General features: G+C 45.0%; 1 protein-coding gene across 1 annotated transcript; it reads right to left on the bottom strand.

The window, feature by feature from the left end:
• Positions 1-2,088: 2,088 nt before the first annotated feature.
• PPEF2 (protein phosphatase with EF-hand domain 2) lies at positions 2,089-106,884 on the bottom strand. Its single transcript, XM_073655213.1, has 17 exons — positions 106,821-106,884; positions 101,775-101,798; positions 101,349-101,476; positions 98,411-98,468; positions 89,857-90,032; positions 89,099-89,213; positions 82,172-82,218; positions 75,925-76,091; positions 75,808-75,844; positions 59,017-59,166; positions 21,792-22,190; positions 17,852-18,037; positions 14,243-14,385; positions 14,051-14,157; positions 13,744-13,907; positions 9,982-10,069; positions 2,089-2,625 (listed from the first exon to the last, which is right to left on the bottom strand). Exons 1-17 carry the CDS (start codon positions 106,882-106,884, stop codon positions 2,426-2,428), a joined length of 2,253 nt encoding a protein of 750 aa, XP_073511314.1. The 3' UTR covers positions 2,089-2,425.
• Between the last annotated feature and the right edge of the window lie 29,023 nt (positions 106,885-135,907).

Genomic DNA, 135,907 nt, shown 5'->3' on the forward strand with positions numbered 1-135,907 from the left:
TCGACCAGCAAACACTGGAGCGATCTAGCATGTCGCCACTAGCAGGAGACGACCAGAGCGATGTTAAAAACAGCAGGAGACAGCGGTTGGTAAGTATGCTACGATGGGCAGGGAGCATGCATCATTGATACCACTCCATCGGTGAAATAAAAACGTCGGAGTCATGTTTTAATTGAGGAAGTTGAGCAGTGTTCCTGTGATAATGAGAAATCTTTTGACAATGATTATTGGATTCATATTTGACTAATGCTGTTTTTGTGTAGACTGGTGTTTCCAGCATTGGATATGTAGATTTAACCTTATTAAAAACTTGAGTTAATTTTAATGCATAAAATGCTATACTGGTTTACAACTATTTATGTACTTTCCGCACTTATATAGCGCCATTAATTCCACAGCGACTTACATCTATTGGGGCTCACAATCTAAATTCCCTATCAGTATGTCTTTGGAGTGTGGGAGGAAACCGAAGAACCAGCAGCGCCGTCTTTTATTACGCTGATCTATTGTATAATGCATTGCAATGCATTATACTGTACCTGTCAGTGCTGCACTGATGACCATGCTCCTGGCATGGTCTAAACAGGCTACTATAGCTGGCAGACCCTGAGGTAGTCTTGACTACCTCAGGTTGCCATAGCAACAATCAGGCCCTAGTTCGCAGCATTTAGGGGGTTAAATGGCCTGGGACGGTGCCTGCACCGCTCCTGGCCATGACGGCCAGAGCTCGGCGATCGTGCATGCACAGCTGTTGTGCCTGCATGATCGCCATGATGTAAACTTGCATCAAAGGTCATGAAGGGTTTAAGCAGCATGTACTTTTCCAATTTTATGCTCACTGGCGGACACAGACAGAAGACGGCCCCTGTCCATGAACAGTATATGGGCCTTTTGCAGTCCAATAGTTCATCATATTGCACAATTCCACCTGCTTTGGAGGTGGATATGGGCCTCCTACCTTTTGGGCCCCTTTTCAACCGCACAGGTTGCAGCAATGATAACGCCGCCCCAGTTTATGACCCTTTCTCCGAGCTTAATTTAAAACCAGCATTGATAATGTGTGCTACTACTCTGCAATTTAAGAGTACTGTAATCAACGTGGACTATAAAGGTATATTAACAAGTTTGCTGTGATTCCATGGTAGTTGAGGCTGCTATTTGACTGCATTGTCTGAATATACCCTTAAAAAGTTGTCCACCTTTAGGGACAATTTTTTTGTTTATTTAAATACATGTATTTAATGCTTACATTTTTTTGCAAGCACAGAGAAAACCCAGTTAGAATTTGGGGTTAGAGTGCTTTCACATTGCATTTTAGCACCGGTTCTGTGACCCTGTCGGGGCTTAAGTCTGAACCGCCCAGCAAAATGGGACTCGGATGTATTCGCCGACAGGGCCATAGACTATGTTCTATGAAGTGCATCATTTTTGGGGGTATACGTCTACTGGAGGCGGACGCCCAGATACAGTCTACTACATCTGAGTGTCCATCTCCAGTAGGCGTACACGCCCGAAAATGATGCGCGTCAGAGCACATGTTCGCTCTGCTGGCACTAATATAACAAAAGACTGACTGTCACTTCCAAACAGAAAACTGGTGTGTACAGGTGTATACCAAGAATAGCCATCTCTATATATAACTAACAAAGTGGCACTCTATTATATGCTATCCCGTTTTGCCGGGGGTTCGGATGTACCGTAAGCCCTGCCGGGGCCACTGAATGGGTGCCAAAACGCAATGTGAAAGCGCACTTAGACTAGTGCATCGGCTGCCCCCAGTGCACTTCTAGGCTCACTTTCTCTTCACTTACATGAATGCATGGCTTTGTATTTCTATGACATATTTGGCCATGCATTCTATTTAGTTACACTAAACGTTGAATCAGATTCCCTTTAATTCAAATGGCCGTAGACGTTTTCTGATGAATAATCACTTGTTTCATTTTGATCATAGCATTAGAAACTTCTATGACCAACATGCAAAAATGAATCAAACAATGCTGGTGCAAATAGTCTGTTTATAACAAAAGCGCAAGTTTATTATCAACTGCTGTCCAAAAAACAACATACTCATTTCATTCTAGGGGTAATAAGTGTCTGGCAATAATGGGCATAATCAAAATAGTGCTTTTTGAATAACAATTCTGTCTATAGACAGCATTAGTCAGGCTATTATTCACATGGTTCTGCACATTTTGTATAAGAAGCTTTCTTTTCTTTTATACAGTATTATACAATTATAAGATCTATATATAGATACAAACAAGTAGAAATACACGTATTTACATATTTCTGAAATCGGATGATATTGTGGGCAGCTATTCTGAAAATCATAGTTTGGTACCTAACGCATTTCTTCACGGACTTGTCTGTGTACTTGTCACAGACCCTTGGGTATGTATCTCATCAGAATGTCTGGTTTCCATCAAAAATCCTCTCTGTCTTCAATGTTCGGTCTGTCGGCCAGTCGGAAAGCTTCCAGGAATTCATTGATGTCTATATTACCATCGTTATTGAAGTCCATGCTCTTAGCCATGTTACAGATGGCTTCATCACTGACATCTATTTTTAAGTGTGAGCTCAGCAGTTTCCATGTGTGTTTGAATTCCACAAATGAAATGAGTCCTGAAACAAAAATCCAATTAAACTTGAAATGTAAATTTACAAAATAGTAAAAACAAGAAATAAAATGAAAGGAATTTGAGAATCAGCAGTATATGTAATCTTATCTGCGTTTTAGCAAGGCCACAGTCCTGGCAATGATCATTAAATGCTCTCCCTAGGACAACCACTTGTCACATGTCCAACTAGGTCATATGGATTAGAGGCGGTAACCCCTTCTGTCAGTCAGAAAGTAAAATGGCTTAGTAAGAGTAGCTCTTTTTCTAGCAAACTCATGCAATTCATAACACACTCACCTCAATGGTCCCGTGCCATATAATGCTACATAAAGCAATGACTCCTGCTCGGGGAGACACAGTCGTACATTACATGTTGCAATACGGTAGTAATGCCGCCAGAGGTGGCAATAACACATGCACAAGAATCACTAATACCTTTGCAGGATAATTTTTTCGCTTTTAGGGTTCGTTCTCATCTGCATATAAAATCGACAAGTGCAATGTGAAAAAAAAACACCAAGGTTACTTACCGGTAGCCGGTTTTTCCTGAACCCATGACAGCACACCTTTTAGAGAGGGATCCGCCCCACCAAGGACAGGAAACCGTCTGAAATAAAAGGGCGGTACCTCTCCCTCACTTCAGTTGATTACAGAGCATTGAGAGGACCTCCAGAAAAGGTTAGACACATAGCCAACACCTACAATATATATATACACCCAAAACATAAAGTGCTCACCAGGGTGTGAGAAAGAGACGGGGGGAAAACTACGGGTGCTGTCATGGGTTCAAGAAAAAATGCTTACCTGTAAGTAACCTTGGTGTTTTCCCTTCACCCATGACAGCACAGCTTGAGAGAATTTTGGAGAATATGAGCAACCTAGGGAAGGATCACCGCCTGAAGTACCCTTCTCCCAAAAGTGAGGTCAGAGGAGGATAGATCCAACCTATAGTGCTTATAGAAGGTGGATGGTGCAGACCAAGTAGCAGCTTTACATATCTGGTCAATTGAGACGTCTGCTCTCTCTGCCCAGGAGGTCGCTACAGCTCTGATGGAATGCGCTTTAATACCGTCCGGTGCCGGAACACCTGTAAATATGTAAGCTAGACAAATGGCCTCCCTAAGCCACCTAGAAATAGTTCCCTTTGACACCCCGTGACCTTTCCTACTCCCCTGAAAGGCCAGAAACAAGGAGTGGTCCTTGCCTCACTAGTCATGTCTATGTACTATAGTAAAGCCCTTCTAACATCTAGATTGTGGAATCTAACCTCCCCAGGTTTTTTTTGTTACTGCAGAATGAGGGAAGCACAATCTCTTGATTACAGTGGAATCTGGAAGCTACTTTTGGAAGGTATGCTGGATCTGTATGTAGGACAACCCGGTCATCATGAATTTGGGTGTATGGGGGATTGACAGAAAGGGCCTGCAGGTCACTCACCCTACGGGCCGATGTTAGGGCCGCTAGGAGAATGGTTTTGAGGGTGAGGAACTTTGGAGAGATAACCTGCAGGGGTTCAAATGGGTCGCCAGAGAGTGCGTTTAAATCCAAATTCAGGTCCCACGGAGGAACTCTGAGAGCCCGAACTGGCTTAGCTCTGGAACAGGATTTAATGAATCTAGAGATCCACCCGTTCCCTGCCTGGTTACAATTATAGAGCGCCCCTAGGGCGGACACCTGAACTTTAAGTGTTCCCGTAGCTAACCCCAGGTCACGTCCCTTCTGTAAAAACTCTAGGACCTCTTTAATTGGAGGTTTATCCGACAACGGGGAGTCTATAAAATCCTGGAATTTTCCCCAGATTCTGCTATAAATCTTAGTTGTTATGGGCTTCCTACTACCCAATAAGGTGGAAACTAGGCCTGGTGAAAACCCCCTATTCCTCAGTAACATCCTCTCAAATTCCAAGCCGCCAGATGGAAACCTTTGGCTTGTGCATTGAACATCGGCCCCTGGATGAGAATGTCCGGCCTGTCCGGCAGAACCCTGGGATCCGAGACCGACATTAGACGAAGTAGGGAGAACCAGGGTCTTTTTGGCCAAAAGGGGGCTACCAGAATTATCCTTGCCCCCTCCTCCCGAATTTTCCTCACAACTGACGGAATCATTACTATCGGTGGAAAAGCATAGGCCCTCCTGAACTTCCAGGGTATCTGGAGAGCGTCTACAGCATAGGGATTTTCTGTCGGATCTAGTGAACAGAATCTCTCCACCTTCCTGTTCGCCCTGGTGGCGAACAAATCTATGTCCGGTGACCCCCAGAATTGGATAATCTGCTGGAAGACTATCAGGTTTAGAGCCCACTCTCCCTGTCTTAGAGTGTGGCGACTGAGAAAATCTGTCCTTGAATTTTCCACCCCCCGGATGTAAAGAACACTGAGGGATGGGAGATGCTGTTCTGCTAGTTGCAGGATTCTGTTTGCCACTGCCATCAGGGAGCGTGATCTTGTTCCACCCTGGTGATTTATATAAGCCACTGTCGTCCGATTGTCGGACCTGATCTGGACATGGCGACCCTGTATATGGGGAAGGAAGCCTATTAGGGATTTCTCCACTGCCAAAAGCTCTTTTAGGTTCAATGATGTCCCTATTTCGTGACGTAGCCAGAGCCCCTGAATCGAGAGATCTGCTAGATGACCCCCCCAGCCGAAGCCACTTGCATCTGTTGCAATTATATGGTCGACTGGTCTGGACCACTGCAAGCCTGAGGTCAGATTCTCCCTGTTTGTCCACCATGAGAGGGAGTCTACCGTCTCTAGGGAAAGAGATAGTCCTCTTTCTAAATGTCCGTTGAAGGATTTTTGTGCTGACAGGACCTCCCACTGAAGAAGCCTCATATGACCTTGGGCCCATTTGACTGCTGGGAGACAGGATGTCATGGAGCCCAGTAGGGACATTGCTCCTCTGAGGGACATCACTGGAGACTCTATGGCCCTTGAGACCAAGCTGATTATTTTGCAAACCTTTTCCTCCGGGAGGAAGCAGGCTTGGAGTTGGGAATTTAGGGTCAAGCCCAGAAAGATCTGAGTCTTTGAGGGGGATAGTTTTGATTTTTGAATATTTATCAACCATTCTAGCTGATGTAAGGCTGTCCTGACCTCTAAAAGTTGAGAGGAACAGTGGTCTTCTGATTTCCCTATTACCAGAAAGTCGTCTAAGTAGGGAACAATCACCACATTTTTGATTCAGAGAAAAGCTGTCACCTCCGCTATAACCTTTATAAACACTCTCAGTGCTATCGAGAGTCCAAAGGGAAGGGCAGTAAATTGGAAATGCCTCAATTCCCCTTGAATAGGGCTACCCTTAGGTACTTCTGGTAGTCTGGATGGATTGGGACATGATAATAGGCATCTTTTAGGTCGATAACTGCCATGAAACAATTGTGGTGTAGGAGTTTTACTGCACAGTTCACTGATTCCATCTTGAAAGTCAGGTTCTCTATCAGCTGATTTAGACTTTTGAGGTTGATAATGGTCCTTAAGGACCCATTTGTTTTTTTTATCACAAATAGGGGGAATAAAATCCCCTTCCCCTTTGTGAATCCGGAACTTCGTGAAGGACCTGCTTGTTGACTAAATCTAGCACTTCCGACTCTAGGGCTATCTGCTCCTCCCTGGACTTCCTCCTGGGGGTGATCATGATGGTTCGGTGAGGGATTTGACTGAAGCGTATCTTTAGGCCATTCTTTATGATACTCAACACCCAGGGATTTGAAGTAATGGCTTCCCAAGCTGGGATAAAATGGGAAAGCCTTCCCCCGACCTCTAGCCTTGCATCATTGGGAAGACTTTTTGGTACTGGAGAATGGCCCCCCATACATGTAACCAGAGTCTTTTTTAGATCTGGGCTCCCATCTTTTCCTTTCTCCCGGAGGGTGACCCGGTTAAATCTTTTCCTCCGAAGGTAGGACCTTTTTGTGTCCCCCGTGAACCCTGGGAAACCTCTCATCCTGTCGCCAGCCTTCTCCAAAAGCTCATCCAATTTTTGGCCAAACAAGAGTTTACCATCATAAAGAAGGGAACATAGTTTATGTTTAGACTGCAGGTCTCCTGGGCAACCCTTGAGCCACAGGGCTCGTCTGGCAGCGTTAGATAAGTTTGCAGACCTGGCAGCGAGTTTAACCGAATCCGCTGAGGAGTCGGCAAGGAAAGCGGACGCTTCCTGTAGTAAAAGTAGATTGGAGAGGATTTTATCTCTGGATATCTTTTTATCCTTGAGCTGGTCTTCTAATTGTTGAAGCCACACCATGAGTGACCTAGCGACACAAGTGCCTGCTACCGCTGGTTTCAGGCCCCCTGCCGCCGCTTCCCAGGTGTGACGCAGGAAGGAGTCTGCCTTCTCTTCTAGAGCATCCTTTAGACTGCCTGAATCTTCCAGGGGTAGGGACAATTTTTTGGATGATCGGGCGACAGACCCGTCAACTTTAGGAATTTTATCCCAGGACCCAGAGACACTATCCTCGAAGGGGTACCTTCTTTTAGAGGATGATGGAAACACTCCCGATTTCTCAGGCTTCGTCCATTCCCGGTCTATAAGGGTCTGAATTTTAGGATTCACTGGAAAGGAGCAACTCTTTTTTTTCCTCCAGGCCTGCGAACATAATGTCTTCCAGGGACCTGGCTGCCTCCTCCTCCCTCAACCCGATGGTTGATCTGACAGCTCTGACCAACTTGTCCGTACCCTCAATAGGGAAACAGGGCCTACCACTGTCTGATGAAGAGGAGGATGATGAATCACTGAGGAAGGATCCTCCGACTGGGATCTTTTTTTCCCCTTAAGTAAGCCTTTTAGGGAATCTTGAACCTCTGTGCGGATTACGGATCTTAAATTAGAAGCAAAATCCGGGGTGCTCCCCGCTATGGTTTGGTTAATACAGCTAGCACAAAGCTGTTTCTGCCAATCTATGGAAAGGGGGACTTGGCATAAGGCGCAAACCCTGTGCTTCTGTTTGGCGCTACTCTTCGTAGGTTCCTAAGGAATGAGGCACATAATAACTTTCCATTATTATTAAGTGACATTCATGAAGATCACTCATCCCTGAAGTCACAAAAGGGTACCGGATTTGGAGGCTGTGGCAGGACATAAGATGAATCACTTCTGGATGGCTCTGAAGCGTCCGACACCTTACTTCTCCTGCTGCCGCTACGGTTACTGGAGCGGCTGTCCGTGTGAGAGGCGTCCGACTGCTTCCGCTGGCGTTGCTGAGGTGGAGGGGTCAGCTGGTGCTGCTCCTGGCTGTCCTGGTCTGCCATAGCTGCTATACCACAAGCACGAATATAGGCATCGTTTTACCAGTACAACCCCCCCACCTAAAAAAGAGCATATCCGGAACCTCCTCCGGTTCAGGTGTCCTCCCCCCTCCTGATGCCCGCTGGCCACGGTTTCAGAAGCCGGCCGGCAAGCGCTTACAGGGCGCCGCCATGATGGATCCGTGTGCCGCCCACCCCGACTTCATCGGGCACGCCTCTCCTAGCATGCACCGCGTCGTGACGTCAGGCGCGTAACACCCGGAAGTCGCCGCTCCCAACATGCGGCCAGCCAGGAGCCTGCGGCAGGGAGAGGACAGTGCAGCGGTCTGCGGGGAGCTGGAGCCCTCCTCACCGCCTGCGCACGCTCGGACACGGCTCCAGGGAACCACGGATAGCGCTTCTGGAACCTGGAACACGTTGCACAGGCTGGCGCCCGCTCTTCCACACCGGAACAGGCCCAAGAAAGTATGAACATCTTCTTTCCGACAGGTTCCCATCAAGGACAGGAAACCAACTGAAGCGAGGGAGAGGTACCGCCCTTTTATTTCAGAGGGTTGTCCTGTTCTTGCTGGGCTGGATCCCTTTCTCAAGGTGTGCTGTCATGGGTGAGGGGGAAAATCGCATTGCACTCGCAACAATGTTATTCAACTAGGCAGTGTTCATCTGTGAGTTTTTCCTCACCTGAAATTGGGGTGAGGGAAAAAATAGCAGCATGCTGTGTATGGCCGCATAAAATGGCACCAATGCAAAAAAAAAAAATCTCACGGCACACGGATCATGCGTGTGCGTCCGATTTTTATGCACCCATTTCATAGGAAACCCAACATTTCATCAGCAGAGTACAGTAGATTCCCAGAATAAATATATAGATAGAAAGATGTCAATGAGATATATAATTAGTGCAGTACGTGTGTAGTTTACTGTACATGTATTGTACTGTACATGTAGCAAATATAACATTAAATGAAAAAAATGGCGTGGGGCCCCCCTTATTTTTATTAACCAGCAGAGGGAAAGCAGACAGCTGGGGGCTGGTGTTATTATTCTGGGAAGGGGCCAATATCCATAAAGGTTCCCAGCCTATTAATATCAGCTCAGATGTCTGCGTAGACTTTACTGGTTATTACAATTTTTTAATAACCAGCAAAGGCTAAGCAGACAGTTGCGGACTGATATTAATAGGCTGGGAAGGGACCAGGGATATTGGCCCCCTCCCAGACAAATATCAACAGCCCTCAGCCACTTCAGAAATGGCGAATTAGATGCACCAATTCTGGCACTTAGCCCAGCTCTTCCCGCTTGCCCTGGTGCGTTGGCAAGTGGGGTAATGGTTTGGGGGTTGATGTCAGCTTTGCAATGTCAGCTGATATCAAGCCCATGGGTTAGTAAGGAGAGGTGTCTATAAGACACCCCCATTACTAATCCCATAGTCAAAAGTAATAAACACAAACACACACACAGAGAAAAGACGTTTCATTGTAAAAGCACTCCTCAACCCTCCTTTACCCATTTATTACCTTTAAAAAATAAAAAAATCCAAAGGGGTCCGTCTTAAATCCATCCCACAACAACCCCCGACTCTGCTACATCCAGATGCAGTGCTGAGCGGTGACATCAGTAATGTGATCGCCGGAACACAATGACAGTAACATGTGAATCTGGCTGCTGCCAAGAGCGCTGACATCACTAAGGTTATCGCAGTTCATAGCCGATGAACTGCGGTAACTTCACTGACGTCACCACTTGCAGGGTGAGTTATTTCTCACACTGTGAGCGCTGACGTCAGTAAGCATATCGCAGGTCATAGCCAATGAACCTGTTTTTTCAGGGCTTCAGACAAAAGTTCAAAAGGAGCCACTGACATGTGGCTAAAACGTGATGTGAACCTAGACTATTACAAAACCATCCTATAGCAATGAGTACCCTGAGAGCCACAGAAAGTTTATCTTCCAATATGAAGCATGAATACTCTAGTACTACTTTTTATCAATATCACATCCAGGTTTCTTCTGATTTTTTTTCAGTAGAGCTGTTGGTACAGCAGAGGTCTATCAGCACCACTACAAATAAAAATATCAGAACAATGCATTGATAGATGCAACTCTCGTACTCACCTGAGCTGTCACTATCAATAATCCGAAATATTGTTTCCAAGTCTGATCTGTTTCTATAGAGAGCCTCCAGCAAACTGGAATGTAAGTTCTGCCAATGATAAAGATGATATGCCAAATAGTGGGTGAGAATATGCATATAATATGATTAACAAAACTTATAGAAAAAGAAAAAAGAGGGTTCATTGCAACAGACATACAGTGGGTATGGAAAGTATTCAGACCCCTTTAAATTTTTCACTCTTTGTTTCATTGCAGCCATTTGTTAAATTCTAAAAAGTTCATTTTTTTTCTCATTAAAGTACACTCTGCATTCCATCTTGGCTGAAAAAAACAGTAATGTAGAAATTTTTGCAAATGTATTAAAAAAGAAAAACTGAAATATCACATGGCCATAAGTATTCAGACCCTTTGCTCAGTATTCAGTAGACGCACCCTTTTGAGCTAGTACAGCCATGAGTCTTCTTTGGAAAGATGCAACAAGTTTTCACACCTGGATTTGGGGATCCTCTGCCATTCTTCCTTGCAGATCCTCTCCAGTTCCGTCAGGTTGTATGGTGAACATTGGTGGACAGCCATTTTCAGGTCTCTCCAGAGATGCTCAATTGGGTTTAGGTCAGGGCTCTGGCTGGGCCAGTCAAGAATGGTCCCAGAGTTGTTCTGAAGCCACTCCTTTGTTATTTTAGCTTTGTGCTTAGGGTCATTGTCTTGTTGGAATGTGAATCTTCAGCCAAGTCTGAGGTCCAGAGCACTCTTGAAAAGGTTTTCATCCAGGATATCTCTGTACTTGGCCGCATTCATGTTTCCTTCAATTGCAATCAGTCGTCCTCTGCCTGCATCTGATAAACACCCCCATAGCATGATGCTGCCACAACCATGTTTCACTGTTGGGATTGTATTGGGCAGATGATGAGCAGTGCCTGGTTTTCTCCACACATACCGCTTAGAATTATCACCAAAAAGTTCTATCTTCGTCTCACCAGACCAGAGAATCTTATTTCTCATATTCTCGGAGTCCTTCGTGTGTTTTTGAGCAAACTCTATGCAGGCTTTCATATGTCTTGCACTGAGGAGAGGCTTCCGTTGGGCCATTCTGCCATAAAGGCCCGACTGGTGGAGGGCTGCAGTGATAGTTGACTTTGTGGAACTTTCTCCCATCTCCTTACTGCATCTCTGGAGCTCAGCCACAGTGATCTTGGGGTTCTTCTTTACCTCTCTCACCAAGGCTCTTCTCCCACGATTGCTCAGTTTGGCTGGAAGGCCAGGTCTAGGAAGACTTCTGGTAGCCCCAAACTTCTTCCATTTAAGGATTATGGAGGCCACTGTGCTCTTAGGAACCTTGAGTAATGCAGAAATTCTTTTGTAACCTTGGTCAGATCTGTGCCTTGTCACAATTCTGTCTCTGAGCTCCTTGGGCAGTTCCTTTGAGCACATGATTCTCATTTGTTCTGACATGCACTGCGAGGTCTTAAATAGACAGGTGTGTGCCTTTCCAAATCAAGTCCTATCAGCTTAATTAAACACAGCTGGACTCCAATGAAGAAGTAGGAGGAGGATCACAAGGAAATGGATAGCATGTGACTTAAATATGAGTGTCTGAGCAAAGGGTCTGAATACTTATGACCATGGGATATTTAAGTTTTTCTTTTTTAATAAATTTGCAAAAATTTCTACATTTCTGTTTTTTTTTTCAGTCAAGATGGGGTGCAGAGTGTACTTTAATGATAAATTAAAAATGAACTTTTTAGAATTTATCAAATGGCTGCAATGAAACAAAGAGTGAAAAATTTAAAGGGTCTGAATACTTTCCGTACCCAGTGTACATACAGCATGTAACCGCAGCCAATGATTTATGGCTAACAAAAAGAATTAATGAGTAATTATATGTATAGAAATTATATAGAATTATAATCATATAGAATGAATATTTTTTTCTGGTCATTTCAATTCTGGTAAGTGTGATCTTTTCATTCCATCGGACTCTAGACAAACTAGACTGTCCTGCACAATACCAGTAGCATAGCTAAGGTGTTGTGGGTGTCTTACATAATGATTACCAGTGGAATGAATGCTGCTTGCTCTCTGAAATGCCTAAACACCTCCATCTGGAATACTATGGAGAAGTTCTGAGGCAGGACTCTGGGACTTTTATGGGTCCCTCCATTACCCCATCCTACCGCTCTTAGATGTGTGAATAAATTCCATCCTCTACTACTTGTGTGCCGGAGTTACCCATGCACTTTATTATCTCACCTACTTATACCTTTGATTTTCTCATTTTTCAGATTTGTACTTGTCATACAAATATGTTTGTTTTCATATTTTAATTTAAATGGAAAAAGTTGTCATGTTAGCCCTAGAACTATATATCAAGTCTCAAATAGTGTTCATAAGTGAAGAGTCACTTTAATGCAAGAGAGCAGTGACAGAGAAGGGACAGCTATGAACGAGTTTTTAATATATCATGTGCCATTTTAGAAGTTCTCTCCTTTAACAGTTGGCATTCATGGCCATCAGTGTTGAGAGATGTTACACCATATAAAAGGTATACTACATAGCACAAAATCTCTTCCTTAGAAGTGAAATATAACTTGCTATAATTTAAAAAAAAAAAAAAAGCTTTACTTTGAAAAAAGAAAAAAAGTTCAGTAATAAACATCATAACAGTACCAAAACGGTAAGTTTTGTCCATATTCACATATATCAAAAGGGAATCTGTCACCAGGTTTTTGCCACCTAATCTGAGAGCAGCATAATGTAGCGATAGATATCCTGATTCCAGCAATGTGTCATTTACTGAGCTGCTTGCCATAGTTTTGATAAAATCAGTGTGTTAACAGCAGGAGATTATCATTAGAGGACTAGTAAACCTGCTATCATGTAGTTCTCCATATGCATGAGCTCTGTATGACCCCTCTCCCACCACTCATTGGCAGCTTTCTGTCTATTCACAGTGTACACAGAAAGCTGCCAATCAGTGATGTGGGCGGGGTTATACAGGGCTCAGCATTCAGAGCACAGCTAGATCTGCTGCAGAGACAGTGATTTTATCAAAACTGCAGCAACCAGTACGTGATACATTGCTGGAATCAGGAACTCTGTGCCTACATCATGCTACTCCCACATGAGGCAGCAAAAAATTGGTGACAACTTCTCTTTAACATACTGAATTCCACATAGACCAGGGCAGAGTTGCCAACATGACTTTTAATTTTTTTCTGGACAGCTTATCAAAAAAACACGAAGAGATAATATTTTTATGGACACATTGGAAAACCACAATAAATCATTATGATTAGAAGTGATCCATGTCTATCGCCAATAATTCAGATATGTAGACATTAACTGCATTCATTGTAAACTATAATATGATAATTACACACAAAATAATCTGTATAAGTTCTCAGCTTCAATAAAATCATAGACACTTTACATTTTTCTACGGAGAGGGTAAAAAACTGCCCTATTTTTACAGACTGTCCTGGAATTTCTGTACGGTTGGCAACCTTTGGACCAGGGTGATAACAAGGAAGAGTCCGAAGTACAATCACACTGAACAGGAGACATCTTCTTCTTTTACGTATTTCATCAAAGTCAGAATATAATGCCATTACAGTTTGGCTTCAAACACAAGCATACACCCATTCACATTCACAGACAGTGTCACATCAACCAGCCTCAATTCAAGCAATGTAGTCATCTAACAAGCACCTTGTATTGAAAGAATTCAACTAAACCCCAAAAAGAAGTGACAATTAGTTTTACCTCTCTTACTGGTTGGCATACAGCAAGTTCATCAAACCACTCTTTGTATCTCAACAGTCCATCCGTTGAATTTCGGACAAGCTGTGGCCTAAGCATTCTCCAAGGCAGGCCTAGATTAAGGACGGACTCTAGTGCAGTTGCCCAGTCGTTTAGTGTAATATATCCTGTATAGGTAAACCAAATGTTTTATGATTTAAGATGCTGACCACAAAACAGACTCTGACATGCAAACCTCAAGACTTTACTATGAACTTCTATATATCAAATAAAGATTTCTACTGTAATGGTCAAGTAATATTTGATTTACCAGACTTATTCTTGTCATATCTGTTGAATTCCTGGATGAGATCTGATTTATGAGCAAATAGCTTCTCCCTTAAAGCCCTGAGTGCAGATGCTTCTACTGTACTTATTCTGGAACACAAAATACGTACAAAGACTAAGAAACCTGGACCCCAAACTGGCAAAGATTAACCACTAAGTGTGCACAGAACAGTACCTTTGCCTTAAGGTAAGAGTGTTTGTAGATTTGTTTGCTTGGTACTGCACAAAATGAGGGACCAGATCAGGACCCAGCTTTACATATGCTCCTTTATTACTGCCAATTTCATAGTAATTTGAAGCTGAAAATATTGTCAGGACCTATAAAAAGCAAATGCAAAAGAAAGAAGGTGAAGTGTATTTCATAATTATAGCATTTTTCTCTCTACAGTACATTTACATGACTTTATGTTCTTTTCTTCTGTGTTGTTTTAAATTATAGCCACCCACAAGCTTTAAAACGGTTATCCCAAGGCATTGGAATTCTACAGAACCCCCTACTATGAAGGAATGGTTTTCCAAAGTGGCCTACATCCAATGCAGGGAGCTATCGATTTCCAAAGGAATCAAACTGATACAATATGTAACATACCTGGCGGCGTCTTTGCATAGTGGTCCAACTTCCACTGTGCAAGAGCGCGCACTTGATCTCCAATCCAGAATGTCTCTCTGGCTTCCCTCCATGCTGTCTGTTTGCTTCTGTGTGCTGCTGCTTAAGGGCGGCGCCCGATCACTTCCTGCTTCTTGTACCTGCTGTGGGCACACCCCTTGTGCGTCCTCAGCCTATTGCTGTCTGTCACCTGGTATTTAAACCAGCTGCTCCAATTAACCCATGCCTGAGCATTGTGTTTCATTCAGTGTGTGCTTTCACTCTGAAGGTGCCAGGTCCCGTTCTGTGTTCTCTTGTCTGCCTATCCTGGAGGCTGTATTTCCAGGCCTGTCTGAACACGCTCCTAGCCTGTTCCTCCCGCCTTCTAGGGGCCGATTACCTAGACCCGCTCCTGTATCTTGTTTGTCCTGTCTGAACACGCTCCTTGCCTGTTCGTCCCGCCTCTCTGGGGGCCGTATTCCCAGACCCGCTCCTGTATTCTGCTGCAGTGTCGGTCTCCTCCGTACACTCAGTTCCAGTCTGAACTCTCTCCTATCTTTTACCTGTTTTTTCTCTATGTCCGTTATTTTCCTTTTTCTGCAGAGTCTGAACTCGTACCTAACTCCTGCTTGTTGTCTCTGTACTCCCGTTTGTGAGTTTGTGGTCCACTCGCTACTTCACTGCAAGTACCCTGTGGGTATCTGGCTCTGCCTTTCCCTTCCTGTCTGTTCCGTGTGAACAGATTCCTGTCCCCCCTGCTCTGCCTTGCTCACCGCTCCAGCGGTTCTAGCCTGCTCTGCCTTGCTCACTGCTCCGGCAGCCTTGCTCCGCTCTGACCCTTTTGCTCGCTGCTCCGGCAGCCTTGCTCCGCTCTGACCCTTTTGCTCGCTGCTCCGGCAGCCTCGCTCCGCTCTGACCCTTTTGCTCACTGCTCCGTCAGCCTCGCTCCGCTCTGACCCTTTTGCTCACTGCTCCGGCAGTCTCGCTCCGCTCTTATCCTTTTGCTCACTGCTCCGGCAGTCCTGCTCTACTCTTGCTCACCGCTCCAGGCGGCCTCGTCCTGCTCTACTCTTGCTCAACTCTCCAGGCGGTCTCGTCCTGCTCTGCTCTTGCTCACCGCTCCGGGCGGTCTCGTCCTGCTCTGCTCTTGCTCACCGCTCCGGGCGGTCTCGTCCTGCTCTGCTCTTGCTCACCGCTCCGGGCGGTCTCGTCCTGCTCTGCTCTTGCTCACCGCTCCGGGCGGTCTCGTCCTGCTCTGCTCTTGCTCACCGCTCCGGGCGGTCTTGTCCTGCTCTGCTCTTGCTCACCGCTCCGGGCGGTCTCGTCCTGCTCTGCTCTTGCTCACCACTCCGGGCGGTCTCGTCCTGCTCTGCTCTTGCTCACCGCTCCAGGCGGTCTCGTCCTGCTCTGCTCTTGCTCACCGCTCCGGGCGGTCTCGTCCTGCCCTGCTCTTGCTCACCGCTCCGGGCGGTCTCGTCCTGCCCTGCTCTTGCTCACCGCTCCGGGCGGTCTCGTCCTGCCCTGCTCTCGCTCACCTCTCTGGGCGGCCTCACTCTGCTGTGTTTGTCCGCCACATCTGTGGTTCTGTTCCAGAGTCCCAGTGTGTACTGGGTCCTATCCCGCCTGTATTCCTACCTGCTAGTGCCTTCCTGTCTGCACTCTAGCCGTGCTTGCCTGTACCCCCCTGCCTGCATACCCGCCTGCCTGCATACCAGTCGTGCCTGCCTATTCCCACCAGTCTGTGTGCCAGCCTAACCAGTCTGTTCCTGTATTCCCCTGTGTGGGTCAACAGCCGTGTCCGGGGTCTGTCCTGGAGTAGCACCTGGTCCCTCTGCTCGGTTCCTCCTTGGTGCACTGGCGTCGTATGCCGTCGTGCGACCCTGGTCGGATCGGGTGAATACCTAGTTACGCCCCTCCAGGCATTCACTCTCCGGCACGGTCCAGTGGAATCACACGCACACGCCGCTCAGCCCGGGCGTGTGCATTACACAATAATACCTGGTTCCATTGGTCCAACCTTCAATCTACCCTCACCTATCACACTACAGCTAATTTATTACATCCCTTTCCTGGGCTCCCTTTTCTAACTTCTGCAGTCTCCATCCTCGGTACTGTTGCCCCCCCCCACACTCTCCTCCATGAATTCGGCTTTAGTGAGGGTCTCAGGTTGTGCCCAGTTCCCTTCTTACTGGCCCACTTTACTGTCATAACCCTTATGGACAATACCTAACAGCACCCCTCATATAGCTACAAGTAAACCCATGTATTGCTTGGCATCTATTCTTTATTATTGTGTTGTGCCGTCTTGCGTGGTATTGTCTTCAGCTAGAACTGTGCACCTTTGTGTTAAATACATCTGAGCTTTTATCAGTGGGGCTGATTATATCTTTTGATAATATTCTATAAAACAATACAAACACTTTTCATTGGAAAAAATGTGTAGACTTCACAATACTTTACTGCAAATTATTTTACATTTTAATCTATTACTTGTGCAGCTGGAGCTTCTATAGGACATGTTCTTAGCATACCATGTTTGCTAGCATTGTTGTTAGGTAAAGCTAAGGTCAAACTCAAGCCCTCCACAGAGCACTAGGTCGGGGTTTATGTTAGAATCCCTGAAAAACAGGACCCCAATAGTGCTCAGTGGAGACAGTATGAGTGAGAACTTAGCCTAATATGCTTTCTTCCATTGTAACAGTCAATAAAGCTCCAGTCATATTAAATCTCCAATGGCATGCTAATACAGCTCTTAGCCAGACCTAGCTGAGATTGGTAAATGACAAGAGTATTTATCATTTCATGTCTTCTGGCACTAAAATTATTAGTAACAGAAATGGGCAGATCGATTCGCGAGACTGTGATCCATCGGCTAGGTTAGTAGCCTCTGGCTGCTGGATGAGAGGCCTGTGAATCTCTTACTTTCCAGGATCGCCGGTGCGGCTTTTGATTTGATGGTGCGATGTCAACATAGCTGCATGATGCAAGCCCTGGCTATTCAGTTAGAGAATCGCATGCCTCCAGTTCAGGGGCCAGAGACTACTAACTTGGTTGATTGACTGGCATCCTGTGAATGGATCCACACATCTCTAATTAGTAATGATTTACATGCGTTATGTTAATTAAATTAAATGTCAATATTTAACATTTGATTGTTTTTACAGATTTACTTTAAAAAGCAACAGCAGTTCTGTATACCTTTCTATTATGGCAAAACTCATATCCTTCTTGCTTACACTCATGAGATCTGATTAACATTTGTAGCCCATGATTTCGAAGGATTTTTTCTGTGACATCTGGACCAAAGTAACACCCACCACCGCGAACATTGTTCGATTTACACCCTTCTTGAGGCATGGGATCGCTCCAAAGAATGTCGACAATCTGTGGAAAATAGAGATTGTAAAAACTAGTTACGTACTTTGTATTGCGCTAAGAAATGATTTACACAGAGGCACATTGCAAAAATATCAAGTGCAGAAATAAATAATAAAATAACAGCGGTATGACTGTGGTCTGGACAACCCCCTGTAACAGCAGTCTGGCTGTGTAGTATGAATGTCCCCCAATAATAGAACGCCCCCCAATAACAGCAATCCAGCTATTTAATCTGGACCTTCATCTATAACAGCAGTCTGTGTAGTCTGCTCTGCACCTCTTCCTACAACATCAATATGGTTCGGTAGTTTGGGCCTTTTCCTATAAAAGCAGTCAGGTTGAATCTCTATGACATCAATCTATCTGTGTGGTATCGGTATCGGTAACTTTTTTTTTAGTAATGGCTTATGATTCCCTTATAACATACATTTATGATAGAATTTTGATGTTTTTTCTTATGATACAGATTGTTATATTTTATGCACCCCCTGGTGTGTTCCTTTCATTTGGTGTCATTATTGTGCATATATATATATATATATATATACAGTACAGACCAAAAGTTTGGACACACCAGTGGACCAGTGGAAATCTGTGCTTTGGTCTGAGGAGTCCAAATTTGAGATCTTTGGTTCCAATCACCGTGTCTTTGTGCGATGCAGAAAAGGAGAACGGATGGACTCTACATGCCTGGTTCCCACCGTGAAGCATGGAGGAGTAGGTGTGATGGTGTGGGGTTGCTTTTCTGGTGACACTGTTAGGGATTTATTCAAAATTGAAGGCATACTGAACCAGCATGGCTACCACAGCATCTTGCAGCGGCATGCTATTCCATCCGGTTTGCGTTTAGTTGGACCATAATTTATTTTTCAACAGGACAATGACCCCAAACACACCTCCAGGCTGTGTAAGGGCTATTTGACCAAGAAGGAAAGTGATGGGGTGCTACGCCAGATGACCTGGCCTCCACAGTCACCAGACCTGAACCCAATCGAGATAGTTTGGGGTGAGCTGGACCGCAGAGTGAAGGCAAAAGGGCCAACAAGTGCTAAGCATCTTTGGGAACTCCTTCAAGATTGTTGGAAGACCATTTCCGGTGACTACCTCTTGAAGCTCATCAAGAGAATGCCAAGAGTGTGCAAAGCAGTCATCAAAGCAAAAGGTGGCTACTTTGAAGAACCTAGAATATAAGACATATTTTCAGTTGTTTCACACTTTTTTGTTAAGTATATAATTCCACATGTGTTAATTCATAGTTTTGATGCCTTCAGTGTGAATGTACAATTTTCATAGTCATGAAAATACAGAAAAATCTTTAAATGAGAAGGTGTGTTCAAACTTTTGGTCTGTACTGTATATATATACTTAAAGGCTTAGTCTGCTTTGCATTCTGTCCCTGTATACTTGATAAAGGGGCCTCTGAGCATCGAAACGCATTGTGCTGTTGAAATTATTATATTTTAAATACTGGATCACTATTCTTCACTACCTAAAGAGTGGATCATATTATGTCATGGTTCTCTGCTTGTCCCACTGCCCGGGTTAGAAATTATATCCTGATCTGGGTCTATTTCTTTTTATCTGCGCTGTCTGTTATCTGTGTCATGACAAACTAACATTAAAAGGGCTACTTTTCTCTTTTCTTTGGTCATTTCTACTGGCTTAGTATTATCTATCAACTTTATGACTGCTGTCCGACTGAGCATTCTGGAACACCCCTATAACAGCAGTCTGGCTGTGTAGACTGGACTTTGCCTTCCTTATAATAGTAGTTTGGTTATGTAGTCTGGACCTCCCCCTATAACAGCAGTCCAGCTGTATAGTCTGGACCCCCCTCTGTAACAGACGTCTGTCTGTGTAGTCTGGACCACCCTCTGTAACAGTAGTCCAGCTGTATAGTCTGGACCACCCTCTGTAACAGACGTCTGTCTGTGTAGTCTGGACCACCCACTGTAACAGCAGTCCGCTGTATAGTCTGGACCACCCTCCGTAACAGACGTCTGTCTGTGTAGTCTGGACCACCCTCTGTAACAGCAGTCCAGTTGTATAGTCTGGACCACCCTCTGTAACAGACGTCTGTCTGTGTAGTCTGGACCACCCTCTGTAACAGCAGTCGAGCTGTATAGTCTGGACCACCCTCTGTAACAGACGTCTGTCTGTGTAGTCTGGACCACCCTCTGTAACAGCAGTCCAGTTGTATAGTCTGGACCACCCTCTGTAACAGACGTCTGTCTGTGTAGTCTGGACCACCCTCTGTAACAGCAGTCCAGTTGTATAGTCTGGACCACCCTCTGTAACAGACGTCTGTCTGTGTAGTCTGGACCACCCTCTGTAACAGCAGTCGAGCTGTATAGTCTGGACCACCCTCTATAACAGACGTCTGTCTGTGTAGTCTGGACCACCCTCTGTAACAGCAGTCCAGTTGTATAGTCTGGACCACCCTCTGTAACAGACGTCTGTCTGTGTAGTCTGGACCACCCTCTGTAACAGCAGTCCAGTTGTATAGTCTGGACCATCCTCAGTAACAGACGTCTGTCTGTGTAGTCTGGTTCTTCCCTTAGAACACCTACAACAACAGTCTGGCTGTATAGTCAGGACCTCACTCTTTGTTAGCAGTCTGACTGTGTAATCTGGTCCACCCCTATAACAACCATCCGACCTTGTAGTCTGGACTTTGGCCCATAACAGCAGTCTGGTTGTGTAGTCTGGGCCTCCCCAATAACAGCAGTCTTGTAGTGTAGTCTGGACCACCTGTATAACAGCAGTCTGGGTATGTCATCTGAACTTTGCCCTGTAGCAGAAGTCTGGACCTCCCCCATAAAAGCAGTCTAGTCAAGTGGTCTGTACCATCCCCTTTAATTGCAGTTTAGCTCTGTAGTTTGGATCTTCCTCTGTAACAGCAGTGAGACTGTGGTCTGACTACCTCCTTTAATAGCTGCCTCGCTGTATAGTGTAGATAACTCCCAATAACACTTGTGCAATCTCAACCTCTGTTGGTAACAGCAGTCTGATTTTGTAGTCTGGTCCTTCTCCTATGAAACCACCCCCTACAACAGCGGTCTGGCTATGTAGTCTTGACCTCCCCCTACAACAGTGGTCTAGCTATGTAGTCTGGACTTTGCCCTATAACAGTCAGTCTGTAAAGACTGGATCTTCCCCTATAATACCTACAATAGCAGCCCGGCTGTGTAGTCTGGCCCATAACAGTAGTCTGGTTGTGTAGTCTGGTCCTTCTCCAAAGAAACCACCCCCTACAACAGCGGTCTGGCTATGTAGTCTGGACTTTGCCCTATAACAGTCAGTCTGTAAAGACTGGATCTTCCCCTATAATACCTACAATAGCAGCCCAGCTGTGTAGTCTGGCCCATAACAGTAGTCTGGTTGTGTAGTCTAGACCTCCTCCTATAACAAGAGTCTGTCAGTGTGGTTCATACCTCACTCTATAACAGCAGTGGTATTATAGCAGTGAACAACACATCATCCCTACAGCCACATTGGCTGCAGCTGTCACCTTTCTGTATGCAGCAAAAGTTCAGAGACCGACTGGGACTCGAGAGAAGTTGGAACAGGAGTGATGGAAAACAATAAGGTAATTATTTTTCACTATTCTGAGCAGTTTCTAAAAATATGTAAAGTTGCCAGACTACTTTTTTAAAGTCGTTGGTCCACCATAAAAACCTATCCTGTGGATAAGTGATAAGTTTCTGGTTGTCCAACTGATGGGACCCCTTTCCAGAATGTAGTGTCTTTCTTTGAATACCTGTTTCCTTTCTTCATCTTCCATGTCATAGTCCTGTGTTCCTCCAGAATCAGATTCAGACGCAGTCACAGACAATGGACTATTAGGCTCTATGTAGGTATCTGTGAAACCCACTTTTCTGCGACATTTTACAAGCTCTTTATCCACAGCTTCCCGAACTCGTTTCGAAATCTCCCTTCTATCAATTGACATGGTAGTTGGGCTGCTTGCAGATCTTTTGCCCTTATAGGCAGGTAAGAGACTGGGAGTGGCACTGTATGAGAATGAACCAAATCTTGGTTGTGGGGGACAATTTGATAAGGTGTTGTCTTCATTTGTTTCCTGACAAGGCAGGTCCTCTACCTCCTCTGTCTTGTTAGCTTTTTCCTTTTTTTTTCGAGGACGTAAGGTAGATGTAAACTAAAGACACAAAATATATATGTTATAGCATTACATCAGATAGAAAACATAACTTTTATTCAGTCTAATCTTAAAGGGAATCAGTCACCGGGTTTTTGCTACCTCACCTGAGAGCAAAAAAAGAGACCCTAATTCCAACTACGTATCACTTAGTTTACTGGATGCAGCAGTTGTGACACAATCAGAGCTTTTAGATGCAGCAGAGCTCAGAAAGCTAACCCTGCCCACACCACAGCTTTCTGTGTACATTATCTATTCACAGTAAGCCTCTAATCAGAGTTGGGGGCAGAGTTGGACCAGAGCTCGTGTGCACTGTGATCCAATTAGTGATAATCTCCTGGTGATAAAACCTTCATTGTATTTAAACAACAGCACACATCCTTGAATTCTGTGTCTCAGCTGCTACATCATGCTGTCATCAGATTACATAGCAAAAATCTGCTAACACATTCCCTTTAAGTGTTCTTTGGGAAAAAAAAATATGTATAAAAAAAGAAAGTGTTTTGAGTTAAGATACAGGGTCTGTAGCATACTAATAATAGAAGAAGATCTATGTTTCTTACTTGTTGAGGGGTAGGGTCCTTGCATGAGGTGGAGCAACAACGCTTGCAAATCAAAGAATATATCTGATGCATGGGGAAATCCAAAACATGATATCACATAGAAAGGTTTCACTTTGTGAAATGTAGGGAAAATGGAATTAGACTTAATGATAATTCCTCTTCTAGGAACCCTCCAAGACAGCACAGCAGGAGGTTGCCTCCCCACCATAATAGGGAAAGGAAACACAAAGAGGTTAAATAGCCCCTCCCCACTTCCTATCCTCAGTGTTCTAAATATTTATTTAACACCAAGGAATGAAGGACGGCCGGGAATTACCAGTGTTGTCTTGGAGGGTTCCTAGAAAAAGAATTACTGGTAAGTCTAATTCCATTTTCTCGCATACAAAATAATATTATCAGGGCGGACAATTGCGTGGAGGACTTTCTCCCCAAAGTCTAAATTCTTATTAGACGTTAAATCTAATCTATAATGCTTAGAGAAGGTATGGACCGAGGACCAGGTGGCGGATCTGCTCGATGGAACATGTCTCTTGTGGAATGAGCACTCAAATTCTCCGGAGGCAATAGACTTCTATATGCTTCATAAATTGCTTTCTTAATCCAGTTGGTTATGGTACTCCTTGAAGTCTTTTTTCCTTTGTTTTGTACAAAGAGATTATGGTCCTTCTTCCAGGACTCTGTCTGTTGAAGATAGTGAAGAATGGTTCTCAATATGTCTAACAAATAAAATTCCTTTTTTCTGTTGTTTTGGGATCCTGGCAAAAATACAGGAGGATTATCTCCTGAGACATGAGGAATTCTGATGTCACCTTTGACAAAAAAAATGGTTCTAGACGGAACATAATTCTATGTTGTAGGATTTTTAGATATGGTTCTCTAATCAATAGAGCCTGCAGTTCACTAACTTTCCTCACCGTTGTTATGGCTACTAGGAAAGCTGTCTTCCAGGATAGTTTATTTAAAATTACTGAGGCTATTGGCTTAAAAGAAGGCAGCGTTAGACCCTTGAGGACAATATTTAGGTGCCAAGGTGGGATTATGTTGGCTCTTCTTGGGTGTACCCAGGAATCTGCGGTCATGAATCTTATCCACTGATGACTTGCCAACTGTTGGTCGAAACAGGAACTTAAGGCTGACACCTGGGCTTTAAGAGTACTAGGTTTTAAGCCTCTTTCCAGACCATCCTGTAGGAAATCTAAGATTCTGGGTATATCTGGATGAAACAGATCCGGAGAAACCGCTCCGTACCATGAAATAAAGGTCTTCCATATTTTTCCATAGATGGTATTAGTTATCTGTTTTTTGCTCTTCTGAAGGGTGCCTATGACCCTGTCTGACACACCTTTTTCCTTTAAGATATCGGCTTCAGAAGCCAAGCAGCCAGACACAGATTCTGCAGGGCTGGATGGCAAATTGAACTTAGAAGCGTAGAAGCTCGTGGCGTAGAAGGTCATGGAACAGATGGAGGATAAGTGGGTCCTCCGAATTCAGGCTGTTTAATGCCCCAAACCAGCTCCTTTTTGGCCAGAAGGGTGCTATAAAAATTATATTGTCATGGGTGTGTCAGATGTAGCAGACAGTCATTCTGCAACTGGTTGCAGAAGGTCACTTCGTTTGGCATTACAGACTTTTTTTTTAAATATGTCTTACTTTAGGACCCAGCGGCTACCTCCCTCCTGCTCTGATTGACACCCTGGTTTGGGTGTTTAAACATTTTCAGTTTGCTACAGGGAAGCGCCAGTGATATTCACATGTTCCCTTGTGAAGGCTTGGAGCTATTGCAGTCGGCTTACTTCCTCTCTGGTGTTCTGGAGGATGTTTGGTGTAATCTCTCTGAAGTCTGCTTAAGCAAAGTTTCTCCCCCCTGTGTTTGTCTCCCTTGTTGTTTTTAGTTTATAGTGGGGACTGACCAGTGCTCATCCCCCCTTCCCTATCCAGGGCCTAGATCTAGGGATATACAGGGCTTAGGTGTCCTGTTCGGCGATTTGTGGGGAACCAATATAGGGACAGTAGGGGAGACAGGGTGATATTAGATCAGCCTAGGAGGTCTCCACTCCCCTTATCCCTAGTGTCTGGGCTCACTTCCTCTCATCCCTTCGTGTTGCACTTTGTCTTTCCTACACTGTGCGTGTCATATATTGACTCCGTCCGTCCTGATTTTCTGCACTGTACTTGGTAAAATGGGAATTGGGAAAAGCATAGGCCAATTTGTATTTCCAGAGATGGTAATAGACGTCTTGCAAATCGACAGTTGCCATAACAAAGTTTTTGTCTATCAGAGGGAAGGTGGATCTTATGGATTCCATCTTGAATCTTCTGTGAGCGATATATTAGTTTAGGGATTTTAGATTTATAATTATCCTGTAGGCTTCACTTGGTTTCTGTATTAAAAATAGGCAAAAATAATGACCTCTGCAGTGCTCTATTTCTGGAATCGGTGAGATAACCCCTGACGTCTTCAGATTTTGGAGCCTGGACATCAGAACCTCCTGTAGCTTTTGAGTTGCAAGGGAGGTTATTGTTAGGCGTTGTGGCGGGTAGGAGGAGAACTCAATCTTTACTCCCCCCCCCCTCCTCCTTATTGATTCTAGAATCCTTTGGTTTGAGGAAATTGTCTGCCACTGGGAAAAAAAACTCTGAGATTCTGCCCCCTACATGCCTGGTGTTATTGTCTATCCTTGCGGTGGTTTTGAAAAAATGTTCCTACCTCTTCCCCCATTGGGGTAACTCCAGTGTCCATTCTTCCCCTTCCCTCTGTACTGTGGAGGTTGGGTCTGTGATAGACAAAAGGATATTTACCTGATGTCTTTTCTAATAGCTCGCCTTGAAAGGGAATGGGGCAAAATTTGACTTTGGATACGATATCTCCGTTCCACATCTTCAGCCAAAGCGCTCGTCTTGTGTTTGATAACACAGAGGACCTAGCAGCTACTCTGACTGACTCTGCTGAGGCACCTGTTAGAAATCTCGTAGCCTTCTGAAGGAGAGGTAAGGAAGCTAGCAAATCTTCTCTGGGAGTGCCCATGCTCAGGTGAGTCTCAAGTTGATTCAACCATTGTAACATGGAACTTGCCACACAGGTGGACAATACATTTGTTAATGCTGACGCTTCCCATTGTTATGCACACGCCCGGACTGACTGGCGTGTGCGTGTTTAGTGATCCCACTGGACCATGAACCGGAGAGTGCCAGGAGGGGCGTAACTAAGTATCTACCCGATCCGACCAAGGTCGCACGACGGTAAACGACGCCTGTGCACCAGGGAGGAACCGAGCAGAGGGACCAGGTGCGACTCCAGGTCAGACGCCGGACACGGCTGTTGACCCACACCGGGGAATACAGGAACAGGCAGGTTAGAGCACAGGCTGGGTAGGGTCCAGTACAGACTAGGAGACGGGTTCAGAGCCGCAGATGCGGTAATCAAGCAGATTAAAGCGAAACCGCAGATGCGGTGGACAGGGCTGAGCAGAGCGAAACCGCAAGTGCAGTGGACAGGGCTGAGCAGAGCGAAACCGCAAGTGCGGTGGACAGGGCTGAGCAGAGCGAAACCGCAAGTGCGGTGGACAAGGCTGAGCAGAGCGGGCAGAAACCGCAAGAGCGGTAAGTAAGGCAGAACAGAGATAAGCCGCCAAAGCGGTGAGCAAAGACAGAGCAGAGGGGACAGGGCTCTGTTCACACGGAACAGACTGGAAGGGAAAAGCAGAACCAGATACACACCAGGTACTTGCAAAGAAGAAGCGATTGGACTCCAAACTCACAAACAGAAGTGCAGCGACAACGAGTAGGAGTTAGGTGCAGGTTCAGACTCTGCAGAAAAAGAGAGGAAACTGACACAGAGACAAAACAGATAAGAGGCCAGGAGACAGTTCAGACAAGAACTGTACTGCAACGAAATACAGGAACGAGCCTAGGTAAAGCCAAGTGCTGGTTCAGACACTGCAGCAAAAGGGAAGAAACGGACATAAAGACAAAACAAGTAACAGGTTAGGAGACAGTTCAAACAGGAACTGTTACTGCAACAGAATACAGGAACGAGCCTAGGTATAGCCAAGCACTGGTTCAGACACTGCAGAAAAAGGGAGGAAACGGACATAGAGACAAAACACGTAACAGGTTAGGAGACAGTTCAGACAGGAACTGTTACTGCAGCGAAATACAGGAACGAGCCTGGGTATACGGCCCCCAGAGGCAGCAACGAACAGGCTAGGCGCGTGTTCAGACAGGCCTGGAAATACAGCCTCCAGGAAGGCAGACAAGCAGGGAAAAACAGAACGAGACCTGGCACATTCAGAGTCTAGAAGCACACTGAATGTTAAAGTTGCTCAGGCATCAGCTTCCAAGTGAAGCTGGTTTAAATATCCAGTGACTGACAGCAATAGGCTGAGGACGCATTAAGGGTGTGCCCAAGCAGCTACAAGAATCAGGAAGTGACCGGGCCGCCGCCCTAAGCAGTCAGAACAGAGAAACAGACAGCATGGAAAGAAGCCAGGCTAGCAGACTGGACCAATGATCTAGTTTGCGATCTTGCATAGTGAGAGATGGTGCACTATGCAAGCCCGCCACCAGGTAAGTTACAGTACCCCCCCCCTTACGCCCCCTCTTTTTCAAGCCTGCAAGAGTGTTCCGCAGAGAATTGGGAGGCCAGTTCTTCTCTTCAAGAGGATTGCCTCTTCTGTACACTAGAGGAAACGAAACTGGTCTCATCATATTGGTAACTAGGATGCTTCCTCCCATCAAGCCATCCTCAGCAACGGATGAAGTGGGTGAAGTACCAAGTACAGGGTGTAAGAAAGTCTCTGTCCATTTGTTATCAGGTAGCACCCTGGAGGGTTCAGGAGACAACTGGAGGTCCTCCGCCTGGTTGGAGGGGTGCAGAGACTCGGGGGTATCCACTTCTTCGGGGTACACTTGGTCAAGCTCACTGGACGAAGTGAGCGAGGTATCAGGTACAGGGTGTAGGAAAGTCTCTCTCGATTTGTTATCAGGTAGCACCCCGGAGGATTCAGGAGGCAACTGGAGGTCCTCCGCCTGGTTGGAGGGGTGCAGAGACTTGGGGGTATCCACCGCCTCGATGGACGCAAGGCCAGATTTATTAAAGATGGAGGGTCCATGCTTTGGGACCATCCTCAAACTGGTTTCAGAGATGACATGTCTGTGAGGCGGGACGGTACCTGAAACCAGATCATTGGTACAATCGTCGAGACTGTGTGAGGACATTGCCTCCGCTTCTCTTCCTTCGGAGACTTCAGCACACAGCGAGTCAGCGACTAGCAGATCTGGTGAAGAAGAAGAAAACGTTGCTGACTGTCCTGAAGATATGGGGACTGAACACCCCTTGTACCTTAACAGTCCCCCACGATACACCATGCAAGGTCTCCAGACCTGAGCGGGCACTAGATCTCTCGGCTCTGGACGACTTGTGAGTAAACCAGTCAGCACCTGAAAGGAAAGCTTCTTCAAGTTTAATGCTCCAATCTGGAGCTTAATTTGTACAGACATCTTTTGACTGTTTCTGAGTAGGGCTCGTCCTTCTGCAGACAATGCCCAAACCGGATTCTGGAGTTTTCGGACAGGAATCAGACGCTGACTCTTCAAGGCTTTAAGCCCGAAACTTCCGGTTAATCCGAGGCTTTCACTTGCCACGGAGACAGTCATGGTCATCTGTGGAGAGGAAACACCAATGCCCAGGGCAGCCTCTCCTACAGGCCTAATGTCTTGGGATTCTCCAACCTTCACTGGACAAAGACCGTCAGGGGGACCCAAACAACCGCAGCGGGACTGCAATCCAATTTCGCGACCGAGTTCCGGCCTCTGCTTTGCCTGCCGAACATGGTCAACCTTCATGGATTCAGTGCGGGTAGCTGCCTCTGCAGACTGGGGAACAAGAGGTCTTTGGGAGGACAGAACCTGGCGTGATGGTTTGCCTCTACGCCTTGCACGTCTGGACTGCCTCTTGAGGTTGGGAAGAGAAATATTCTGCGGAGCGTAGTCATCCTGTGTGGATTCTGGGTGGGGAACAGTCTATTCGGGCTGGAGAACTGGTGAGCTACCCACACACATTACCCATCGAGGCTGCTCCGGGACACTGGGAAGGACAGCTTCAGCAGAGTCCCCAAGATTAGGGTCGTCGAAGACCATTAGAAAGGCCACCAGGAAGGCCTGCAGGTCAAGGACGATAGGATCCCATGCTTCCCATAGGGGGGTGACCCATTTCAAGGCATCACCCTCTAGGTAGGATAACATAAATGCCACTTTAGACCAATCGGTAGGAAAATAGAGAGGGTAGAACTTGAAATGCAGCATGCATTGCTCCACAAACGCACGGCTTTGTTTTGGATCCCCATAGTACCGTAGCGGATCCGCAGGATAGAGTGCCGATAGCTCCATTTGGACAGGTGCATAATTCGCCTGGGCCATAGCTAGAGAAAAATTTTTTTTTAAATTTATTTATTTTTTAATGCACATATTCACTGGACACTGATTCAAAATGTCTCTGAGAGCGAAGAGCCGTGGGGCTCAACGGGAACCATGGCCTGAGCAAACTGTTATGCACACGCCCGGACTGACTGGCGTGTGCGTGTTTAGTGATCCCACTGGACCATGAACCGGAGAGTGCCTGGAGGGGCGTAACTAAGTATCTACCCGATTCGACAAAGGTCGCACGACGGCATACGACGCCTGTGCACCAGGGAGGAACCGAGCAGAGGGACCAGGTGCGACTCCAGGTCAGACCCCGGACACGGCTGTTGACCCACACCGGGGAATACAGGAACAGGCAGGTTAGAGCACAGGCTGGGTAGGGTCCAGTACAGACTAGGAGACAGGTTCAGAGCCGCAGATGCGGTAATCAAGCAGAGTAAAGCAAAACCGCAGATGCGGTGAACAGGGCTGAGCAGAGCGAAACCGCAGATGCGGTGGACAAGGCAGAGCAGAGTGAAACCGCAAGTGCGGTGGACAGGGCTGAGCAGAGCGAAATCGCAGATGCGGTGGACAGGGCTGATCAGAGCGAAACCGCAAGTGCGGTGGACAGGGCTGAGCAGTGCGAAACCGCAAGTGCGGTGGACAGGGCTGAGCAGAGCGAAACCGCAAGTGCGGTGGACAGGGATGAGCAGAGCGGGCAGAAACCGCAAGAGCGGTAAGTAAGGCAGAACAGAGCTAAACCGCCAAAGCGGTGAGCAAAGACAGAGCAGAGGGGACAGGGCTCTGTTCACACGGAACAGACTGGAAGGGAAAAAGCAGAACCAGATACACACCAGGTACTTGCAAAGAAGTAGCGAGTGGACTCCAAACTCACAAACAGAAGTACAGCGACAACGAGTAGGAGTTAGGTGCAGGTTCAGACTCTGCAGAAAAAGAGAGGAAATGGACAGAGAGACAAAACAGGTAAGAGGCCAGGAGACAGTTCAGACAAGAACTGTACTGCAACGAAATACAGGAACGAGCCTAGGTAAAGCCAAGTACAGGTTCACACACTGCAGCAAAAAGGAGGAAACGGACATAGAGACAAAACAAGTAACAGGTTAGGAGACAGTTCAGACAGGAACTGTTACTGCAACGAAATACAGGAACGAGCCTAGGTAAAGCCAAGTGGTGGTTCAGACACTGCAGCAAAAGGGAAGAAACGGACATAAAGACAAAACAAGTAACAGGTTAGGAGACAGTTCAGACAGGAACTGTTACTGCAGCGAAATACAAGAACGAGCCTGGGTATGCGGCCCCCAGAGGCAGCAACGAACAGGCTAGGAGCGTGTTCAGACAGGCCTGGAAATACAGCCTCCAGGAAGGCAGACAAGCAGGGAAAAACAGAACGAGACCTGGCACATTCAGAGTCTAGAAGCACACTGAATGTTAAAGTTGCTCAGGCATCAGTTTCCAAGTGAAGCTGGTTTAAATATCCAGTGACTGACAGCAATAGGCTGAGGACGCATTAGGGGTGTGCCCAAGCAGCTACAAGAATCAGGAAGTGACCGGGCCGCCGCCCTAAGCAGTCAGAACAGAGAAACAGACAGCATGGAAAGAAGCCAGGCTAGCAGACTGGACCAATGATCAAGTTTGCGATCTTGCATAGTGAGAGATGGTGCACTATGCAAGCCCGCCACCAGGTATGTTACACCCATGCTGTCCTCTAAAGGCTATCCATCTTCCGATTGGGTTTTTCATTTGTGAAGAATCCTCAAATGACAAAGTTGTTTTCCTAGCCACCTTAGCAACCTGGATGTCATTATTGGGAATTTCAGACCAAGTCTTAGCTATCTCTTTTTATAATGGAAATCTACCTTTTAGTTTGCCCTGAATAATCAAACCTTCTCTGGGAACTCCAATTCATCCAGAATCAAACTCTGAATATTGTCATGAACCAAGAACACCATCGTCTTTTTTCATTTCAATCTCCAAAACATTTAATCTTGGACTGTTCGGCTTTTTTTTCTTCCTCAACGTCCTTTGTATTTCTTACTGCTGTGAGGAATTCTTCCATGTCCTCAGAAGAAAAATAATATTTTTTGGCCTTTTGCTCAAAACTCAAAGTTGGGATTAATTTTTCTTCCTTCAGCCAATCTTCAGGGATGGATGCATGGGCTTCTTCTTACTTTGAACTCTCCTCTAAACTGATCTTCCTCTTTTTGGTGACAGGGGGTGTCAGAGAAACCGAATGAGAGAAAGAGGCAAGGGAAATCTGAATTTTCATCCCCCTTAGCGCATCCATTAGGGACGGCTTTTCATCCCTCACAATTTTTTCTGTGCACTACTGACATAATTGTTTTTTTATGGGAGGATGGAAGCTGCTTATTACAAATGGCACATCTATGGCCCGTAGATTTAGCTCTATCTTTTGCTGTAGGATCCGTGTCCTCTTAAAAGAAAGGAAAGAAGGCGGTAATAACCATATCCTACTCCCAAAAGTGGGGTCTACCCACCCCAAGATTACTTACTGGGCCTGAGTTCACACTGGGCTCAGCAGATGTGGAGCGAAGAGAAAGCGCACCCTCCATGGATATAAAGGATCGGTCCTAACTTAGGATGTGTTCTGTCAGGGTCACTTATAGCGAAGTGACCGTGACCCAGGGCGACTCCTCCCTTTCTGTAGGATCCCCACAATGAGGAATCCCTGCAGATCATTGGCATTATTTTCCCGCCAATTCACTGTTTTTCAGCCCGGAAGGCACGGTGGAACGCAACCTGAAGTTATGTCAGCAGAAGGGGACCGGCATCCCCTGTCTCTTCCAGCGCACACTGCCTGCACGCCAGCATGGAAAGGAAGGAGGCGAGACACTGGGGAGTTACGGGAGGACCCTAGCCTACCTCCATGTAGCATTGCCTGGAAGCGCAGGGGATGGAGAGGTCCCAATCGTTGGGGATATGGGAGCAGTTGGTAGAGAACGAATGCAGTGCAAATGACCTCACTGCCCGGTGAATCCTGGTATTTTCCCCCCAGTGTCTGCTGCCCGCCGCAGAGCATCATGATGACCTCCTGATGCCATGAGTGACAGGAAAAAATACTGAGGATAGAAGGTGGGGAATGGCTATTTAATATCTTTGTGATTCCTTAGAGAGAGGAGGCAACCTCCTGTTGTGCTGTCCTGGAGGGTGATGGGGGAAAACAAGAATGATTTGGAAATCTCTTATAGCCATATTTAAATCGCAAGAGAACATAGAACACAAATCAGAAGGTGAAAGTTAGACATTCTGCGATTTTATTTGAAAAATGAACGCATGTGACGCAAAATGATGGCAGCAACACTTCTCCAAAAAGTTGGGACGGGTCTATGTCTACCATTGTGTAGCATCCCTTCTTTTTCCTACAATGGTCTGTAAATGTCTGGGAAGTGAGAAGAACAATTGCTGGAGTTTTGGGAGAGAAATATTGTCCTCAGTCTTCTTTGCCATATTTTTTTGTTTCATAATGCACCAAATGTTTTCAAATTGTGAAAGCTCCGAACTGCAGGCAGCAAGTTCATCACCTGAAATCTTCTTCTGCAAAGCCATGCTGTAGCGATGGATGCAGTATGGGGTTTAGCATTGTCTTGCAGAAATATGCAAGGCTTTATCTGAGTTAGACATTGTCTGTATGGGAGCATATGTTGTTCTGAAACCTCTTTATAATTCTCAGCATTAATAGTGCCTTTAAAGAGGTGTAAGCTGCTCATGTCATAACCACTAATGCAACCTCATGCCATCATAGATGCAGGCTTTAGAACTGTGCATTGATAACAAGCTGGATAGTCTTGCTTCTCTTGGTTCCGCAGGACATATCATATGTGGTTTATATAAAGAAGTTCACATTTTGATTCATCTAACCACATAACAGTTTCCCATTTCGCCTCAATCCATTTTAAATGATCTTTGGCCCAGAGAAGATGGCAGAGAAAAAGGTAGTGTTTCTGGAGTCTGTTGATATATGTCTTCTTCTTTGCATGATAGAGCTTTAACTTGCATTTGTGGATTGCACTGTGAACTGTGTTAACAGACAATGTTTTATGGAAGTATTCCTGAGCCAATGTAGTGATTTGCTTGACTGAATAATACCTGTTGTAACACAGTGCTGCAAGTGGGTCCGTAGATCACGAGCATCCAATATCCGTTGGTCTTGTGCACATAGATTTCTCCATAATGATGATATTATGTACTGTATACGGTTGGATGTTCAAAATCTTTACAATTTTACATTGATGAACATTTTTCTAAAATTGCTAAATGCAGTTGCTCACAGATTGGTAAACCTCTGACTATCTTTGCTTTTGAGAGACTTTGCCTCTCTAAATGTCCTTTTAATACACAGTCAGGTGAAAATCGACCCTCCAGCAGTTTCACTATTACCACTTACTTTGCCAGCCTTTTGTTAACCTGTTCAAACTTTTTTGAGATGTGTTGCTGTCAGTTATTTCTAAATTATTATTATTTTTTTTTCAAATGAAATGGAGAAATGTCTAATTTTCACTTTCTGATATCTGTTTTATGTTCTGTTGTGAATTAATTTTTTTTTTCAGTGTGTCAGCAAAGTTTTTGACACTGGTTTGCTGTTCAAAACAGTTACCTACAGGCCAGGTATTTAAAACTGTGTTTTCTCAGTCACACGGATTACATATACGTTTTCAGAAAATACTGCCATTTCTGGCCTCCATTAAAAAAAAATTTCAGTGTGTCAGTGAAGCAATTGACACCAGATTGCTGTTCAAAATAGTTACCTACAGGCCAGGTATTCAAAACTGTGTTTTCTCCGTCACACGGCTCACATATAAGTTGTCAGAAAATACTGCCATTTCTGGCCTCCATTAAAAATTTCTTTCAGTGTGTCAGTGAAGCAATTCACAGCATTTTGCTGGTCAAACTACTTACCTACAGGCCAGGTATTTAAAACTCTGTTTTCTCCGTCACACGGATCACATATGTAGTGAGCGTGGAAGATACTGTCCTCCATTTAAAATGGGCAAGGCACGTGGCAAGGGACGGGGAACTGATGGTAATGGTGCATACAGAGGCCGAGGACAAGGCCGTGGGCAAGCCGAAATTGTGCCACAACAAACACCCACATCTTCTCGCCTGACCTTCCTGTCCCAATTTCTAGGGAGCCGCAGCACACCACTATTGAACCCAGAGCAGTGTCAAAAGGTTGTTGGTTGGATAGCGGATAATGCTTCCAGTCACTTAGCCACCACCACCATCACCCTGTCTTCCACTCGGTCAAGTCTCAGTAGCCGTGAGTCTGGACCGCATATTCCTCACCCTGATCCTCCTTCCTCCCACCATGCCGAGTACCTAGAGACAACTGATCCCACACTTGGACACTCTGAAGAGCTGTTCACTTTTACATTTATAGATTCGGGCCTCTCACCCGGTCTACTTGAAGCGGGGCAAGAGGAGATCGCGTGTAGCGATGCCCAAATGTTTGAGCAGCCACGGTCACACGAAGGCGACGGTGAGAAAGTGTCACAAGAGGTGGACGATGATGAGACACAATTGCCAGAAAGTCAGGAGGAGGACCAGGGTGCGGAAGTGGAAGACGAGGTGGTGGATGATATAGTAACTGACCCAACCTGGCAGGAGGACATGCAGAGCGAGGACAGCAGCACACAGGGGGAGGGAGGCAAAGCACCCCAACAGTCAGGAAGAAGCAGTGTGGTGGCCGCAGACAGAAGGCAGGCAGCCGTCCCCGTAACACCAACATGAAGGAAGTTGCCAGTACAACTGTTAGGTCTTCCAGAGTCTGGTTGTTTTTTAAAGACTCTGCCAATAACCCCAAAAAGGCCATTTGCACCACCTGCCAGGCCAGCATCAGCAGGGGTGGCAAAACGACCAGCCTGACCACCACCAGCATGATCAGGCACATGGCAGCAAAGCACCCGACTTTGTGGGCCGAACACCAGGGTCCAGGAATAGTGTCTGTGGGTGGCACCATTGCTTCTTCCGCTGTTGTGCATGCAAGCCAATCCCCTGTCCATGGTGCATGTGAGGACGCCTCCTGCCCTGCACCTGTCGTTGCACACTCTCAAGTAGCAGCATCAGGAAGCACGTCCATGTCCTTGTCCCAGTTGTCCATACCCCAGTCCTTGGAACACAAGCGCAAATATGCAGCCAACACCCCACAGGCCACACTACTAAATTCTCATATTTCACAACTGCTTGCGCTCAAAATGTTGCCGTTTAGGCTCGTGGAGACGGAAGCATTCCGCAACCTGATAGCGGCGGCCGTCCCTTGGTACTCGGTCCCCAGCCACCACTATTTCTCCCGGTGTGCCGTCCCCGCATTACACAAGCACGTGTCCCAAAACATTAGCCGTGCTCTCAACAACGCAGTTACCGGTAAAGTTCACCTAACCATGGACACGTGGACAGTGCTTGTGGGCAGGGACGGTACATCTCGCTGACGGCACACTGGGTTAACATAGTGGAAGCCGGGACCCAGTCGGACCTTGGGACGGAACACATCCTCCCGACGCCATGGATTGCGGGCCCTAGGTCAATTAGGGTTGCCCCCACGGTCTACAGCTCCTGCACCTCATCCTCCTCAGCCTCCTCCTCCTCTTCAGCCTCCATCTCCGAAATGACCACATCAGTCACAAGCTGGAAGCACAGCAGCACTGCCTCGGCCAAGCGCCAACAGGCTGTGCTGAAGCTAATATGCTTAGGTGAAAAACCACACAATGCTGAAGAGTTGTGGACAGCTCTGAAAGAGCAGGCAGATCTGTGGCTCACACCGCTGAACCTACAGCCAGGCATGGTCGTGTGTGACAATGGCCGGAACCTGGTGGCGGCTCTGAGGCGAGGCGAGCTCACACACGTACCATGCCTGGCCCATGTGCTTAACCCTAGAACGCATGACCATAAAAATCTACACTTTCACATACCTGGGGCCTTTTAGGCCCGTGTGCAAATAACATGGAATAACACAAACAAAAATGACAAACAACTATATACCCAAGGAATACCTAGAGTTTCAAAATCTTGAAGAAAATAGAAAACAATTAACAAGGTGGGCCTGCGAGGCCCCAGGTATGCGTTCTAGGGTTAACCTCGTGGTTCAGCGGTTTCTCAAATCCTGGCCGGAGCTGCCGGATCTGCTTGTTAAAGTACGCCGCCTGTGTGCCCATTTTAGAAAGTCATCTACAGCTTCCGCCACCCTTGCAGTGTTTCAGCAGCGTTTGCAGCTTCCGGCTCACAGACTGGTGTGTGATGTCCCCACACGCTGGAACTCTACACTGCAGATGTTGGGAAGGATTTGTGAGCAGAAGAGGGCAGTTGTTGAGTACCAGCATCAAAAAGGCCGTCGGTATTCAGTTCAGACTCCACACATAAGACCTCAGGAGTGGACATGGATGTCAGACATATGTACCACCCTCCAAAACTTTGAGGACTCCACCAAGAGGGTGAGCGGCGATGACGCCATAATTAGCGTCACCATCCCGCTTCTCTGTCTTCTGAAACGCTCTCTGCTCACAATCAAAGAGGATGCATTGCAGGCGGAGCACGATGAGATGGAGCAAGGAACCATACAAGATGATTACACACAGCCAAGCCTCATCTAATCCCAACGTGGATTGGGTGACAATGAGGAAGAGGAGGAGGAAGGACAGGAGCTAGTTTCATGCACTATAGACGGTATTACCTGCACAGCTGTCATACCGTCTGTTCAGCGTGGATGGCCAGAGGACAGAGAGGAGGAGGAGAGCATGGTCAGTCATCCTCTTGGTGAGGACACGGAAGTCTTGCCTGTTAGTAGTCTGGCACGCATGGCTGAGTTTGTTACGCTGCCTTTCCAATGACCCTCGCATTCTCAAAATTTTGGGTAACAGTCATTACTGGTTGGTGACACTTATAGACCCACGCTACAAGGAGAACTTTATATCTCTTATTCCTGAGGCAGACAGGTCTACAAAAATGGGGCTGTACCAGAAGGTCCTTGTTGCGGAACTATTAAAAAAATTCCCATCTGAAAACGCTGGCGGCAGAGTGCACACTTCGTTGGACAACCAAGGAGTACAGGCGAGAGAGACACAACTTCAATCCAGCAGAGGCAGGGGAACACTGTCAAAGTTCTGGGAGAGTTTTCTCAGACCCTCCCATCGCACAGGCCCTGAGGCATGGGGTACTTTCACAAGGAGTGCAAAGTTAGGGAAGATGCTGAGGGAATACCTTGCCGACCGTACCAAACTCCTCCGTGATTCCGCTGTGCCTTATAATAATTGGGTATCCACGCTGGATACGTGGAATGAACTGGCTCTCTATGCCTTGGAGGTCGTGGCCTGCCCTGCCGCCAGCGTTTTATCATAGCGGCTTTTTAGTGCCGCTGGTGGAATTATAACTGATAAGCGCATCCGCCTGTCAACTTAAAATGCTGACAGGCTGACTCTTATAAAAATGAACAAGGGCTGTATTGGGCCAGACTTCTCAACACCACAGAATGATAGTTGCATAACATAAACTCCAATCCAGTGTCTTTTCTTGGGAGGTGTATTCCCATGCACCTTTTCACACCCACACATGGGTATACGCTTCCTGATTTTGGCTATTTGCTCTTGTCCTCCTCTTTCTCCTCATCCTCCACCACCATATCACCAGGGTGACCGTGGTCCGTGATGCAACACCCACCTAATTTTTTTAAAGGGTGTTTATGATGTCCGAAAAAAAATTTTTTATACAGTATGTTCATGTATACCCCCCAGGGGTAAATGTTTGTCAGCCCATACACTTAGTGCATGGGTATTACAAGTATAGGAGGCCCGCTCCTTTCTAATGGGAACATTTTTTTATGAGGCCCTCCTCCACGTCTCTTCCAAGGGGCATTGAAGTGCCTCCAAATTTTTGGCAGCCCTTGCATTCACTGCATAGGCCAACACTATGGGAGACTCTCTCCTTTCTAATGGGAATTTGTCGTTACTGTGGCCCTGCTCTGTGTGTCTTTAAATTCTTAGTGGGGTTTTTCCTAAAATTGGTCAGCCGTTGGACTCACTGCATACCCCATAACTGTATAACAGACTCTCTCCTTTCTAATGGGAACATGTCATACCTTGTTACTGTGGCCCTGCTCTGTGTTACGCACACGCCCGGACTGACTGGCGTGAGCTTGGTTAGTGATCCAACTGGACCATGAACCGAGGAGTGCCTGGAGGGGCGTGACTAAGTATCAACTCGGTCCGGCCAAGGTCGCATGGCAGCTCAGTCGACTCCGTGAACCAGGGAGGAACCGAGCAGAGGGACTAGGTGCTACTCTTGGTCAGACCCCAGTCACAGCTGTTGACCCACACCGAGGAATGCAGGAACAGACAGGTGGGTACTGGCAGGCATGGTTGGTATGCAGACAGGTGGGTACTGGCAGGCACGGCTGGTATGAAGACAGATGTATACTGGCAGGCACGGCTTCTATGCAGACAGGTGGGTACTGGCAGGTAAGAACGCAGGCAGGATAGGGACCAGTATAGACTGGGATACAGGAACAGAGCCGCAGGTGCGGTAGACAAGCAGAGCAGAGCAAAACCTGCAGGTGCAGTAGGCAAGCAGAGCAGAGCAAAACCCGCAGGTGCGGTAGACAAGCAGAGCAGAGCAAAACCCGCAGGTGCGGTAGACAAGCAGAGCAGAGCAAAACCTGCAGGTGCGGTAGACAAGCCGAGCAGAGCAAAACCTGCAGGTGGGGTAGACAAGCAGAGCAGAGCAAAACCTGCAGGTGCAGTAGGCAAGCAGAGCAGAGCAAAACCCGCAGGTGCGGTAGACAAGCAGAGCAGAGCAAAACCCGCAAGTGCGGTAGACAAGCAGAGCAGAGCAAAACCTGCAGGTGCGGTAGACAAGCAGAGCAGAGCAAAACCTGCAGGTGGGGTAGACAAGCAGAGCAGAGCAAAACCTGCAGGTGCGGTAGACAAGCAGAGCTGAGCAAAACACGCAGGTGCGGTAGAGAAGCAGAGCAGAGCAAAACCCTCAGGTGCAGTAGAGGAGCAGAGCAAAACCCGCAGGTGCGGAAGACAAGCAGAGCAGAGCAAAACCCGCAGGTGCGGTAGACAAGCAGAGCAGAGCAAAACTCGCAGGTGTGTTAGACAAGCTGAGCAGAGCAAAACCCGCAGGTGCGGTAGACAAGCCGAGCAGAGCAAAACCCGCAGGTGCGGTATACAAGCTGAGCTGAGCCAAACCCGCAGCTGTGGTAGACAAGCAGAGCAGAGCAAAACCTGCAGGTGCAGTAGGCAAGCAGAGCAGAGCAAAACCCGCAGGTGCGGTAAAGAAGCAGAGCAGAGCAAAACCCGCAGGTGCGGTAGACAAGCAGAGCTGAGCAAAACACGCAGGTGCGGTAGACAAGCAGAGCAGAGCAAAATCCGCAGGTGCGGTAGAGAAGCAGAGCAGAGCAAAACCCGCAGGTGCGGTAGAGGAGCAGAGCAAAACCCGCAGGCGCGGAAGACAAGCAGAGCAGAGCAAAACCCGCAGGTGCGGTAGAGGAGCAGAGCAAAACCCGCAGGCACGGAAGACAAGCAGAGCAGAGCAAAACCCGCAGGTGCGGTAGACAAGGAGAGCAGAGCAAAACCCGCAGGTGCGGTAGACAAGCAGAGCAGAGCAAAACCCGCAGGTGCAGTAGACAAGCAGAGCAGAGCAAAACCCGCAGGTGCGGTAGACAAGCAGTGCAAAACCCGCAGGTGCGGTAGACAAGCCGAGCAGAGCAAAACCCGCAGGTGCGGTAGACAAGCCGAGCAGAGCAAAACCCGCAGGTGCGGTAGACAAGCCAAGCAGAGCAAAACCCGCAGGTGCGGTAGACAAACAGAGCAGAGCAAAACCCGGAGCTGTGGTAGACAAGCAGAACAGAGCAAAACCCACAGGTGCGGTAAACAAGCAGAGCAAAGCAAAACCCAAAGGTGCGGTAGACAAGCCGAGCAGAGCAAAACCTGCAGGTGCGGTAGACAAGCAGAGCAAAGCAAAACCCGCAGGTGCGGTAGACAAGCAGAGCAGAGCAAAACCCGCAGGTGCGGTAGACAAGCAGAGCAGAGCAAAACCCGCAGATGCGGTAGACAAGCAGAGCAGAGCAAAACCCGCAGGTGCGGTAGACGAGCAGAGCAAAACCCCCAAGTGCGGTAGACAAGCAGAGGAGAGAAAATGCACACAAGGTACTTACAATGAAGTAGCGAGTGGACACTAAACTCACAAACAGAAGTACAGAGACAACGAGTTGGAGTTAGGTGCAGGTTCAGACACTGCAGGAAAAGGGAAGATACGGACATAGAGACAAACAAGTAACGGGCTAGGACACTGTTCAGACAGGAACTGAACCAGGAACAAGATACAGGAACGAGCCTGGGAACTCAGCCCCCAGGGTAGCGGAAACAGACTAGAAGTCACAGATACAGGCAACGGGCCTGGGTATACAGCCCCCAGGGTGGCGGAACAGACTAGAAGTCACAGATACAGGTAACAGGCTTGGGTATACAGCCCCCCAGGGTGGTGGAAACAGACAAGATACTGGAAAGGACCTGGCAACTCAGTTGCACAGAACACACTGAAAGAAAGTGTTGCTCAGGCACCTCCTACTGGGTGGAGGGGGTTTAAGTATCCAGTGACTCACAGCAATAGGCTGGGGATGCATTAGGACTGTGCACACAGTAACTATAAGAAACAGGCAGTAACCGCACCATTGCCCTAAGCAATCAGACAAGAGACGTGCACACAGCAGGTACTGGAGCAAAGTGTGCAACCTGGACTGATAGGTAAGATAGCGGTCTTGCATGGTGGGAGGTGGTAAGCCATGCCAGCACGCCGCCAGGGATGTTACAGTACCCCCCCTTTACACCCCCTCTTCTTCAAGCCTGTAAGTATTTTCTGCAGAGAATTTGGAGGCTGATCCTTCTCTTCAAGAAGATTACCTCTTCTGTCCACTAGAGGGAACGAAACTGGTCTCAGTCTCACCATCTTGGTGACTAGGCTGCTTCCTCCCATCGAGCCATCCTCAGCAACAGATGAAGTGAGTGAAGTACCAGGAACAAAACACAGGAAAGTCTCTCTCCATTTGTTAATATCGGGTAGCACCCCAAAGGATTCACGGGACAACTGGAGATCCTCCACCGGGTTGGAGGGGTGCAGAGACTCGGGGGTAACCATCGCCTTGACGTACACTTTGCCAAGCTTACTGGATGAAGTGGGCGAAGTACCAGGTGCAGGGTGCAGAAAATTCTCTCTCCATTTGTTATCAGGTAGCACCCCGAAGGATTCAGGAGGCAACTGGAGGTCCTCTGCCTGGTTGGAAGGGTGCAGAGACTTGGAGGTAGCCACCGCCTGATGGATTTATTGCCAGATTTGTTAGAGATGGAGGATCCTTGCTTAGGGACCAACTTCAGTCTGGTTTCTGAGATAATACGTCTGCGAGGCGGGGCGGTGCTTAAAGCCAGATCATTGGTACAATCGTCGAGACTGTGTGGGGACAATGCCTCCGCTTCCCCTCCTTCGGAGACTTCAGAGCACAGCGAGTCAGCGACTAGCAGATCTGAAAAAGAAGAAGAAGACACTGCTGACTGTCCTGAAGATATGGGGACTGGACACCCCTTGTACCTCAGCAGTCCTCCAGGAAACACCATACAGGATCTCCAGACCTGAGCGAGTACTAGATCTCTCGGCTCTGGACGACCTGTGGGTAAACCAGACAGCACCAGGAATGTGAACTTCTTCATGTGTAATGCTCCAATCTGGAGCTTAATTTGTACAGACATATTATGACTGTTTCTGAGTAGGGCTCGTCCTTCCGCAGACAATGCCCCAACCGGATTCTGGAGTTGTCGGACGAGAATCAGACACCGACTCTTCAAGGCTTTAAGCTCGAAACTTCCGGTTAATCCGAGGCCTTCACTTGTAACGGAGCCAGTCATGGTCATCTGTGGAGAGGAAACACTAACGCCAAGGGCAGCCTCCCCTACAGGCCTAATGTATTGGGATTCTCCAACCTTCGCTGGACAAAGACCATCAGGGGGTCCCAAACAACTGCAGCGGGACCGCAATCCGATTTTGTGACTGAGTTCTGGCCTCTGCTTTGCCTGACGAACATGGTCATCCTTCATGGATTCTGTGCGGATAGCTGCCTCTACAGGCTGGGGAAAAGGAGGTCTTTGGGAGGACAGAACCTGGCGTGACAGTTTACCTCTACGCCTTGCACGTCTGGACTGCCTCTTGAGGTTGGGAAGAGAAGTATTCTGTGGAGCATTGTCATCCTGTGTCGATTCTGTGTGGGCAGCAGTCTCTTCAGGCTGGAGAGCTGGTGGGCTACCTACACGCATCACCCATCGGGACTGCTCCAGGATATTGGGAAGGGAAGCTTTAGCAGAAGCCTCAGGGTTAGGGTCATCGAAGACCATTAGAAAGGCCACCAGGAAGGCCTGCAGGTCAAAGACGATAGGATCCCATGCTTCCCATAGGGGTGGGGTGATCCAATTCAAGGCATCATCCGCTAAGAAGGACATCAGAAATGCTACTTTAACCCAATCAGTGGGAAAATAGTGAGCATAGAATTTGAAATGCAGCATGCATTGCTCCACAAACGCACGGCTTTGTTTTGGATCCCCATAGTACCGTGGTGGATCCGCAGGAACGAGTGCTGATAGCTCCATTTGGGCTGGTGTGTAAATCGCCTGGACCTCAGCTTGAGAAAAAAAGAAAAATTATTGGTGCACATATTCGCCAGACAATGATTCAAATGTCTCCGAGAGCGAAGGGCCGTGGGGCTCAACGGGGACCATGGCCTGAGCAAACTGTTACGCACACGCCCGGACTGACTGGCGTGAGCGTGGTTAGTGATCCCACTGGACCATGAACCGAGGAGTGCCTGGAGGGACGTGACTAAGTATCAACTCGCTCCAACCAAGGTCGCACGGCGGCTCAGTCGACTCCGTGAACCAGGGAGGAACCGAGCAGAGGGACCAGGTGCTACTCCAGGTCAGACCCCGGTCACAGCTGTTGACCCACACCGAGGAATGCAGGAACAGGCAGGTTAGGCTGGCATACAGACAGGTGGGTACTGGCAGGCACGGTTGGTGTGCAGACAGGTGGGTACTGGCAGGCACGGCTGGTATGCAGACAGATGGGTACTGGCAGGCGCGGCTGGTATGCAGACAGGTGGGTACTGGCAGGTAGGAACACAGGCAGGATAGGGACCAGTACAGACTGGGATACAGGAACAGAGCCGCAGGTGTGGTAGACAAGCAGAGCAGAGCAAAACCTGCAAGTGCGGTAAACAAGCAGAGCAGAGCAAAACCCACAGGTGCGGTAGACATGCAGAGCAGAGCAAAACCCGCTGGTGCGGTAGACATGCAGAGCAGAGAAAAACCCGCAGGTGCGGTAGACAAGCAGAGCAGAGCAAAACCCACAAGTGCGGTAGACAAGCAGAGCAGAGCAAATACACACAAGGTACTTACAATGAAGTAGTGAGTGGACACTAAACTCACAAACAGAAGTACAGAGACAACGAGTTGGAGTTAGGTGCAGGTTCAGACACTGCAGGAAAAGGGAAGATACGGACATAGAGACAAACAAGTAACGGGCTAGGACACTGTTCAGACAGGAACTGAACCAGGAACAAGATACAGGAACGAGCCTGGGAACTCAGCCCCCAGGGTAGCGGAAACAGACTAGAAGTCACAGATACAGGTAACGGGCCTGGGTATACAGCCCCCAGGGTGGCGGAACAGACTAGAAGTCACAGATACAGGTAACAGGCTTGGGTATACAGCCCCCAGGGTGGCGGAAACAGACAAGATACTTGAAAGGACCTGGCAACTCAGTTGCACAGAACACACTGAAAGAAAGTGTTGCTCAGGCACCTCCTACTGGGTGGAGGGGGTTTAAGTATCCAGTGACTCACAGCAATAGGCTGGGGACGCATTAGGACTGTGCACACAGTAACTATAAGAAACAGGCAGTAACCGCACCGCCGTCCAAAGCAATCAGACAAGAGACATGCACACAGCAGGTACTGGAGCAAAGTGTGCAGCCTGGACTGATAGGTAAGATAGCGGTCTTACATGGTGGGAGGTGGTAAGCCATGCTAGCACGCCGCCAGGGATGTTACACTCTGTGTGTCTTTAACCCCTTTACCCCCGAGGGTGGTTTGCACGTTATTGACCAGGCCGATTTTTACAATTCTGACCACTGTCAATTTATGAGGTAATTACTCTGGAACGCTTCAACGGATCCCCCTGATTCTGAGAATGTTTTTTCGTGACATATTGTACTTCATGATTGTGGTAAAATTTCTTCGATATCACTTGCGTTTATTTGTGAAAAAAACGAAAATTTTGAAAATTTTGAAAAATTTGAATTTTTATGCCCTTAAATCAGAGATATGTTACACAAAATAGTTAATAAATAACATTTCCCACATGTTTAGTTTACATCACCACAATTTTGGAACCAAAATTTTATTTTGTTATGGAGCTATAAGGGTTAAAAGTTGACCAGCGATTTCTCATTTTTCCAACAAAATTTACAAACCATTTTTCTAGGGACCACATCACATTTGAAGTCACTTTGAGAGGTCTTTATGACAGAAAATACCCAAAAGTGACACCATTCTAAAAACTGCATTCAAGAACTTTATTAACCCTTCAGGTGCTTCACAGGAATTTTTGGAATGTGGAAGAAAAAAATGAACATTTAACTTTTTTCACAAAAATGTTACTTTAGACCCAATTTTTTTTTTATTTTCGCAGGGATAACAGGAAAAAATGGACCCCAAAATTTGTTGTGCAATTTCCCCTGGGCATGCAGATAACCCATATGTGGAGAAAACCACTGTTTGGGCGCACGGCAGGGCTCGGAAGGGAAGGAGCGCCGTTTAAATTTTCGATTGTAAAATTTGCTTGAATAATTAGCGGACGCCCTGATGTGCCTAAACAGTGGAAACCCCCACAAGTGACCACATCTTGGAAACTAGACCCACCTGGGAACTTATCTAGATGCATAGTGAGCACTTGGAACCCCCAGGTGTTTCTCAAATTAATCCGTAAAAATAAAAGAGTGTTTTTTTTTCCCCACTTTTTCATTTTTATGAATCAATTTGTGAAGCACCTGGGGGTTCCAAGTGCTCACTATGCATCTAGATAGGTGCCTTGGGGGGTCTAGTTTCCAAAATGGGGTCACTTGTGGGGGAGCTCCAATGTTTAGGCACACAGGGGCTCTCCAAACGCAGAAAGGTGTCCGCTAACAATTTGAGCCGATTTTCCATTCAATTTGTTAGCGGACACCATGTCGCGTTTGGAGAGCCCCTGTGTGCCTAAACAGTGGAAACCCCCCACAAGTGACCACATTTTGGAAACTAGACCCCTCAAGGATTTTATCAAGGGGTATAGTGAACAGTTTGAACCCAGAGGTACGACAGAGAATTTGATAACATTAGCTCATCATATTGAATAAGTTGTCATTAGTCTTGAGCGCAAGTGCTCGCTACTTGAGTTTGCATCGGGTACTCAGGTATGCACCATGTACTGCGTGTGTCCGAGTGACATGCTCGAGTCCCTGCCCCGCATGTTTCACGGTTATTAGACACCCAAAAAAAAACATGCAGGGATCGCTCGTGCATGGCAGGCAATCCCCGCAAAGTATTTTGGCCGCGAAGCATATGGGGCGGAGACTCGAGCATGTCACTCAAATACCCGCGATACTCAATGCATACCAGAGCACCCGATGCAAACTCAAGTAGCGAGCACTTGTGCTCAACACTATCGTCATCTTTTTTTCTTACTTTTGAAAAAAATCCCAACCCCATCACAACCCTAACCCCAACCCCAGCCCTAACCCTAGCACAACCCTAACCCTAGCACAACCCTAACCCGAGAGTTTATTTTTTACGCCGGTCCTCGTGTGGTATAAGTGATTAGACGACTTTATTCTTCGGGTTGGTGCGATTACAATGATACCAGAATCATATGGGGATTTTATGATTGACAGCTGTCACACACTAAAAGACGCATTTTTTGTAAAATCTAGGTATAATTTTTCCATATTTTGGCAGACAGTCATGTGATGGCTTGTTTTTTGCGGGATGAGTTGACATTTTTATTGGTGCCATTTTCAGGCACGTGACATTTTTTGATCGCTTTCTATTCCGATTTTTGGGAGGCAGAATAAACAAAAACCCACAATTCAGGAATTGTTTTTTTTTTTATTTTTTATTCTGTTCCGCGTGTGGTAAAATTGATCAGGTAGCTTTATTCTTTGGGTCAGTACGTTTACAACGGTACCACATTTATATTGTTTTTCTATGTTTTGGCGCTTTTACACAATAAAAGCTATTTTATAGAAAAAATTATTTTTTTGCATTGCTTTATTCTGTGAGCTATAACTTTTTGATTTTTCGGATGATGGAGCTGTATGGCAGCTTGTTTTTTGTGGGACAAGATGACGTTTTCAGCGGTAAAATTTTTATTTATATTCGTCTTTTTGATCGTGTGTTATTCCATTTTTTGTTTGGCGGTATGATGATAAAGCATTGTTTTTTGCTTCGTTTTTTTAATTTATTTTTTTACCGAGTTCACTGAAGGGGTTAACTAGTGGGACAGTTTTATAGGTCAGGTCATTCTGGACGCGGCGATACCAAATATGTGTACTTTTATTGTTTGTTTGCTTTTTTTTCATAATAATATTTATTGATGGGTACATTATATTTTTATTTTTGGTGGATTATTTTTTTTTTATTTTTTTTAAATATTTTTACAATTTTTTTTCTTTTTCTTTCACTTTCTGGGAGTTTTTACACTTTTTTTTTACTTTGTCCCACTCTGAGACTTTAACTTTTTTTATTCTGATTGCCTGCACAGCATAGGGATGGAGCACCATCCCTGTGCTATGCAGGCAGTCAGCGCTGCACAGTGAGAACATTATGTGGTCGTGCACTGCGCATGACCAAACAATGTTCCTGCTGCCTGGTGACCCGGATGTTGTCATGACGACATCAGGTCGTCATGGCAACACTCGGGAGGCCGCGTCAGACAGCGCTGGAGGCCGGAAGAGGAGGTGAGTATACCGATCACCTCCCCTTGCCACCGCAATGCTGCGATCGACTTTGATCGCAGCATTGCGGGGGTTAATGTGCCGGGAGCGGTGCGGGACCGCTCCCTGCACATAGTACCGGGTGTCAGCTGTGACAATCAGCTGACACCCGGCGGCGATCGCGCCCGCACAGCCTGTGTGCGCGCGCGATCGCGATGATGTACTAATACGGGTCAGGCTCTTAAAGCCCAGGGCACTGACGCGTATTAATACGTCATGGGCTGTAAAGGGGTTAAATTCTTAGTGGGGTTTTTGCTAAAATTGGTCAGCCGTTGGACTCACTGCATACCCTATAACTGTATAGCAGACTCTCTCCTTTCTAACGGGAACATGTCGTACCTTGTTACTGTGGTCCTGCTCCGTGTGTCTTTAAATTCTTAGTGGGGTTTTTCCCAAATTTTTGCAGCCCTTGCAGTCACAGCATGGGCATTACCACTATAGGAGACCCGCTCCTTTATAATGGGAACATTTTTTTTACTGAGACCCTCCTCTATGTCTCATCTAAGGGGTATTGGGTTGCGTCCAAATTTTTGGCAGCCCTTGTAGTCACTGGATATGCAATAACAGTATAGGAGACGCACTTGTTAATAATGGGAACAACAAAGCATAGCCTGGCCTTTTAAGAATAGTAAGGGCCGTCTGATGTCCCTATAAAAATAGGCTTTATGAATTTCAGAGTCCCTGCATCATAAATAAAACAGGATATGTCTGATGATATGTCACACACCACATTGCCAGATAAAGTTGTAAAATGTTAAAATGACATTTCCCGGTGAATGCATTTGTCTTAATAAAAAACGTAAAAAAACCAAAACAATAGGATCTTTCTTTAGTATAAAAAACAGCGTCACCAATTTAACAACAATGTAATCACATTGTTCAGCTCATGCACCTCCTCCTCCATCTCCGAAATGACCACATCAGTCACAAGCTGACAGCACTGCAGCACTGCCTTGGCCAAGCGGCAACAGGCTGTGCTGAAGATAACATGCTTAATTGACAAACCGCCCAGCACTGCAGAATTGTTGAAAGCTGTAACACAGCAGCCTGATCTGTGGCTCTCACCACTGAACATACAGCCAGACATGGTCGTGTGTGACGGAGAAATGACAGCCGGGGTAGATACGGTTTCCCTCTATGCCAGTCTTTTCACCGAGCTAAAGAATATGGCTGTGGTGAAATACAACTGAGAAGCTGTTTCAGATTGAAAAACATTGTGCCCACCAGAGGATTTGATTCTGAGGGCTAACCTTTCTCCCCCGCTCAAGAGCCCCATAGCAGCTGCAAAATTAGCGCTATCATGAACTCTCCTGAGGTAGAAGCCAAGGCACACCAGAGGATTCCCTGGTGGGACCGTCCAACCCTGCCACGAAGCAGTCCTGGCTAAGAAAAGTTTGTGGAAAGGTTCCCGGACACTCTATGGCTGCTTTTTTACTGAGGAGGAAACACATGCAAACATGGGGAGAACATACAAAGTCCTTGCAGATGTTGTCCTTGCTGGGATTTGAACCCAGGATCCCAGTGCTGCAAGTCTTCAGTGCTAACCACTGATCCATTGTGCTGCCGTTCACCCTCTAATATCTAACAGGCTGGAGAAACTTGCACATACTGCCACTCTATCTTCAGCTCCTTTGTGAGAAAATGTATTTGGGCAGCCACTCAGTCTACCAAATAAAATTCCTGAGAAGGAAATTGGGGATGGCTTCGCTACTGGTTCTGGGGGCAGTGCTAATACCAATGCGTCGTACCATAGTTTACTGGAAATATTCCAGGCTGGTAGGAGGCAAGCAAATTCCCACAGAAAAGTACCAGCAGTAACGTTCAGGGACCCGCGCTTGTAGAAGACGGAGACAACACCGGAAGAAATAGTGATGGCTGGGGACCGAGTATGGACACGAGGCATGAGGCATGTGGTTGTGAAAAGCTTCCACCTCCACGAGCCTAAAAGGCCACATTTCAAGTGAAAGCAGCTTTACAGGTCTTCCTGTGAGAAATGACATGCAGGGTAGATAGGGTTTCCATCTATACCAGTCCTTTCACTGAGCTAAATACAACTGTCAGCAAAAAAAGTTGTGGACTGTCTCCATACTCTCCCTGGCCACATTCACCTGTCCACGTGTTTGTGGTTAGGCGGTCCTTCCCAGTAAGTGCACTGGGGAGGGCACGGGTAATGTTGTGGGACCCGTGCTCGTGGAAGGCGGAGGCGATACCGGGAAATATAGTGGCGGCTGGGGACCGAGTATGGACACCTGGCCGCCACCGGCATGAGGTTGTGAAAAGCTTCCGCCTTCACGAGCTTAAAAGGCCATATTTCAAGTGCAAAAAGCTGCCCAGAAATCTGGCAGTTTAGTGTTGCGGCCTGTGGGTGGGTGGGTGGCTGGCAGCATACTTCCACTTGCATTCCAAGTAACAGAAAACTAAGCAGATGGTGGCCTCTATCATCATCATGGCCTCACCTCGGCACTATGAACTCTCCTGAAGGAGAAGCCAGGGCCCGCCGGAGAAGTCTCCGGTTCTCTGGTGGGCCCATCCAACCTTGCCGAAAAGCAGTCCTGGCAAAGAAAAGTGTGGGGGAAGGTTCCCGGACATTCTATGGCTGCTTTTTTAATGTGGATCGGCCATGCTTAAGCATGTTATTTCTCAAACCGCACTACAGATCAGGCCATTGTCCAACTCTGTATTCAAGAAATGAAATGCGCAAAGAAAGATGTGTGTGTGTCAAAGCACCATCGACAAGGGCGAGTTGATTTTGGACGGGCTGCCATTGCTTCTGCAACAAGCTGCATTACAGGACTTCCTGTGAGAAATGACATGCAGGGTAGATAGGGTTTCCCTCCATGCCAGTCATTTCACCGAGCTAAATACAACTGTCAGCAAAAAAAGTTGTGGACTGGCTCCGTACCGTCCCTGGCCACATTCACCTGTCCACGTGTTTGTGGTTAGGCGGTCCTTCCCAGTAAGTGCACTGGGGAGGGCACGGGTAATGTTGTGGGACCCGTGCTTGTGGAAGGCGGAGGCGATACCGGGAAATATAGTGGCGGCTGGGGACCGAGTATGGACACCCGGCTGCCGCCGGCATGAGGTTATGAAAAGCTTCCGCCTCCACGAGCCTAAAAGGCCACATTTCAAGTGCAAGCAGCTGTCAAAAATTTGGCAGCATAGTATTGCAGCCTGTGGGTGGGTGGGTGGCTGGCTGCATACTTGCGCTTGCATTCCAAGGAGTGGGGTAGGGACAACTGAACGCTGCAGTGGGACAAGGACGTGGACGGTGATTGTTGCAAGTCTGCAACGACAGGTTCATGGCGGGAGGCATCTTCGCATGCGCCAAGAATCACTTATGATGGGCACACTTTTAGGCAGTGACCTGGGAGTCAGAGATGCTTCCAGAGGTCTTCCCCATGTTGTTCCCATGACTTTTCAGCACTGTATGCATGTGTCTGATGATGTGTCACACACCATATGGCCAGATAAGGTTGTAAAATGTTAAAATTAATTTTCCTGGTCAATGCATTTGTCTTGGTTGAAAGGAATGCAAAAGTGCAAAAACGCATCAAAAACGCTACGTGTGAACATAGCCCAAGGTGTGGAGGAGTAGTTTTGCTTTTGGTTATTTATTTTGCTTTATATATATTGTACATGTCATGGAAAGGATGTTCCTTAACTTATTTCCCTGGAAAATCTATTTTGGTTTCATTTTGGTATGTTTTATTGTGAGTCCGTAAAAGTGGCGTAATACCTCTGACAACGTTGTTGACAGAAGTGACCTGGGAGTCAGAAATGCTTCCAGGGGTCTTCCCCATGCTGTCCCCATGTCATTTGAGCACTGTTCCCATAGATTTTGGCAATTTTTAGGCCCTCTGCAGACCGCCGGGGGGAGCCGCCTAAAAAATGCTCGAGTTTCCCTTAGACTTACATTGGGCTCGTTGCTCGGGTCGAGCACCCGAGTTTTCCAATTTGCTCATCCTGAGCAACGAATACCCGAACATTTTAGTGCTCGCTCATTACTATTGCTTAGCTCTATTCCTCCCATTCTATATACAGTGCCTACAAGTAGTATTCAACCCCCTGCAGATTTAGCTGGTTGACACATGCGGAATTAACTTGGCATTGTGACATTTGTACTGTAGATCAGCCTGGAAGTGGGAAATGCACTGCAGCAAATTTTTTTTTTTTTTTTTTTTTTTTTTTAAAACGTTAAAAGTTAATTCAGAGTGTCATTTATTATTCAACCCCTCAAACCACAAGAATTCTGTTTGGTCCCCCTAAAGTATTAAGAAGTAGTTCAGGCACCAAGAATAATGAGCTTCACATGTGTGGATCAAAGATCTCTTTTGCCAGCCTTTTCTGACTATTTAAGACCCTCCCCAAACTTGTGAACAGCACTCAGACATGGTCAACATGGGAAAGACAAAGGAGCATTCCAAGGCCATCAGAGACAAGATCGTGGAGGGTCACAAGGCTGGCAAGGGGTACAAAACCCTTTCCAAGGAGTTGGGCCTACCTGTCTCCACTGTTGGGAGCATCATCCGTAAGTGGAAGGCTTATGGAACTACTGTTAGCCTTCCACGGCCAGGACAGCCTTTGAAAGTGTCCTCCCGTGCCGAGGCCAGGCTTGTCCAAAGAGTCAAGGCTAACCCAAGGACAACAAGGAAGGAGCTCCGGGAAGATCTCATGGCAGTGGGGACATTGGTTTCAGTCAATACCATAAGTAACGTACTCCACCGCAATGGTCTCCGTTCCAGACGAGCCCGTAAGGTACCTTTTCTTTCAAAGCGTCATGTCAAGGCTCGTCTACAGTTTGCTCATGATCACTTGGAGGACTCTGAGACAGACTGGTTCAAGGTTCTATGGTCTGATGAGACCAAGATCGAGATCTTTGGTGCCAACCACACACGTGACATTTGGAGACTGGATGGCACTGCATACGACCCCAAGAATACCATCCCTACAGTTAAGCATGGTGGTGGCAGGATCATGCTGTGGGGCTGTTTCTCTGCCAAGGGGCCTGGACATCTGGTCCGCATCCATGGGAAGATGGATAGCACAGCCTACCTGGAGATTTTGGCCAAGAACCTCCGCTCCTCCATCAAGGATCTTAAGATGGGTCGTAATTTCATCTTCCAACAAGACAACGACCCAAAGCACACAGCCAAGAAAACCAAGGCCTGGTTCAATAGGGAAAAAGTCAAGGTGTTGGTGTGGCCTAGTCAGTCTCCTGACCTTAACCCAATTGAAAACTTGTGGAAGGAGCTCAAGAATAAAGTCCACATGAGACACCCAAAGAACCTAGATAACTTGGAGAAGATCTGCATGGAGGAGTGGGCCAAGATAACTCCACAGACCTGTGCCCGCCTGATCAGGTCTTATAAAAGACGATTATTAGCTGTAATTGTAAACAAGGGTTATTCCACAAAATATTAAACATAGGGGTTGAATAATAATTGACCCACACTTTTATGTTTAAAATTTAATAAAATTCAACTGAGCAACATAACTTTTTGGTTTGTAAGATTTATGCTTCTGTTCATAAAACCTACTCTCGTTTGCAGTTTGAAGGCTCTAACTTATTTGCATCTTATCAAACCAGCTAAATTTGCAGGGGGTTGAATACTACTTGTAGGCACTGTATGCTTTTTTCATTTTTATTGCCCAGATGTAGTACTTTGCATTTTTCCCTGTTGAAAACCATTCTGTTAGTTGCTGTCCACTGCTCCAGTTTATTTAGATCTTTTTGAATCCTCTCTCTCTGTTCTCTAGTATTAGCTATCCCTCCTAGCTTTGTCTCATCAGAAAATTTAATCAGTTTATCCTCAATTCCTTCATCTAAATCATTGATAAAGATGTTGAACAATACAGGACCTAGGACAGAGCCCTGTGGTACCCCACTTGAGACATTCATCCAACTGGATGTGAAGCCATTTACGACCACTCTGCCAGTTATGAATCCACCTAACAGTTGCCTTTAAGAGGCTCTTCTGTCCTCCACTCATTACCTGTAGCACTGGCACCTGTTTGAACTTGTTAGCAGTATAAAAGACACCTGTCCGCAGCCTCAAACAATCACACTCCAAACTCCACTATGGTGAAGACCAAAGAGCTATCAAAGGACACCAGAAACAAAATTGTAGTCCTGCACCAGGCTGGGAAGACTGAATCTGCAATTGGCAAGCAGCTTGGTGTGAAGAAATCAACTGTGGGAGCAATAATTAGAAAATGGAAGTCATACAAGACCACTGATAATTCCCGTCGATCTGGGGCTCCACACAAGATCTCACCCCGTGATCTCAAGAACGGTGAGCAAAAATCCTAGAACCACACGGGGGGACCTAGTGAGTGACCTGCAGAGAGCTGGGACCAACGTTACACAGGCTACCATCAGTAACAACACCCTACGCTGCCAGGGACTCGGATCCAGCAATGCCAGACGTGTCCCCCTGCTTAAGCCATTACATGTCCGGGCCCGTCTGAAGTTTGCTAGAGAGCATTTGCAATGATCCAGAAGAGTATTGGGAGAATGTTATATGGTCAGATGAAACCAAAGTAGAACTGTTTGGTAGAAACACAACTCGTCGTGTTTGGAGGAGAAAGAATGCTGAGTTGCATCCAAAGAACACCATACCTACTGTGAAGCATGGGGGTGGCAACATCATGCTTTGGGGCTGTTTCTCTGCCAAGGGACCAGGACGACTGATCCGTGTACATGAAAGAATGAATGGGGCCATGTATCGTGAGATTTTGAGTGCAAACCTCCTTCCATCAGCAAGGGCATTGAAGATGAAACGTGGCTGGGTCTTTCAGCATGACAATGATCCCAAGCACACCGCCAGGGCAACAAAGAAGTGGCTTCGTAAGAAGCATTTCAAGGTCCTGGAGTGGCCTAGCCAGTCTCCAGATCTAAACCCTATAGAAAACCTTTGGAGGGAGTTGAAAGTCCGTGTTGCCCGCGACAGCCCCAAAACATCACTGCTCTAGAGGAGATCTGCATAGAGGAATAGGCCAACATACCAGCAACAGTGTGTGCCAACCTTGTGAAGACTTACAGAAAACATTTGACCTCTGTCATTGCCAACAAAGGATATATAACAAAGTATTGAGATGAACTTTTGTAATTGACCAAATACTTATTTTTCACCAAAATTTGAAAAAAATTTCTTTCCAAATCAGACAATGTGATTTTCAGGATTTGTTTTCTCATTTTGTCTCTCATAGTTGAGGTCTACCTATGATGTCAACTACAGGCCTCTCTCATCTTTATAAGTGGGAGAACTTGCACAATTGGTGGCTGACTAAATACTTTTTTTCCCCACTGTATATCGAAAATTACCTGACAGCGCAATGGCACCCATGCACCCCATCAGACTCTAGCATATAACCTAAGGTCTAAAATAAAATAGAATACAATTCCTAAACTTAAAAATCAAATACAGCCCAGAAGACAGCTTGCCCTAGGAACCCCAATAATGAACAGCAACAGACAACAATTCCTCAAGGGGTACTCAGAAGTACAGATAAAGTCCGTATATGAAACTTGAGAAGTACAGGGTAGGCCATTTATATGGATACACCTAAATTAAATGGGAATGGTTGGTGATATCAACTTCCTGTTTGTGGCACATTAGTATATGGGAGGGGCAAAACTTTTCCAGATGGGTGGTGACCATGGTGGCCATTTTGGATCCAACTTTATTTTTTTCAATGGGAAGAGGGTCATGTGACACATCAAACTTATTGAGAATTTCATAAGAAAAACAATGGTGTGCTTGGTTTTAACATAACTTTATTATTTCATGAGTTTTTTTACAAGTTTATGACCACTTATAAAATGTGTTCAAAGTGCTGCCCATTGTATTGCATTGTCAATGCAACCCTCTTCTCCCACTCTTGACACATTGGTAGCAACACCGCAGAAGAAATGCTAGCACAGGCTTCCAGTATCTGTTGTTTCAGATGCTGCACATCTCGTATCTTCACAGCATAGACAATTGCCTTTAGATGACCCCAAAGATAAAAGTCTAAGGGGGTCAGATCGGGAGGCCTTGGTGGCCAATCAACTGGCCCAAGTCAACCAATCCACTTTACAGGAAACTGTTCATGTAGGAATGCTCGGACTTGACACCCATAATGTGGTGGTGCACCATCTTGTTGAAAAAACTCAGGGACGAGCCATCTTCAGTGCATAAAGAGGGCAACACATCATGTAGCAATTTCAGATATCCAGTGGCATTGAGGTTTCCATTGATGAAGAATGGCCCCACTATCTTTGTACCCCATATACCACACCATACCATCAAGATACGAGATGTGCAGCATCTGAAACAACGGATACTGGAAGCCTGTGCTAGCATTTCTTCTGCGGTGTTGCTATCAGTGTGTCAAGAGTGGGAGAAGAGTGTTGCATTGACAATCCAACAAAATGGGCAGCACTTTAAACACATTTTATAAGTAGTCATAAACTTGTAAAAAACTCATGAAAGAGTAAAGTTATGTTAAAACCAAGCACACCATTGTTTTTCTTATGAAATTCTCAATGAGTTTGATGTGTCACATGACCCTCTTCCCATTAAAAAAAATAAAGTTGGATCCAAAATTGCCAACTTCAAAATGGCCTCCATGGTCACCACCCATCTGAAAAAGTTTTCCCCCTCCCATATACTAATGTGCCACAAACAGGAAGTTGATATCACCAACCATTCCCATTTAGTTTAGGTGTATCTATATAAATGGCCCACCCTGTATATTTCTCCTGATATATAACTATAATGTACTAATGCAATTCAGACCAAATTGGTGGCATATAATAGAAGGTAATATCCAGCAAGTAAATGCTTACTGTATTGATAGTCTTTCATTGTAAGACAACAGAATACCCAAAAAATCAGACCCTCAGACGTATGCCCTCCAAAAAAAGTTCCTGGTCCATACAAGCTGTTACTACATGATTTTCCCATCTTGATTACAGTTCTTCAGGGGACTAGATATGGGTTTGGTACACTATGTCCATCAGAAAAAAGTAACAGCACATCCTTGTATGAGGTGCAGCACCCAGAGTAGGCATTTGAAGTGTAAAGTGTGGTGTCTTAAAAGCCCTAGCCCTACATGTGTTATTAGGTAAATATAGTGATTGTGACGATACAACTTAAAATCTTAATTAGCCAGACGGTTAGATTTGTAATCGAAGAGAAATACCTTATTGTGTTTTATTAGAGATTGCAGGCTGTGTTTTATTAATGCTCTGCTTGCTCATCAGTTTATGTACACTAATTTAACTTGTAAAGTGTCCAGCATTCCACTAATCTCATTAGTATCTCAGGAGCCTCTAACCATTGCTCAGAAATCTAAATCTAATCGTCTGGCTAATTAAGATTTTAAGTTGTATCGTCACATTGCTCCCCCAATCTTAATTAGCCAGACATGATAGGATCCCAATCATCCTTTTCCACTTTTTGGAGACAGTTCATCAGCATGTTTTTAAGCACAGACACGAAGGAAAGAGGTCTCACGTTCATGAGATCTGGCAGAGCCTTCACCACAGGGAGTCTCACATGTAGACCCAGGTGATGCGGTCTACCGGAAAAAGATACCTCCTCTAATGCATACTTAGCTTTGGGGGGGGGGGGGGGTGAGAGCAGTTCTGCCATTCAGGGGCTGAGCCCAGAGAACAGAAGGGATATGTGTTTTTGTAGCAGTCAAACTTGAAAAACAGAGAATCAAGGAGCATCTGAAAGACTTTACAAGGATAATGAGATACATCCTTCAGGACAGCAGATGGTTTGCATGGCATTACCCAAAGAGACACAGATTTGTATTCTATATGATTCTAGCCTAAGGGTACGGCCCTCACTGGAAAGATATGGATCTGCTCCATTAACCATAAGGGAGACCATGGATACATTTTGGGGAGACCAGGTTGGGACGAAGAACTCACCTGGACCCATGGATATGTTGTTTGGGGTTGCAAGGAGGGACCCACCGGTCGCCTGCAACCCACGGAGACATTTGGTGAAGCCAGATTGTGACCCACTGGTAATCTAGCCCTATGAAAACTCTTGGAGAGGCCAGGTTGGGCCCCTCGGGTCTTCTGGCCTTGTACCTCGATGGACTGCTAGCTTCCTAAACTTGTCATCTGTGGGGGCCCGCCAGAAGCGGGGGGCCACTGGAAACATAAAAAATGGAAACATACTGCAAGGAAACTGTAACATCCCTGGCGGCATGCTTGCGTGGCTTACCATCTCTCACCATGCAAGACCACAATTTTACCTATCAGGCCAGGCTGCACACTTTGCTCCAGTACCTGCTGTTTGTATGTCTCTTGTCTGCTGGCTTAGGGCGGCGGCGCTGTTGCTTCCTGATTCTTAAAGCTACAGTGTGCGCAGTCCTAATGCGTCCCCAGCCTATTGCTGTGAGTCACTGGATACTTAAACCCCCTCCACCCAGTAGGAGGTGCCTGAGCAACACTTTCTTTCAGTGTGTTCTGTGCAACTTAGTTGCCAGGTCCTTTCCTGTATCTTGTCTGTTTCCGCCACCCTGGGGGCTGTATACCCAGGCCCGTTACCTGTGTCTGTGACTTCTAGTCTGTTACGCCACCCTGGGGGCTGTATACCCAGGCCCATTACCTGTATCTGTGACTTCTAGTCTGTTTCCGCCACCCTGGGGGCTGAGTTCCCAGGCTCGTTCCTGGGTCAGTTCCTTGTCTGAACAGTGTCCTAGCTCGTTTCCTGTTTGTCTCTATGTTCGAACCCTCCCTTTTCCAGCAGTGTCTGAACTTGCACCTAACTCCAACTCGTTGTCTCTGCACTTCTGTTTGTGAGTTTTGTGTACACTCGCTACTTCATTGTAAGTACCTTGTGTTTATCTGGTTCTGCTTGTTCACCGCACCTGCGATTTTGCTTTGCTCTGCTTGTTCACCGCACCTGCGGTTTTGCTCTGCTCTGCTTGTTCACCGCACCTGCGGTTTTGCTCTGCGCTGCTTGTTCACCGCACCTGCGGTTTTGCTCTGCGCTGCTTGTTCACCGCACCTGCAGTTTTGCTCTGCTCTGCTTGTTCATCACACCTGCGTTTTTGGTTTGCTCTGGTTGTTCACCGCACCTGCGGTTTTGCTCTGCTTTGCTTGTTCACCGCACCTGCGGTTTTGCTCTGCTCTGCTTGTTTACCGCATCTGCGTTTTTGCTCTGCTCAGCTTGTCTACCGCATCTGTGGGTTTTGCTCTGCTCTGCTTGTCTACTGCATCTGCGGGTTTTGCTCTGCTCTGCTTGTCTACTGCATCTGCGGGTTTTGCTCTGCTCTGTTTATCTACCGCATCTGCGGGTTTTGCTCTGCTCTGCTTGTCTACCGCATCTGCGGTTCTGTTCCTGTGTTCCAGTCTGTACTGGTCCCTATTCTGCCAGCGTTCCTACCTGCCAGTACCCGCCTGTCTGCATACCAGCCGTGTCTGCCAATACCCACCTGTCTGCATACCAGCCGTGCCTGCCAGTTTCCACCTGTCTGTATACCAGCCTAACCTGCCTGTTCCTGCATTCCCTGGTGTGGGTCAACAGCTGTGACCGGGGTCTGACCTGGAGTAGCACCTGGTCCCTCTGCTCTGTTCCTCCCTGGTTCACGGAGTCGACTGAGCCGCCGTGTGACCTTGGTCGGACTGAGTTGATACTTAGTTACGCCCCTCCAGGCACTCCTCGGTTCATGGTACAGGGGGATCACTAATCACGCTCACGCCAGTTAGTCCAGGCGTGTGCGTAACAGAAGCTATCTTTAGGTATTATTAAGTAATGTGTTACCTTGTGTCGTTCAATCTTTGATAAAATCTCCAAATTTGTAGAGTCAGACACTCCTCCATGTGTAACCAGTACTTTTTGATCTATTATTGTAGCCAATGGAAGCCAGCTAAAAACATTTTGCAGCATTTTCAGAATTTTTTTCCCATGAAGCTTTAAAGGTCACAAAACAAGAAGATTCTGTTAGAAGATTTCCAAGATATCTATTATCTTATATTATAATATATCTTATATAACATGGGATATGTTGTTTCTTTGCACTCTTGTATATATGTATAAGTGTATAACACTTGTTATTGGTGGTCCAATACACTTATTTGGTCTCTCTTGCACTATTTATACAGTGACGAGCAAAAGGGTAATAATGTTGTGAATTTTTGACTTTCAGGCTCCAAATCTTACCATTCACTACTGCTGCGAACATGAGACTACCATCATTTTATAGACAATCATCTTGGCTATCTCATACATAAATTTGACTGGCAACTATTTGGCATATGATTAGTTATGCAAATTCTTGTCATGTCACTGCATTGTTACTGTTTTGCTCCTAAAAAATCCAAATTTTAATATTTATTATTTTGTTAGTATTTTGTAAATCCACCTTTGGCTTTCAACACTGCCTAAGTCCTTCTGGGCATGCTCTCGATCAGATTCAAACATGTCTCGACCGAAATCTGATCCCAGGTCTCTTCTACATGTTCCCAAAATTGATTGACTTATTTGGGTATATATACAGCTTTTTCTTCCACTCTACCCACAAGTGTTCAATTGGGTTGAGGTCTGGGGACTGTGGGGGCCAATCCAGCACCTCTACTTCATTGTCATTGAATAATTTCTTCGCCAATCTCGATGTATGCTTTGGGTCATTGTCCTGCTGGAACACTATGTTGTCCTTTTCATACCCATACTACTCGAGTGTACCAAGTAACTCGTCTTGTGGGATACTCACATATATCTCAGTATTGAAACCACCATTGATCCTGATCAATTATCCAATGCCTTTGGCTGTGAAACAACCCCATATAATCAGGCTCCCTCCACTGAATTTGACAGTTCAATTTCTCAATCTATTAGCCCCTTTTTTCCTTGTTTCTTCCAGATCTATTTGTACCCATGAGAGCCTAGTCTATTGACTTTTGTCTCATCGCTCCAAATCACCCATTTCGAATCTTCCACTGTCCACTTTTCATACTTTTTTGCAAACCTGAGCCAACGCTTTTTATGACAATATTGAAGTTGAGGCTTCTTCGCCTTTATTTAAGCCCTCATTCCAGACCTCTGTAATGGACGTCGCATGGATGTCTGTGATCTCACTATTACGAAGCATACTATTACGAGCCACCTCCACTGCTGTGTTTGTCACACCAGAACTGATAGACCTTGTGATGAGCCGACTTGTTGACTCCAATATACTGTATTGCCTGGACTCACACCTCTTGGCTTTGAATGCATGAACATACTTCATTTTATATTTTTCCAACTGTCATGGCACTCACATGATACAGTTTGACAATTTTCTTGGCCGAGAGATCACTATTGATGAGCTGGATGATGCTGTTTTTCTTTTCTTGGGAAATCATTTTCATGGCTGCTCCTTGATTTGAATCAGTGACCTTTCACTTGGGAATCAACCTAATAACACACTGACCTATTAGGGAATGTGAGAACAGGTTGTATCTTGTAGCATACGAGAAGAAAAAGATTTTTCCACCCCCAGGAGCAAAACAGTAACAATGTATTGACATGACAAGGATCTGCATAACTAATCATATGCTAAATAGTTGCAAGTCAAATTTATGTATGAGATAAGCAAGATGATTGTCTATAAAATGATGGTAGTCTCATGTTCATGGTGAGATATGGAGCCTAAAAGTCAAAGGTTCAAAACATTAAAACATTGTTACCCTTTTGCTCGTCACTGTATTTATGTCATTGGTTTCTGTAACACCATAAATCAATATAATATCAGAACATTAATGGTTAAACTGGTTTCACTTAAACGAGCATGTGACTTGTGCGTTGTACTGTGCGTCGTGATGTCTGTGCTATACCGTGGAACGCAGAGTTATGCAATTCCTATACACCGATACGGCATAGGGTGTGTACTGCGATGACATCATCGGAACCAGTAGTATTCTAAACAATACACGTGAATAAGACATAGTTTGGGTTTAGTTTTCATTACGATTAGGTGCACGAGCACCAAGATTGGCCAAAGGATGAATGACTTTTGGCACACTAAGAGTGTGAAATGCATGTCGTGGTATGGTCATATATTGTTTGTTTCGTGTAACTATCCATTATATGGATCATGCTTTATTTAACATACTACCATGTATAATGCACACAATTGCATAAGCATAATATTTATTTATTCTAATTGATAGATCTACTATCTTGCATAGTTTGTAATACATTGACTAAATGAAAAAGTACTTACCACACTCTTACCACTATATGCCGCTTATGTGTGTTTGTATTTTCCTGGTATACATATACTTTAATATCATGTAATATGTTTTTAATATTTCTAAGAAATAATATATATTTTATTAAGGGGAGGGTGGTACATGATTTGCAAGATCTATAGTTTATCTGACATCATCTTACTTGCATTGCTGATCAATTTTCAGATTTCCAAGAAGGAAACCATGCACATTTGTGCAAAATAACAACTAAACCCTTAGAATTTGATGAACTAGACCATTTTTGAAAGAGAGAACCGTTTTCCTCACCCTAAATTTATTGTTCTACCTTCTCCAAATACTAGCACTAAAGTTATAACTTCGTCAAACATGTTTTAAAAAATAAAATAGAGGAAATTTTGGAATTAGATGCTTATATTTACTGGTGAAGAACTAGAGGTTTCACTATTATAAGATTTGGTTCATTGCCATACCACCTATACTCAATGACCACATATACCGTACCTACAGTATATGTGGCACCCCAGGGGTCTGGTTTCCACAGTAACAGCAATGTTATGTCTGAGAGCAGGTGGGAGGTCTCTTGGTCAGGAATCCTATGCATGCCACACCTCCTGCCCAATCCTGGGAGGGGAAGAACTTCCCCTATATAAACCTAGGGCTGAGGCAGGGTTAGTGAGTAGAGAAGAAGTAGAGAAGAGAAGCAGCATAGGAAGAAACAACAGGAGCTCTGTGGGAGCAGTGCTACAAGGAGTCAGGGGCTGGCAGCTGCAGAGCTCGCCCTGACTGAGAAGTTATCACCGGACCCGGAGTCCGAGGCTGTGGGGACTAACTCCTATCCAGCAGCAGAAACCGACCGGCAGGGGATTGCAAGTCCTCTGGCCCAGAAACCCGAAGGCACGGTCACACGCGTGGGACCAGCACCGCCGTCGTGGAGTGAAAGCTACTAGAAGGCCCCGAGTCACCGGCCATACGGGTGAGCACCACACGGTACACTCAGGGACGTGGGCTACTTATACCCGCCTCTAGCAAGGTAGCCAGAAGAGTATCGTTAGTTTGGGAGGCCTACAACTCCGCCTGGCCAGGGGAGATCCCATCTGCTCAAGGACTGACCAGGCCCCAATCGCTAGCCAGTACTCCGGGAGGGTCTATCTTTATCACCAGTAAAGACCCTGAACTACACCGTACCGTCTCCGAGTGGTTCCTGCTACCCCCATCATCCACGTCGGCTGCCCTGAGGCCATACCCCTCCCGTTGGGGGTTATACTATCACGCTGCACAATCCTACCACCGGCCTCAGCGGTCTGCCCTGCAGCAGCAGCTCCTTAGCTGTACTCAACGGGTGGCGTAGTCGTCCAACATCTACCGCTGATACAGCGCCACTTAGTCTGACTTCCTGGGCACGGACCGGATCACCGCCACGAGACTACAACCCTCAACAGATCCGGCTCCGGGTAAGCTCCCGCGTGCGCAACGCTGCGCGACACAGGCCCAGGGGCGCGTCAACTTTTGGCGTAGTCAGCAGGATCTCGTGCCCGCAACCACCGGGTACTGCGTGCCTGAAAAAGACTGTTCAAACTTACCTGTGGTGAAGATTCCCGCCACCCGGCGCCATCTTCCGCTTCCTTCCCGCCATCGGTGGAGTTTTCCCGCCATCCGGCGCCATCTTCAGCCTTCTTCCCGCCACACGTGGAGTTTTCCCGCCATTGGACGCCATCTTGAGGACGCCGCGCGGGAAGAAGAGGGGCGTGGACTCCGAAAGCGCGCGAGAACTGAAGCCCCGCCTCATGTCCGGACGTTGCATAAGGTCCTGGAAGGAGCCCAGCAGACGCCGACGTCACAGGAGCGCGACGGAAGGTCCTCAACCCTGACGATCCACTGCGGAGCCGCGGCCTACGGAAGAGGATCATCGCAAGGTAGGCCACGGTCCACTAGGGGGGAGAAGGATGTCGGATACGGAGGAGAGCTTCACCGCTTCAACCCCCGCCAGCGCCACCGCTGTTGCGGTCATGCCTTTCACCATGCCCTATATCCCGGGGGCAGTCTGGCTACCCCAGTACTCAGGGGAGTCACATACCCTGCATGACTTTAGAGAAAAGCTGGATAGCCTCTTCCAGGTGTACCCCCTCACAGAGGAGCAAAAAGTGAGCATCCTGGTGGCCCAATTAACCGGGGCAGCCCAAAGGGAGGTAAAGTCCTGGCCACCTGGGGGGAGGACTGTCGCAGGGATACTAACCCGGCTGAGGGACACCTTTGATACCCGCACCTCAGCCGAGATCAAGCTTAGATTCTACGGGTGCAAACAGCGGGCACATGAGAGTATAAGGGACTATGCCCTGAACCTACAAGAGGCCCTGAGAGCCATTAAGCAGACCGACCCTGACGGCGTGGGAGACGAGGACAGGCTGTTGACTGAACAATTTATAGAGGGTTTATATTGCAATGCCCACCGAACCCAGTTGCGGGCAATGGCCTTACAGGACCCTCATCTGGGATTTGCACAGTTCAAGGACAGAGCCATCCGGGTGCTTCGAGAACCGGCACCAGGTGGCGTTGTGACCCACAGACGCCCCACTACCACTTACCACCAGCAGGCGGCGCCCTAGTCGGCAGGGCCTGTGGGAGCTGATGCGCAGGCTTTGAACAATGACCCGGCTCCAGACCTGCACCATCAGGTCCAAGAGCTAGCTAAAAGCGTTGCTGCGCTAACCCGAACTGTGCAGTCTTTACAGGTTTCCACTCCAGGGAAGATCCAGCTGGCATCCGGACCGGAGGACATCCCGTGGCGTCGACCAAGGAGGACCCCACCGGCCAGAGGAAGACCCAGCGACCGATACAACGAGGACGGACGACCCATCTGCCGCCGCTGCAATCAACCCGGACATATGGCAAGGTACTGTCCTTTAAACTGGCACAACCTGGGGTAGAGGGCCAACCCCCAGGAAAAAGATCACCAGGCCCATCGAACTGGCGCGACAAATATGTGGGAGGACGTCCAGTCTTACCCGTGGTACTGGATGGCATTCCTATGAGTGCCCTACTGGACACCGGGTCACAGGTCACCACCATCCCGTACGTGCTCTTCAAGCAGTACTGGAATGACTCGGATATCACCCGCTACCCTGACGACGACTTGAGTATCATCGCCAGCAATGGTCAGCCCGTGCCACAGATTGGATTTAAAGAGGTGACCATTAAAATCGGTAGAGTCGAATTGGCAGCACAGGGACTGATCATTGTAGACATTGACAAACACGAGAGTCACCCAAAGATAACTCTAGGAACTAATGTAATTGAAAATTGTCTTGCAGAGGTGATTTTCCTTTTACAGCAGGTTGCCAAGAACGCCAGCTCCGGCCAGCAGCGAGTGCTCCAGAAAGAGATCCGGGCACTGATGCGACGGCAACAGCTAGAACTCTCCGGTGGTGAGATTGGTAGCGTGCGAATGTGTGACCCTTTCCCTATTGCCATGCCCCCGAAAAGTGAAATGATGATTTGGTGCCGGGCAGCTATTGGTCTGAGAGGTAGAGATTACCAGGCAATGGTAGAACCAGTTTACTCAGACAGTAGGCCCACCATTTTGACAGCATGGGGGGTGGTCAATGTACGCCATGGGAGGGTGCCCGTTCGCATAATAAATATCGGGAAGAGGGAAGTGTACCTGCCCCGGTATGCCACGCTAGCCAAATTGTATACCATCAATCAAGATTCCATACAGTCCGTAGAACCCTTGCCTCCATCTTCCCCGGAGGAAGGTAACGGCTCTAAGAAAACAATGGAGGACTGGTGTCAGCAACTACATTTGGGTACTGACTCCACTCCCTCACACCAGAAACAGGGAGTCTATCGGGTGGTTCAAGAGTACGAGAGAGTGTTTAGTAAACACCCGTTAGACTTCGGGCGAGTCAAGGGGGTAGAACACCACATCCCCATGGGAGACCATCCTCCCATAAAAGAGAGGTATCGACCCGTACCCCCTGCACACTACCAACACGCCAAGGGGATGCTTAGAGACATGAAGGAGGCTGGGGTGATCAGGGGTAGCTGTAGCACCTGGGCAGCTCCACTAGTCTTAGTCAAAAAGAAAGACAACACCATGAGGATGTGTGTAGATTACCGGAAAATCAACCGTATCACACACAAGGATGCGTACCCCTTACCAAGGATAGAGGAGTCTTTGGCTGCTTTAAGATCTGCTAACTTCTTCTCTACCTTGGATCTCACTAGTGGGTACTGGCAGGTTCCTGTAGCAGAGGCGGACCGGGAGAAGACCGCATTCACCACCCCGATGGGACTTAGCGAGTTTACCTGCATGCCGTTCGGACTCTGCAACGCACCAGGAACCTTCCAACTATTAATGGAGTGCTGTCTGGGCCACAGAAACTTCGAGACGGTCTTGTTGTACCTGGACGATGTCATCGTATATTCCAAGACGTATGAGGACCACCTGAAACACCTGGCGGAAGTGTTCGAAGCTCTGGCAAGGTACGGCCTAAAGGTGAAACCCTCCAAGTGTCACCTCCTGAAACCAAAGGTGCAGTACCTGGGACACGTGGTGAGCGCTGATGGAGTGGCTCCCGACCCTGATAAGATCACCGCAATTAAGGAATGGCCAAGTCCCTCCAGTGTAAAGGAAGTGCGGCAGTTCCTCGGGTTGGTAGGCTATTACCGCAGATTCATCCCCGGTTTCACCAAAAAGGCAGCTCCTATGCAGGACCTCCTGATAGGCCAGTCCCGGAAGGCCAAGAACCAGAAGCCACCCTTCAGATGGGAGAAGTTAGAAGAAGAGTCCTTCCGCCAGCTGAAGATGGCCCTCACGGGGGATGAAATCCTGGCGTACCCTGATTACAGCCAGCCCTTTATCCTCTACACCGACGCAAGTAACATCGGGCTAGGAGCCGTGCTGTCCCAGATCCAGCAGGGGAAAGAACGAGTAATCGCTTACGCCAGCCGAAAACTGCGACCCACCGAGAGAAACCCTGAGAATTACAGCTCATTTAAGCTAGAGTTCCTGGCAGTGGTGTGGGCAGTCACCGAACGCTTTAAGCACTACCTCGCTTCTTCTCGGTTCACCGTGTACACGGATAACAACCCGTTGACACACCTGGACACGGCAAGACTCGGTGCCCTAGAGCAGAGATGGATGGCCCGTCTGTCCAACTACGAGTTCACAATCAAATACCGGGCAGGACGCTCCAATACCAACGCGGACGCCCTGTCCAGGATGCCAAACCTACCGGATGTAGGAGAAGATCCAGAGGGACTGGAAGAAGTTGAACTCCCCGCGTTCCACCGTCATGGGACTATCCAGTATTCCCATCGGGTAAGGAGTAAGCAAGCCGCTACGTTTAACCCCTTGCCTCACTACAACTGGGAGGAAACGCAAGACAGTGACCCTGCCGTCCGACTGGTGAAGGAGATGCTGACTCGGCCAGAGGCTCGCCTTGACCCAGACGCTCCGGAGGAAGCCAAGCAACTGTGGGCTGAGAAGAGTCGACTGTTCCTTTACAAGGGGAAGTTGTGCCGCAGAATGGTTAACTCCCGGACGCATGAACTAATCTGGCAAGTAGTGGTGCCACGGAGAGACGCAGCCATGGTGATGGAGGCATACCACGACGGGGCTGGACACTTCGGATGGAAGAAGCTGGAGTTCCTGCTGCGCGGGCGGTTCCACTGGGTAGGCATGAGGGGAACCATCGAGAGGTGGTGCAGAGACTGTGGCCCGTGCAACCTAAGAAGGAAGGATCGTGCCAGCCAGAAGACTCCCCTGCAGTCCATCGTCACCCGGCAGCCGTTGGAACTGGTAGCCTTGGATCATGTAAAACTGACCCCAAGCAGAAGTGGCTACGTTTACGCACTAACCATCGTGGATCACTACTCCCGGTTCTTGGTTGTCGTCCCCGTCAAGGACTTAACAGCTCGAACAGCAGCTAGAGCCTTCCAGCAGCACTTCTGCCGTCCACACGGGTACCCGGACCAAGTGCTGACGGACCAGGGACCTGCCTTTGAAGCGGAGGTCTTCCAGGAATTCTGCAATCTGTATGGCTGCCGGAAGATAAGGACGACACCCTATCATCCGCAAACTAATGGACTTTGTGAGAAAATGAACCAGGTGGTAATGGATCTTCTGAAAACGTTGCCCCTGGAAGAACGCAGTCTGTGGCCTGAGAAGCTGCCCGATCTGGTGGACCTATACAACCACATCCCGGTAGGTTCCACCAACTGTACCCCGGCTTACCTGATGAGGGCAAGGCCTGGTAAGCTACCTGTTGACCTGGAGATGGGAGTCCTGACACCCGAGGACACTTCACTAGAAGCAGACTGGGACACAGAGAGGCAGCAGCAGTACCGGAAAGTACAGGAGAGCGTGGAGCGAAGTCTCTGTCAAGCTAGGGAAAGACAAGAGAAAACTTACAACCAGTATGCTCCCGCTGTTCCCCTGGTACCCGGAGAGCAGGTCTTGAAGAGGAAAAGGCGGCTCCACAAGTTGGACGACCAGTGGGAGAAGGACCCGTACATCGTACTGCCCTCAAGCCACGACAACCCAAAGGTCTGTACCATCAGTAAAGACGGAGGGGAAACCACAACCATTGTATCCCGGGATCACCTGAAGAAGTGTCCCGAACAGCTACGGAACCCTGAAGAGGAACAAGAAGACCCTCGACCCATAGAGGAAAGGGAAGACATGGTTAGTACTGTGCTCGGAGACTTCCCTCGGTCTTGGACTCAAGTCAATGGCGCAGTTGTGGTACCCGTACTCACCTTCCTCCAACCAGCATCCCAAGCACCTACGGAGCAACAGGTAGAGCTGGAAGAACAGCCGGTCCAGGAGGCAGAAGACTCCACACAAGCAAAACAGGAGGATCAACCCTCTGCTTATAGTGAGCCTGCCGTACCCCTAGTGAGCCAAAGAGCCGGTAGACAGCTGCCCAGTTTACCCTTGACAGCTCCTACACCCTGTAGTTCAGGGCTAGACAGTCAGCTCCGTAGGTCCACTAGGGCCACTAGAGGCCAGTTACCCGCACGTTGGAGGATTTGAAATTTATAAATTGTTTTATTTGTGGTTACCTGTTTTTCTTGTTGCTTGTGTATAATTATGTGTTTCTAGTTATTTATAGGAGTCCTTGGTGGATTTACCGGGAATCCTTTGTACATGGTTGGAGCGTAACCTAGGAATGGACTAAAGACTGTTAAGGACTCGGGGCAGGACAGACCCCTACCTGGTTACGTCTCCCTGTTTTGGTGAAATGGACACCTTGCTTTTCTTCAAAAACTTCACCCGGTTGCGGACACGCCGTGACCATCTTTATGTGTTTTTCTTATTGTATTATTATTGTTTATACCTTGTTATGTTTTTCTAAAAATATGTTTAGTCCCGGAGTACTAAATTTCACTAGGGGGGAATGTGGCACCCCAGGGGTCTGGTTTCCACAGTAACAGCAATGTTATGTCTGAGAGCAGGTGGGAGGTCTCTTGGTCAGGAATCCTATGCATGCCACACCTCCTGCCCAGTCCTGGGAGGGGAAGAACTTCCCCTATATAAACCTAGGGCTGAGGCAGGGTTAGTGAGTAGAGAAGAAGTAGAGAAGAGAAGCAGCATAGGAAGAAACAACAGGAGCTCTGTGGGAGCAGTGCTACAAGGAGTCAGGGGCTGGCAGCTGCAGAGCTCGCCCTGACTGAGAAGTTATCACCGGACCCGGAGTCCGAGGCTGTGGGGACTAACTCCTATCCAGCAGCAGAAACCGACCGGCAGGGGATTGCAAGTCCTCTGGCCCAGAAACCCGAAGGCACGGTCACACGCGTGGGACCAGCACCGCCGTCGTGGAGCGAAAGCTACTAGAAGGCCCCGAGTCACCGGCCATACGGGTGAGCACCACACGGTACACTCAGGGACGTTGGCTACTTATACCCGCCTCTAGCAAGGTAGCCAGAAGAGTATCGTTAGTTTGGGAGGCCTACAACTCCGCCTGGCCAGGGGAGATCCCATCTGCTCAAGGACTGACCAGGCCCCAATCGCTAGCCAGTACTCCGGGAGGGTCTATCTTTGTCACCAGTAAAGACCCTGAACTACACCGTACCGTCTCCGAGTGGTTCCTGCTACCCCCATCATCCACGTCGGCTGCCCTGAGGCCATACCCCTCCCGTTGGGGGTTATACTATCACGCTGCACAATCCTACCACCGGCCTCAGTGGTCTGCCCTGCAGCAGCAGCTCCTTAGCTGTACTCAACGGGTGGCGTAGTCGTCCAACATCTACCGCTGATACAGCGCCACTTAGTCTGACTTCCTGGGCACGGACCGGATCACTGCCACGAGACTACAACCCTCAACAGATCCGGCTCCGGGTAAGCTCCCGCGTGCGCAACGCTGCGCGACACAGGCCCAGGGGCGCGTCATATACACCTACAGTATACAGTGGGTACGGAAAGTATTCACACACCTTTAAATTTTTCACTCTTTGTTTCATTGCAGCCATTTGGTAAATTCTAAAAAGTTCATTTTTTTCTCATTATAGTACACTCTGCACCCCATCTTGACTGAAAAAAAACAGCAATGTAGAAATGTTTGCAAATTTATTAAAAAACAAAAACTGAAATATCACATGGTCATAGGTATTCAGACCCTTTGCTCAGTATTGAGTAGAAGCACCCTTTTGAGCTAGTACAGCAATGATGCAACAAGTTTTTCACACCTGGATTTGGGGATCCTCTGCCCTTCTTCCTTGCAGATCCTCTCCAGTTCCGTCAGGTTGGATGGTGAACGTTGGTGAACAGCGATTTTCAGGTCTCTCCAGAGATGCTCAATTGGGTTTAGGTCAAGGCTCTGGCTGGGCCAGTCAAGAATGGTCACAGAGTTGTTCTGAAGCCACTCCTTTGTTATTTTAGCTGTGTGCTTAGGGTCATTGTCTTGTTGGAAGGTGAATCTTCGGCCAAGTCTAAGGTCCAGAGCACTCTGGAAGAGGTTGTCATCCAGGATATCTCTGTACTTGGCCGCATTCATGTTTCCTTCAATTGCAACCAGTCGTCCTGTCCCTGCAGCTGAAAAACACCCCCATAGCATGATGCTGCCACCAACATATTGCACTGTTGGGATTCTATTGGGCAGGTGATGAGCAGTGCCTGGTTTTCTCCACATATCGCTTAGAATTATCACCAAAAAGTTCTATCTTAGTCTCATCAGACCAGAGAATCTTATTTCTCATAGTCTGAGAGTCCTTCATATGTTTTTGAGCAAACTCTATGCGGACTTTCATATGTCTTGTACTGAGGAGAGGCTTCCATCGGGCCACTCTGCCATAAAGGCCTGACTGGTGGAGGGCTGCAGTGATAGTTGACTTTGTGGAACTTTCTCCCATCTCCCTGCTGCATCTCTGGAGCTCAGCCACAGTGATCTTGGGGTTCTTCTTTACCTCTCTCACCAAGACTCTTCTCCCACGATTGCTCAGTTTGGTTGGACGGCCAGGTCTAGGAAGACTTCTGGTGGTCCCAAACTTCTTCCATGTAAGGATTATGGAGGCTACTGTGCTCTTAGGAACCTTGAGTAATGCAGAAATTATTTGTAACCTTGGCCACATCTGTGCTTTGCCACAATTCTGTCTCTGAGCTCCTTGGGCAGTTCCTTTGAGCTCATGATTCTCATTTGGTCTGACATGCACTGTGAGCTGTGAGGTCTTATATAAACAGGTGTGTGCCTTTCCAAATCAAGTCCTATCAGTTTAATTAAACACAGCTGGACTCCAATGAAGGAGTAGAACCATCTCAAGGAGGATCACAAGTAAATGGACAACATGTGACTTAAATATGAGTGTCTGAGCAAAGGGTCTGAATACTTATGACCATATGATATTTCAGGTTTTTTTTTTAATAAATTTGCAAAAATTTCTACATGTCTTTTTTTTCAGTCAAGATGGGGTGCAGAGTGTACTTCAATGAGAAAAAAAATGAACTTTTTAGAATTTACCAAATGGCTGCAATGAAACAAAGAGTGAAAAATTTAAAGGGGTCTGAATACTTTCCGTACCCACTGTACATACCTGCGTCTATTTAAATTTGGTATAAAGTAGATATTAATATCAAAGATGCTTAAATCAACAGTTAGTTTTTTATAAAACTAAGTCTGATAGAAGTTAATGCATGACATCACATCTATGAGGCATACAAAATCGCGCCTGTCACTTCAAGCATTAACCACTTCGCGTCAGAGCCTGTTTTTGCCTTCGTGACCAGGCCAATTTTTTCAATTCTGACCACTGTCACTTTATGAAGTAATTACTCTGGAACGCTTCAACGGATTCCCCTGATATTTTCGATATCCCTTGCGTTTATTTGTGAAAAATTGGAAATTTTGCAAAAATGGTGAAAATTTTGCAATTTTCAAACTTTGAATTTTCATGTCCTTAAATCAGAGAGATATGTCACACAAAATAGTTAATAAATAACATTTCCCACATGTCTACTTTATATCAGCACAATTTTGGAACCAAAATTTTTTTTTGTCAGGAAGCTATAAGGGTTAAAAGTTGACCAGCGATTTCTCATTTTTCCAACAAAATTTACAAAAACATTTTTTTAGGGACCACATCTTATTTGAAGTGACTTTGAGGGGCCTTTATGACAGAAAATACCCAAAGTGACACCATTCTAAAAACTGCACTCCTCAATGTGCTCAAAACCACATTCAAGAAGTTTATTAACCCTTCAAGTGTTTCACGAGAATTTTTGGAATGTGAAAGAAAACAATGAACATTTAACTTTTTTTCACAAAAATGTTACTTTAGACCCAATTTTTTTATTTTCACAAGGGTAACAGGAAAAAATGGACTATACAATTTGTTGTGCAATTTCTCATGAGCGCGCTGATACCCCATATGTGAGGGAAAACCACTGTTTGGGCGCACTGCAGGGTTCGGAAGGGAAGGAGCGCCATTAGACTTTTTTGAATGTAAAATTTGTTTGAACAATTAGCGGATGCCATGTTGCGTTTGGAGAGCCCCTGATGTGCCTAAACAGTGGAAACCCCCCACAAGTGACACCATTTTGGAAACTAGACCCCTTGGTGAGCACCTTGCACCTCCAGGTGCTTCACAGAAGTTTATAATATTGAGCCGTAAAAATAAAATTTTCACATTTTTCCCACAAAAAATGTTTTTTTTCATCCCCTAATTTTGCATTATCATAAGGGTAAAAGGAGAAATTGCACCATGAAATTTGCTGTACAATTTCTCCTGAGTATGCCGATACCCCATATGTGGGGGAAAACCACTATTTGGGTACACTGCAGGATTCGGAAGGGAAGGAGCGCCATTTGACTTTTTGAATGTAAAATTTGTTTCAATAATTAGCGGACGCCATGTCGCATTTGGGGAGCCCCTAATGTGCCTAAACAGTGGAAACCCCCCACAAGTGACACCATTTTGGAAACTAGACCCCTTGGTGAGCACCTTGCACCCCCAGGTGCTTCACAGAAGTTTATAATATTGAGCTGTAAAAATAAAATTTTCACATTTTTTCCACAAAAAATGTTTTTCATCCCCTAATTTTGCATTATCATAAGGATAACAGGAGAAATTGCACCATGAAATTTGTTGTGCAATTACTCCTGAGTACGCCGATACCCCATATGTGGGGGAAAACCACTGCTTTGGTGCACGGCAGGGTTCGGAAGAGAAAGGAGCGCTATGTTGGTTGGGATAGGTTGCAGACACCATGTCACATTTGAAGAGTTTCTGATATGCCGAAACAGCAGAAACCCCCACAAGTGACCCCATTTTGTAAACTACACCTCTCAAGGAATTCATCTAGGGAAGTAGTGAGTATTTTTTAATTTTTAAATTTATACCATTGGGCAGTGAAGAAAACATAATTATATTTTTACCACTAAAAAATGTTTTACCCTCAGATTTTACATTTTCACACAGGGCAATGGGTAAAAATGGTGCCAAAATGTGTCACACAATTTCTTCTAAACGTGGCAATACCCCATATGTGGCTGTATCGTACCGCTTAGCCATACGGCAAGATCTGGGAGGGATGGAGCGCTATTTGACAATTGGAGAACAAATTATTGTAGAATAGGCATTTGGATTTGGGATCACAAAATTTTCTGAATTTCTTTTGGGGGGCAAGGGCCATTTCGCTTTTCCAGAGCCTTTCTGCTACCAGTAACTTGGAAGTCCCTTATATTTTTAACAGATGACGGACCTGAGTGGGGACTAGCTTTTTTTGAGGACTGAGTTGAAGCTTTTATTGGGAACATTTTGCATATTGTTTATCTGGCGCTCTAGGCTGAGCACTTACATCGGGGTTTCCATCTAAATTTCCAAGTGATGTAATTCAGATGAAACCCCTGCGGGATCCATTCACTGTAATAAGGCAGCAGAGTTACTCTGGACTCCGTCTGGCCTCTGTTTAGCGGTGTCGTTTTTTTCAGAAGTGCACAAAACTGTGGCCAACCGCACTTTTATGCACGCCTAAAAAAACTGACACCGTGGGATCACAGGCCAGACGGCATCCACAGTGGCCTATATCTGCCTCATTACAGGGAATCTTCTGCCGTGGTTTCCATCTGAATCACGTATTTCAGAGATTTACACGGAAACTCTGGTGTAAGTGCTCAGCACAGAGCGCAGGATAAATGTGAGCAGAGCCTTACTGCGATCTTTGGGAGACATAATAAACAAATCAGTAGCAGGTGAAGAATTGGTTTTATTTATTTTTTACGCCGTTCCTCGTGCGGTATAAGTGATGAGATTACTTTATTCTTCGGGTCGGTGCGATTACAGACATACCAGATTTATATCGGGTTTTTATGACTGACAGCTGTCACACACTAAAAGACGCTTTTTTAGCAAAATCTAGTTTTTGCATCGCCATATTTTGAGAGCTATAATTTTTCCATATTTCGGCCGACAGAGTCATGTGAGGGCTTGTTTTTTGCGGGACGAGTTCTCATTTTTATTGGTACCATTTTTGGGTACGTGAAATTTTTTGATCGCTTTCTATTCCGTTTTTTGGGAGGTAAAATTAACAAAATCCAACAATTCAGGAATTGTTTTTTGAGTTTTTTTTTTATGCCGTTCTGCGTGTGGTAAAAGTGATAAGGCAGCATTATTCTTCGGGTCAGTACGTTTACAGCGATACTACACTTACCATATATTTTTTTTATGTTTTGGCGCTTTTATACAATAAAACAATTTTATAGAAAAAATATTTTTTTTGCATCGCTTTATTCTGAGAGCTATAACTTTTTTATTTTTCGGTTGATGGAGCTGTATGGCGGCTTTTTTTTTGTGGAACAAGATGACATTTTCAGCGGTACCATTTTTATTTCCATTTTGCTTTTTGATCGCATTTTTTTCCACTTTTTGTTTGGCGATATGATGAAAAAGCATAGTTTTTTGCTCCGTTTTTTATTTATTTTTATTACGGTGTGCACAGAAGGAGTTAATTAGTGTGACAGTTTTATAGATCGGGTTGTTTCGGACGTGGCGATACCAGATATGTGTACTTTTTTGTTTTTGCATAAATATACGGATTTATTGGTTTAATAATTTATTATTTTTTTTTATTTATTTTGTGATTTTTTTTTAACAGTTTGAAAACATTTTTTTGACTTTTTTTTTTACATTTTTACTTAGTCCTGTATGGGACATTAATTTTTATTTTTCTAATCACTGTTCTCATGCAATGCAATAGACATGTATTGCATTGCATGAGAGCTTTGCTGACAGTTTCACACTGTCTCCTGCTAGACTTCAGCTGCAGGCTGAGTCTAACAGTACACCATACATGGCAGACCCGGAGGCAGTCATGTGACCTCCGGCTGCCATGACAACGGCAGGTCCTGTCAGACATCAGGGGGCCGTCGGAGAGGTAAGTGGACGACCCCCTCTCCTCTCACTATCTTCTATATGCCGCGATCACTATAGATCGTGGCATATAGAAGATAGCAAAGGGTTAACATCATTGGGACCTGATCCAATCAGGTCCCGATGATGTCCCCTGTCAGAGCTGTCGCTCTGCACTGCACCCGCGGCGCTTGCAGGACCCTGGGGGTCCTGAGGGCTGCGGGACCACCGACCGCTAATAAACGTCGGCGCTGCACAGAGCCCAGGCAGCGCCGACGTTTATGTACAGTGGGCGGTCGGGAAGCGGTTAAGATTTCAGCACAGGAGTACAATATTATAAACATTTTTTTACATTTTTATTGTACAACTAAAGACCTTTTATACATTTACATTTTAGTAGTGAGTCTCTTCTAAAATACTGAAACAAAGCTCGTCATTTCAGATTGTAAACTTTTGCTATAAATCCTTCGTTTTTAGATAATTGACTTGGTTCATAAGAGCGGTATTTCAGTAGACATACCTTATATTTTTTCATTACTTCCTTTGTGAATCCATATCTCAAGAAAAAAAAACATAAATTTAAATAAATGTTGAAAGTACGAACTTTATTACATTTTTATGTTTTCACAAATCTTACCTTAAATTAACCATATAGTCTTCATGATTTCCTCTGTTCAAATGAACATCCTTAGGGTAAACCAGTAAGAATGCGAAAAGGATCATCAAAATCTCGACAGATTGCTTCCCTCGGTCTACGAAGTCTCCATTAAAAATGTAAGGCTTCTCTGGTGAAGGGAGACCGTTCTGTAAGGGAATATCAGTGTGTGATCAACATTTTCACTTTTATATTTTTACAACAAGAATTGATTGATTAACCAGTTAAAGACCAGGCCGTTTAACCCTGTCCCTGACCAGGCACGTTTTCATGTTTTATTTTCAATTATGTGGTTTAAAGAGCTGTACATTTTGTTCTTGCTCTGATATTAAAATACTTCATACATCTTTTTTTCATGATATTTGGGGCATCATTTTTATGTTATTTTTTGCCAATATTGGAAAAATAAATAAAATATGTCTGGTTTTCACATTTTTTTTATGATTTTTTTTTTTTAGAACTGCAAAGGACCATTGAAATACATTTTCAAAATTTGCTCCCCTTACCATAGCAATTACTTTTATATATTGGACACATTTTTTTTTTCGATGGGAGCAAGGCTAGTAACAGAGATTTGGATTGGCAGCAGCTTTTTCTTTCTTTATATTTTTCATGACTTATTTTATTTATTTATGATTTATTTTATATATTGTGCCTCATAAACTCGAATAAATAGAAGACCTTTGATTTCAACATTCAAATACTTTTTTTTTTTTTACCAGATTTCCCCTGTAATTAGGGATGGAATATTAGCTATAGTTTAAATTCAGCTTCCTGACTACATAGTAGAGGTGACCGGGTCTTCTAGGACCTAGCAGCTCCTGCTCCTTCCCTATACCCAGCGATCACATGTCCATCGGATTCAGAGGAGGAAGCTCTGTTAGCAATTCCTATAACTGAATACACAGTGTATGTTTATTACTTCGTATACAATGATGGGGAAGGGAGATATGGTAATAAACCAACTCTGCCTTCTCTATGGGAAGTTTAGCTGTCTGACAGCCTGCAGAATAGAACTCAGATAGTCTGATCGCTTGTGCTATACATCCACGGGCTGGCTTTCACAGGAGGATCGTAATGACAGGCACATGGGTCATCAACTGCCCCCGGCTATCATGACAACTCACTGGCGCCCCGCAATCATGTCACGGGCACGTGTATATTAAATGCCGCTGTCAGGTATTTAACAGGTTAACACCCCTGGGCAGAGCCCTGCTCCACCTGCGGCTGTTAAAAGCACGTGATAGCTGATTAAATGAGCCACTATTTGCAGGGAAAGATGCGGGCTCGGCATGGGAGCCCGCATCAGAGACAGGGACACGACGTATGACATACATGTACATCACATGTCATGAAGCAGTTTAGGAAAAGAATGGACCATATAAAAAAAATTACACTACTGCACTTTTAGGCTGATGTGGAAAAATGCTGCAAAGTAAAAATGCTTTAAAAAATAGAAGTCTTAATAGTTTATTTTTTTCAATTAACAAAATCCAAAGTGAATGAACCAAAGAGAAAAAAATATATCAGTATTTGGTGTGATCATGTTTTGTCTTTAAAACCGCAATAATTCTTCTAGATATAATTGCACAAAGTTAAAGATTTCACAGGATTATAGTCAGATGTATAAGTAACCAATTATGCCATAAAGGTGATTAATGCTCATCATTTTTATATGTAGGTTGAAATACAGCCATTAACTGAAACAAAAAAAAGCTATGTAGAAGGATTAAAACTGGGTGAGAAAAAAACAAACTGTCAAATTCTGCTACACAGGTGAGGTTGTGGAAAATAGATACATGTCATACGTCATACATCATGGCAAGACTTTACCTTCAAAACAGCATCAGTTCTTCTAGGTACACTTGTACACAGTTTTTGAAGGAACTCGAAAGAGAGGTTGTTCCACTCATCTTAGAGAACCGATCACAGATCTTCTGTGGATGTAAGCTTGTGTAAATCCTTCTGTCTCTTCATGTAATCCATGGTAGACTCTATTGAGATCAGGGCTCTGTGGGGTTATATCCTCATTGTCAGGACTACTTGTTCTTCTTTAAGCTAAAGATAGTTCTTAATGACATCCACTGAATATATGGGGTCATTGTCATGCTGCAGAATAAATTTGGAGCCAACCAGATGCTTTTGTGATGATATTGTATGATGGATATGGCCTGTATTTCTCAACATTGAGGATGCCATTAATCTTGTCCAAATCTCCAACTCCATTTGCTGAAATGCCGCCTCAAATTTCCAAGGAACCTCCACTTTGCTGCATTGTTGCCTGATACTCATTATTTTACTACTTTCCAACCCTTTGGCAAACAAACTGCCTTCTGTTACAGTCTGTTACAGACAAATATTTTTACAATTTCAACTCATCTCTCCAGATCACCTGCTGCCATTTTTCTGCACCCTAGATCATATGCTTTCATGCATAGCTCAGTCACTTGGCCTTGTTTCAATGTCATGGTATGGCTTTTTGTCTGCAATATTTCAATGAAGACCACTTCTGGTTACACTTCTCAGAACAATAGATGGGTGTAGCTAGGTCCCACTAGTTGTTGCCAGTTCTAAACTGATGGCAATGCTGGATATTTTGTGATTTCAAACGGAAGTAAGCATGAATAATCTTTCATCTGCTGAACTAAGTTTTCTTAGCTGATCAAAGTGTCCACAGTCCTCAACAATGCCCATTTCTTCACGCTTCTTCAAAAGAGCTTGAAGAGCACATATTGAAAATGGTCTGCTTTTTAACCCCTTTACGACCTTGGAAGTATGAGTACGTTTAAGGTCGTATCCCTGCACTCCATGCGGGCTGCGGCGCTGAGCCCGCATGTTTTCGGGCACATAACAGCTGATCTGTACAGCTGACATGTACCCCTAACAGCCACCTGGGTCTGCAGGAGAACCCTGCGGTTGTCATTGCCGGGATGCTATGAGCGCCGCCCAGCGGTCGATGCTAATAGCAAGTGAGCATTTCTGCTACACGCAGCAGGGCTGTAGCCCTGCTGTGTGTTGCACAAGCGATCAGATGATCGCAGCTTATAGTCTCACATGGAGACTATTGAAGCTAGTGAAAAGTAAAAAAAAAAGTTTTTAAAAATATAAAAGAAATAAAAAAATATAAAAGTTCAAATCACCCCCCTTTTGCCCCATTCAAAATAAAATAATAAAAAAAATCACATATACACATATTTGGTATCGCAGCGTTCAGAATCACCTGATTTATCAATATAGAAAAAGAATTAACCTGATTGGTAAATGACGTAACGAGAAAAAAATCAAAACACCAGAATTATTTTGGTCGCCGCAACATTGCAATAAAATGCAATAACAGGCGACCAAAAGATCGTACGTAACCCAAAATGGTATCAATAAAAATGTCAGCTCGGCCTCAGATCCCAAAAACTGGAGATGCTACGGGTCTCGGAAGATGGCAACTTTCTTTTTTTCTTGCAAACTTTGGATTTTTTTTTCACCACTTTAAAAAAAAAGAACCTATACATGTTTGGTATCTACGAACTGGAGAATAATAATGGCAGGTCAGTTTCACCATATAGTGAACGTAGTAAAACAAAAAAACAATTGTAAAATTGCACTTTTTTTGCAATTTCACCAGACTTTGAATTTTGTCCCCATTTACCAGTATACTATATGATAAAACCAATGGTGTTGTTCAAAAGTACAACTCATCCTGCAAAAAACAAGTCTCACACAGCCATATTGATGGAAAAATAAAAAAGTCATGGCTCTGGGAAGAAGGGGAGCAAAAAAATTAAAATGCAAAAATGAAAAACCCTTAGGTGGTATAGTGCAGTGGTCCCCAACCTTTTTTGCGCCAGGGACCGGCTTGAAGCAAGATCATTTTTCCATGGCCCAGCAAGGAGGGGGTGGGGTGGGCGGGGCTTTGGTCATATGGGGGCGGGGTAATGGAGGGATTTGGAGTTTAGTGCATACTTATCATATAGTGTAGACCAGGTCCCCGCCAGGAGCTATGCCAGGAGCCCCACATAATGTGCTGTGCCAGGAGCCGCATCACTGAGGCCCCATCACGCCCTGCAGCAGGACAGGGCAGCTGTCCTGACAGCTGCTGTTCAGCTGCATTTACTTCATCCCAGGGGCGGACACAGACTGTAGTGGGCCCCTGTGCAAGAAATTTTTGGGGGCCCCCCCCGCCCTTCATAAGGCAACAAAGTTATGTAAACATAACCCCCCCATGTGCATCTCTCACCCCCCCATGTGCAGCTCACCCCCGTGCATCTCTCATCCCCCTCCGTGCATCTCTCATCCCCCTCCGTGCATCTCTCATCCACCCCCCGTGCATCTCTCATCCCCTCCGTGCATCTCTCATCCCCCCCGTGCATCTCTCACCCCCCCGTGCATCTCTCATCCACCCCCCGTGCATCTCTCATCCCCCCCGTGCATCTCTCACCCCCCCGTGCATCTCTCATCCACCCCCCGTGCATCTCTCATCCCCCCGTGCATCTCTCACCCCCCCGTGCATCTCTCACCCCCCCGTGCATCTCTCATCTCTCCCCTCCCTCCCATGTGCATCTCTCATCTCTCCCCTCCCCCCATGTGCATCTCTCATCTCTCCCCTCCCCCCATGTGCATCTCTCATCTCACCCCTCCCCCCATGTGGATCTCTCATCTCTCCCCTCCCCCATGTGCATCTCTCATCTCTCCCCTCCCCCCCATGTGGATCTCTCATCTCTCCCCTCCCCCATGTGCATCTCTCATCTCTCCCCTCCCCCCCATGTGGATCTCTCATCTCTCCCCTCCCCCATGTGCATCTCTCATCTCTCCCCTCCCCCCATGTGCATCTCCCATTCCCCCCACTCCTAGTTAATTGTATTTAAAAAAAAATAAAACTTGTTATACTTACCCCCATGCGATCCCTGCAGAATCCTGGCGCTCGTCCAAATCGCTGACACCAGGTTCTCCTGACTTCCGGCCATGTGACGGCGCCGTCACATGACCGGAAGTCAGGGGAATCATGAAGGTGCTGCCGCAGCAGCGCAGCTCTAAGATGTCCCGGACCCGGCGCTTAGCATGCGGCCGGGGGCCCCATGAGGAGAGAGACGCACAAGAGGGGGGGCTCCGAGGGGGCTCCTACCGGCCGGGCCCCATACTGGAGTCAGGGCAGTCATGCCCTGATGGCGGCCCTGCTGGAGGCTGGAGGGGCCCCCTCTCCCCGCGGACCGGCTGAAAAACCCCAACGGCCCGGTCCTGGTCCGCGGACCGGCGGTTGGGGACCTCTGGTATAGTGGTTAAATGTTTGCTTGGGAAAGGCTTTACTGATGTAGTATAACTACCTTGTGTCTTGTTGCAGTTCTCATTTTTGCCATGGTGTATGATCTATGACATGAAACTTTCTTCCACACACAAAGTCAAAGATTTTGTAGGATTATAGTTTGATGTATGAGTAGCTAATATATCAAACATAATAATGATCATCATTTTCGTATGACGGTTGAAACATAGTCATTAGCTAAACAAAAGCAGCTGTGTAGGAGGCTTAAAACTGGATGAGGAACAGCCAAACTCTGCTACAAAAGTGAGGTTATAGAAGACGGTTCCAAAAGAGAGAAAGGTACTGAGAGATACAGATAGCAAATATTGGGGAGAAATTGACAGCTATATACAGTAGATTGACAGCTAATTTGTAAATTCAGCTAGTGGGCCTATTATGGGATTCAGACTACAAATAATGTAAGTAAATGAGAACAATGGCATATTTATCGTGGGTACCGTGGTACCAGCTACACATGGCTACATGCCACTAAACAAAAGATTAGTATAATAAATAGTACATGGCAGGTGGAAGCCCTGTTGCAAACTTCGAAACGAGTACCTGGGATTTCCAACTGTGCCTTTATACCAAGTTTCATAGATTACAAAAACTGTAATGTTTTCTCATATTAAGTATCTGACTATCATGCTTCAATAATTTCCATGGGGCTCTGGAACCTGGGCTCTACAGAGCCCAGTTTTGAATGGAAGTACGTATGCTCATCCACCATTCCTTTCATTGTTTATGGGATTGCAGAAAATAGCTGAGCATTGTGCTTGGCTGCAATTGACTGCCCCATGGTCAGCAAATGAAGTTGATCCCCCAGCAATCATTAAATTATCACCTATCATATGGATAGAGTAACCCTTTAATGACTATGAAAACATGATGGTTCTGTTGATAACACAGAGTTAAGAAACTGTTTTTACCGCACACCTTGTAAAATATCAGAAACAAATCATCCAATCTGCCATGCAGGTCTCCTTGATAAAAGAGAAGATACAGGTTAATATAAAGAGTTCTACATATATCTGAACTGACTGCCCTAGTTTACCTGACCTACATATGACATTTACATTCTACTTATATATGCACAGACTGCAACTCTGGTACCTGAGTCCCAGAAATTCTCCCACTTTGGATAGTATGTAATAGTACAAGAGTAAAAGGCAACAAAGTAGTAGTAATGAGGGATATGTTAGAGGATATGGAAAATAGAAGCAGGGTCACATTTAAAGAGAACCTGTCAGCGCGATTTTGTAATGTACAGTAAAGAAATGTCTGTAATGGTGCTGCAATACTGATTATATTGATACCTTTGATGAAGAAATCCACTTTGTGGTTCTTCTTTAAATGGAACCTGTCAGCAGGATTTTGCTAAGTAAATTCCAGGCAATGTCATGTTGGGGCTGCTGCACTGATTAATATGATACCTGAGGTGAAGAAATCTGTCTTGTGGTTCTTGTGTAATCAGTGTTTGCAGTTTTGAGTTAATGATATGCCCGTGTTCCGGGATGGGACTGTAGGCCGGGTCTTATCCTGGTGCTCTAGGACTAATCAGCAACAAAAGACCTGTCCACAGGCCGCCCCGAAACACAAGTAAGTTCCTCATCATAGAGACAGACAGAGACAGGTTCGCTTTAATCATCATTTGAAGTTTTCTGCTAATTAGATTTCAGTGCACAGGGGCCGGATTGTAATGTAGGTATTCTCCTTACTGTTTGTAATTCCTCAGACCTTCCTCCTGTCGACCTTTGAATGACAGGACACTGCTGAGATTTCAAATAGTGAAGGCAGCTCTATCAAAGATCAGAGGCAACGGGGGCGGCTTGAGAATCACAGGCAGGAAGAAGACCCAGTGCACAGTCCCGCCCTTGTGCACCCAAATCTAATTAGCAGAAAACTGCAAAGCGGATTTCTTCACCAAAGGTATCAATATAATTAGTATTAAACCGCCATTACAGCCATGTCTTTACTTAAAGGGGTATTCCCATCTCCAAGATCCTATTCCAATATGTAATAGGTTTAATAATGATATTAGCAAATACCTACAGTTAGAAATGTAGTATAGTTCTTCTGATTCGCTATGTCTATTTCCTCATGTGGAGGCATTGCAGGTCCTTAGGTATCCATCGTTACGACCACTGATATAGTGACACCTAGTTGCTTGTAGTTATAACCATGGATACCTAAGGTCCTGCAATGTCCTGCACATGAGGAAAGAGACATAGCGAATCAGAAAAACTATACTACATACAGTACAGACCAAAAGTTTGGACACACCTTCTCATTTAAAGATTTTTCTGTATTTTCATGACTATGAAAATTGTACATTCACACTGAAGGCATCAAAACTATGAATTAACACATGTGGAATTATATACTTGACAAAAAAGTGTGAAACAACTGAAAATATGTCTTATATTCTAGGTTCTTCAAAGTAGCCACCTTTTGCTTTGATGACTGTGTGGCGCCCCTGAGGGTTCGACCGCCACAGGGATGCTGCACTTCTCTAATGGAGTGTGGTGTTCCTCCTCTGAAGTAAGAACAGTGCGATGGTCAGGACCCTACCTCCACATCCAACACCACACTTCTCCCGCCAGAGGGGGCTAGTAGGCACTAGGTGCTGCCCATGCTGGCAATCGGGAGACTGGGGAACCAATTAGTGGGTGAGGGTGGAGGATTCACATTCTAGTGACACTTTAAATTCCATATTTAATCCACAGCCATTTTGGTTCTTGGTTCTTCGACTGTGTCTCTGACTGTTCTTGGAACGTGGCCTTCCTCCCTGAGCGTGGATCCTGTGTGGACCTGCAGAGGACGGAGACACAGCCCTCATACCCCGGCCTTGGGTCGAGGGGCAGGCTGCAGACAATGTATGTCTCAGCCCGGTCAAGGACCATGACCAAGAAGGCCCGGAGCTTAGGAGTGTAGCTCCACCGCAAATGGATCCCAGGGAGGATGCAGACGGAGCGGTATACGCCACCTGTCCTCGCCAACCTGATTTATTCAGAGGGATTCCGGCTGCAAGAGGGGTACCGGCCCCCGACACCTGACCTTGCTACTCTACGTCCTGGTCAGGGAAGTCCGGTAGGCCCTGAGGATCCCACCGGGTATCGGAAGGAGCGGAGCTGCCACCCGTACCCTTTTTCTGAGAGAAGTTCAGAGGGAGACCCGGGCTATCTACACGCACACAGACAGGAAAGGATCTGGTCTGAAGTCTAGGAGCACTCTGATGCGGGGTCCTGATTGAACACTGGACTTACTCGGAGGTTGTCGGACCCCACCCCCCGTCTCTGGTGACCGCAGAACTCCGCGAGGATCAGGGAGACTCCTTCCTACTGCCATCTCCATCGTGAGTAAAAACCCTGGAAGTTAACCCCTATGGCCTCCGGACTCTTTATTCTGCAATACACCGCACTACGCAGCACCAGACCTCCTAGACTACAACCCCCTTCCTCCTGTCCCTCTGCCCTGAGGCCCTGCTCCGCCTGTGGGGAGTAGTAACAACCATGGCTGCGATAACACCATGCCTCAGCGGACTGCAGCAGCGCTGGTGGCCTTCACCAGGTGCCACAGGTGGCGTAGTCGAGATCAGCCACTCAACCCGGATAAGCCCATACCATCCTTTTTCTAGTGCGACGGCCCTGGGCACGGAGCGGGTGCGGGCCACGGCTGCACCCCATCTACCACACAGGACCCGGCTCCGAGTCCCCATCTCCCAGGATAGGGCTTTTGAGCGTCACACAACTGCTTTGCACACTCTTGGTATTCTCTTGATGAGCTTCAAGAGGTAGTCACCGGAAATGGTCTTCCAACAATCTTGAAGGAGTTCCCAGAGATGCTTAGCACTTGTTGGCCCTTTTGCCTTCACTTTGCGGTCCGGCTCACCCCAAACTATCTCGATTGGGTTCAGGTCTGGTGACTGTGGAGGCCAGGTCATCTGGCGTAGCACCCCATCACTCTCCTTCTTGGTCAAATAGCCCTTACACAGCCTGGAGGTGTGTTTGGGGTCATTGTCCTGTTGAAAAATAAATGATATTCCAACTAAACGCAAACTGGATGGAATAGCATGCCGCTGCAAGATGCTGTGGTAGCCATGGTGGTTCAGTATGCCTTCAATTTTGAATAAATCCCCAACAGTGTCACCAGCAAAGCACCCCCACACCATCACACCTCCTCCTCCATGCTTCACGGTGGGAGCCAGGCATGTAGAGTCCATCCGTTCACCTTTTCTGCGTCGCACAAAGACACGGTGGTTGGAACCAAAGATCTCAAATTTGGACTCATCAGACCAAAGCACAGATTTCCACTGGTCTAATGTCCATTCCTTGTGTTCTTTAGCCCAAACAAGTCTCTTCTGCTTGTTGCCTGTCCTTAGCAGTGGTTTCCTAGCAGCTATTTTACCATGAAGGCCTGCTGCACAAAGTCTCCTCTTAACAGTTGTTGTAGAGATGTGTCTGCTGCTAGAACTCTGTGTGGCATAGACCTGGTCTCTAATCTGAGCTGCTGTTAACCTGCGGTTTCTGAGGCTGGTGACTCGGATAAACTTATCCTCAGAAGCAGAGATGACTCTTGGTCTTCCTTTCCTGGGGCGGTCCTCATGTGAGCCAGTTTCTTTGTAGCGCTTGATGGTTTTTGCAACTGCACTTGGGGACACTTTCAAAGTTTTCCCAATTTTTCAGACTGACTGACCTTCATTTCTTAAAGTAATGATGGCCACTCGTTTTTCTTTACTTAGCTGCTTTTTTCTTGATATAATACAAATTCTAACAGTCTATTCAGTAGGACTATCAGCTGTGTATCCACTAGACTTCTGCACAACACAACTGGTGGTCCCAACCCCATTTATAAGGCAAGAAATCTCACTTATTAAACCTGATAGGGCACACCTGTGAAGTGAAAACCATTTCCGGTGACTACCTCTTGAAGCTCATCAAGAGAATGCCAAGAGTGTGCAAAGCAGTCATCAAAGCAAAAGGTGGCTACTTTGAAGAACCTAGAATATAAGACATATTTTCAGTTGTTTCACACTTTTTTGTTAAGTATATAATTCCACATGTGTTAATTCATAGTTTTGATGCCTTCAGTGTGAATGTACAATTTTCATAGTCATGAAAATACAGAAAAATCTATAAATGAGAAGGTGTGTACAAACTTTTGGTCTGTATTGTATGTAATTGGGAGTATTTGGTAATATTATTATTATTACACCTACTACATATTGGGGTAAGATCTTGGAGATGGGAATACCCCTTTAACTTTACAAAATCGTGCTGACAGGTTCTATTTAAACGAAAATTTTCATGTATATCATTTTAGTAGAATCCTATAAATGTAAGCATGTAGAATAGAAAAAAATAATATTCTTCCATTTTATGTTTAGTTTTAAATGCTGTATATTTTTTAAAAATGTCCCTGGGGTGGCCACATTGGAAATACCAGTTTTGGCAATTGTAGACAACCGAGGAGGGGGTGCGCTTTTGTGGCCGATGCTACTATGAAAGGGAGATATTTTACGGAGAAAAGTCATAGGGCAATCCACTCTCAAGTACGTGATGCTTAGCCTTAGCCTTCAGTAATTATGGAAAATATCAATGTGCATAATGTTACTATCATGCCTTATCTAGGCCTGTAACAATATAATAGAATTGTCACTAACCTGCCTATCTAAACGTTGCAAACCCTGCATCGGTCTACATGGAAAAATTTACATTGTCAGCCTATTGTGTCTGCTCTAATGGTCAAAGGATATTCATTGTAGTGGCAATAGTATTTCAATAATAGTGGTAATGTACATCAATATGAAAACTCAGAATGCTGACATAGTACAACTGTTTTATACAAATGCACAACGAATAACAATGAGTGTTGTATGTAAAAGTGTTATTATAACTTTAACATAAACTTCAAAAGGCTAGCATTACAGAGTTAAAACTGCAGGGCTGTGTGGAGTCGGTAAGCCAAACCACCGAAAGCAGAAAAAATTAATGTATGTTATAATAAAACCTGATTTAAAGATAATATGTTGACAGATTTCACAATACAAACTGCATACAATATTAAATAAATCTCTTAAACCTGTTGAGGCTGATGTATTTACTTTGAGGTTTGATTTCAGAATAGCTGGATAATCATTAAACTCAGTCTCCATCAACAGTGCTACTTATACATTTGTGAACCCATCAGAATTTTCCATATTTCTGCATAAATTTTGGATCTTTTTTGCTGCAAGAGGGAAATGGTGGCTTGACATGGTTGTTGGAACGATGAATTCTGAATTAGACCAGCAAATTATAAAGGAAAATTTCATGACTTCTGTCCATGAGTTGAACATCAAGAGAATGTGGTTCTTGCAGAAAGGCACACAAGTCATCATACAAAAGAATGGCTGAAGATTAGAAGTATAAGGCTATGTGCCCACGATGCGGATTTGGTGCGTTTTTTTGTGTGTTTTTTTTCCGTGCGGAAATGCACCAGAAACGCATTGCACATCTTATCCCATGACTTCCTATGACATTTTGCAAGTTCTGTGCACATGGTCAGGATTTTTTCTGAACGGATTTTAGGTGCAGAAAAAAACGCAGCATGTCCATCCTTTGTGCGTTTCCCCATGCGGATTTGCCTATACAATGCATTTGAAAAACGCATGGCAAATCTGCAAGTAAAAACGCATCAAAAACGGGTGTAAAGCATGCCAAGGACATGCAGAAATGCTCCGGAAAATTTCTGCTTCATTTCTGCATCGTGGGCACATAGCCTAAAGGTTATGTTTTGGAATGGTCAAGTCATAGTCCTGACCTTAATCCTAAAGAAATGTTGTGGAAATACCCAAAGTGATCAGTTCATGGGAGAAAACCCATCATAACAGAGTTGTAGCTGTTTTGTAGGGAGAAATGGGCTAAAATTCCTCCAAGCTGATGTACAGGACTAATCAACAGAAATGATAAGATGTAGTTATTGCTGCACAGGGGGGTCACACCAGAGACTGAAAGCAAAGGTTCACATACTTTTGCCACTCACAGATGTGATATTGGATCATTCTCTTTATCTATTTTTAGAACTTGTGTGAAAACTAACATAGTTTTAGGTCAAATTTACGCAGAAATGTGGAAATTCTAAAGAGTTAAGAAACTTTCAAGCACCACTATACCTAACATAATTGACTCCTCAGTGTCCCTCCTCCCTGCTCCTGAACATTACCCCAACTAGCCTGTTTTATAAGCATAAGCTCTTCAGTATTCTCCCTCTCCCATGCTGCTATAAGCTTATACTGCTGAGCACAAACAGCTGCCTTCAATCAGACTGTGTAGGCACAGATAGGGCTTTGCTGAATAAACTAGGAATCAGGCTCTTTCACTCTCCAGCTGGTCTTAAAAGGACTGCATAGCTATGACATTCATTTTCAAAGTAAGTACACAAGCCTCGTCAGTTCTAAGACCTCTATATAATGATCTTCGCAGTTTATATTATGAAATCTAGTATTAGATTTTCTTTAAACAAGATGACATTTTCTGATTATTCCATTTAAACCTTCAATGGTTATTACCATCTTAGTCACAATATATGCCATAAAAGATGTGGGTCCTACCTCTGAGACAAATCTCTAGGTTCCCAGAGATTGGACCCACATCTTTCAGACATTTATGGCAAATTCTGGGGGTATTGCACTGTATTTAGTGATGAAGATGAGAGGACTGTATGTATCAGGCACTGCCCTGACATTTAATTATTCAGGCTTGAGTACAGGCACTGTAGACATAGGCAATCATGTGGCGGTGTATGATTAGTAATGAGATAATGGGTCAGTTCTTGTGACAAGTAATATTTAATTTAGTCATGACAATACACAAAAACTCTTACCACATATAGTGATTTCCTTGCTGTAACTGCTTGTTACTCGCTTTATGTTTGGTAACAGTTTGAGACGTTTCCTTGTTTCATGTAAGAGATGCAATACATAACGTGCATGGAGCTGCTACTAGGAAGAACAGTGAGAGAGAATAAAAAACCTCCTGGAAGCATACATCTCTAGCTCTATATGTATGCTATTTCATATAAGCCTTAAAGGAACGCTAAGCCTAGGCTGAGCCCGCTGTACATGTTACTGTTGAAAGGACACAGTGTTGGGTATTGTGGCTTTCAGTATTTTGCTGACATTGGGGGTAGCATGGCTGAAACTATAATGGGTACAATAGACTGAAGGCACCCGGGGTCCTATGGCTGATACTTTATTAGCACTTTTTGTTCCTAGTGTGCCTGAAATAGTTTTTTATATATGGGAACGCCTAGGGTACTCTATCTTTCAATTTTGAAAGTGCACTACGGTCTAAAAACTAGACATAGAGACAGTGTCAGACTGAAGAACATTGGGCCCACCAGAGGATTTGATTTTGAGGGCCCACCCTTTTCTCCCACTCAAGAGCCCCATAGCACCTGCAAGGTTTGCATTATGAACTCTTCTGAAGAAGAAGCTAGGGCCCACCGGAGGATTCTCCAGTACTCTGGTGGGCCTGTACTCCGGTGGGCCTGTCCAACCCTGCACAGAGATAGTTAATACTAATGAATCATCTTACACCCATCAAATGATTTACTAAATAAGGTGATCAAGTTATACTTACTTGCTTCTTTTTGAAAGCTTCTACTAAGGCCGCTGCATGACTAGGCTTTAAAGGAAATGTCAGCTGTGGACCTGTGTAAGACACTGGCACCTCAATTGATTTGAAGTCACAGTATTTTTCTAGCTCAGTGTCTTTTAGGTTTTCCTCCTCAGTGAACATACGGCAGATAAAGTCCCCTTAACAAAGGTTAAAGAATTACATAAGACATATTGAGCCATTTCAGTTCTTTTTTTTTAAATTCAGCTTGTTACTAGTTCCCCAATGCATACAGTATATAATTTAGCTAATATAACCTTATATACTTGTTCTATTTTATCTGGAAAATGATAGTATACTTCCCTTTAGTTAGGTCATGTGAGCTCATGGCAGGGCCGGCTCCAGGTTTTTCTGGGCCCCGGGCGAAAGAGTCTCTGTGGGCCCTTTTAACACATACACGATTCATGATGCAGAGATACGGCGGAGAAATAAATATATAAATATATATATATATATATATATATATTTATTACACATGGCCCAGCCTGCCCCCTCATCCTTCACATACGCAGACATATGCACACGCACACACGGTACGCAGACATATGCACGCACACACGGTACGCAGACATATGCACGCGCACACACGGTACGCAGACATATGCGCGCGCACACGGTACGCAGACATATGCGCGCGCACACACGGTACGCAGACATATGCGCGCGCACACACGGTACGCAGACATATGCGCGTGCACACACGGTACGCAGACATATGCGCGCGCACACACGGTACGCAGACATATGCGCGCGCACACACGGTACGCAGACATATGCACGCGCACACACGGTACGCAGACATATGTACACATACAGACATACACAGATAAAACAGACAAATATATATACACAGTCATATACACTGACATTCACATACATGCACTCACACAGACCCATTACTAATATTTTTAATATGGGGATTGGGGAAGCCTCACTCACCTGTCCCCGGTCCAGTGTCCTGTCCAGCAGCTCCTCTGGTATGGGGCAGTGCAGGGCCCCCGGCGTGTCACAGACTTCATGGCCCTGGAAAATCAGAGGGGCTCAGCCGCCCACTCACTGTCGGGGCCGGGCCCACACACCCACCCGCCCACTCACTGTCGGGGCCGGACCCACACACCCACCCGCCCACTCACTGTCGGGGCCCTGGCCGCTTCCTCGGCACCTGTTCAGGGACGCAGGCGCTGCTTGATTGCCGGCACTTCCCCCAGACATGGCCGCGCGCTGTCCGGCTGTGTCTGCTAGTAATGACACGGCAGGGTCGACGGCACTGCACCATTAATTGTGCTTGTGTGTCGCGCGGCCATGTCTGGGGGAGTGCCGGCAATCAAACACCGTCGGAGCGGAGGTCCTGCACAGATGGGCGGGAGGGGCCCGGACCCGACCGCAAGTGGGCCCCTCTGATGTTCCAGGGCCATGAAGTCTGTGACACGCCGGGGGCCCTGCACTGCCCCATACCCGAGGAGCTGCTGGACAGGACACTGGACCGGGGACAGGTGAGTGAGGCTTCCCCAATCCCCATATTAAAAATATTAGTAATGGGTCTGTGTGAGTGCATGTATGTGAATGTCAGTGTATATGACTGTGTATATATATTTGTCTGTTTTATCTGTGTATGTCTGTATGTGTACATATGTCTGCGTACCGTGTGTGCGCGTGCATATGTCTGCGTACCGTGTGTGCGCGCGCATATGTCTGCGTACCGTGTGTGCGCGCGCATATGTCTGCGTACCGTGTGTGCGCACGCATATGTCTGCGTACCGTGTGTGCGCGCGCATATGTCTGCGTACCGTGTGTGCGCTCGCATATGTCTTCGTACCGTGTGTGCGCGCGCATATGTCTGCGTACCGTGTGTGCGCGCGCATATGTCCGCGTACCGTGTGTGCGCGCGCATATGTCTGCGTACCGTGTGTGCGCGCGCATATGTCTGCGTACCGTGTGTGCGCGCGCATATGTCTGCGTACCGTGTGTGCGCGCGCATATGTCTGCGTACCGTGTGTGCACGCGCATATGTCTGCGTACCGTGTGTGCGCGCGCATATGTCTGCGTACCGTGTGTGCGCGCGCATATGTCTGCGTACCGTGTGTGCGCGCGCATATGTCTGCGTACCGTGTGTGTGCGTGCATATGTCTGCGTACCGTGTGTGCGCGTGCATATGTCTGCGTACCGTGTGTGCGTGTGCATATGTCTGCGTATGTGAAGGATGAGGGGGCAGGCTGGGCCATGTGTAATAAATATATATATATATATATATATATATATATATATATATATATTTATATTTATTTCTCCGCCGTATCTGTGCATCATGAATCGTGTATGTGTTAAAAGGGCCCACTGAGACTCTTTCGCCCGGGGCCCAGAAAAACCTGGAGCCGGCCCTGGCCCCAGCCAAAAGAGGAAATCAGGAGAACAGTGGGAAACACCATGAACCCATTATTAAACTAGGTAAATTTAGTAAGCAACCCCTTTAAAGATTTTTGCTGTGAAATCAGGCTCGAAATCAGCAATATTATCTGCATGTGAATCATCTGTGGATTTTTAACGCTGTAAGAGATTAGGGTTAGTTAAAATGACATACACAAACATTGTACTATACTTTGATGCAGAATTTTGGGCAGATTCTGCAGTTGAAATTAGAACAAATAGCCAAGGAACAGGAGAGAAAATTTGTGCTGCCGATATATTTTGCTTAGTAGTTAAAGGGGTTTTCCCACGAACAAAGTACACTTTAATTAATAGATCTTAGAACAAAAATAAGTTCCATAATTGGATGTAATAAAATAATGTTCCTGTGCTGAGATAATCTTATAAATGTGCCCCTGCTGTGTACTGTGTAATGGCTGTGTCTGACTGTACAGGAACATGGTCTGATCATACCACATCTCCTGGGCAGGGGGGAAGCAAAAATATACAGGCATTACAGCACTGGATCACAAATTATTCTCTGTGAGGTAAAACATGTTTTTAAATAGGCAGGGAAATGTTTTTCCTCACATAAAGAATCAGCTGTGATCCCCTGCTGTAATGTCTGTATACTCTTTTGCTTCCTGCCCAGGAGATGTGGTATGATCAGACCATGTTCCTGCACAGTCAGACACAGCCATTACACAGTACACAGCAGGGGCACATTTATAAGATTATCTCAGCACAGGAACATTTTTTCTAACACATCCAATTGTGAAACTTATTTTTATTCCAAAATCTATGGATTAATGTGTACTTTGTTTGTGAGACAACCCCTTTAACCCCTTAATAACATCTGACGTACTAATACGCGTCTGTGCCCTGGGACTTAAGAGCCAGACCCGTATTAGTACGTCATGGCGATCGCGCGCGCACACAGGCTGTGCGGGCGCGATCGCCGCCGGGTGTCAGCTGATTGTCACAGCTGACACCCGGTACTATGTGCAGGGAGCGGTCCTGCACCGCTCCCAGCACATTAACCCCCGCGATGCTGCGATCGAAGTCGATCGAAGTCGATCGCGGCATTGCGGGGGCAAGGGGAGGTGATCAGCGATACTCACCTCCTCTTCCGGCTTCCAGCGCAGTCTGCAAAGGCTTCCCGGGTGTTGCCATGACGACCCGATGTCGTCATGACAACATCCGGGTCACCAGAGAGCAGGAAGATTGCTTGGGCATGCGCAGTGCATCTCCAAGCAATCTTCACAATGTGCACTTCTGACAGCCTTCATGGCATAGGAATGGTGCTTCATTCCTGTGCCATGCAGGCGATCAGAAAAAAAAAAGTGAAAGTCCCAGAGTGGGACAAAGTAATAAACTGTGTGAAAGTGGAAAAAAAAAAAAAAAATGTGCAAAAATATTATAAAAAAATAAAAAAAATAATACACCAAAAATAAAAATATAATGTACCCATCAATAAATATTATTATAAAAAAAATAAATAAAAGTACACATATTTGGTATCGCCGCGTCCGGAACAACCTGACCTATAAAACTGTCCCACTAGTTAACCCCTTCAGTGAACACGGTAAAAAAAAAAAAAAAAAAGCGAAGCAAAAAACAATGCTTTATCACCATACCACCAAACAAAAAGTGGAATAACACGCGATCAAAAAGACGCATATAAATAAAAATGGTACCGCTGAAAACGTCATCTCGTCCCGCAAAAAACAAGCTGCCATACAGCTTCATCAGCCGAAAAATAAAAAAGTTATAGCTCTCAGAATAAAGCGATGCTAAAAAATATTTTTTTCTATAAAATAGCTTTTATTGTGTATAAGCGCCAAAACATAGAAAAATGATACAAATGTGGTACCGCTGTAAACGTACTGACCCGAAGAATAAAGCTACCTCATCAATTTTACCACACGCGGAACAGAATAAAAAAAAAAAAAAAAAAAAACAATTCCTGAATTGTTGGTTTTTGTTTATTCTGCCTCCCAAAAATCGGAATAGAAAGCGATCAAAAAATGTCACGTGCCTGAAAATGGCACCAATAACAACGTCAAGTCATCCCGCAAAAAACGAGCCGTCACATGACTGTCTGCCAAAATCTGGAAAAATTATAGCTCTCAAAATATGGCGATGCAAAACCTAGATTTTACAAAAAATGCGTCTTTTAGTGTGTGACAGCTGTCAGTCATAAAAACCCCATATGATTCTGGCATTGCTGTAATCACACCGACCCGAAGAATAAAGTCGTCTAATCACTTATACCGCACAAGGAACGGCGTCAAAAATAAACTCTTGGGTTAGGATTGGGCTAGGGTTAGGGCTGAGTTTGGGGCTAGGGTTGTGCTGGGGCTAGGGTTGTGCTGGGGCTAGGGTTGTGCTGGGGCTAGGGTTGTGCTGGGGCTAGGGTTGTGCTGGGGCTAGGGTTGTGCTGGGGCTAGGGTTGTGCTAGGGCTAGGGTTGTGCTAGGGCTAGGGTTGTGCTAGGGCTAGGGCTGGGATTTTTTTCAAAAGTAAGAAAAAAAGATGACGATATGGCGACTAGTGTTGAGAGCAAGTGCTCGCTACTTGAGTTTGCATCGGGTGCTCTGGTATGCATTGAGTATCGTGGGTATTTGAGTGACATGCTCGAGTCTCTGCCCCATATGCTTCGCGGCCAAAAAACTTTACGGGGATTGCCTGCCATGCACGAGCGATCCCCGCATGTTTTTTTTTGGGTGTCTAATAACCGTGAAACATGCGGAGCAGGGACTCGAGCATGTCACTCGAGCACACGCTGTACATGGTGCATACCTGAGTACCCGATGCAAACTCAAGTAGCGAGCACTTGCGCTCAAGAATAATGACAACTTATTCAATATGATGACCTAATGTAAACAAATTCTGTGCCGTACCTCTGGGTTCAAAATGTTCACTATACACCTTAATAAAATCCTTGAGGGGTATAGTTTCCAAAATGGGGACACTTGTGGGGGAGCTCCACTGTTTAGGCACATCACGGGCTCTCCAAACGCGACATGGTGTCCGCTAACAAATTGAATGGAAAATCGGCTCAAATTGTTAGCGGACGCCATGTTGCGTTTGGAGAGCCCCTGTGTGCCCAAACATTGGAGCTCCCCCACAAGTGACCCCATTTTGGAAACTAGACCCCCCAAGGCACCTATCTAGATGCATAGTGAGCACTTGGAACCCCTAGGTGCTTCACAAATTGATTCGTAAAAATGAAAAAGTGTTTTTTTTTTCACTTTTTCATTTTTACGAATCAATTTGTGAAGCACCTGGGGGTTCCAAGTGCTCACTATGCATCTATAAAGGTGTCTTGGGGGGTCTAGTTTCCAAAATGGGGTCACTTGTGGGGGAGCTCCAAAGTTTGGGCACACAGGGGCTCTCCAAACACAACATGGCGTCCGCTAATTATTCAAGCAAATTTTACAATCAAAAAGTCAAATGGCGCTCCTTCCCTTCCGAGCCCTGCCGTGCGCCCAAACAGTGTTTTTTCCCCAAATATTGGGTATCTGCGTTCCCAGGGGAAATTGCACAACAAATTTTGGGGTCCATTTTTTCTTGTTACCCCTGTGAAAATAAAAAAAATTGGGTCTAAATTAACATTTTTGTGAAAAAAGTTAAATGTTCATTTTTTTCTTCCACATTCAAAAAATTCCTGTGAAGCACCTGAAGGGTTAATAAAGTTCTTGAATGTGGTTTTGAGCACCTTGAGGGGTGCAGTTTTTAGAATGGTGTCACTTTTGGGTATTTTCTGTCAAAAAGACCTCTCCAAGTGACTTCAAATGTGATGTGGTCCCTAAAAAAATGGTTTTGTAAATTTTGTTGGAAAAATGAGAAATCGCTGGTCAACTTTTAACCCTTATAGCTCCCTAGCAAAAAAAAATTTTGGTTCCAAAATTGTGCTGATGTAAAGTAGACATGTGGGAAATGTTATTTATTAACTCTTTTGTGTGACATATCGCTCTGATTTCAGGGCTTAAAAATTAAAATTTTGAAAATTGCAAAATTTTCAAAATTTTCGCCAAATTTCCATTTTTTTCACAAATAAACGCAAGTGATATTGAAGAAATTTTTCCACAATCATGAAGTACAATATGTCACGAAAAAACAATCTCAGAATCAGGGGGATCCGTTGAAGCGTTCCAGAGTAATTACCTCATAAAGTGACAGTGGTCAGAATTGTAAAAATTGGCCGGGTCATTAACGTGCAAACCACCCGCGGGGCTTAAGGGGTTAACTATATGTAGCAAATTCTGAAGTATAGATTCTACCAATAGAACACATGGAACCATGGATCACCAGGTATTTCATCTTTAGTGTTTCCGCTGCAAACTATCATGGTGGACATGAATATCTGGTGTTTTTAGTTTGATGCTATGCCCTCACTGATTGAGTATTATGACAACCTGACATGAACAATTGACAGGAATATATCTGGCTAATCCCAGCATAGATTTCATTACTTCTACTGTATTTTCCTCTATGACCTATATTGTCTCAGGATAGTAATGAGGCCACCATACATATACAATCTACTTATGCAACTACATTTGGTCATACACATACAAGCAGTTTAATGAATGGCTTCATGTAGGATCTGCATGATGTTTCGCCACATAGGAATATAGATATACACTGATTTACTCCCTTAGGGGTCTGCATATCTATTGGTGTAATGTTTCTCTGAGTTTTTTTCCCATGTGGTATATTGTATGTACAAATTAGAACACAAATTAATTAATTATTACCTGATCAATATAATGATACTGTGCCCTAGACTTACAATGATAGAATTACTGCTGGAGTTTTTGCTTTTCGTGGTGTATTGTTATATACAGCCTACACTTTGGTATGTCATTTTTATATGTTCTTATTTTATTGTGTGTGTGCACTTTTGGTTTACAGTGCCACTATTAACCATTGTCTGGAAATAAAGGTTTTTTTATTTACACAATGAGTCTTGACTTTACTTTATGACCGATTCTTTCGGTTTTTTCTTTTTTAGTTTGTACGTATTTTCCGAATGGTCAGCCATTTTGATGGTCCAGGCGTATATATGTCACCTATGATTGTTTCATTTGAGATATCACAGAGGTATTTATTATGTAATGACATATAATATACTCGTATGCTGAGTCCAGTACATGTTCTAATAATTCTACCTATATACCTAGGTTAAGTATAGATTCTACCTACATAATATTTGCTTAATTTATGTATCACTGTTATCCTCTTTTAGTAAAATGCAATGAGTTGTAAATTAAAGAGGATCTTTCAGCAGAATATTCGATCCCTAACTAAAGGCATGAGTGTAAAGCCCCTGTAATGCTTATTACATTCATACCTTGATTGTAGTATTTAGGTGGGACATTTTTGAGAAATCCATCCTTGAAGCTCCTAATTATGCGGTGAGATCAATGAGCCTGCTCCCACAATATCATAATGAGCCTCTGCGCAGGTGCCGTCTTTGCCCGGGTTAGTTTTTTTTAGAAGGGACAGCGCACAAGCAGTTTACTCCTAATTAAGTTGTGGGAGCCGGTCCATTGATCTCATGACATCAGTAGAAGCTCACTGCACATGTGCTACCTTTTCTGATGACACGAGCCTGTGCAGTGACAGCACCTGCACACTGCGAGAAGAGTCACCTGTCAATCAAAGATAGGAGGCCGGCGGTGGTGAATGGAAAGACTGGACAGCATAGCTGGTAGTGCACTGCCTGCCCCAATGCACTTGAGAATAAAACTGCAAGGATGGATTTCTCAAATATGCACCAACAAAATACTACAAGCAAAATATGTATGTAATGGGCATTAAAGGGGCTTTTTATCACTTTAAATTCAACACTGGCATTTCAATTATTTATAGATCACATTACTTGAATGCTTTCAGATTTCCATATGTATCATAGATGAGGATGCACCAAGTTTATTATTCAGTATGAGCCACTGTTTTAATCTTTGCCCATCTCTAGACTGCCCTAAGTTTACACTGTCTAAATATTATTCAGGAGTACTAAATATGCTGCATTGTTTTCTATTATGGAAACTTTTTGAAGTTTGTTGTATATCATATATATTTTGGAAAACTGAAGAGATACTTACTTTCCTTGCTGTTGTTTGGAGTAAAGTGATCCATTAGGAAATTGAAGAAATCATAAAGCTGCAAAAACAAGCAAACAATAAAATAAATATAATTTGGCAGATGATGAGAATATCAGATGAAGTAAAATTAGCCGGGACAAATGGTGGTGGGCTGACTTAAAAGGAGTCTGTCAGTACAAAATGACTGTTTGGCTGTGTTCCCACGATGCGTTTTTTTAAGCGTTTCCGCAGCGGCAAAAACGCTGCAGAAACGCTTAAAGAACGCATGGTAGAAGGCCTGCCATGTTCCCCAATGATAATCCACATGTGCTGTGCACATGCTGCGGAAATTTCCGCTGCGGATTATCATTGCGGAAAAAATGCAGCACTACCAATTATTTTGCGGAAGTACTGCGTTTTCGCCGCCATTGACTTGAATTAGATCGCATGGATTACGCATCACTGCATCTGTACTTGCGTAATTGGCGCGTTCTAATGTGCGGATGGTGCCCGGGTGTGGAGGACAGGAGACACTACTCCGGACCCGAGTACCATTAAAAGCTGTAAAAAAAAAAGAATAAAATAAAAAATAAAGATTATATTCACCTTCCGACGGCCCCCGGACTCCTTCCCTGTGCTTGCCGATAGATCGCGGGCCGATCTGTAGGACCTGCGCTGACGTCATTTAGTCATGTGATGGCAGGTCCTTCAGTACAGCGTACCGCGATCTGCCGGCAGCCAGCACAGGAGCGCAGCAAGTCTCGGGGGCCATCGGAGGGTAAGTATACATTTATTTTTTTATTTTTAAACATTCTCTCGGTCACACTATATAAATCCATGCTGTTTGCACTTTCCAAGTGATGCTAAAATCTCTTGGAAAGCGCTTGACACCCACATGCGGAAATGCAAGTGAAGAACGCTTCACATCCGCTTGTCCCTGGCAGGAAAACACATGTAAAATCCGCATGTACAATCCGCATGTGTTTTTTTCTGCCAGGGAGATGCAGAAACGCTCAGGAAAAAATCCAGAGCATTTCTGCATAGTGGGCACATAGCCTTTAAACCAAGAATAGACACTTTTTATTTATTTCACTCACTTATATAGCGCCATTAATTCCACAGCACTTTACAGACATCATCATCACTGTCCGATTGGGGCTCACAATCTAAATTCAGTATGTCTTTGAGACTTCTTTTAAGGTGCCAATACACCTTTAATAGCTGTTGACTGTCTCTTCTCACACAACGTACATACATGATGTACAATACAAAGTTATATTGTGGTAACGTGTTAGCCAGAAAAATCTATGTAAATACTTTTATGCCCAAAAATGACAAAAGTATTCTCAGAGTGATACCTTTATTGGCTAACCAGAAAATTGAAAGATAGAGTACCCTAGGAGTTCCCATATATAAAAAACTATTTCAGGCACACTAGGAACAAAAAGTGCTAATAAAGTATCAGCCATAGGACCCCGGGTGCCTTCAGTCTATTGTACCCATTATAGTTTCAGCCATGCTACCCCCAATATCAGCAAAATACTGAAAGCCACAATACCCAACATTGTGTCCTTATAACAGTAACATGTACAGCGGGCTCAGCCTAGGCTTAGCGTTCCTTTAAGGCTTATATGAAATAGCATACATATAGAGCTAGAGATGTATGCTTCCAGGAGGTTTTTTATTCTCTCTCACTGTTGCAATATAACCTGAAGAAGGAGCCTCTGTGCTCTGAAACCTTGCATATATATATATTTTTTTTTTCTGGTTAGCCAATAAAGTTATCACTCTGAGAATACTTGTGTCATTTTGGGCATAAAAGTATTTACAATGTACATACATGAATGCTCAGCTAGACTTTCAATGGGTAGAGGAGAGTAAGCATCTTTCATATATATGTGGCAGCAGCTTATCACCTGGTAGAACTAAGAGATTGGCATTTGAATCCAAACTGGCCAGTTATTCTGTCCTATGACATATTATTTCATTATATGGTCGTCATGTCCTTTCGAAATCGGTGGGTTCATCCAAATACAATTGATTTAATGTATATGGGGGTCTTAAGCCCCCATACAGTTTAGATAGCTGTTGGCTGAAGGATGGTTCAGCTGATTGTTCGGCCACCAGCTACCTTGTCCAACTTTCCCAAACACAGTAGTGCTTGCTCTGCCGAGTGCTACCAGTTGACATGTCTGGTGGCAGGTAATCTATTAGGGAACAAAAGGATCAGCAGCCCTAAATCAGACATACTGGATTCTTATCTACCCTGACATAATAAATTGGGGGAGAGTTGGCCAAATTACACATTAGATGCTTGGTCAAACTGGTTGAAATCATCTAATTCGACTGACATTAGTCTAATATGTATGGGGGTCGTTGGATTTCTTTGATTGGAATAATTACAAGATGGCAAACGTGCTATATATAATATATATTCTTGTATGTTTAAAGGCTCCTGGTTCCCAGCTTGTGGTTATAGGGATGAGGTGAAAATATGTCTATAGAGGTTCATATCCTACAATATTAGTTCTATGCCCAATGGAGATCACTTTTATTAATATGATAACTGCCCTATTTCCCCATTCTCTGAATCTTAAAATTACCGAGTGTCCTCCTGCTGTTTTTATATAAAACTCATTTCCCAATTTTAACCAGTAAAATTGAGCAAAGGTGTCATAATAATGAAACACTAGCTGAATCAAACTACGGATCTTCCCCAGTAATCCGGGCTCAGAAATGTGTTGTTAATAAGATTAAGTTCTAGTAAATAAATCATACCTGTAAATCTAGGTCATCACAGCATTAATTGGACTTAAGAAGTAAATGTTAACACTTATCAGAAAAGAAATATAAATCAACTTAAAGGGACAGATTTGGAAGTTATTTCCAAATGTTCTCGTGTTAAAAGTAAAAAAAAAAAGTTTAACAAAAAATAAATTTTTGGAATAGAGAAAATTACCTTAATTTGGTCCTGCTCTCCGGTATATTCTATTGATTGAAAGATACTCCAAGTGCATCTCCTCCTAACTTCCAATTGGGCGACATAGCGACGGTACCAGCGTTGTATTAATACTGCTGATTTGAAAGCTGTAGAAAGGAATAAACAGAAACTGGTAATGTATACTATTGCTTAAAGGGGTGAACTTTAAAAAGTTTCCACCTATATTTTCTTTGCATCGTTTTGTCTCATTGGTTTATTTCTTAGATAAGTAGGAAACCAACATAATCAATGTGTTATAATAAATGTTCATCAAGCCAGGTTTACAAAGTCAAGATTGTAGAGTGTATCTGTGGGAATTTTTGCCCATCCATTCATAAAAGCATTTCTGAAATCAGACAAAAACAGTGAAAACTTTTCCATAATTTCAGTTGATGGTAAACATACCCATTCCAGCTGGTGCTGTTGGACCTGTTGGGCAATAAATAAAGAGTATGTTCAATTCTGAAATATTTCTAAATTCAGTGTCAGTCTATTTAAAAAATACAAAAAGTGTAAGGTTTAAAGGGGTTGTCCAGTCAAAATCAATAAGTCTGCAGTCACTCTGTGTAGTATAGGACCACAGATTTTCAGGGGAGCCATATTTGAAGCCTTGTGACAGAGACTCCAAATGCCTAACATTGTAGAAGTACAGCCAAATGTATTATCATTCACCCTAGCAGCTTCTAACCAAAGTAGCTGCAATGCATTTCATGTAAAACTAGTACATAAATTAGTAGATATATTTACAGCTGTATAACAAACTAGACATTACTTACTATATCAGATACTGGTTAATACATATACTATGTAGTTTTCTGCGTAGAAGTATACAAAGCGCCATGACGAGGTAGAAAAAGTACAAAAGTATTTTCTTTTTTCTATCAGAATACATCAGAAACAAAACCCTGTGAACGAGCTACATATTAATAGCACATCTGTAATGGATGGCATCATGACCATGGTGCTAAATACCAGTTATAGTCATGCTAGTTAAGCGATAGGTACATGCATATATGACATTTTGAAGGGTTTATATTTGGGTTAATATTCCATGTACATATGTAATTATAATTAATTATTGACACTTTTAGTATAAATGACATGTTAACCTTCTGAAACAGAGTCAATATATGACTGCCCCCGGTGAATTGAAACACACAGCAATAGTTTCTAGCGATTTTGTATATACAAACATATAGGAATAATAATAATGATAATATAATCATACCTTGTGTGATGGAGTGAGCTTTGGAATAATTAAAAAAAGGTTATATATGGAAATGATAATAAAGTATTAATTAAAGTGCTGAGGTAGCATAATAAACTTAAGTTACACATGAAAATGAAGAAAGTACATATCTATCCACATGCAGCAGTTAAAGGGAATCCATCAGCATATTTTTGGTATGTATCTGAGAACAGCATGATACAGGGGCAGAGACCCTGATTCCAGCTATGTGTCACTTGCTGATCTGCATGCTGTCATTTTGATACAATCACTGTTTCAGCTGCAGATATAGCAGTGCTCAGAATGCTGAGCCCTGTATAACCTCTCCCACACCACTGACTGGCAGCTTTCTGTGTACACTGGACATTGGCAGAAAGCTGCTCATCAGTGGTAGGGAGGAGTTTCAGAAAGCAGTTGACTAGAAGGCACAAGACACCTAGTCCAGTAGTGATAATCTCCTGCTGATTTTATTGAAATAGCCCAGTAATTGACAAATCACTGGAATCAGAGTCTCAACCCCTACATCATGCTGCTCTAAAATTACATAGCAAAAACTTGATGACAGATTCTCTTTTAACAAGTTGCTTGCCAGAGCCAATAAATTATTCTAGATTTTCCAATTGCAAAATGATTTTGCTACAGTTTCTACTTTTCATTTTAGAACATATATATTTTATTGCAATTACAGACCAGTCTATTGTAATTTAGATTAAAGGGAATCTGGTGGCAGATTTTTGCTATGTAATCTGAGGACAGCATGAGGTAGGGGTTAAAACACAGATTTCAATGATGTGTCACATGTCAGGCTGTGCGCTGTTGTTTACTTACAATCAAGGTTTTATCATTGTTGGACTACAGCAGCTACAGAAGTGTATGCATGCTAGTCCAACTCCGCCCACTCCTGTGATAAGCAGCTCACTGTCAATAGACAATGTACATACAGAGCCTGGTGTGGGTGGGGTTAGCTTTCTCAGCTCGGCTGGATTGCTAAATCTAAAAGCTGTGATTGTGTCAGAACTTCTGCACCGAGTAAACTAAGTGATACATCATTGAATTCAGCTTCTCTTTGTCTACATCATACTGCTCTCAGATGAGGTAGCAAAAATCTGGTTACAGATTCCCTTTAATTATCACAACTCCGATATTATTACAGCAATGTTGGGTGCAGAGATTGCACAGCAGCCCAGCGACTGGGAACTGTTGGCTTACAGTGCTGGATCCTAGGTACTTGTAAATCCTGTGTGAGCCTCACTATGTGCAAGTACTGATGTAAAAGGTGACAAAGAGACCTGCAGGATATGGTGGTACTATACATGCAGTGAGAAAAAATAAATGTTCTCTTTAACTGAACATCCTAGACACTATTTAGACTACTAAAACATAACAGCTCACAGGATCCTCTGGATTAATTCTCAAGATGAAATGCATCGGGATAATTAACAAGCATTATAGGGTCATAGGGTCAGGTCACCAGACTGGGTCATTCTTAGGAGGGTGGATATTCTGGAAATGGGCCAGGAAAGAGACATCTAGGCTGAACTAGGGAAAGATTATAGAATCCTAAAACCTGGATGTTTTGCTGTAACACCTTCATGGGAATTGGATGTTCGCCCCCAGCAGTTCGCCCCCAGCAATTTGCCCCCAGCAGTTTGCCTCCGGGTACATTTCACCCCCGCACATTTCATCCCCAGCATTTGGCCCCCAGGATGTTTTGCCCCCGCACATTTCACCCCCGCACATATCGCCCCCAGTTCGCCCCGGTCCGGGGGCGAAACGTGCAGGGGCAAAATGTGCGGGGGCGAATCTTCCTGGGGGCGAAATGATAGGGGCGAAATGTGCGGGGGCAAAATGTACCTGGGGGCGAACTGCTGGGGGCAAATTGCTGGGGGCGAACTGCTGGGGGCGAAACTTCCTATAACCCACCTTCATAATGGACAAAATTAACTCGTTACCCTATCACTATAATGAGATGTTATCACGTGTTCAGCCATACTCTTCTACACGTAGGATAGATGGTCATCATGACAGATATAGTTTTATTGGGTTAATAGGCTTTTTAGGAGTTATACATTTAAAATTCTATTTCAATGCCACTCACTTCTGCTGTGACATAATTTTTTAGTCTTAATTTTCAAGGTTCTAGAATGGGGTTAAATACAGTTGTGCTCAAAAGTTTACATACCCCGGCAGAATTTTTCTTTTCTTGGCCTTGTTTCAGAGAATATGAATTATAACAAAAAAACTTTTTCTCCACTCATGGTTATTGGTTGGGTGAAGTCATTTATTGTGAAACTACTGTGTTTTCTCTTTTTGGATCTTAATGACAACCAAAAACATCCAAATGACCCTGATCAAAAGTTCACATACCCCAGTTCTTAATACCGTGTATTGCCCCCTCTAACATCAATGACAGCTTGAAGTCTTTTGTGGTAGTTGTGGATGAGGTTCTTTATTTTCTCAGATCGTAAAGCTGCCCATTCTTCTTGGCAAAAAGCCTCCAGTTCCTGTAAATTCCTGGTCTGCCTAGCATGAACTGCGCGCTTGAGATCTCCCCAGAGTGGCTCAATGATATTGAGGTTAGGAGACTGAGATGACCACTCCAGAACCTTCACTTTGTTCTGCTGTAGCCAATGACAGATCGACTTGGCCTTGTGTTTTGGATCGTTGTCATGTTGGAACATCCAAGTACGCCCCATGCGCAGCTTCCGGGCTGATGAGTGCAAATTTGTCTCCAGTATTTGCTGATAACGTGCTGCATTTATCTTTCCTTCAACTTTTACCAAGTTTCCTGTGCCTTTGTAGCTCACACATCTCCAAAAAATCAACGATCCACCTCCGTGCTTACCTATAGGAATGATGTTCCTTTCATCATAGGCTTTGTTGACCTCTCTCCAAATGTAACGTTTATGATTGTGGCCAAAAAGTTCAATTTCCAGAAGTTTTGAGGCTTGTCTCTGTGCTGTTTGGCATATTGTAGGCGAGATACTTTGTGGCATTTGCACAGTAATGGCTTTCTACTGGCGACTCGACCATGCAGCCCATTTTTCTTCAAGTGCCTCCTTATTGTGCATCTTGAAACAACCACACCGCTAGTTTTCAGAGAGACCTGAATTTCAGCTGATGTTGTTTGTGGGTTTTTCTTTGCATTCTTTGGCAGTTGTGGCCGAAATTGTCTTGGTCTTGGTTTTTATAGCTCCCCTGATTTTCCATTTGTTAATCACAGTTTGAACGCTGCTGACTGGCATTATCAATTCCTTGGATATTCTTTTGTATCCCTTTCCTGTGTTGTACAGTTCAACTACCTTTTCCCGCAGATCAGTTGACAATTACTTTGCTTTCCCATGATTCACAATCCAGAAACGTCAGTGGCTGGATGAAAGATGCAAGAGTCTGTCTGGATCCCAGAAACTCACTCAGCTTTTATGCACACACACTGATGACAAGCAAACAGGTCACAGGTGAGGATGTTACCTTTAGTAGCCATTAGTGTTGAGCGAGTATGTTCTATTAACCCTTTCGCCGAGTATGCTCCGGCCGAGCTCCGAGTATTTATAGCTGCTCGGTGATAAGGTTAAATCGCTCCCGTGTGCATGATTTGCAACTGTTTGACAGTTTTATTACATGTGAGGAATGTCTATTTCTTACACATTCCTCCCATGTAATAAAGCTGTCAAACAGTTGCAAATCATGCACACGGGAGCGATTTAACCTTATCACCGAGCAGCTGTAACTACTCGGAGCTCGGCCCGAGCATACTCGGAACAGAACATACTCGCTCAACCCTACTAGCCATTCAAACCCATTTGTGTCAAATCATGTGCATATTATCAGGCCAAAATCACCAGGGTATGTGAACTTTTGATCAGGGTCATTTGGATGTTTTTGGTTGTCATTAAGATTTAAAAAGAGAAAACACAGTAGTTTCACAATAAATGACTTCACCCAACCAATAACCATGAGTGGAGAAAAAGTTTTTTTGTTATCATTCATATTCTCTGAAACGAGGCCAAGAAATGAAAAATTCTGCCGGGGTATGTAAACTTTTGAGCACAACTGTATTAGCACTTTGCCACACAAAGTAGCAAAGTATTGGGGCCAAACATTTAGATCAAGAAGGGTTTGTCCTAGTAGTGAACAACCCCTTTAAATGATGGAGACTTAGAGGGTGTAATGTTTGTGCGCCTGATTAAATAGATTCAGATTCGAAAAACATGTCAGCTTACCTTTTCCAGACTTGCATATGGAGCGTTGATTGGTGGTTGAGCTAGCGGATATCCCACATCCCATGATGCACAGTTTGGCATGCAATTATCCAAGTATTATTTTAGTATATGTTTATGCATTCTAAATATGAAACTAAAAAGAAAACTATGCCATTGTCCAATACATTTCAAGGGAACATATCACCAAAGAAAAAGAAACCTGCCATAGTGATAAGATTATGTCATATGGAAGCAGAGGATTCATGGAGTGAGCTTAGAAGCCCGCTGCAGCAGATGCCGACTCTCTTGTACAGCCGGAATTTACCTGTATCTGAAACAACCGGAGCCAGCTCCAATTGCTGCTGTTTAACCATTTGAATGCTATTGTCAATAAATGACAGCACTATTTAAATGACTTGCTTGTGAGTGCGTGCGTGCACTGGCACCCATCAGCACCCCCGCAATGTGATTGCACAGTGCTGATGAGTTACAATAGCAGCCAACTACCTGTGGCTGGGCTTCATGGGAGAAAGTCAAATTATATACTGTTATACTAAATTACTGTAGAATAAAGTGCCAGCAATCAAATGATCACAGGTTCAAATCCCCTAAGGCAACAAAAAAAAGTAAAAAAACAAAAACAAATATTAGTTATCAGGTTTACCAGTTCATAAATAAATAAAAACAATTAAAAAATAAACGTATTTGTTAACGCTGTGTCAGTAAAAGCTTGATCTGTCAAAATACAAAAATATTGAAACCATGCATTAAGCGGTATAAAAAAAAAAGAAAATTAAAATACAAAAAAATGCTATTTTTTCAGTCTCTGCACTACCCCCACCAAAAATGCAATAAAAAGCAATGAATACATCTTATGTACCGTAAATAGATATCAATAAAAACATCAACTTGGTGAGCTAAAAAACGTCCCTTGATAGAAAAATAATACAATTTATGGGTATCAGAAAATGGCGACACAGAGCAATGGATTTTTTTTTGTTACAAAGTTCAGAATTATTTCGCTACTAAAATCTAATACAACACAAGCTTGGTATCAATGTAATCGTACTAAAGAATCAGAATGGCAGGTTATTTTTTTACTGCACAATAAATGCAGTAATAAGAAAACCACCAAAAAACTATCGTGGAGTTGCATTTTTTATTTACCAAAATTTAAAAAATATTTCTAAAAATTAAAATCACCTTTTCCCAGGTTTAAATTAAAGAAATAAAAAATAAGCATATTTGGTGTCCCCACAACCGTAAAAGTACAGCCTATCAAAATATGAAATTAATTATCCTGAATAGAAAACACCAGAAAGAAAAGAAAATCTAAATTACAGAATAAAAAAAATGGCTTTTGGAAGAAGAGGAGGAAACAACTAAAGTAAATATTATGCTGATTTTGATTCTGCAACTATAATTACTCAGTGTAAATAGATTAAATGATCAATGATAAAAGTTTAGGTCGTTATTGTTCATCCATACGTAAAAATGATCACTGTCGTCTATCAAACTATAAGTGGATGTCTTTTGTCCTATGATATTGTTAAATTACTTTGACCAAATATGGAAATAATATCATTCATGAACACATTGCACATTAGAATTGTATTTTTGTGAATGGGATACCAAATGAATAGTTTTTCATTATGTAGATAAATCGTTTGGCTTACATATTCCTTCTGTTTGAGTAATAATTATCCTTTCATATATTTTTTTTTTTTTTCAAATGTAGTTGTGAGTCCATATTTGGTTCATGAAAGGGATTCTGTCACGTTGGATAACCCTATTAAACCTGTAGATGTAGGTTTAATCTGCAGATAAATAGCATTATAAAGGTGCTCGGACAACGTACTTTATAGATTCATTTACGGTATATTAGTTGCTTATTATAGTATGCTCTATTAAAATATATAGCAACAACATACCTTCCTTTATGCTTTTTACAATTCTGCTCTTTGCTCTTCATAACCCAGTCCTAAATAATGACGTCTCTGCATCTGAAAGTTATAAATCCAGAATGGCCCTGAAAAAAATCATAATTAATGTGCTCAACGTCTGTTTTATACAGTAACTGGGTATCCAGACAGACAAAGCACAGACTGGTTTATTTACAAAACTGGACGACTGTGTTACCCCACGTGACACTTAAGACACTGAAAGGATCTATAATGGATTAGGATTATGCAAGATCCTGAAACAAATACCCTACAGACTTTTCTCTAATTGCCATGTAGCCCTTGGATTTTACACAAGGAATAGATGCTGAATATTCTAGGGTGAAGACAAAATCTTGACAAATATGGAAAAAATAAGTTGTATATTTTTACCAGACAATACTAGTAATACATGTGTGTGTATATATATATATATATATATATATATATATATATATATATATATATATATATATATATACAGTGTTAAGGTAATACCAGGTACGCTGTACATATATACCTGGTATTTTATGGTACAATATGATAGTCTAATTTTAGATCTTGTGTTTTATATTTTACGATATATACATTTTTACAATATTGTTTCAAATATACTGATCATAAAATTGACATTATATTGTAAAAAGGGTATACATACAGTACAGACCAAAAGTTTGGACACACCTTCTCATTTAAAGATTTTTCGGTATTTTCATGACTTTGAAAATTGTACATTCACACTGATGGCATCAAAACTATGAATTAACACATGTGGAATTATATAGTTAACAAAAAAGTGTGAAAGAACTGAAAATATGTCTTATATTCTAGGTTCTTCAAAGTAGCCACCTTTTGCTTTGATGACTGCTTTGCACACTCTTGGCATTCTCTTGATGAGCTTCAAGAGGTAGTCACCGGAAATGGTTTTCACTTCACAGGTGTGCCCTGTCAGGTTTAATAAGTGGGATTTCTTGCCTTATAAATGGGGTTGGGACCATCAGTTGTGTTGTGCAGAAGTCTGGTGGATACACAGCTGATAGTCCTACTGAATAGACTGTTAGAATTTGTATTATGGCAAGAAAAAAGCAGCTAAGTAAAGAAAAACGAGTGGCCATCATTACTTTAAGAAATGAAGGTCAGTCAGTCCGAAAAATTGGGAAAACTTTGAAAGTGTCCCCAAGTGCAGTTGCAAAAACCATCAAGCGCTACAAAGAAACTGGCTCACATGAGGACCGCCCCAGGAAAGGAAGACCAAGAGTCACCTCTGCTTCTGAGGATAAGTTTATCCGAGTCACCAGCCTCAGAAATCGCAGGTTAGCAGCAGCTCAGATTAGAGACCAGGTCAATGCCACACAGAGTTCTAGCAGCAGACACATCTCTTCAACAACTGTTAAGAGGAGACTGTGCAGCAGGCCTTCATGGTAAAATAGCTGGTAGGAAACCACTGCTAAGGACAGGCAACAAGCAGAAGAGACTTGTTTGGGCTAAAGAACACAAGGAATGGACATTAGACCAGTGGAAATCTGTGCTTTGGTCTGATGAATCCAAATTTGAGATCTTTGGTTCCAACCACCGTGTCTTTGTGCGACTCAGAAAAGGTGAACGGATGGACTCTACATGCCTGGTTCCCACCGTAAAGCATGGAGGAGGAGGTGTGATGGTGTGGGGGTGCTTTGCTGGTGACACTGTTGGGGATTTATTCAAAATTGAAGGCATACTGAACCAGCATGGCTACCACAGCATCTTGCAGCGGCATGCTATTCCATCCGGTTTGCGTTTAGTTGGACCATCATTTATTTTTCAACAGGACAATGACCCCAAACACACCTCCAGGCTGTGTAAGGGCTATTTGACCAAGACGGAGAGTGATGGGGTGCTACGCCAGATGACCTGGCCTCCACAGTCACCAGACCTGAACCCAATCGAGATGGTTTGGGGTGAGCTGGTCCGCAGAGTGAAGGCAAAAGGGCCAACAAGTGCTAAGCATCTCTGGGAACTCCTTCAAGATTGTTGGAAGACCATTTCCGGTGACTACCTCTTGAAGCTCATCAAGAGAATGCCAAGAGTGTGCAAAGCAGTCATCAAAGCAAAAGGTGGCTACTTTGAAGAACCTAGAATATAAGACATATTTTCAGTTGTTTCACACTTTTTTGTTAAGTATATAATTACACATGTGTTAATTCATAGTTTTGATGCCTTCAGTGTGAATGTACAATTTTCATAGTCATGAAAATACAGAAAAATCTTTAAATGAGGTGTGTTCAAACTTTTGGTCTGTACTGTACATTTTATGACAAAGCAACAAGACCTAAAACACATGTTTATCTGATACCACACACGGCGACCTAGAAAGAAGCCAAGAATGCTTTTTCTCAATATACATCTAGGAAAACAGAATCCACATAATATTTTGTACATACCCACACTTAAAGGGTTTGCACAATCAGAAAGGGCTGTCCCTCTAGGAAGCCCACGCGAAACGCGCGTTGGGGCCGCTGTCAGTACGGGTCCTCACGGGCACATCATGGGTAAGGTTCACATTGTAATCCTTTACTATTCTTTGCATTTGTGAGCTGCTATCTGGTATGGTAGATAAGGGTTTATACATCATATGACCATTTACATTTTGGGCATTAGTACATTTACATACAGTGCATTGTGAAAGTAGTTGGCCCCCTTAAACTTTTCTACCTTTTGCCACATTTCTGGCTTCAAACATAAAGATATAAAATTCTAATTTTTTTGGGAAGAATCAACAACAAGTGGGACACAATCGTGAAGTGGAACAAAATTTATTGGATATTTTAAACTTTTTTAACAAATTAAAAACTGAAAAGTGGGGCATGCAATATTATTCGGCCCCCTTGAGTTAATTCTTTGTAGCGCCACCTTTTGCTGCAATTACAGCTGCAAGTCGCTTGGGGTATGTCTCTATCAGTTTTGCACATCGAGAGGCTGAAGTTCTTGCCCATTCTTCCTTGCAAAACAGCTCGAGCTCATTGAGGTTGGTTGGAGGGCGTTTGTGAACAGCAGGTTTCAGCTCTTTCCACAGATTCTCGATTGGATTCAGGTCTGGACTTTGACTTGGCCATTCTAACACCTGAATACGTTTATTTTTTAACCATTCCATTGTAGATTTTGCTTTATGTTTGAGATCATTGTCTTGTTGGAAGATAAATCTCCATCCCAGTCTCAGGTCTTTTGCAGACTCCAACAGGTTTTCTTCCAGAAAGGTCCTGTATTTGGCTCCATAATATATAAAGACCAAGCTCAACTTATGAAGAGGGGTGCCAGGAACACACACATACTCGTCAGTATAAACAAAAGATTCCGGCACACCGAATGAATTTAAAGAGTCAAACGTATGGATACAATAATAGGTACTTTAACCGGTTCCCGACCGCCCACTGTACATAAACGTCGGCGCTTGCTGGGCTCTGTGCAGCGCCGACGTTTAAAAACGGTGGGTGGTCCCGCAGCGCTCAGGACCCCCAGGGTCCTGCTAGCGCTGCGGTACCGGTTCAGAGCGATAGCTCTGACATGTGGCATCATGGGGACCTGATTGGATCAGGTCCCCATGATGTTAACCTGTTCCTATCTTCTAGATGCCACGATCCATAGCGATCGCGGCATTTAAAAGATAGTGACAGCCGGTGGTCGGCGATCGGGACCCCCCACATACCTCAGGAGCAGCGGGGATCCCGGTGCTGTGACCTCTGACATCATCGAGACCTGATTGGCTCAGGTCTCGATGATGTCAGCATCACACCAGCCAATCAGAGAGATCACCAGGGAAGTTTGTTTTAGCAACAAACTTTCCCGGGCGATCTGGCTGATAGAACACTATTTCTCCTCCGATCTCAGTGAGAGAGCAGAGGAGAAACAGTGTGACAAGAGCTGTCAGCCTTGCCACTATAAAATTGAAAAAAATAAAATAAAAAAGAAAGTAAGAGTTAGGGTTAGTCAGTCCTGTCAGATCAGTCAGTCCTGTCAGATCTGTCAGTCCTGTCAGATCTGTCAGTCCTGTCAGATCAGTCAGTCCTGTCAGACCTGTCAGTCAGTCAGTCCTGTCAGATCAGTCAGTCCTGTCAGATCTGTCAGTCCTGTCAGATCAGTCAGTCAGTCAGTCCTGTCAGATCAGTCAGTCCTGTCAGACCTGTCAGTCAGTCAGTCCTGTCAGATCAGTCAGTCAGTCAGTCCTGTCAGATCAGTCAGTCCTGTCAGATCAGTCAGTCCATCAGTCCTGTCAGATCAGTCAGTCCTGTCAGATCAGTCACTCCGTCAGTCCTGTCAGATCAGTCAGTCCTGTCAGATCAGTCAGTCCGTCAGTCCTGTCAGATCAGTCAGTCCTGTCAGATCAGTCAGTCCTGTCAGTCAGTCAGTCAGTCCTGTCAGATCAGTCTGTCCTGTCAGTCAGTCCTGTCAGATCAGTCAGTCCAGTCAGATCAGTCTGTCCAATCAGTCAGTCCTGTCAGATCAGTCAGTCCTGTCAGTCAGTCAGTCCTGTCAGATCAGTCAGTCCTGTCAGTCAGTCAGTCCTGTCAGATCAGTCAGTCCTGTTAGTCAGTCCTGTCAGATCAGTCAGTCCTGTCAGATCAGTCTGTCCAGTCAGTCAGTCCTGTCAGATCAGTCAGTCCTGTCAGTCAGTCAGTCAGTCCGATCAGTCCAGTCAACCCAGTCCGTTCCGTTCAGTCCAGTCAAAAAATATAAAAATAAAATGGCCCGTCAGACTTATACTGCAGAAGAGGTGTATGCCCTGCTGTGTTCTGATAGTGATGACAGTGCAATCTCAGATGGAGATATGGATTTTGAGGGCTTTAGTAGCGGTGACACTGAGAGCTCAAAAATGAGCAGTGATTCTGGTCCATCCTCAAGCCCAAGGACCAGTACAGCAATAGGGGCAAATAGTGCTACTGGAGAAACGTCTCCAAATCAGGGAACACTGGCCAGTACAAGCACTGTCCCTGCTACTAGTGAATTGGCGCACGCCAGTGTACAAGGGGCTTTGCCACATGATCTAGCATTTCCCAGATGGGAGGCTTCGGATTCGGCTGCTCCATTCAGCCCTGATTTCAACGCCACTCCTGGTATAAATGTGGAGGTGGAAGATTTGGGACCAATTCATTTTTTTAATTTGTTTTTTACAGACAGCTTGCTAGAGCATATTGTCGTGTAAACAAATTTATATGCATCCCAATTCATAAGCCAGAATCCCCGATCTTACTATGCTAGGGCAAATTTATGGACACCAACTAATGTCCCGGAAATAGAAAAAAATTTAGGACTTACATTTGCCATGGGGCTTGTTAAAAAACCGAGCATTCGATCCTACTGGTCCAACCACCCTGTTCAAGCCACCCCTATGTTTTCAGTCGTTCTGCCTAGGACCCGTTATGAAATGCTCATGCGGTTTTGGCATTTTAACGACAATAGTCAATGCCTGCCCAGAAATGCCCCAGAACATGACAGGTTATATAAAATTAGACCCATCATTGAAAATTTGTCAGAAAAATTCTTAAGGCTCTACACCCCAACACAAAATATTTCTATAGATGAGTCCCTTGTAAAATTCAAAGGAAGACTGCACCTCAAGCAATTTATCCCATCTAAAAGGGCAAGGTTTGGAATAAAGATCTATAAAATGTGCGAAAGTTCAACCGGATACACATCCGCTTTTCGCATATACGAGGGGAAAGATAGCCAACTAAACCCACCAGGATGCCCTACTTATCTGGGGACATCTGGAAAAATTGTTTGGGAGCTGATAAGTCCATTTTTTCAAAAAGGCTACAATCTATATGTGGACAATTATTACACCAGCATACCCCTATTTAAAAGTCTGGTTGAACACAACATCGGGGCTTGTGGGACCATTCGTAAAAACCGTCAGGGGTTTCCACAGCCATTGGTCAACCAAAAGTTCCAAAAGGGGCAGTCAGGGGCTGTACGCAACGGAGAGCTGCTTGCCCTGAAATATAGGGATAAGAGGGATATTTTTGTCCTCAGCTCGATCCACACAGATGCCACAAGAGCCATTGTAGAACTAGGATCCACCACTCCGAAGCAAAAACCTGTGTCAGTCATTGACTACAACAAACACATGGGGGGTGTGGACCTTGCAGACCAGGTTCTACAGCCATACCAGGTATCAAGAAAGTCCTATACCTGGTATAAAAAGTTGGTTATTTATTTGTTTCAGGTGGCCACATACAATTCTTTTGTGTTGTACAAAAAAGCAGGAAATTCAGATCCTTTTCTTGATTATCAAGAAAAGGTAATTGAAAATCTTGTCTTTCAAAGTGTTAGCCCCGCTCATCCATTAGAATCTGAGGATGTGAAAAGACTCACTGAGCGACATTTTATTGCACTTATTCCAGCAACGGAAACAAGAAGGAACCCCCAGAAAAGATGTCATGTATGTACTAAGAGAGGAATGAGGCGTGATACCCGCTACTATTGCCCACAATGCCCATCATTGCCAGCCATGCGTCACTGACTGCTTTAAAATCTTCCACACAGAACCACATTTTTAAACTGTAAAAATGTATCCCAATTTGTCATTCAAACATTTGGTTCATTTAGTGAATGACACATTCGAGTAGAGCTCACTTAATTTCCAGGGGGGGTTCTCCAGAATCTAAACCTTCCATTGCGTGCTTGTTTCTGGAAATCATCCATTGAGTTAAAATGGTCACTAAACCCATAGATGAATTCCCAGAGGGGTGTCATTTCCAAAATGGGGTCACTTGTTGGGGGTTTCCTCTGTTTAGGCACCTCAGGGGCTCTCCAAATGCAACATGGCGTCCGCTATCGATTCCAGCCAAATTTCCATTCCAAAAGTCAAATGGCGCTCCTTACCTTCCGAGCCATGCCGTGCGCCCAAACAGTTGTTTTGCACCACATATGGGGTATCAGCGTGCTCAGGAGAAATTTCACAACACATTTTGGGGTCCATTTTTTCTGGCTGCCCTTGTGAAAATTAAAAATTTGAGGCTAAAGTAGCAGTTTTGTGTTAAAAATGTGTTTTTTTATTTTCACACTTCAACATTATAAAACTCTGTGAAGCCCCTGGGGGTTCAAGGTGCTCACCACACATCTAGATAAGTTCCTTGAGGGGTCTAGTTTCCAAAATGGGGTCACTTGTTGGGGGTTTCCACTGCTTAGCACCTCAGGGGCTCTCCAAATGCAACATGGCGTCCGCTATCGATTCCAGTCAAATTTCCACTCCAAAAGTCAAATGGCGCTCCTTACCTTCCAAGCCATGCCGTGCGCCCAAGCAGTGGTTTTGCACCACATATGGGGTATCAGCGTGCTCAAGAGAAATTGCACAACACATTTTGGGGTCCATTTTTTCTGGCTGCCCTTGTGAAAATTAAAAATTTGAGGCTAAAGTAGCAGTTTTGTGTTAAAAATGTGTTTTTTTATTTTCACACTTCAACATTATAAAATTCTGTGAAGCCCCTGGGGGTTCAAGGTGCTCACCACACATCTAGATAAGTTCCTTGAGGGGTCTAGTTTCCAAAATGGGGTCACTTGTTGGGGGTTTCCACTGTTTAGGCACCTCAGGGGCTCTCCAAATGCAACATGGCGTCCGCTATCGATTCCAGTCAAATTTCCATTCCAAAATTCAAATGGCGCTCCTTACCTTCCAAGCCATGCCGTGCGCCCAAACAGTGGTTTTGCACCACATATAGGGTATCAGCGTGCTCAGGAGAAATTGCACAACACATTTTGGGGTCCATTTTTTCTGGCTGCCCTTGTGAAAATTAAAAATTTGAGGCTAAAGTAGCAGTTTTGTGTTAAAAATATGTTTTTTTATTTTCACACTTCAACATTATAAAATTCTGTGAAGCCCCTGGGGGTTCAAGGTGCTCACCACACATCTAGATAAGTTCCTTGAGGGGTCTAGTTTCCAAAATGGGGTCACTTGTTGGGGGTTTCCACTGTTTAGGCACCTCAGGGGCTCTCCAAATGCAACATGGCGTCCGCTATCGATTCCAGTCAAATTTCCATTCCAAAAGTCAAATGGCGCTCCTTACCTTCCAAGCCATGCCGTGCGCCCAAACAGTGACTTTGCACCACGTATGGGGTATCAGCGTGCTCAGGAGAAATTTCAGAAAACATTTTGGGGTCCATTTTTTCTGGCTGCCCTTGTGAAAATTAAAAATTTGAAGCTAAGGTAGCAGTTTTGTGTTAAAAATGTGTTTTTTTATTTTCACACTTCAACATTATAAAATTCTGTGAAGCCCCTGGGGGTTCAAGGTGCTCACCACACATCTAGATAAGTTCCTTGAGGGGTCTAGTTTCCAAAATGGGGTCGCTTGTTTGGGGTTTCCACTGCTTAGCACCTCAAGGGCTCTCCAAATGCAACATGGCGTCCGCTATCGATTCCAGTCAAATTTCCACTCCAAAAGTCAAATGGCGCTCCTTACCTTCCAAGCCATGCCGTGCGCCCAAGCAGTGGTTTTGCACCACATATGGGGTATCAGCGTGCTCAAGAGAAATTGCACAACACATTTTGGGGTCCATTTTTTCTGGCTGCCCTTGTGAAAATTAAAAATTTGAGGCTAAAGTAGCAGTTTTGTGTTAAAAATGTGTTTTTTTATTTTCACACTTCAACATTATAAAATTCTGTGAAGCCCCTGGGGGTTCAAGGTGCTCACCACACATCTAGATAAGTTCCTTGAGGGGTCTAGTTTCCAAAATGGGGTCACTTGTTGGGGGTTTCCACTGTTTAGGCACCTCAGGGGCTCTCCAAATGCAACATGGCGTCCGCTATCGATTCCAGTCAAATTTCCATTCCAAAATTCAAATGGCGCTCCTTACCTTCCAAGCCATGCCGTGCGCCCAAACAGTGGTTTTGCACCACATATAGGGTATCAGCGTGCTCAGGAGAAATTGCACAACACATTTTGGGGTCCATTTTTTCTGGCTGCCCTTGTGAAAATTAAAAATTTGAGGCTAAAGTAGCAGTTTTGTGTTAAAAATATGTTTTTTTATTTTCACACTTCAACATTATAAAATTCTGTGAAGCCCCTGGGGGTTCAAGGTGCTCACCACACATCTAGATAAGTTCCTTGAGGGGTCTAGTTTCCAAAATGGGGTCACTTGTTGGGGGTTTCCACTGTTTAGGCACCTCAGGGGCTCTCCAAATGCAACATGGCGTCCGCTATCGATTCCAGTCAAATTTCCATTCCAAAAGTCAAATGGCGCTCCTTACCTTCCAAGCCATGCCGTGCGCCCAAACAGTGACTTTGCACCACGTATGGGGTATCAGCGTGCTCAGGAGAAATTTCACAAAACATTTTGGGGTCCATTTTTTCTGGCTGCCCTTGTGAAAATTAAAAATTTGAGGCTAAAGTAGCAGTTTTGTGTTAAAAATGTGTTTTTTTATTTTCACACTTTAACATTATAAAATTCTGTGAAGCCCCTGGGGGTTCAAGGTGCTCACCACACATCTAGATAAGTTCCTTGAGGGGTCTAGTTTCCAAAATGGGGTCACTTGTTGGGGGTTTCCACTGTTTAGGCGCCTCAGGGGCTCTCCAAATGCAACATGGCGTCCGCTATCGATTCCAGTCAAATTTCCATTCCAAAAGTCAAATGGCGCTCTTTACCTTCCAAGCCATGCCGTGCGCCCAAACAGTGGCTTTGCACCACATATAGGGTATCAGCGTGCTCAGGAGAAATTGCACAACATATTTTGGGGTCCATTTTTTCTGGCTGCCCTTGTGAAAATTAAAAATTTGAGGTTAAAGTAGCCGTTTTGTGAAAAAAAGTTAAATGTTCATTGTTTTCTTCCACATTCCAAAAATTCCTGTGAAGCACCTGAAGGGTTAATAAACTTCTTGAATGTGGTTTTGAGCACCTTGAGGGGTGAAGTTTTTAGAATGGTGTCACTTTTGGGTATTTTCTGTCATAAAGGCCCCTCAAAGTCACTTCAAATAAGATGTGGTCCCTAAAAAAATGTTTTTGTAAATTTTGTTGTAAAAATGAGAAATCGCTGGTCAACTTTTAACCCTTATAGCTTCCTAACAAAAAAAAATTTTGGTTCCAAAATTGTGCTGATGTGAAGTAGACATGTGGGAAATGTTATTTATTAACTATTTTGTGTGACATCTCTCTCTGATTTAAGGGCATGAAAATTCAAAGTTTGAAAATTGCTAAATTTTCGCCAAATTTCCGATTTTTCACAAATAAACGCAAGTGATATCGAAGAAATTTTACCACTATCATGAAGTACAATATGTCACGAAAAAACAATCTCAGAATCAGGGGAATCCGTTGAAGCGTTCCAGAGTAATTACCTCATAAAGTGACACTGGTCAGAATTGAAAAAATTGGCCCGGTCACGAAGGCAAAAACAGGCTCTGGCGCGAAGTGGTTAATTATTTCTCCGATATATACTTGCTCAAGGTGTTGCCAGTATAGTTGCCCAACGTTTCAACCCCACAGGGGTTTTCATCAGGGGCTTCAAATAAGCTTAAAACTAGAGCACAAACATAAGCAAGAACATTATAGAATGAAACAAGCAATACATCATGTAAATAATATACCGTAGTGAAAAAAGTACATAATAGCAAAGAAGAAAAGAGAGAAAAAAAGGGGGAGGGGGGGTGAAAGGGGTAGGGGACGGAAAAGGGGAAATGGGGAAAGATAGACAGGGACTGGTGTAGAGATACGAGTTCAGAATTCGTCAAGAAGTAAGCAAAACTCAGGGTACCTAAATCATACAGTCTGTAGGATAAGGGAGATCTTCCCACGCGCCCCGGATACTGGAAGTGGTATACACAGCCACCGCTTTTGAAACCCCGTGAGTACACCCAGCGCCACACCACCCCCGGCATACGGACCACCTGAACTCATTAAGGTATGTGCCCACCACATAGTACACTATCGGTACCATTTAGGTAGCCACTGGTCCGACCTTCATACCCACATCTATTTCCCCTAGTGACTGCTATACCTGCCCTCTCGGCCACGACTAATTAATCTGCCTACAGGCAAGTATTAGTTTTTTATATTATACTGGGGGTAGTATAAGTATATATGAGCCATTAGCTCACTATCTGTATGCTGTCAATTTACAGCTATTTTTGCCGGTGTACATTTCACCTCTTCTTGGCACCTCTCGGCCACTACTTATTTAGGCTTCCCACAGGCGAGTATTACCTTTTGACACTTTACCTGGGGTTGTACAATCAGATTGTGTCCCACTTGTTGATTCTTCTCAAAAAAATTAGAATTTTATATCTTTATGTTTGAAGCCAGAAATGTGGCAAAAGGTAGAAAAGTTCAAGGGGGCCAAATACTTTCACAATGCACTGTATAGGGGATGTCTACTGTGGTCCCATTTGTTGTTATGCTATGGCCTATTTATTTGTCCCCAGAGGGGATTATGATGTAATATTATTGCTATACATACATACCTCCCATGCCCGTTACTGGTTTGTGGATCATTCACTATAAGTACCTGTGCCCTTACTATTGGTGACTGATTTTACCTGTGCATATTCTTTGCCTATTTGTGTTTTTTGTGTTTAAATAAAGGTTAAAAATTGCTTTGATACAGTTTGGGACTCTGACTCTGTGTCTCTTGTGACCCTGGGGATTTGCTCATCCAGCCTATTATTTCTAGGCATTTGGCTGGTCTTACACATGTGTATATACAGTATATTGAATATGTCTCAGATGATACTGACTCCTTGCCCGTAAGTGTCTGCTTGGACAGCCAATTTAATAATTCAGCATTAGGTGGTTCATTTGTCCATGTTATTTTAGTTACAGTATATATATTTTTAGCTTGTAGAAATATGTATATGTTTCTAGAAAGGTGTAGAAATGGGTATTCAATGACAAAGAAGATGAGATTACAGCAATTAATTTCACCTAGCATATTAACCTGTCTGGTGATTTGGTGATCCAAAAATATAGGTCACAGTCTTAATATCTGTTTATCCGTGTGAAGTAAATCGTGTGAGTAAGCAAGTAACAGTGCTTAAGACGCTATTAGTGCCAAAAGGTCAAGAAGAGCTTGAAATATTTACAGGTTCATAAACACAGAAGAAAGGGTTGTATTTTTCTTTTCTTTCAGAGAATTGATGTAATAAACCCTGATAATTTATTGTGTGACGATGACGAAGCATTTTCAAACTTTCTTCTATACTCAGTGTTTCAATTCATCCCAACTTTTATAGGTTTTTGAAGAAAATGTTATTTCACGCAGTGTTTTGCAGCCTTTTGACTTGGCAGTATCATCTTTGGAGCAGATTACACAAGGAATCCACCTCAGGCTAAGGTCACACTGAGTTTTGTTGCAAGCGTAAAAGTCCAAAAAGTTTTTCATGAGGAATTCACTATGGAAACACTTTTTTTAGGGATTTTGTCAGCATTTCTTGAAGTGGATTTGCAATCTTTTGACTTGACAGTGTCAAGTTTGGAGAGGATTATATGAAGGATTTGTCTCAAAGAAGTGACATGGCTCTTCTTTTTTTTGCAGAGCATTTATAATGGTGGGAGAGGGCATGCATGTCTCCATATTGCTGGAATCCACAAGGAAGGACTTACGATGGTTCCAGTCCATTGATGATGTCATCTCCCTATGGATCTGAAATGGCATGTGAACAATTTTTGGAGCAATTAAACTGTAACACATACAATATCCTCCTTACTTTGAACATATCTTCTGGCTTTGCTGAATTTTTGAATTTACATGCTTCATTGGGTCTCATCATTGAATAAATAGAAGCCAGACCCTAAAAAATCAGGTTCTTGTGGAGCTTTTGAAAAACCATCTCAAGAAGGAATGATAACAATGGCAAGTTTCAGTTTAAAAAACGTCTAGGCAAGTGAGTAGGCTACATTTTAGGCTATGTGCGCACAATGCAGAAATGCTCCGGATTTTTTCCTGAGCATTTCTGCATTTCCCGGGCACAAAAAACGCATGCGGATTGTACATGCGGATTGTACATGCGGATTGTACATGCGTTTTTCCTGCCAGGGACAAGCGGATGTGAAGCGTTCTTCACATGCATTTCCGTATGCGGGTTGTCAAGCGCCTTCCAAGCGACTTTAGCATTACTTGGAAAGTGCTTGACAACTTGGTCACACTATATAAATCCATGTAACCGGCATGGATTTATATAGTGTGACCCCAAAGAATGTCAAAAAATAAATCTATACTTACCTTCCGATGGCCCCCTGAGTCTTGCTTCGCTCCGTCCTGGCTTGCCGGCAGCTCGCGGTACACTACACTGAAGGACCTGCCGTCACATGACTAAATGACGTCAGCGCAGGTCCTTCAGTCCACCGTGAGCTGCCGGCAAGCGAAGACAAGGAGTCCGGGGGCCATCAGAAGGTAAATATAATATACGCTGCAGAAACGCTTAAAAAACGCATGGTAGAAGGCCTGCCATGTTCCCTAATGATAATCCGCATGTGCTGTGCACATGCTGTGGAAATTTCCGCTGCGGATTATCATTGCGGAAAAAAGGCAGCACTACCAATTATTTCGCAGAAGCGTGGCGTTTTCGCCGCCATTGACTTGCATTGGGCCGCATGGAATCCGCATCACTGGATCTGTACATGCGGATTCCATGTGCGGATGGTACCCGGGTGTGGAGGACAGGAGACGCTCATCTTCGCTTTCCGGCAGCTCGCGGTGGACTGAAGGACCTGCGTTGACGTCATTTAGTCATGTGATAGCAGGTCCTTCAGTGTAGTGAACCGCGAGCTGCCGGCAAGCCAGGACGGAGCGAAGCAAGACTCCGGGGGCCATCGGAAGGTAAGTATAGATTTATTTTTTTATTTTTTGACATTCTTTGGGGTCACACTATATAAATCCATGCCGTTTGCATGGATTGATAGTGTGACCAAGTTGTCAAGCACTTTCCAAGTGATGCTAAAATCGCTTGGAAGGTGCTTGACAACCCGCATGCGGAAATGCATGTGAAGGACGCTTCACTTCCGCATGTCCCTGGCAGGAAAAACGCATTTACAATGCGCATGTACAATCCGCATGTACAATCCACATGCGTTTTTTCTGCCAGGTAGATGCAGAAACGCTCAGGAAAAATCCGGAGCATTTCTGCATCGTGGGCACATAGCCTTATAGTCAGCTTCAGCAGGTCTGCAGGAGGTGGTATACAAACATGTGAGTTTATATTATATTTTTTATTTAAAAAATGTTTTTTATATTTTTTCACACATTATTATGGTAGTTAATTGAATAGCTGTGTTTATATTTCTGTACATTTATGGACACATTTTAAGTGCTTACGCTTATTATAATTTCCCCTTTGGGTGGGCTTATAAACCTTTGCCTTCTTGAATGCATTGTTAGAATATCTCCTTGTACATATTAAATCAAAAATCAAATCACAGTAGTTAGGGATTTTTATTCTTTTTTACACTTTACATAATTTTTTTCTGTTTTTTTTTCATACTTATCGCACTTTTTGTTAGCTTTATTCCCTATCTTTCAGACTCCCTAGACATACTATTCACAATATACCTACAGGTGAATCTTTAGAACGATATGATCTTAATCATGAATATGATAAGGAATGTGTAACAATTAAAGGGAATCTGTCACTTGAAAAAAATGCTATTAACCTACAGAAATGGGTTAATGTGCAGGTTAATAGTGTTCTGAATCTGTCTGGTGCCAGCACTTAGACCCCCGCTGCTGGGAGGAAATTAACTTTATTCCTCCAGGTAGTATTCGGGTTTCAGTCATGGAGCAGCACCGGCGTTAGCTCAGTCGCAGCTCTGTGTATAGAGAGCGGTGACTGTAACCGCTGCTCCTGCAGTGACTGACAGACAATTCTAATGCTGAGCTGCTATCAGTTAGTGCTGGGGGCACAGTTACAAACGCCGCTCGTATTATGGATGAAAAGTGCCAATACAAGTCTATGGTTCTGTGAATAACAAATACAGCGCATGTAGGCATGGTGACTTATTGGTTTGCACTTTTGCTTTGCACTGCTGGGGTCTTAGGTTCAAATACCACCAAGGTCAACATGTGCAAGTAGTTTGTATGTTCTCCCTGTAATTGTGTATTTGCGTAGATTTCCTTCCACACTTTAAAAACATACTGATAGGGAATTTAAATTGTGACCCCCAATGGGGACAGTGATTTATTTATTTATTTTAACGGCCTTCGGCTTGATCTCGAGCCATGACGACTTGATGGATGAATAATCTGTAGGAAAATTGATCTTGTGCAAGCCTAGATAGGTCAACCAGGGTCTTCTCTACTATTATGCTGATATTATCAAGCCATCGGTTTGCTGGTCTTCTTCTTCGCCTTGTTCTTTCTAGTCTTCAGACCATGATGTTCTTCTCCAGTGATTGCTGTATTTTTATTATGTGTCCAAAGTATGCAAGTCGTAGCTTGGTGATCCTTGCTTCTAGTGGAAACGTGTAATGTTCCTATCCCCCTATTTTATCATGTTATTCTGATTATTGTCTCCTGATGTATATCTTTTAATCTCTTTGTGAATAAACAAATTTGATTTCATTGGAAGCTCTTAAAGTAATGGAACTCTTACCCTTTTGGATTGCTCCTGGGATTGACTTTCCTGCATTGCTCCTGTGCACCTATTTCCTATGTGGCTGCTGACATCACTATGAGTGTGAGCTGAATTTATATATTGAACACTTTAATCGATTTCATCCCACCATCAACCTAAGACTCAACTACTCCTGTACTGAAATTAACTTTTTGAACACCATCATCAAGCTACAGAACAATGAAATAGAGACATCCTTGTACCGGAGGCCAATCGAATGTCCAACATACCTTAAATGGGACAGTTTCCATCCGAAACACATAAAAAACTCTATTGTCTACAGCCAAGCCATCAGATACAATCAGATATGTTCCAACCCTATGGATAGAGACAAACACCTTGGTGGCCTCCGAAAGGCCTTTTTTGAATCAGGGCTACCATCCAAGAACAACTGAGAACCAAATTACAAGAGCCACCAGCATATCAAGGAATCATCTCCTACATTACAAAACCAAACAAGAAAGCAACCGGGTGCCTCTAGTAGTCACCTACAATCCAAATCTGGAGGCGCTAAGGAAAGCTGCACAGAAGCTACAACCCTTACTACAAAAAGATACCCGATTACAATCCATATTTCCAGACCCCCCACTACTGTGTTTCAGGCAGCCCCCAAATCTAAGAAGCATGATTGTCAGAAGCTCCCTGTCATCTCCACCAGCTACAGGTACCTTTCTTTGCAACCAGAAAAAAATTAAAACCTGTCCATTTATAATGACCACAGACAGGATAAAGATCCCCAATTCACATCAGGACTACAAGATCCCAGGTACTTTCAGCTGTATCACATCTAATGTAGTGTACTAAATAATATGTACCAAATGTCCAGCTGAGGGTCTGTATGTGGGGGAGACAGGGCAAAAACTTAGGACAAGGATGAGTCATCATTGCTACACAATAAAAGAAAAAAGAATAGATCTACCTGTAGCCAAGCATTTTTGTTCCCCTGATCACAGCATCAAAGACATAAAATTACTGGTGTTAAAAGGTAACTTCAAATCTCAGAGTGAAAGAAGAGTTTCGGAATATAAACTCATGGTGACCTTTGACACCTTCAGAGCAGGAATGAATGTGTGGCATGGTTTTATGTCATTCTACATCAACTAAGGAATGTGCTCATCAGACCTGTGGGGTCATCACAACCCTGGACCAAGTCACAGGACAATAAAACTTTCACACTCCTTATCTATTAACTGCTAAAATATTTATAGCCAGAATTGTTTATCTCTCCCATAGTAATTGCTCTGCTTTCCGTCACCTGTCTCATCTATTGCATTATTTCTGTGTCCTATTGTGTATAAATATGTGACTCTTCAGATTTTGCATTATACTAGCCTGATGAAGAGGCCTGAGTAGTCTCGAAAGCTTGCAACTTGTTACCATTTTTTCAGTTAGCCATTAAAAGGTATCAATCATTGAGGACTCTCAAATCTAAATATTTTTATTTTTTTGTGTGTATGTAAGAGTGTGTATATAGTGCATGGGTGGGCAATTAATTTTCTCAAGGTGTTTTATCAAAGAAGGGCCGATCCAACCGGCCGAACTTAAAGGGTACTTGTCACCAGGTTTGTCCCATATGAGATACGGCCACCACCTTTCAGCTCTCATATACAGCATTCTAATATGCTGTATATATGCCCCCAATCCGGTCTGCAAAAAAAGAAAAACACTTTTTATTATACTCACATGCTGGACTATTGGGTCCGATGGGTGTCACTAATGTTGGTCCGGCAGCTCCCTTCTTCTTTCAATGCCGTCCTCCTTCTGTGCTTTGTGTGGATGATGCGTGCTATGTCATCCACACAGTGTTCCCCGGCATCGCGCTCCTGCACAGGCGTACTTCTCAGTAAAGAACTGTAGTGTGCATGCGCCAGGGCCCTTTGACCCTTCCCGGTGCATGCGCACTGCAGTATTTTGCTCTGCCCTGGTCACGGCAAGAAGTGCGCCTACATAGGAGCATGATGCCAGGGACACTGTGTGGATGACGTAGGATACGTCAGCCACATGAAGCAAAGGAGGACTGCATCAAAAGAAGAAGGGAGGCTCCGGACCAAGACCAGTGACATCTATTGGACCCAACTGCCCCGCAGGTGAGTATAATAAAAAATGGTTTTCTTTTTCTGCAGGCCGGTTGGGGGCATATATACAGCATATTAGAATGCTATATATGAGGGCTGAAAGGTGATGGTCTTATCTCATATAGGACAAACCTGGTGACAGGTTCCCTTTAATTCTGCTCATTATTACTGTTTTATATAAATTTTTATACCTTAATCATGAGCAGAATTAAGTCGTTGCTGCTGTTAATACATGAAAAGTGTTCTTCTCTGTAGCAGCTAATAAAAAACATATCATTTACTGCTTTTTATAAAGTTTATATAAAGCATCAAATTATTCTGCTCCTGTTATTCAGCCTTTGTACCTTAATAAATGGCTCACAACCATAAGTGGATTATAATGAGGGCAATCTGGGCTACCGCCCGGGGCTCCGTGCGGCCTCCCGCTGTGTATAGATGGCTAAGTGCGGCCTACCACTGTGTATAGATGGCTACGTGTGGCCTCCCGCTGTGTATAGATGGCACCGTGCGCCCCCCTGCTGTGTATAGGTGGCTACGTGCGGCCTCCCGCTGTGTATAGATGGTGCCGTGCGGTATCCTGCTGTGTATAGATGGCTACGTGCAGCCACCTGCTGTGTATAGATGGCTACGTGCGGCCTCCCGCTGTGTATAGATGGCTACATGCGGCCTCCTGCTGTGTATAGATGCTGCGTGTGGCTTCCTGCTGTCCTGCTGTGTATAGATGGCTATGTGCGGCCTCCTGCTGTGTATAGATGGCATCGTACGGCCTCCTGCTGTGTATACACTGTGTTCCAAATTATTATGCAAATAATATTTTCTCAGATTTTCCCAAATTACCTATATGAATTGCAGTCATTGTAATTTTCCAGTCAAATAACTATTAGAGTACAATTGAAAGGTTTTTGTACAAACTGCATATGATAACAGTATATTTTTAAAAAAATAAAAAACTCAAACTGCACTCAAAATGCATGTTCCAAATTATTATGCACATCAGAGTTTTCAACCTTTTCATTTTAATAAAGAACAAAAAAATGGTCATTTTTGAAATTATAAGCATTAGCAGGTTATTACAAACTGAAATCAAACAGCTTTCAACTCAAAACTTTATTCTAGGTGATGTTATATAAAATGATCTCGATGGTCCAGATGGATGGAGTGGAGGATGGCTGGTTGATGGACACCCCATGCAAACACGGCTACGGCACTAACAAGGAGGAGGTGGAGTAATGTTTTGGGCTGGAATCATGGGGAGAAAGATTGTCGGCCCTTTTAGGATCCCTGAAGGGGTAAAGATGAACTCCATAATGTATGTTGAGTTTCTTAAACAGCACTTCCTTCCATGGTTCAAGAAGAAGAACCGTGCATTCCGCAGCAAGATCATTTTCATGCATGATAATGCCCCGTCTCATGCTGCACATAACACATCTGCATCTCTGGCTGCTATGGGCATAAAAGGGGACAAAGTTATGGTGTGGCACCCATGCTCCCCTGACCTCAACCCCATTGAGAACCTCTGGAGCATCATCAAAAGGAGTGTCTATGATGGCGGGAGGCAGTTCACATCTAAGCAACAGCTCTGGGAGGGTATTTTGTCCTCATGCAAAACAATTAAAGCAGAAACCATCCAAAACCTGACAAATTCAATGGACGAGAGAGTTCAGAAGCTCCTTTCGAACAAGGGGTCCTATGTGCAAATGTAACATCACCTAGAATAAAGTTTTGTGTTGAAAACTGTTTGATTTCAGTTTGTAATAACCTGCTAATGCTTATAATTTCAAAAATGACCATTTTTTTGTTTTTTATTAAAATGAAAAGGTTGAAAACTCTGTTGTGCATAATAATTTGGAACATGCATTTTGAGTGCAGTTTGAGTTTTTTATTTTTTAAAAAATATACTGTTATCATAGGCAGTTTGTACAAAAACCTTTCAATTGTACTCTAATAGTTATTTGACTAGAAAATTACAATGACTGCAATTCATATAGGTAATTTGGGAAAATCTGAGAAAATATTATTTGCATAATAATTTGGAACACAGTGTAGATGGCACCGTGCGGCCTCCGCTGTGTATAGATGGCACCGTGCGGCGTCCTGCTGCGTATAGATGGCTATGTGCGGTCTCCTGCTGTGTATAGATGGCGCCGTGCGGCCTCCTGCTGTGTATAGATGGCGCCGTGCGGCCTCCTGCTGTGTATAGATGGCGCCGTGCGGCCTCCTGCTGTGTATAGATGGCACCGTGCAGCCTCCCGCTGTGTATAGATTGCGCAGTGCGGCCTCCTGCTGTGTATAGATGGCTGTGTGCGGCCTCCCGCTGTGTATAGATGGCTACGTGCGGCCTCCCGCTGTGTATAGGAAGATTGTGGCAGCTCATATTGTGTGTAGGCTCTCATACTGTATATAGGGGATATCAGCATACTTAATTGTGCTCAATATTGTCATACAATTAATGTAAAAAAAATTATTATAATTAATATATTAATATTGTGCCAAATTAATTTCACGTGAACTATCACATGATCTATCACAGGGGATCATGTGACATGTCACGTGATACATCAGGTGTGTGTGTGTGCGTGTGGGGGGGGGGGGCGCCTTCTAAACTGCCTGGGACCCTTGCTACTCTTAATCCACCCCTGCTCACAACACAATATGATGCCCAGGTCCCCACACAAACAGCCCCTGAATGAGTATGATGTCCTCACATACCCTCTCACACTGTATAATGTCACTCCACACTGTATGATGTCTCCACAAAACCTCCCCCACTGTATAATGTCCTCACAGAGCCCCCCACAGTAAGATATCCCCCCACACAGCCCCCTACATAGAATGTCCATGCAAAGTCCCCTACACATTATCATGGCCCCACACAGTACAATGTCCCCAAAAAGCTCCCCTACACACAGTATGATGTCCCCACAGAGTCCCCCAAGCAGTATATTCCTACAAAGCCCCCCTACACAGTGTGATGTCCCCATGGAATCCACCACACTGGATGTTCTCACACAGTATGATGCCCCCCACACAGTATTTCACCACAGAGCCCCCTCCCCCACATATTATGATGTCCTCACACAACCCCCTTACATAGCACAGTGTATATTTTTGTACATGATCAGATATCAAAATCAAACATCAGAATGATGTCAGTTTGAGGCTAAATACCGTCTGAGAACTGATTTTGATGAGTGACTCTGACGAGTGACTCTGACGAGTGAATTTGACAAGTGACTTTTACAACTGTAATAATAATAATAATTATAAAAAAAAAAATGTAACTGCTCGCTGATGGGACTTGAACCCAAAACTCCATGTTCCAAAGTCAATACACTAACCACTGAGCTATAAACTTAGCTGTAAAAACCTTGGAGTTCTCTTTGGTTATATGATTTTCAGTGCAAACTTGTCTAAAACTCATTGGGATTTATGCACAGACTGCAAGCAAGCCAAATTCAAATGATGTTTGATTTTGATGTGAGTCTGATGTGTGACTTTCTTCAAACATCAGAATCAGAATCACAATGACTTTTAGTCACCCTTAGTATTTTCATGGTTGATGTCATAAGACAAGAAAAGCTACCAAAGCTACCAGTTAATATCAATTGACTTGATAGTGTAATGGTAAGGCATCTGCCTCTGAAACTACAGTGTTAAGAGTTCAAATCCTGATAGGGATAAGATTTTTTTTTTTTTTTTTTGTAATTATGACTGTTTAGCACACAAACTACAGGGGTGTTTCACTTTTAATATCTGACACTCTGATTGTCATCCTGATGTGTTAAGCGTTTCAGACACGCTGTCTATTTGCATGGTAAATTACATAGCCAAAGTAAATTGGGAGGCAATAATTTACTACATATCTATTTCCAAGTGACTTTATTTTTGCATAATTTCTTAAAGGGGTCTAATGATAAAATGTCTTTATTGTAAATTTTTATTTCCATCCACCCAAGTACTGGCTGCAAACTCCCAATTTACTTTTGCTATGTCATTTACCATGCAAATAGACAGCGTGTCTGAAACTATTAACACATCAGGATGACAATCAGAGTGTCAGATATTAAAAGTAAAACACCCCTGCAGTTTGTGTGCATAATAGCCATAATAAAAAAAAAAATTCTTATTCCTATGAGGATTTGAACTCCAACACCACAGTTTCAGAGACTAATGCCTTACCATTAAGCTATCCAGTCAAGTGATACTAACTAATAGCTTTTCTTGTCTTATGAGATTAACCATGAAAATACTCACGGTGACTAAAAGTCATTGTGATACTGATGTTTGAAGAAAGTCACACATCAGACTCACACATCAAACTCAAACATCATTTGAATTTGGCTTGCTTGCAGTCTGTGCATAAGTCCCAATTAGGTTTTGACAAGTTTGCACTGAAAATCATATAACCAAATAGAACTCCTAGGTGTTTGCAACTGAGTTTATGGCTCAGTGGTTAGTACACTGACTGTGGGACACAGAATTTTGGGTTCAAGTCCCATCAGCGAGCAGTCACCTTTTTTTTATTATTATTACAGTAGTAAAAGTCACTTGTTAAAATCACTAGTCAGAATCACTTGTCAAAATCACTCGTCAGAATCACTTGTCAGAATCACTGCACTTTTATCTCAATCCAAGACCTCTCACATCCGTTGTTCGGTCCAACGAACATGCTACCGGGCTGGTTTGTAGCCCGAAATAAGTCCTATTATATCTAATAGAAACTGCAGCTCTCCCAGGCTGACAAGGTTCTGCTTACCTGGAGCTAGTGAAGGAACCTCTCAGCCTGTCAGGGGTGTGAGTGAGTGTGGTGCCACGTCAGTGACTGAGTGGGCCACCTCTTCTCACTCCGTGGTGCCGTCCTGTACTCCTGTGGACATGTGGTGTCTGTGTAGAACTGTACCAATCTGACCTTACGCATCCTCGAGGGGGTGCAGAACGTCACGTTGGTGCAAAGGGCAGATCCGTATCATGTGATCCGTCTGACATAATAGTGACGTCAGGCAGGTGGCGGGGTGTGGATCCATCACAAGTGGTGGCAGCGGTGGGATTCTGCGGGGTCTCTCTGCTGCCATTTCATTACATTGGTGGCAGCGGTGGGATTCTGAGGGGTCTCTCTGCTGCCATTTCATTAAATTGGTGGCAGCGGTGGGATTCTGCGGGATCTCTCTGGTGCTAATTCATCACAATGATTATTATGGTATGTGTCTGAGTTGTGGTTTGAGTTCATATTTATTCAGGTTCAGCTATTGCTGGACTTGTCTTTGAAAGAGATACATGAGCATATAAATAATTTGGAGGGTGAAACCCTGTTGACAGGTTCCCTTCAAATTAATATTCAAACCAACTCCGGTCTATCCGACGTATTTCATCTTCATAACTATTATAGAGGAATTTTTAGATCATCTCTATTTAACACATTGCCAACTGAAATAACTGAAGGGTCTTCTTTCTCTTCGAAACAGCTCCCACCTTGACAAGTGGCTGTGTCTTGCATTGAAGCTCCGTTCCATTTAAGTGACTATACTAACAGACAGTGCACATGGACAAATGTTACAGTACGAGGCAAAAAGGGCGCCCCTGTATTCTAATCTCATTTATAATTTGTGGATGATAATCACAGTTAAAATGTAACTTTACATTGGTGCAAAAGCAACCCAGAATAGGCTTTGTGAAGTGCATATGTAGCACCCTGAGGACTCGGCTGCTACAGGGGTATTGCACCTCAAACCAGAGGTGTGGTATTCCACTCCCGGGTAAGGATGGAGTGTGGGACTGAGCTCAGCTAGCTGCATGCACTACACTCATCCCATTTCCGGGGGACAGATCAACGGTACTCCCACCAGATAGATGTGCAGGTACGACAGCGTCTGTCCCTGGCTGGAGTGGGAGGGGGGGAGGAACATCCCAGTAGTGTAGGGGCAGATAGGGGAGGGGCTCTGGGCATAGAGGTAGGAGCCCATTGGGTGCTAGTCACCTGGGCTCACACATAGAGGGAGTATATATGGTGGGCACCATCTAGAGACAGAGTCAGTGAGTTCTGAGGGAGAGTTCAGCCAGAGAGGGCTGACAGGGAGCTGTGGCTCCGGCTGGGCCCAGCTCCAGGGCCAGGCCTGAAGCAGAGAGAAGGAGGAAGAAAGGCCCAGAGACGCAGGACAAGAGGGAACCCTGAGATCCCACAAGTGGACGGGTGAAGGGTTGGCAGAAAAGGGTACCGGATCCCAAACTGACGGAGGCAAAACATCCTTAACCAGGAACCGGAGGTCGTGGTCAAGTTTTGCCACGACCCTCACCACATTCACCAGGAAGGTACACCACGAGTAGGGTCAGGAAAGCCATAAAAGGTTTTACCATTGGGAGGCCCAAGGGAACCGGACAAAGGTGGATCCCTGGTGGGGACGGCCAGAGAGAGAGAGAGGGGAGCTCAGGACCACGCTCCGGAATTGCCTGGGGGTTAGCCGAGTCCCGCACCTGGTGGACGCAGCACGGCTCGGGTGGTCACTCCCGGCCGAAGTGACTGAAGTAACACCTGTGAGTAAAAACCCTGAAACTGCATTATACGTTTCTGACTCTCCTTGCTGCACCATCACTACCTCCATCATCCACATCTGCTGCCCTGAGGCCATACCCCTCCCGTTGGGGGTTATACCATCTACGCTGCACAATCATACCACCGGCCTCAGCGGTCTGCCCTGCAGCGGCAGCTCCTTCGCTGCATTCAACGGGTGGCGTAGTCGTACATCTACCGCTAATACATCGCCGCTCAGTTTGACTCCCTGGGCACGGACCGGGTCACCGCCACAAGGACTACTACCCCTATCCAGATCCGGCTCCGGGTATCCCCTGAACATGGCCCAGGGGGCGCGTCAATTTTGGCGTAGTCGGCAGGATCTCGTGCCCGCAACCACCGGGTACTGCGTGCCTGAAGAAAAGTTCACATTTACCGTAAGAAGAAGTCTCCCGCCAGTTCCGGAGGGTCCCCGCCATCGGACGCCATCTCGGGTCGTTTCCCGCCGTTTGCCCGCCATCTGCAGCCTTTTCCCGCCATGCACGGAGTTTCCCGCCATTAGGAGACGATTCCCGCCATCTGAGACGATTTCCCGCCCTAGCAGAGCGGACGCCATTATGGGCGTGCCAGAGGGTGGCAAGAGGCCACCTCCCATCGTGGGCCTGGTCCCAGAAGAGCGCCAAAAGCGGAGACCGCCCCCACCCGCAGAGACTGCAATGATAGAGATGTCCATCAGGGTGAGGGGTCTGCCCCTGGAACTGACAATCACCAAGTTGCCCCGGGACCACCCTCGGTGTGGGCGGATCAAGGACAAAAGAGAGAGGATGGGTGCAGCCTGGAGGAGTCTAGAGAGATCGCACCCGGAGATGGAGGGAGAGTCAGGCAGCACCGACCCTGTGGTCAGGAGCCTGTTGCAGGCCGCCACCCCAGAAGGCCTGGTGGAGATTCTGGCACAGCTCCCCCGAGATCGGGAGCATGCACAGACTGCGCTGGAGGGCTTGGCTCGGAGGATGGCCCGAGTGCAGCGAGAGGTGTTGGCCGAGTGGAGTAGAGAAATGGCCCTGCAGGCTGGAACCCGCCAGCAAAGGATGCCACCCGAGACGAGGAGTCTGACAGCCTCTGAGGATGGTGCAGGAGGGACGAAGGCCGGAGACGACGCCGTGGAAGGAGCTGAAGAGATGGAAGCAGGTAAAGGGGACGTCATCACCCCAAGCCAAGTAGCTGAGAGCCTGCCCCAGCTCCCCGTCGCAGAGCCCGAAATACCCCTTACCGTGCCCGTTGCTGCACCGCCACCACTCCAAACTAGGCCTCAAGCGGCAGGAGCCGCGGCCGCGCCCCCTGTGACGTCACGCGCCTCAATCCAGAGCGCGGCCAAGCAGGAAACGCCACCGGCCTGGTCGCAAGGCCGAGTACCCCCGGGCGCCGCTGTCTCCAAAGTGCCCTCTACCTCTATCATGCCACCGGCCTGGTCGCAAGACCTGGTGGACCCGGGCGCCGCTGCCTCTAAAGCGCCCTTCACTTTCAGGATGCCTCCGGCCTGGACGCATTGCCAAGAGCCCCCGGGCGCCGCTGCCCCCACAGCGCCCTCTACCTCCACAGTGCCACCACTGGGCGAGGACCTGTACGCGCAGCACACTAGCCCGGACGGGCTGCCGTTCGAATGGCCACCGGAGTATACCAACCCACGACTCCGGAGGGAACGGCCCTTGTGTGAACCCCTAATCCCAGCTCCGGCGCCTGTCAAGATCGTCCCGCTCCCGTTGGAGGAGGCCCAATTCGAATGGGACCCCACCGGAGAAAACCTCATTGGGTTTACCCACGAGACCCGGGCGGCCGCAGCCCAGCGAGCGGAGTGCTGCCGGCAACAGCTGGAGGTCTTTGACCGGGAACGGCGGGAGAGGCGGGTCCGCGAGGAGCGGCTGCAAGTCCAGAGTGCGGAGCAGAAACGTCGGACCCGGCGAAACCCCCGTGCAGCCCACGGTCCCCGCGCCACCGGGACCATAATCAAGTTCCAACTGGAGCACGGTTGGGGCTTTATCCGGGATCACAGAACCCCCGGCGACGTCTTTGTCACCCGCAGAGATGTCGAGAGTCATCTGCCAGAGGGACACAGAGGACGTGACCTTTACCCGGGTGACGAGGTCACCTTCACCCGGCATCAGTGTGCTAAGGGACCATATGCTCTTCATGTGCACCGACTGACCGAGGAAGAGCTACAGTGCGAGGAGGAACAAGAGGACCCGGACGGGTTTGAAGACTACCCGCGGGAAGGAGCAGGAGGACGCCGTTACTGAAGTACGGTAAAGTGGAACTGTACATAGTTACCCGTAAGGGTACAAGAACTGCTGCTAAATAGAATATGGTCCCCGTTGGGACTAGTGAGTTGTTCCCGTGTGTCCCTATCCCTAACCAGGCTGAGGACTGTGAGCAGCCATTCCTTATCCCCACAGGCTGAGGACTGTGAGCAGCCATTCCTTATCCCCACAGGCTGAGGACTGTGAGCAGCCATCCCTTTTTCCCCACTGGCCGAGGACTGAGAGCGGCCACCCTGTAAATAGTTGCGCTTCCTAAGGCGCCCCCTACCGGTTTTATAAGGAACTGTTTTTGTGACTGTTGCACTTTTACCTGGTCATAAATTGCACAGTGGCCAGAAGTCAAGATTATATTGAAAGTTATATGCTGCTAGAGTAATAATGAGGAAGTTATGTGTTATGTGCCAAAAGAGTTCCGGTGGCATTAGCCAGATGTTTTATACCTGTAACGTTTAAAGAGAAAAGTACCTCCCATAAAGGGATGAGTTATCGTTAATGTTTTATATGTAAGTGCACTTTAATATTTTTGTATGTTTTATATTGTTTTACTCTTTTACAGCCCGAGGACGTGCTGTGATTTACCAGGGGGGAATGTAGCACCCTGATGACTCGGCTGCTACAGGGGTATTGCACCTCAAACCAGAGGTGTGGTATTCCACTCCCGGGTAAGGATGGAGTGTGGGACTGAGCTCAGCTAGCTGCATGCA

Source organism: Phyllobates terribilis, unplaced genomic scaffold, assembly GCF_046119375.1.
Source record: "Phyllobates terribilis strain yellow unplaced genomic scaffold, ASM4611937v1 Scaffold_1__5_contigs__length_1240528914, whole genome shotgun sequence".
Classification (NCBI taxonomy): domain Eukaryota; kingdom Metazoa; phylum Chordata; class Amphibia; order Anura; family Dendrobatidae; genus Phyllobates; species Phyllobates terribilis.

What these genes read in the sequence shown, in the direction of transcription:
- PPEF2 (XM_073655213.1), bottom strand. Translation starts at nt 106,884, where the DNA reads ATGGGATGTGGGATATCCGCTAGCTCAACCACCAATCAACGCTCCATA. An exon ending in CATATGCAAGTCTGGAAAAG is followed by an intron (nt 101,799 to 106,820) that starts GTAAGCTGACAT and finishes ATTGCCCAACAG; the next exon opens with GTCCAACAGCACCAGCTGGA. An exon ending in ATATGACAAGAATAAGTCTG is followed by an intron (nt 13,908 to 14,050) that starts GTAAATCAAATA and finishes TTACCTATACAG; the next exon opens with GATATATTACACTAAACGAC.